General features: G+C 53.4%; 7 protein-coding genes across 9 annotated transcripts; 4 read left to right on the top strand and 3 right to left on the bottom strand.

Moving 5' to 3' along the window:
- The first annotated feature begins 10,253 nt into the window (after positions 1–10,253).
- Positions 10,254–25,797, top strand: DHCR24 (24-dehydrocholesterol reductase). The gene is made up of 9 exons (XM_068140667.1): positions 10,254–10,549; positions 12,625–12,780; positions 13,239–13,344; positions 14,747–14,865; positions 14,957–15,220; positions 16,217–16,360; positions 18,411–18,608; positions 19,620–19,798; positions 23,545–25,797. Exons 1-9 carry the CDS (start codon positions 10,319–10,321, stop codon positions 23,696–23,698), a joined length of 1,551 nt encoding a protein of 516 aa, XP_067996768.1. The 5' UTR covers positions 10,254–10,318; the 3' UTR covers positions 23,699–25,797.
- Positions 25,798–29,453: 3,656 nt separating this feature from the next.
- CIMAP2 (ciliary microtubule associated protein 2) lies at positions 29,454–42,983 on the bottom strand. The gene is made up of 10 exons (XM_068141648.1): positions 42,864–42,983; positions 37,030–37,134; positions 36,808–36,924; positions 36,500–36,637; positions 36,267–36,407; positions 35,087–35,230; positions 34,436–34,588; positions 32,747–32,779; positions 31,570–31,700; positions 29,454–29,550 (listed from the first exon to the last, which is right to left on the bottom strand). The coding sequence occupies exons 1-10, from the start codon at positions 42,981–42,983 to the stop codon at positions 29,454–29,456; spliced, it is 1,179 nt and encodes a 392-aa protein (XP_067997749.1).
- Positions 42,984–43,042: 59 nt separating this feature from the next.
- PARS2 (prolyl-tRNA synthetase 2, mitochondrial) lies at positions 43,043–45,451 on the top strand. Its single transcript, XM_068140494.1, has one exon. The coding sequence runs from the start codon at positions 43,314–43,316 to the stop codon at positions 44,715–44,717; it is 1,404 nt and encodes a 467-aa protein (XP_067996595.1). The 5' UTR covers positions 43,043–43,313; the 3' UTR covers positions 44,718–45,451.
- A 997-nt stretch (positions 45,452–46,448) lies between these two features.
- On the top strand, positions 46,449–58,307 carry TTC4 (tetratricopeptide repeat domain 4). Its single transcript, XM_068140666.1, has 10 exons — positions 46,449–46,553; positions 46,642–46,759; positions 46,887–47,048; positions 47,669–47,746; positions 50,342–50,466; positions 50,744–50,830; positions 52,018–52,232; positions 53,408–53,489; positions 56,491–56,573; positions 57,476–58,307. Exons 1-10 carry the CDS (start codon positions 46,479–46,481, stop codon positions 57,576–57,578), a joined length of 1,128 nt encoding a protein of 375 aa, XP_067996767.1. The 5' UTR covers positions 46,449–46,478; the 3' UTR covers positions 57,579–58,307.
- Positions 58,308–58,525: 218 nt separating this feature from the next.
- On the bottom strand, positions 58,526–60,963 carry TMEM205 (transmembrane protein 205). The gene is given in 5 exon segments (XM_068140493.1): positions 58,526–58,885; positions 58,887–58,988; positions 60,527–60,662; positions 60,764–60,855; positions 60,857–60,963. Coding segments are annotated over 5 exon segments (645 nt in total). The 5' UTR covers positions 60,892–60,963; the 3' UTR covers positions 58,526–58,605.
- A 1,686-nt stretch (positions 60,964–62,649) lies between these two features.
- Positions 62,650–85,617, bottom strand: ACOT11 (acyl-CoA thioesterase 11). Of its 3 annotated transcripts, XM_068140663.1 has the most exons (18): positions 85,516–85,617; positions 81,223–81,298; positions 79,118–79,310; positions 77,703–77,772; positions 75,453–75,503; positions 72,739–72,799; positions 72,427–72,528; positions 71,650–71,785; positions 70,510–70,672; positions 68,667–68,786; positions 68,434–68,578; positions 67,885–67,940; positions 67,699–67,765; positions 67,542–67,625; positions 67,301–67,434; positions 66,583–66,714; positions 66,379–66,505; positions 62,650–64,867 (listed from the first exon to the last, which is right to left on the bottom strand). In XM_068140663.1, exons 1-18 carry the CDS (start codon positions 85,536–85,538, stop codon positions 64,721–64,723), a joined length of 1,887 nt encoding a protein of 628 aa, XP_067996764.1. In that variant the 5' UTR covers positions 85,539–85,617; the 3' UTR covers positions 62,650–64,720. The 3 variants fall into 3 exon arrangements, with proteins under 3 accessions (XP_067996764.1, XP_067996765.1, XP_067996766.1); XM_068140664.1 differs by lacking the exon at positions 75,453–75,503; XM_068140665.1 differs by lacking the exon at positions 81,223–81,298 and having other exon boundaries at positions 85,516–85,589.
- A 15,790-nt stretch (positions 85,618–101,407) lies between these two features.
- Positions 101,408–103,191, top strand: LOC137442246 (single-stranded DNA-binding protein 3-like). The gene is made up of 4 exons (XM_068140662.1): positions 101,408–101,849; positions 101,985–102,057; positions 102,270–102,331; positions 103,008–103,191. The coding sequence occupies exons 1-4, from the start codon at positions 101,794–101,796 to the stop codon at positions 103,174–103,176; spliced, it is 360 nt and encodes a 119-aa protein (XP_067996763.1). The 5' UTR covers positions 101,408–101,793; the 3' UTR covers positions 103,177–103,191.
- Positions 103,192–113,928: the final 10,737 nt, after the last annotated feature.

The following is a 113,928-nucleotide window of genomic DNA, read 5'->3' as shown; positions in this document are numbered from 1 at the left end:
GAGCACAGTGAAGTAGCTGAGATAGAGACCTGCCACCCCTGATGGAAAACATCAGCTTCCCTGCTCAACCTCCCTGTGAAGCCATCCAGGACCCAGAGAATTAATCTTCCTCCCCCAAAAAGTATCCTGTCCTTTCCTTACCTAGGACCTAGCCTGGCTTCTCATCTCATTTGTCAGAGTGTAGTTTCACTTCCCTAGAGGTGTAAATGCTCCTGTGCCAGAAAGCTGTCAGCTTTTCTGGATGGGTGACTCCTTGCCTTACAGAGGGAAAAAAGTCTCCTCCCTGGGTGAGTCACTGTGGCACTTCCAGAGCTCATCCCAGCCCTCTAATCTGCTTTAGTCTGGGTGTAAAGTGACACCTCGGTGCCACAGAAGTTCAGAGTTTATTACAGGCTGTTGGCTGATCCTAAAGCTAGTGGTAATTAAGCGCTCTGGGATGACAGTGCTTTACAGCTGCCTTATTCCCTGGTGCTTTTCTTCAGCATTTTGTTCAGAAAGGGGCATTGCAAGGATGGAGAGGGCTCTACTTTGCTCTGGTGAGACCCCACCTGGAGTACTGCGTCCACTTCTGGAGCCCCTGTTACAGGAAGGATCTGGAGGTGCTGGATGGTGTCCAGAGAAGGGCCACAAGGATGATCAGAGGGCTGGAGCTCCTCTGCTGTGGAGACAGACTGAGAGAGTTGGGGCTGTTCAGCCTGCAGACGAGAAGGCTCTGAGGAGACCTTATTGTGGCCTTCCAGGATCTGAAGGGAGCCTACAAGAAAACTGGGGAGGGACTTTTAAGGGTGTCAGGTAGTAACAGGACTGAGGGGAATGGAGCAAAACTAGAAATGGGTAGATTCAGCTTGGATGTTAGGAAGGAGTTCTTCCCCATGAGGGTGGTGAGACACTGGCACAGGTTGCCCAGGGAGGTGGTGGAAGCCTCATCCCTGGAGGCTTTTAAGGCCAGGCTGGATGTGGCTGGGAGCAACCTGCTGTAGTGTGAGGTGTCTCTGCTCATGGCAGGGAGGTTGGAACTAGATGATCCTTGAGGTGCCTTCTAACTCTGACAATTCTATGGTTCTATGATTCTAGAAGGAGACAGTCGTGTGAGAAGTGTGCCAGGGTTTTAACATGAGCTGGAGACAGGAGCTGTGCATTTACCCATTCTCAGGTCTATTTTGGGAGTCACAGAATTTCTGTGTGTGGGCATGGCAAGGTCACTGCTCCCCCTTGGCACAGTTCTGCAGCCATCACATTTCTGCACTTCCTAGAGGGGTGAGAAACATTGATTTTTGGCTGTGTCAGGAGGCACTGAAACTGCTGTCTCCTTTTCCTAGGTATTGCTATACCTGAGTCTGCCAAACTGGATTTGTATTAAAGGAGATTTGTCCCCTTCCCATCCAGACACCTCTGCCAATCACCTGTTTACAAGGGTGAGGACCAACCTGTTTGGAGAGAGACTTTTTACCAAGGAATGTAGTGACAGATCAAGTGGTAATGGCTTCAAACTGGAAGAAGTTAGATTTAGATTAGACATTAGGAAGAAAATCCTCACCATGAGGTTGGTGAGGCACTTGAACAGGTTGGCCAGAGAAGTATGGAGGCTCCAACCCTGGAAGTGTTCAAAGCCAGGCTGGATGGGGCCTTGAGCAACCTGATCTAGTAGGAGGTGACCCTGCCCATGGCAGTGGATTGGAACTAGGTGATCTTTAAAGTCCTTTCCAACCCAAACCGTTCTTTGATTCTATGATTTATTCAGTCCTGAGTCTGAAATGGTTCTTTATCTTCATGAGATGATCCATACATCTTGTCACTCATGAGAGAAATAGGCAGGAACCTCTTCTCCAAGCCACCAGCTTCCTTCTGCTCAGCTCCACACTTGTGGGAGACTCTTTCCAACATGGCTTGCCACCAAGGCACATCTCCCATCAAAAACAGAGGTACAGGATACAGAATACAGAATGAACCAGGTTGGAAAAGACCTTCGAGATCATCAAGTCCAACCTATCACCCAACACCATCTCATCAACTAAACCATGGCACCAAGTGCCTCATCCAGTCTCTTTTTAAACACTTCCAGTGATGGTGACTCCACCACCTCCCTGGACAGCATATTCCAATGGCAAATCTCTCTGGAAAGAATTTCTTCCTAACATCCAGCCTAAAATTCCCCTGGCACAGCTTGAGACTGTGTCCTCTTGTTCTGGTGCTGGTTGCCTGGAACAAGAAACCAACCCCCACCTGGCTACAACCTCCCTTCAGGTCATTGTAGAGAGCAAGAAGGTCTCCCCTGAGCCTCCTCTTCTCCAGGCTAAGCAACCCCAGCTCCCTCAGCCTCTCCTCACAGGGCTGTGCTCCAGACCCCTTCCCAACTTTGTTGCCCTTCTCTGGACACCTTCCAGCATCTCAAAATCTTTCTTGAATGGAGGGGCCCAGAACTGGACACAGGACTCAAGGTGTGGCCTGACCAGTGCTGAGTCCAGAGCAGAATGACTTCCCTGCTCCTGCTGGCCACACTTCCTGATGCAGGCCGGGATGCCATCGGCCTTCTTGGCCACCTGGGCACACTGCTGGCTCATGTTCATACAAGCAACTCTGAGGGAAGTAAAATGGCTCAACAGATAGCATCAATCAGCTCTTGACCTGCTTTGATGCTGAGCTCCCTAGCAGAGAAGGGGCATTTGTAGGCTATCAGCAGAGCACTGAACCATATTACTCACGCCTCCATTTATCTTCAGGAAGACTAATCCAGATTCTTATTATTGGAACAATGGTGTATTTTTGTCATCCTTAATTATGAACTTCTCTGGCTGCAATTGCTTCACTTATGGAAAGGATATGCAAGGTAACTCTAACAGCTCTACAGCCTTTATGTAAGCAACATTTTCAACTTTCTTTCCCAGCCCTTTTTTTTTCGCTTCACTTACAGCTTTTGTGTTTTTCTTTGGCATAGGTAAGTAAACCCAAAGGGTTAGATCCTGCAATGCTACAATGATGTTTTTGGAGCATGGCCTGGAGTTCTACTAGTTTACATCATCTGGGAGTGGGCCCATGAAATGTTTGAACCACTGAAATAAATGAAAGCAGACAGGTGATGGAGTGAAAGCACCAGACAGAGAGAATGCAGATGGCCAAGGGAGCCAAAGGCTTAACTTTATTTGGAGGAAAAGGGCCTGCAAGTACAGCTGGTACCAGGAAGGCTAAACATACTTGCAGATTTCCTGGGAAAAAAAAGTGTAGCCCATACAGAAAAACAACTTCCAGTGTTTTCCTCTGGTGACATTGGCAAGTCTTCACTATCCTGTTAGCCCCCAGTGCTTTCTGCTTGTTCCCACAGCATTTGCCATTCCAGTTCACAACTGCTGCACAACAAAGTTCACCTGAGCATCCTGGAGGCCACCGGTACCCTCTCCATTGTGTCAGGAGTCCAGAAAACCAGATTCATTGCCTTTCAGTGACTGCAGCTCCTTTATGATGCTCAGTAGAATCATGGAACTGTCTGGGCCAGAAGGGACCTCCAAAGGTCATCCAGTCTGACCCCCTCTGCAGTCAGCAGGGACATCCTCAACTAGATCAGGCTGCCCAGGGTCTCATCAAGTCTTACCTTGAATATCTCCAGGGAAGGGACCTCAACCACCTCCCTGAGCAACCTGTTCCAGTGTTCCACCACCCTCATGATAAAGAACTTGTTCCTAACATCCAATCTAAATCTCTTCCAGTTTGAAGCTATTGCCCCTCATCCTGTCACTGCAGGCCTCTGCAAACAGTCTCTCTCCATCCTTCCTGTAGGATCCCTTCAGGTACTGGTAGGCTGCTATTAGGTCTCCACAGAGCCTCCTCTTCTCCAGGCTGAACACCCCCAGCTCCCTCAGCCTGTCCTCATAGCAGAGGTGCCCCAACCCCCTGATCACTTTTGTGGCCCTCCTCTGGACTCTCTCCATCAGCTCCATGTCCTTCCTGTATTGAGGGCTCCAGAGCTGCACACAGTACTGCAGGTGAGGTCTCAGCAGAGCAGAGCAAAGTGGCAGAACCACCTCTCTGGATCTGCTGACAACACATCTTTTGATGCAGCCCAGGATGTGATTTGACTTCTGGGCTGCAGGCTCACACTGCCTGCTCATGTCCAGCTTCTCATGCATCAGCACCCCCAAGTCCTTTTCCTCAGGGCTGCTTTCTATCACCTCCTCCCCCAGTCTGTATTGATAGTGAGGATTGTTCCAGCCCAGATGCAGAGCCCTGCACTTCTCTTGTTGAATTTCATGAGGTTCACCTGGGCCCAGCTCTCCAGCTTGTCCAGGTCCTTTTGGATGCCATCCTGCCCCTGTGGTGTATGGACAACACCACTCAGCTTGGTGTCATCTGCAAACTCACTGATAGTGCATTCAATCTCACTAAGTCGTTGATAAAAATATTAAACAGCACAGGTCCCAGCAGGGACCCCTGAGGGACACCACTGTCACTACTCCCTGCCCATGGCAGGGGGGTTGGAACTAGATGATCCTTGTGGTCCCTTCCAACCCTGAATGATACTATGATACTCTCCATCTGGACTTCAAGCCATTGAGCAGAGCTGATGTCTCCAGGATCTCACCAATAGAAGGAGATAGGAGACCACCACCACTTGTTCAAGTGCTGCACCTCCCCACTTTCAGGGCCATGAAGCCAACTGACAGCTGCCCATGAGTTCACCCTCTTCCATTGCTCACCCACAAGGAGTGTGGCCTCCCTCAACTTGCAGTTGCAGTGCTGGAAGCCCAGGCCCTTCAGCAATCAGCTCATCATGGCCACTACCTCGCCACAGCCGCTTTGTTTTTGCTACTGAGACCACTGGCCCCAGTGACAGTGAAGGGAGGGCTGAATTCCTTTCCCAGCCTGGCTCTCTGTTTGGACAAGTGATCCTTTTCAGAACTCCCAGGCAGTGTGTCTTTTCACAGGCAGCTGTAAAGCTGGATTTAGTACATGTCACAGAGCACACAGGGAAGCTCTGGCACATTCTGCAGCGTGGGGTTGTTTGGGTTTTTTCTTTTTGGGAGCTCTGCAAACCTGCTGACCAGCAGCTGACCTTGCCTCTGGGTGTGGTGCACGACCACCAAAGGATGGGTTCCATTCTGCCATCATTAATAGTCTGGGTTTCACTTCATGACCCTACATCTGCTCCTCCCACGAAGATGACTGGGCTCCCACCAGCCCTCTGCAAGAACTTATTGCTGGAGGAGTGGGGTCTCACACCAAGGCCAGTAAGCAACAGGCTCTTCTCCATTGTACCCTGTGACAGGACAAGGGGCAATGGATATAAACTACAGCACAGGGATGAGGCTTCCACCACCTCCCTGGGCAACCTCTTCCAGTCTCTCACCACCCTCATGGGGAAGAACTTCTTTCTAACATCCAATCTGAATCTACCCATTTCTAGTTTTGCTCCATTCCCTCCAGTCCTATCACTCCCTCACACCCTAAAACGTCCCTCCCCAGCTTTCTTGTAGCCCCCTTCAGATACTGGAAGGCCACAAGAAGGTCTCATCAGAGCCTTCTCTTCTCCAGATTGAAGAGTCCCAACTCTCAGTCTGTCTCCATAGGAGAGGAGCTCGAGCCCTAGTGGCCCTTCTCTGGACATGCTCCAGCACCTGCAGATCTTTCTGGTAATAAAGGCTCCAGAACTGCTTGCAGTACTCCAGGTGGGGTCTCACCAGAGTGGAGTAGAGGGGGAGAATCACCTCCCTTGACCTGCTGGCCACACTTCTCTTGATGAAGCCCAGGATGTGGTTGGCTTTCTGGGCTGCAAGTGCACACTCTTGGTTCATGTTGAGCTTCTCATCCCCCAGCACCCCCAAGTCCTTTTCTTCAGGGCTGCTCTCAAGCCAGTCCCTGCCCAGTCTATATTGATGCCTGGGATTGCCCTGACCCAGCTGCAGGACCTTGCACTTGGTCTTGTTGAACCTCATGAGATTGGCTTGGGCCCAGCTCTCCAGCCTCTCAGGGTCCCTCTGGATGCGTCCCTTCCCTCCAGAAATGCACCCCAATCCCAGCATGTGGCTTTCAGGTGGGGTACATGCTTCTGCTGCTTGGTATGGCCCTGCTCTCCACCAGAAAGGCTCAGAGCACTCCCCACAGCCAGGGTTTACATCTTGCTGTGCCACAGACACTTTTTTTCTCTGGGAGGCAATAGGCAAGGATGTGTCATCCCTCTGGGATATTGCTCTTATCAGGCTGTAAAACAGATGATAAATATTCTTCTGTATTTTTGCCTTCCAGCTGAAATTTGTCATCTGTCTTCAATTCCTGGATGCCCAGAAGCTCTCCAGATTCGTTCATCCCATAGCCAGACCACCACACTGCAACCTGCAGCATCAGGCAGCAAGCCCCACTCCAGCCCACACCCCCAGGAGGCTTTTCCTTCCAGGCGACCGACCGTACTTGGGTTTTCTCAGCAGAGGGAGCTTCTCACACAGCACTTGAACACCACCTCCCTCAAACCCTCTGAAACCACAGCCTGCTTCTGACAGAGCCAGCTCTGTGACAAGCAAACATGCAGGAAATCTGCAGGTAGGTGATGAGGGAAGGGCACTCCCCTGCCCTAGTAACCATGAGCTGCTTTAGAATCACTGAATGGATTAGGCTGGAAGAGACCTCAGAGATCATTGGCCAAAACCTCCCTGCTATGGGCAGGGACAGCTCTCAACTAGCCCAGGTTACCCAAGGCCCCATTCAGCTTGGCCTTGAACATCTCCAGGGAGGGGGCATCCACAACCTCTCTGGACAATCCATTCCAGAGTCTTGCTACCCTTGTAGTGAAGAATTTCCTCATAAGATCCAATCTAAGCCTATTCTCCTTCAATTTAAATCCATTTCCTCTTACCCCGTGGGTAGACACTATTGTAAAAAGTCCCTCTGCAGCCTTCCTGTAGGATCCCTTCAGTATTGGAAGGCAGCTCTAAGGTCCCCCACAGAGTCTTCTCTTCTCCAGGCTGAACAACCCCAGCTCCCTCAGCCTATCCTCACAGCAGAGGGGCTCCAGCCCCTGGATCATCTTTGTGGCCCTCCTCTGGATTTGTTCCAGCAGATCTGTGTCCCTCAACATCACAGAATCATTTTGGTTGGAAAAGACCTTTAAGGTCAAGTCCAGCCATCATCTCAATCTACAAATTGAAATGAATTAATTGACTGAATTAAGGCTTGCAGCACCTCCCCCCCCCCCCCCCCCCCAAATTCTTTGTTAGTTTTAATAGCCATGAATATTAAAATGCTCCTCCTTTCACCATCCTGACTGCCACTCCACAGCAGCTCTGTGGCAGGCAGTACCAGGGCTGAGAGCCTGAGTGATGAGAAGGGCTTTGAATGCTGTCAATGCTTTTCTTTGGTTCCACTGAATGCCTCCTGATACTTTTCTTACAGAGACAGAAGTTTTCAGCCTGCCTGTGTCTGCAGCTGGGATGCTCTGTGCATCATTATTACCTCTTCTGTGAGGACAGGCTGAGAGAGTTGGGGTTGTTCAGCCTGGAGAAGAGAAGGCTCCAGGGAGACCTTGCACACTTCCAGGACTTAAAGGGGGCCTAAAAGAAAGATGGGGATAAACTTTTGGGCAGGGCCTGTTGATACAGGACAAGGGGTGATGGTTTCAAACTAAAAGAGAGAAGAGTCAGACTCAGACTAGATAGAAGGAAGACATTTTTTATGATGAGAGTGGTGAAACGCTGGCACAGGTTGCCCAGAGAGGTGACAGATGCTCTGCCCCTGGAAACATTCTGGGTCGGGTTGAATGGGGCTATGAGCAACCTGATCTAGTTGAAGATCTCCCTGCTGACTGCAGGAGAGTTGGACTGGATGGTCTTTAAAGGTCCCTTCCCAACCAAACCAGTCTGGGATTCTCTAATTGCATGTCCCTTTTGCACTGTGTCCCTTTTGCACGGTGCCTTTGCACAGTTGTGACTAAGTCCTGCATGGCCATGGACAGAGCCCTGCCCAGCCTCAGCAGGGGGACCTGTGAAGAGCTCTCACCACAGAGGGATGAGTAGGAGATGATTAGCTCCAGCATGGTCAGTGAGGCTCCTCCTCTGCTCTCTGCACTCCACCTACACCAGCACGTGGGGGGTGAACTCCACCAGAGAGCTGATCCAGGCAGGAAAAAAAATGGCTTTAAAACCCAGTCCAAATCTTCAGCCAGATCAGTTCCCCAGCCTGCTCTACTGAGTGACAGCAGAAGCTGTACTGCACAGCATGCCCAGAACAGCACGAGTGGGTGGACAGGATGGCAGGAGCAGGAAGGGGGGAGAAGAAGGGAAGAGGGCTGCTTTTTTTAGGAAGCACTAACAGCTTAAACACACTTAAAATGATAATTTAATTGAGGAGACATGGGATCTTAGCCTTACAAAGATACCAAGGGACTCTAAGCTTTTCAAACCACATTTGCAGATGATGTTTTCCTAAGCCTGCATAGATTGTTGGATGATATTTTGCTCCTATCTAAAATAACTACAATTGAAAAATGTCAGCATTTAAATCATTTGTCTCCCCTCATCCCTGTCTGATGCCTGCATTTTCCATGCTGGCAGCACTAGGTACACAGGCAATTGCACCATAATCTTCCTGGTGATTCACTCCTCTCTTTCACATCACTGGCTTTGAGCTCACCTACCCCATCTTGCTGCCTAGGACCTTACAAAAACAAGAGCAGAGCAGGGAAAACATTATAAACACTTTTTAATGTGTCTTCAGAAAAATATATATATATATCAAAACAGTATTTACACTGAAGGTATAAATATCCCCTTATGAATAAATGATGCTGCTACCCAACGAGCCCTGCACTTCATCTACACTCAGAATAATTATTTAGCTCCTTCAGAGAGGTTAAAATAACCACAGGGCATGGGAAACATCTTTTCATGCATAGTTTCAGTCGGCAGAGAAAATGGCAAACAAAAGCAGATAACATAAATAGATTTGAGAAAGGAAAGAGCTAACAGGCAGAGTAGGGGCAAGTGAAACGAATATAACTCAGCTGGGAATAAATTTAGGCTGGAGACCATCTTCAAGCACCAGAACTGAAAAAAAATGAGAGCAGCCTTTCCATAACAGCAGCGGCACAAAAAGCAAACAGGGTTCAAACCAAAGCCTCCACGCTGTCTGAAGGAGACTACAAGGTGTGGCTGCCTGCCGTAGCTGAGCTCCAGACCTTGAGGCAGCAACTCCTCCCAGTCAGGTGTCCCCAAGTGTCTCCTGTGGCTGCTAAAGGCAAAAGTATTTGTCTTGGTGACAAAGAGGAAGAGGCGCCGTCTGACTCGTTGGTGTGTTACATCACTGTGCTGGCATCCTCACAGAACACCTGGACACCGCACTCTTCTGTGAGCTGGTGGTGCTGTGACAGGGTCTCTGCCCCTCTGGGGTCCCTGGGGCTGCCACTGCCTGCAGGGCACCTCTGCCACCGTCCTCTCAAACTGCTAAACTCTCGGGGGACACATTGTAGCTAAAAGAAAACCTTTCTCTTCCTCACAGACCCTTAGGTATCTTCCTTCGCACAGTTTCATCGTGGAGAGGACTTTCCTGCCGGGGTTTTAGAAAGCAAGCTGTGTTTTGGAGAGGGCTGTCTCTTTCTTCCTTCTAGAAAGTGGCCTGCACGGCGCTTCCGACTTCCTGTTGGGACACAGCTACGCTGCTAGGATCACCGGTACCTAACACACCACCAGCAAGATGCACAAGAGAAGCATGTGGAGGAGTTTTGTTCCTCCCCTCTGGCTCAAAGGCACCAGGGCACAGCCCATTGCCCAGGGGACACTGGCCAGTACAGCACCTCCAACAAAGCCGCCAAGCCCCAGCTATGACTCTGGAGGTCACCTCTGCCTCAGGGCTCGTCCCCCATCTCATAATCCGTCTCCAAACCCGGTGAGGTATCTGACTGTGCCCCCAGCCCCGTTCCCAGCCCCGGCTGGGAGTGTGACATTTCTGTGGGCCCCGTCCCAGTCCTGGCCGGGGGCTCTGGCCGGGGGCCCTGACCGTTGCCCGAGCCCCGTCCCTGCCCCGGCTGGGTCTCCTCCCACTGCCCATAGGGGTAACACCCCAGCGGGGGCCGCGGCCCGGGCGGGGGCCGGCGGCCGGCGGCCGCGGCAGTGAGGGGAGAGCGGGGTTCGCGACGGGGAGCCAATCGGAGCCCTCAGCGCCTGGTCCGATCTCCCCGGAGCTGCCTCATTGGTCGCTCCCCTCCCCTCGCCTCACGGCGGTGGCCAATAGAGGGTGGGCGCGCAGGGGGTGGGGCGTGGCCGGGAGGCGAGCGCGCGAGCGGCGGGCGCGGCATGGCGAGGTCCCGGCGGCCGTGAGGAAGCACGGGGAGACGGCGGTCGCCATGTCGCCGGTGTGGTCGCTGGTGGGGGGGCTGCTGCTGATGCTGCTATGGGTACGGCACCGGGGGCTGGAGGCCGTGCTGGTGCACCACCGCTGGGTCTTCGTCTGCTTCTTCCTCATGCCGCTTTCCATCCTCTTTGACGTCTACTACCAGCTGCGCGCCTGGGCCGTCTGGCGCCTCCACAGCGCCCCGCGGCAGCACGGCCAGCGCGTCCGCAACATCCAGGCGCAGGTGAGGCCGCGGCGGAGACACGCACCCCTCCTGTTCCCGGCCACGAGGGGCGGCTCGGCGGAAGCAGAGCTCTGCCCTCGCTCCCCTCGGCCGGCGCTGCCCCGGGGGGCTGGCGGCGCGGCACCTTCCCCTCTCCCGGGGCGAAACCCGGCCCTGAATCCGGCCGCAGCAGGCGGAGCGGGAAAAGGCGAGCGGCTAAAAGGCAGCGGGTGTTTCTGTCCCCGTGGGGTGTGTCTTTCCGGTCTGAAACTCCTCTCCAAGTTGTGGCGTTACCAGCTGGCGAGCCCGGCTGCGGCTGTCCGGCTGCCGTGACAGCCCCAGAGGTGGGCTGAGGAGCCCCCTGTGCCCCCACACGGCCTAGGCACCCCCTGTGCACCTGTGTGACGTCCCAGTGTCAGTCTTCAAATGGCTGCCGTGATGCCGTCTTGTAATACCCTTTGCATTGTTAGTGCCGAGAGATGACTGCAGGGGAGCCGAAACTTTTCATCCCCACAGCAGAGCAGATGCCTGTAGTGCTTCTGTGCTCTCTGGTATTTATGGTAATGCCGTCACGTCTGCTGCTGTTTTCTTGCTTGTCTCTCACGTTCATTGCAGATGCAGATGGATATTGACGTGCACAGAGCTATTGCAGGGTTTGGGTCAGGGTTTTTATCACCAGCTGCAGCAGCAATTGAGCTTTGAAGAAAATGCTTACAGCTGACGTTTGCTCTCTCAAGTGTTAACCACTGTGGCTTTGCAAAATTGTGGCTTACACAATTTCCTTCTCAACTTTTCTCTCTTTGCCCATTCATTAGCAGGCTCATCATTTTAATTAATGTGGACCTGGCCCTTAGGGACATCATTTACTGTTGACCTTTTAGTGCTGGATGATCTTGGAGGCCTCATCCAGCCAGATACATTCTGTGATTAACCTTCACAGAACTGAGATTATTTGTGCCAGTGCTAATACCTCTCTTAGAGCACAGGTTTTCCTGTGGATTTTTAAAACTTTCATTGTAGTTTTCTGAATCCCATCTCCAATAAAAACCAAACTAAATAACCCCAAATGCTTTTTCTACCTAACTAAATCCTGGTTATTTCATTTAGAAGTTCAGAGAGACTTCCAAAGTGTTGCTACTCAGAGCCATCCAGACTTTTTTACTGGCAGGTGGAATCATAGAACGGTTCAGGGGAGGTTCTCCTCCCCACCTGTTCTGCCCTAGTGAGGCCCCACCTGGAGTATTGCATCCAGTTCTGGGCTCCCCAGTTCAAGAGGAACAGAGATCTGCTGGAGAGAGTCCAACGGAGGGCTACAAGGATGATCAAGGGACTGGAGCACTGCCTGATGAGGAAAGACTGAGAGCCCTGGGGCTGCTGAGTCTGGAGAGGAGAAGACTGAGAGGGGATCTAATCAATGTCTATAAATATCTGAAGGTGTCAGGCAGGAAGGGACAGCCACTGCTCACTTGCACCCCATGATGGAACAGGGGGCGGTGGATGTAAACTACAGCACAGGAAGTTCCACTTCAACGAGAGGAAGAACTTCTTTACTGTGAGGGTCACAGAGCACTGCAACAGGCTGCCCAGAGAGGTTGTGGAGTCTCCTTCTCTGGAGACTTTCAAGCCCCATCTGGATGTGTTCCTGTGCAACCTGTGCTGGATTCTCTGGTCCTGCTCTGGCAGAGGGGTTGGATTGGGTGATCTCCTGAGGTCCCTTTCCAACCCCTAACATCCTGTGAGCCTGTGAATGGTCTGGGTTGGAAGGGACTTCCAAAGGTCGTCTAGTCCAGCCCCCTCTGCAGTCAGCAGGGACTTCCTCAACTAGATTAGATTACCCAGAGGCCTGTCTAGCCTAACCATGACTATCTCCAGGGATGGGGCCCCAAACACCACCCTGGGCAACCTGTTCCAGTGTTCCACCACCTTTGGGGTGCAGAACTTGTTCCTAAGGGTAAGGAGCTCGCTCCTAAACGTGCATGTAGATAACATGCATGTAGAGGAGTAACAGCATTTCTGAACACTTCCAGTGAGGGAAGGATGTCAGTGAGGACACGTGTGTATCTTGCAGCACCAGTTCAGCTGTTTCCTCTTGGCAGGTTCGGGAATGGAAGAAAGAAGGCAGCAAAAGGTACATGTGCACTGGCAGGCCTGGCTGGCTGACTGTGTCCCTGCGTGTTGGCAAGTACAAGAAAATCCATAAGAACATCATGATCAACTTAATGGATGTTCTGGATGTGGACAGTGAAAGACAGGTAACAAATCCATCAGAAAGCTGTCATGATCATGAAGTTTACAGCTTTGTTTTGTTGTTTGTTTTTAAACTGTATGTATAGCTGAAGAGGAGGTGAGATTGCGTAAAGAACAAAGGGTTTGTGTGGCTGTAGGCTCACCAAATTTCAGGTTTCACAACCTGTGCTTGGATCATTCTATCCAAAAAACACAGCATATGGAGTTGCTTAGCTTTTCTGTGCTGGAGCCCAAAAGAGCAGATTGGTTTATGGTTCGGGGGACTGAGCAGCAAGATGTTGAGGCAGAGGAGGAATCACTAAACAGTTTCAACTATTTTTAGCAGTGCTCTTAGGAAAGTGAGTCTCCAAATTCTGGTAACAGATGGAAGTTCAAGACAGCCATATCCTGTCTTTGTTAATGCTGAACACTTAATTAATGTGTGCGTGGGGGGGTGTGGGAATTGGGTTCCTTTGCTCTTTAGGTTGTTCGTGTGGAACCTTTGGTGACCATGGGCCAGCTGACTGCCTACCTGAACCCTATGGGCTGGACTATTCCTGTGGTACCAGAGCTTGATGATCTCACAGTAGGTAAGGGTCATGGTGACAAGAGACTCACTGGTTGTTGTGAAGCAGTGACACGTTGCCTTATTTCCAAGGTTCCAGAAATGGAAACTTAAGGCCTGTTGGGGTATTTATGTTATAAGCACTTCCTGGTTTGGTTGGTTGTGTTAAATGGACTTGAAAGTCGTGCCCAGAGCTGAAAAGAGGAGGCTTTGTTCTCCTAAACCACCTTCATTTTACAGTGTGTTGCATTTCATAGAATCAACCAGGTTAGAAAAGACCTCAGGGATCAGCAAGAGCTGCCAAACAGAGAGGGACCTGGGGCTGCTGATTGACAGCCACCTAAACATGAGCCAGCAGTGTGCCCAGGTGGCCAAGAAGGCCAACGGCATCCTGGCCTGCATTAGGAGTAGTGTGGCCAGCAGGAGGAGGGAAGTCATTGTGCCCCTGGACTCTGCTTTGGTTAGGCCACACCTTGAGTCCTGTGTCCAGTTCTGGGCCCCTCAGTTTAAGAAGGACATCGAAACACTTGAATGTGTCCAGAGAAGGCTGGTGAGAGGCCTTGAGCACAGCCTTATAAGGAGAGGCTGAGGGAGCTGGGATTGTTTAGCCTGGAGAAGAGGAGGCTCAGGGGAGACCTCATTGCCCTCTACAACTACCTGAAAGGTGGTTGTGGCCGGGAAGGGGTTGGTCTCTTCTCTCAAGCAACCAGCACCAGAACAAGAGGACACAGTCTCAAGCTGCACCAGGGCAAGTTTAGGCTGTAGGTGAGGAGAAAATTCTTCACAGAGAGAGTTATTAGCCATTGGAATGTGCTGCCCAGGGAGGTGGTGGAGTCACCGTCCCTGGAAGTGTTCAAGAGGGAATTTGACATGGCACTTGGTGCCATGGTCTAGTCATGGGGTCTGTGGTGACAGGTTGGACTTGATGATCTTTGAGGTCTCTTCCAACCTTAGTGATACTGTGATACTGTGATCAAGTCCAACCTATTACCTACGACCTAACACCTCACAACAACTAAACCATGGCTTTTAGTGCCCCTGTACTCTGCATTGGTTAGGCCACACCTTGAGTACTGTGTCCAGTTCTGGGCCCCTCAATTTAAGAAGGACATTGAAACACTTGAATGTGTCCAGAGAAGGGCAGTGAGGCTGGTAAGAAGCCTCGAGCACAAGCCCTGTGAGGAGAGGCTGAGGGAGCTGGGATTGTTTAGCCTGGAGAAGAGGAGGCTCAGGGGAGACCTCATTGCCCTCTACAACTACCTGAAAGGACGTTGTAGGCAGGTGGGGGTTGGTCTCTTCTCCCAGGCAGCCAGCACCACAACAAGAGGACACAGTCTCAAGCTGTGCCAGGGGAAGTTTAGGCTGGAGGTGAGGAGAAAGTTCTTCTCAGAAAGAGTAATGTGATTTGTTTTGTGCTCTCTTGCTAGGTGGCCTGATCATGGGGACCGGCATTGAGTCTTCATCCCACATCTATGGACTTTTTCAACACACCTGCGTGGCCTATGAACTTGTTCTTGCTGATGGAAGCCTTGTGAGATGCTCACCAGTAAGACAAACTGTTATTTTGCTATCATTTACAATGTGGTTTGACAGTTACCAGTATGGATGTGTGATTGAGTATGACGTACTTTTTGCAGACTGAAAATTCAGACCTATTTTATGCAGTGCCTTGGTCTTGTGGTACTCTGGGTTTCCTGGTTGCAGCAGAAATAAAAATGATCCCTGCCAAGAAATATGTCAGATTGCATTACCAGCCTGTGAGAGGACTGCAGAAGATTTGTGAAAAGTTTGCTGAAGAGTCTAAGAGAAAGGAGAACAGTTTTGTGGAAGGACTCGTGTATTCTTTGGAGGAAGCAGTCATCATGACAGGAGTCTTGACTGATGAAGCTGAGCAAAGCAAGGTAACTAAAGGGAAGTTACTCACCAAGTGAAAAAATACCCCCAAGGTTCAAATAAAGCTATATTGCATGCCGAGAAACACAGAATCATTGTAAGATTGGAAGAGTCTCTTAACCACGGGATTACAAGTTAGGTCTGTCCAGCAGAATAGTTCAACTTGTAGCTCTTTGCTGCTGCAGCAGACTCTGTACTGTAAATCTCCTCAATCAAGGAGAAATGACCCACTGATTTAATTATTATAGCAAATAATCAGCCTACAGCCTTTTTATAGAAGGATTAGGGTTGGAAGGGACCTGAAGGATCATCTAGTTCCTACCCCCCTGCCATGGGCACAGGCACCTCACACTAGATCAGGTTGCTCATGGCCCCATCCAGCCTGGCCTTAAAAACCCCCAGGGGTGAGGCTTCCACCACCTCCCTGGGCAACCTGTTTCATTGCAGCACCTATGGAGGAAGAGAAGTCACTTCCCTCATACACAGAACACTGCTGGTTTACACTGCAGTTAGGTATTCAGAGGAGCTCTTACACTGCAGTTTATTATCCAGAGGAGCTCTTACACTGCAGTTAGTTATTCAGAGGAGCTCTTCCCCCAGTAGGCTTTTAATACAGTTTGTATTTGTAAAACACACCAGGGACATGCTGCCTGTTCACTGCAGCCCTCAACCTGGATATTTCCATGAGACTTTGAATGATGAGTTGAGGGCTTGGTATTTTAGGAATCCAGTTCTGCCACGTTCATGATCTCTTGATTAAGCTGATAACAGGCAAGCCTTGCAAGCCTTACTTAAAGTGAAACAGCAAGAAAGGTAAGGAGGAGCCATTTGTGTGGAAAAATGAAGGCTCCCTGGGTCTCTTCTGACAGCCTCATTCAAAGTGTCACAGCAGGTACAGCACTGATTGCTCACAATAAAGGAGTTTGGGGACGTACTCAGTGTTGCTTTGAGGTGTATCTGTTCCCCATGGTGGTGTCTGCTAATGAGTGCACATTCTCTTGTAGGTAAACAGAATTGGTAACTACTACAAGCCATGGTTCTTTAAGCATGTGGAGCAGTATTTGAAAGAGGACAGGACTGGAACAGAGTACATTCCCTCCAGACATTACTACCACAGGCACACACGCAGTATCTTCTGGGAACTCCAGGTAAGACCAGTTCCAAAACTAAAATAACACCTGCAGGAAGGAGCTCTGCTCTCTCCCAGTGTGGGCACAGTGTACCTCCTTCCCTTGGCCACACAACTGTCTTTCCTGTCAGGAATAAATCGTAGAATGGTTAGGGTTGGAAGGGACCTCAAGGATCATCCTGTTCCAACCCCCCTGCCATGGGCAGGGACACCTCACACTACATCGGGTTAATCACAGCCACTGCCAGCCTGGCCTTAAAACCCTCCAGGGAAGAGGCTTCCACCACCTCCCTGGGCAACCTCTTCCAGTGTCTCACCTCTCTCATGGGGAAGAACTTCTTCCTAACATCCAATCTGAATCTACCCATTTCTAGATTTGCTCCATTCCCCCCAGTCCTATCACTCCCTGACACCCTACAAAGTCCCTCCTCAGCTTCCTTGTAGCCCCCTTCAGATCCTGGAAGGCCACAAGAAGGTCTCCTTGGAGCCTTCTCTTCTGCAGACTGAATAGCTCCAACTCTGTCAGTCTGTCTCCATAGCAGAGGAGCTCCAGCCCTCTGATCATCCTTGTGGCCCTTCTCTGGACATCTTCCAGCACCTCCAGATCCTTCTTGTAATAGGAGCTCCAGAAGTGGACACAGTACTCCAGGTGGGGTCTCACCAGCGTGGGGTAGAGGGGGAGAATCACCTCCCTCAACCTGCTGGCCACACTTCTCTTGATGCAGCCCAGGCTCTGGTTGGCTTTCTGTGCTGCAAGTGCACACCAGTGGCTCACGTTGAGCTCATCCACCTCCAAGTTCATTTTTTTCAGGGCTGCTCTCAAGCCAATTCCTGCCCTGCCTATATATAGAGTGAAGTTTATGGGAAATGGAAAAATCCTTCATTTGGGCAAAAGAAATCCAAAGGCACTTCTTTCCATACAGTCATAGAATCACTGAGGCTGAGAAAGACCTTTAAGATCATCATATATAAGGCATTAGGTCATAACCTCCTGATTTCTCTTTTATTGCTTTTCTGAACTTAAACCTTAAGTACATACTGCAGTGTTAAGCTTTTACAGCTACCAAAGTTATTACCAAAGACAGACAATGGGAAAATAACATGAATGTGAAACTGGCTGAAAGTTTGCCCTGCCTAAGCTCAACAACAGTAATTATGCAGTAGGGTCATTACTTTGAATTTCTTAAATGTATTTACTGTGGTGTGCCTTTACATAAAACTTCATTTGGCATTGTGTCATATTCCTTTTGCTCCATTTTGAATCTCTGGAGTGAGATACTGAGTTCTTTCATGTCCCAGAGAAAAAACCTCAGAGATCATCTACTCCACCCTCCCTGCCATGGGCAGAGACACCTCTCAAGTAGCCTCAGCTGCTCAAGGCCTTATCCAGCCTGGCCTTCAACATCCCCAGGGAGGAGGCATCCACAGCGTCCCTGGGCAGCCTATTGCAGAGTCTCACCACCCTCCTACTGAAGAACTTCTTCCTAAGATCCAGTCTCACTCTACTTCCCCTCAGCTTTAAACCATTCCCCCTTGTCCTGTCTATACACATCCTCATGAAGAGTCCCCCTTCCCATAGGATCCCTTCAGGTACTGGAAGGCAGCTCTAAGGTCCCCCTGGAGTCTTCTCCTCTCCAGAGTGAGCAACTCCAGCTCCCTTAGGTCCCTCATGGCAGAGGTGCTCCAGCCCTTGACTCATCTTTTGTTTAGCAGAAGCATCAGCAGTTAACATCAGATTGGATGTTAGGAAGAAGTTCTTCCCCATGAGGGTGGTGAGACACTGGAGCAGGTTGCCCAGGGAGGTGGTGGAAGCCACATCCCTGGAGGTTTTTCAGGCCAGGCTGGATGTGGCTGTGAGCAACCTGCTGTAGTGTGGGGTGTCCCTGGCCATGACAGGGGGGTTGGAACTGGCTGATCCTTGAGGTCCCTTCCACCCCTGACAATTCTATGATTTGATTCTATGACTCATTGAAAATCTGACTTAATGCTGCTCTGAGCATCCTGAAGTGTTATCTTTTGGCTCTCTTACATGCTCCTCAGTCCCATCCATTTTTCTCCCCTCTTTGCAGGACATCATTCCCTTTGGCAATAACCCTGTTTTCCGTTACCTGTTTGGCTGGATGGTTCCTCCCAAAATCTCTCTGTTGAAGCTCACCCAAGGGGAAGCCATCCGGAAGCTGTACGAGCAGCACCACGTCGTGCAGGACATGCTGGTGCCCATGAAGAGCCTTGAGAAATCCATCCAAACCTTCCATGATGACCTTCATGTAAGAACATGGGGTTGTAAAACACTCTGTGTGGTGAGAGCTGTGATTGTGGATCCTGATAATCTGCCTGTGGAAAAGGTTCTTCTTGTACCCTGGGGACTGCTCTGCTTTCCGAGTCCTTGGTGCAGGGCTGCAGGAAAAAAATGAGCAGAGCAAACAGAAAAGACCTTAAAGGGATTCAAACTTTAGTTGAAGCCCAAGGCTTGTACAAATATGATTTTTTTTTTCACTTAGTAAATCCTGAACTGATTCCCACCTGTGGGAATTTAATTTCCCTTCCTGAATTTGTTTCAGCTGGTGTAAGAAGTACAGAGTTGGCCATTTCCAAGTTTGGACTGACCTGGAAAAAGGAAACCTTGTTATCTTTTTCACTCCTAGTGTTGTTCAGTTGTTGCTTTGGGATTGGGGACTTTTTTTTCCTCTTTTATTTCAGCTGTTTGAGGGGGAGGAGATGTACTGCTAGGAGGACACAGCACACTTTCTCAGCATCTCAATCTGTTGGTGTTACTGTCATTAGAAAGTGCAGCTGAGAGCCCCAGCAAGAGCTGTGCAGCTTCCAGTCCCAAACGGAGAAGAAATCCTCTTAGATCTTCACTTTGTCATCATACTAAGAGATAGCTCAAAGGATTCTGTTAAACATAAGCACACTTTCTGAGCACCTCAATCTGTTGGTGTTGCTGTCATTAGAAAGTGCAGCTGAGAACCCCAGCAAGGGCTGCGCAGATTGCAGTCCCAAACGGAGAAGAAGTCCTCGTAGGTCTTCACTTTGTCATCTTACTAAGAGATAGCTCAAAGGATTGTCTTGTTAAACATAAGCACACTTTCTGAGCACCTCAATCTGTCGGTGTTACTGTCATTAGAAAGTGTAGCTGGGAGCCCCAGCAAGAGCTGTGCAGCTTCCAGTCCCAAATGGAGAAGAAATCCTCTTAGATCTTAATTTTGTCATCTTACTAAGAGATAGCTCAAAGGATTGTCTTGTTAAACATAAGTGATCAGGTGTTTTCTTTGCAGGTGTACCCTCTTTGGTTATGTCCTTTCATATTGCCTAATAATCCTGGTATGGTCCACCCAAAAGGAGATGAAGCAGAACTCTACGTGGATATAGGAGCTTACGGAGAGCCCAAAAGGAAACAGTTTGAAGCCAGGGCTTCAATGAGGCAGATGGAGAAGTTTGTAAGAAGTGTGCATGGGTAAGGATTCCCACTCTTTGGAACAGGCATAATGCCATAGAACTTACACCTGTGTGGTTTAATTGCAGTTGTTTGATCCCACACAACTTTAATATTGCCATCATTTAACAACCACAGTAACTGAAAGCTAACTTCATTCCTAATTGTGATGTTTTGACTTCCAAGCATGACTTTACTCTTGCTACTTGATTGCAAAACCAAGCAAGTGAGCACTGTGGCTGAAGTTCCTGCAGTGGAATTGGAAGCTAGGTAGCTTCAGATCTCCTGTGTGTCCTTTCAGCTCTGGGAGTGGAGTCTCTGCTGCAACAAAATGCATGCAGCCAGGTGCAGATATCCCCTGGCAGGTGTAGGTGTGAGTCAGTGACTGTTCCCAGCAAGGCTGGCTAGCAGAGTCCTCAGGAGAGCAGCCACCCAGTTTGCACACTGCAGCTGCCTTGTCCAAAACCGTTCAGCTCAGGGGCAAACCAAGCATTCCACAGTCCCTCCAGAAATCCCACAAGGCTGCTTACAATTTGGACAGCCTCTCCGCCTGCCCTTGGGATTGTTTTGCTCTCCGCAGTCCTTGCAGCATTGTGCCACAGCCCTGCCCTGTCCTTGCAGAGGGAGGCCAGCCTTGGCTCTCTCCTGCAGTCCCTCTGTGCTGGTGGCAGCCTTCCCTCCCTCATAACTTGTGCTTCCTTTTGCCTGCTCCGATTCCTATCACACAGGACCGTGGTAGGCGTCAGCTCTGTGCCCACCATCTGTCACGGGCTCGTGCCAGCCTCATTTGCTGTAGTAGTGTCAGTGGAGAAGCAGTTAGAGGCTTGTTTCTCAGGAACAAAAACAACTACAGGGTATTTTTACACCATCAGGATGATTTATCCACATTGCTGGTTTGACCTACTTCTCAGTCTAACAGTCACTATATCCCATGTGGCTGAGCAGCCATGGTGAGGCTGCCTCAAGATGATTTTGAGGAGTGCTGAGTGACTTCAGCTGCAATAAAGGGTCTGCCGGAGAACAAAGCAACTCAAACACAGTCCTAAGCTTTTATTTTGATTAAGCTTTTAATTACAGCTCTTTACCAATACAGATTTGTGTCTCTCTCTACCTATCACTGGGAAATGAGCAGTGGAGTTTTGTAATCAGACACAACAGCAGAGTTTTAAGCAAGAGCTGGTGTTTCACTGCTGTGCTCTGATGCCAGCTGTGTTTCAAAGTGCAGAGTGCAAACATGAGGAAGATTGCACAGCTAAATACAGGTTTCACTGCTTGTTGGGAATGGGCCTTGAGCCAGCAATGTGCCCTGGTGGCCAGGAAGCCCAATGGCAGCCTGGGGTGTGTTAGAAGGGCTGTGGCAAGCAGGTCCAGAGAGGTTCTCCTGCCCCTCTGCTCTGCTCTGGGGAGGCCACATCTGGAATATTGTGTCCAGTTCTGGGCTCCTCAGTTCAAGAAGGACCTCAGGGAACTGCTTGAAAGAGTCCAGCACAGAGCCACAAAGATGCTGAAGGGAAAGGAACATCTCCCTGCTGAGGAAAGGCTGAGGGAGCTGGGGCTTTGCTTGGAGTAAAGGAGCCTGGGGGGTGACCTCATTCATGTTTATAAAGATGTGCAGGGCAGTGCCAGGAGGATGGGGCCAGGCTCTGCTCAGTGGTGTCCAATGGTAGGACAAGGGGCGGTGGGTGCAAGCTGGAGCAGAGGAGGTTCCACATGAACAGAAGGGAAAACCTTTTACCTATGAGGGTGATAGAGCCCTGGAACAGGCTGCCTGGAGATGTTGTGAAGTCTCCTCTGGAGACATTCAAAACCTGCCTGGATGTGTTCCTGTGTGACCTGTCCTGAATGCTCCTTCTCTGGCAGGTGGGTTGGACTGGATGATCTTTTGAGGTCCCTTCCAACCCCTAACATTCTGTGATTGTGTGACCTTTGTCACACTGTGCTTCGTTTACACTATACATTTATCTTCTCAGCCTGCTCTGATTTGGCAGGCTTTTGCTTTCCCAGTTATATTCTCAACCCCAGTTCAATGATACCTTTAAGAGGTCAAAGAACCTGTTGTTATGTTTGCTGGGAGAGCATTTTTTAACAAGGGCTGATCCATGGATCATAAGACAAACTGAAAAGAAATACTTTGTAATTAGAAGCTGGAATGAAATGGTTTTGAATCACAGAAAAAATGAAAAGCAGGCTTTCAGAAACAGCTGGGAAAGTATTGGCTGAGGAAAGTTTAGGTTGTGGGTGGGTTTTGGTGCAAAGGGGCCACACACTTGATTTGGAGCAACTTTTGAAGTTCTCTCTAGACTGAGTTTCTGAGAACACCACTTGTTGGAATACAAGTTACAGATCTGGCTGCACGTGGTTAGGATCATAGAATCACAGAATGGTCTCAGTTGGAAGGGACCTCCAGAGGTCATCTAGTCCAACCTCTCCTGTAGTCAGCAGGGACATGCTCCACTAGATCAGGTTGCTCAGAGCCTTGTGGAGCCTGGCTCTGAATGTCTCTAGGGATGGGGCCTCAACTGCCTCCCTGGGCAGCCTGTTCCAGTGTTCCACCACCCTCATGGTGCAGAATAGAATAGAATAGAATAGACCAAACCAGACCAGCTTAGAAGAGACCTTCAAGATCATCGCATCCAACCCATCATCCAACACCACCTAATCAACTAAACCATGCAACCAAGCACCCTGTCAAGTCTCCTCCTAAACACCTCCAATGATGGTGACTCCACCACCTCTCTGGGCAGCCCATTCCAATGGGCAATCACTCTCTCTGTGTAGACTTTCTTCCTAACCTCCATCCTAAACCTCCCCTGGTGCAGCCTGAGACTGTGTCCTCTTGTTCTAGTGCTGGTTGCCTGGGAGAAGAGACCAACCTCTCCCTGTCTACAACCTCCCTTCAGGTAGTTGTAGAGAGCAATAAGGTCTCCCCTGAGCCTCCTCCTCTCCAGGCTAAGCAGCCCCAGCTCCCTCAGCCTCTCCTCACAGGGCTTGTGTTCCAAACCCCTCCCCAGATTTGTTACCCTCCTCTGGACTCGTTCCAGCAACTCAACATCCTTCCTAAACTGAGGGGCCCAGAACTGGACACAGTACTCAAGGTGTGGCCTAACCACTGCAGTGTACAGGGGCAGAATGACCTCCCTGCTCCTGCTGGCCACACTGTTCCTGAACTTAACCTTATTCCTAATATCCAATCTAAGTCTCCTCTTCTAATTTCCAACCATCGCCCTTCCAAACCTGAACCACTCTTTACACAATTTTTTTTGAGCCCTTCTCCTTTTCTCTTTGCAGTGACAAAAACTAATGAAGGAATCAAAATGTTGTTGACTACAGAAGTGTCCTGAGCTACACTTTAAAAGCAAGCTTTTTAAACTGCTTGCTTAGCCCACCTTCCCCTTCACCACAACAGCTGTAGCAGTATTCTGCTCTGTTCACCATTACAGAGCATTTCCTCTTGGGAAAAGAAATGATGGTGATGTAAAATCCAGAAAATGTGAGAGTTTGTGTGTGCCCAAGCACAATCCATGTGAGCAGTTGCATTTGCTTCTCAAAAAGCATCTCTGGTGGGGTTTGTGGTTCACAGAATCACAGAAAGGTAGGGGTTGGAAGGGACCTCCCTTGATCATCCAGTCCAACCGCCCTGCCAAAGCAGGATCACCTAGAGGTTGAGTGTTTGCTGTATTCATGCCTTACCCTGAATGCTGATGTTCTGTTCCAGGTCTTGTGGCACAATTCCTGCTGAATGTGTCTGTTTTGTTTCTCCCCTCCAGTTTCCAGATGCTGTATGCTGATTGCTATATGACCCGGGAGGAGTTCTGGGATATGTTTGACGGCTCCTTGTACCACAAGCTGAGGGAGGAGATGAATTGCAAGGATGCCTTTCCAGAAGTGTATGACAAAATCTGCAAAGCTGCAAGGCACTGAGCTTGGGTGACCTAATCAAGCAATCAGGGAAAGATGAATTTTACCTATAGCTAGTCAAGATATATCCTTTAAACCAACCAACAAACAAAAAAGCTTTATTGCTCTCCAAATAAGCTCCTTCCCCTCGATGTTTGAAGAGATGAATTCCTGCTTTATACTTTTATGTTCAGTATTTCTTTGGGGGTTTAAAACCCCATTTTCCATATTTCTTTGGGGGTTTTAAACCCCATTCTCCAAACTCAGAAGTGATTGTTTCTAAGAGATCTCACGTGCTAGCCTTTGTTATCTGACGTAGGTGAGCTCACCTGTTTCCAAGTGGTGCAACAGCAAACGGTTGTCTGAGGATTGACTGGAGGGACCCCAGCTGTATGCTATAGCTGTGGCTGAGCATGACTATTGGAAATGGTAGGGGAGGGCTCAGAAATAGGTGCCAAAGCTGAAAGCATTGTCAAATGAATGATGGTGTTAAAGCCACTTGCCTCCCGTGGGGAACCCGTAGGACAGCTCAGCGATGGTACCACACGGTGCTGTGCTGCCGCTGTCCTACTGTGCCATCAGCTCAGCAGAGCACTGGAACTCCCTGACAGTGACAGTTTCAGTTTCAAACCTGAGCACTGGTGGGGGGGGAGGTGAGGAAAATGCTTTTTACTTGTGCCTGTCAGATTTGTACTGATTTTTTGGTTATGAAGTGTTAAGTGGATGTAGGTTTTAGGTATTTTGTAACTGGCTAACAGTGCCCCCAAAATATCAATGTTCTGGCTTTGCAGACTACTGAAGAAATTGCTGCTATTTCCTGTAGCCAAGCTTTAATTTCAGTTTTTACTCCTTGTGGATGTGTTTATTTGGATTTTTGGGGTGGGGGTGGGTGGTGTTTTGAGGGGGTTTGGTTGTTGCTTAATTTTAGTGCCTTATACATACTCAGTTGGAGGAAGACGTGGGTTGTATCAGACCAGTCCGAAGAGGAAGTCAGGGCTCCGTTTAGAGCATGTTGGCTGTGGACAGGGAGAGCTCTCCTTGTGACTCTCAATACACACAGGCCTTTGGTTCTGGCTCGAGTGACCTTTTTTTGCTTTCTGTTGTAGCTGGAGTAGGTTGATAGGCTTTGTAAAAGGACTGTTTCAGTCACCTGGAGAGGAATACCAGCAGAGAGTGCTGCTGGGTTCCTTTCTGCTGCTCGCTGGTGAGAAGGGCACAGTCACTTCAAGTGCAGAAGTGGGGGAACGTTTTGACCCTGTAGCCAAAAAACCCCCCCATGGTTCAGAACCAACCCTGTGTCTTGTCCAAGCAGTACTTAAAGCTGTTACTTGAAACCTTACTGATCTTGAGGGAGAAGAAAGTCATTTTCTTGAGGCTTGGGTAGCAGGAAGTTTTTCAACAGTTCCCAGAGGGAGGCATGACTTTTATATGAGTGCTAAACCAATGATTTTATTTATTGATAGATGGATGTTTGTAGTCCAGATGAAACCAATGATAAAGCAGTGACAAGAAGCAGCTTGGCCTGTTGCTCAGTGGTGTGTGCTGGGCAAGTTGTGTGCAAATCAGGTACCCCCTTAGAACCCGCCACCCGCCGCGAGGGCCTGGGAGCAGGAACAGCCTGCCGAGGGGAGACGCAGCCAGCGCAGAGCCTGTGTCAGTGATCCAGGGGAGTCTGCTACACCCTGCCAGGCTTTGGGGTGCACAGGAAGGCAAACGCTGCTTCCTGGGGTGTAACCTGCCCTCCTGCCCCTGCCAGGGAAGCGGCGCAGGAGTCCTTTCTCTGTCCCTGGGGCAATGCCATGGTTTAGCCCAGTGACAGTGAGATAGCCTGCGGAGAGCACGAGGGGGCTTGGCTAGCTCTGAAAGGGCAACATTGAAGTGCTGGAGGATATGCAAATCCCTTTCCTTAGGCCATGTTTCTCTCACTTATGTACTGATGATCTTTAGGTATGCACTGTGTTTGTTTGTGGGATTTTGTTGGTTTTTTTCACTCTTTAATTTATTGGCAAATGCTGTTTTGAGGTGATTGGGTGCTGTCCCTTGTGCCTGTCACACACCTGCATAATGGCTGTGGCTCTTCATTTTTGGTTGTACAGGCTGTTCAAATAAAGATCTATCCAGCACACTGGCCTACCTGCTGTCTTTCAGTTCACTCAATCACAGAATGTTAGGGACTGGAAGGGTCCTCCAGAGATCATCCAGTCCAACCCCTTTGCCAGAGCAGGATCACTTATGCCATGTCACACAGGAACACATCCAGGCAGGTCTTGAATATCTCCAGAGAGGGAGACTCCACAAGCCCCACGGGCAGCCTGTTCCAGTGCTCTGTCACCCTCAAGGTGAAATAATTCTTCCTCACATTTCCATGGAGCTTCCTTTGCCTCAACTTCCACCATTGCCCCTTGTCCTGTCATTGGGCATCACCCAGCAGAGCCTGGCTCTATCCTCTTGGCACTCACCCTGCACATCTTTAGAAACATTAATGAGGTCACCCCTCAGGCTCCTCCAAACTAAAGAGCCCTCAGCTCCCTCAGTCTCTCCTGATAAGGAAGATGTTCCACTCCCTTAATAATTTTTGTGGCTCTGTACTGGACTCTTTCAAGCAGTTCCCTGAGGGGCCCAGAACTGGACACAATACTCCTGATGTGGCTTCACCAAGGCAGACTAGAGAGGGAGGAGAACCTCTCTTGACCTAGTGACCACCCCCCCTTCTAATACCATCCTTTTCTAATACAACCCAGGACTGATTGCTTAGATTTCAGCACTTTCCTGCATCATTTCTTGCACTTAATAACGGTCATTGCTGCTAGTGGTCACCTTGCTGCAAGCGTTGCTACAAGCTGCTGTCTGGGTAAGAGGACAGTGGTGGTCAACGGTGCCAAGTCCAGCTGGAGAGCTGCAACTAGAGGAGTCCCCCAGGCATCAGTGCTGGATCCAGTCCTGTTCAACATCTTCATCAATGACACTGATGAGGGGACAGACAGTGTCTGCTCAGCAGGTTTGCTGAGGATACCAAACTGGCTGAAGGCTGTGCAGCCATTCAGAAAGACCTGGACAGTCTGAGAGCTGGGCAGACAAGAACCTAATGAGGTTCAACAAGGACAGGGGCAGAGTCCTGCACCTGGGAAGGAAGAATAAACTGCAGCAGTACAGGTTGGGAGGTGATCTGCTGGAGAGCAGCCCTGTGGAGAAGGACCTGGGAGTCCTGGTGGACAAGTTCTGCATGGGACAGCAATGTGCCCTTGTGGCCAAGAAGGCCAGTGGGATCCTGGGGTGCATTAAGAGGAGTGTGTCCAGCAGATCCAGGGAGGTTCTCCTCCCCCTCTACTCTGCCCTGGTGAGACCTCACCTGGAATATTGCATCCAGTTCTGGGCTCCCCAGTTCAGGAGGGACAGGGATCTGCTGGAGAGAATCCAACAGAGGGCTACCAGGATGATGAAGGTATTAGAGCACTGCCCTATGAGGAGAGGAGGAGAGCGCTGGGGCTGTTTAGTCTGGAGAGAAGACTGAGAGGGGATCTAATCAATGTTTATAAATACCTGAGGGCTGGGTGTCAAGAGAGAGGGGGGACAGGCTCTGCTCAGTTGCACCCTGTGATAGGACAAGGGGCAATGGATGGAAACTACAGCACAGGAGGTTCCACCTCATCATGAGGAGGAACTTCTTCACTAGGAGGGTCCCAGAGTACTGGAACAGGCTGCCCAGAGAGGCTGTGGAGTCTCCTTCTCCGGAGACTTTCCAGACCCATCTGGATGTGTTCCTGTATGACCTGTGCTAGACTATGGTTCTGCTTTGGCAGGGGGGCTGGACTTGATGGTCTTCAGGGATCCCTTCCAACCCCTAACATCCTGTGATCAGAGGTATCTCAGGGTAGGTGGGAGATCAGGACCCTGCTGCTGCACACAGCTTTGAAAGAATGTTTTTCAAGTCTGTGAGGCTGCACTTACCTCTGCCCCACGGCACCTGCACAAAACAAACACCTTATAGCTGAGCCTTAACCCTTCAGTTTTGCCCCACCAACTCCACATACACTCATGATGCCAATTGTCCTGATTTTTCCCCACCCCTTGCCTCATTCTTGCCCCTTGACTTGCCCAAGGAGGACAAACGCACATTCTGGATTTAGGTGCTACAGCTGTTGACACAGGGAGCTCCGTTCTCACCCCACACTAATAAATCTATTCCCTGGTTTGAATGAGCAACCACAGAAGCCAAGGATGAAGACTCAGTGCCTCCTTCAGCCCGAAGAGTTTCACATCCACATCTTCTGTTCCCTTGAAAAATGCCTCCATGGCAGCTCTGTAGGCTTAGCTGGAGGCATTCCTGCCCCTCCCTTGGTCACCACTGCTGGCTCCTCATCCAGGGCTTTCTTCCCAGAGAGAGGCTCCTAGGCTTTCTCCTGAAATCCAGGCTGAGAAATGCCTTGGCCCTACTTAACACTGCAGCTGAGGTGCCAGACCACTCTGGTGGCCCTGCCAGGCTGTTTCACAGAGCTCTCCTGTTACCCCAGCACTATTCCTGCAGCCTGTACTCACCCCTGCCACTGCTCAGGCAGCTCCCTTCCGAGACCTCCCTGCTTTGCCTGCCTCTCTACAACAATCATCAGGATTCCCTTCAAGCACTGTAGTTCTACCTGGGTTTTTTTTCTCCCCCATCAATTAGATTAATTATCATACTTAATCAGCCACAACTAGCATGTAATTACACCTAGATTTAATTATTTCAGCCTGGTCCAAAGACTAGCAGGAGCTTTCAGAAAGGTTAACGCTAAGCACATTAAAGGTTAACACATTCATTTTATGTCCATCCCTTGGTACCACTGACACAGCCCTTTCTTCATTGCACCTTCTCCATTGCCTCAAGGGTTTTAAAAGCCTACAAAGTTTGGAGTGATGGCAACAAATTCACCCTAGTTCCCCAAGCTGCTTATAAACATTGTCACTCCACTCTGGTGAGACTCCACCTGGAGTACTGCGTCCAGGTCTGGAGCCTCTATTACAGGAAGGATCTGGAGGTGCTGGAGCATGTTCATAGAAGGGCCATGAGGACAATCAGGGGGCTGCAGCTCCTCTGCTATGGAGACTGAGAGAGTTGGGGCTGTTCAGTCTGCAGAAGAGAAGGCTCCAGGGAGACCTTATTGTGGCCTTCCAGTATCTGAAGGGGGCCTGCAGGAAATCTGGGGAGGGACTTTGTAGGGTGTCAGGGAGTGACAGGACTGGGGGGAATGGAACAAATCTAGAAATGGGTAGATTCAGATTGGATGTTAAGAAGAAGTTCTTCCCCATGAGGGTGGTGAGACACTGGAACAGGTTGCCCAGGGAGGTGGTGGAAGCCTCATCCCTGGAGGTTTTCCAGGCCAGGCTGGATGTGGCTGTGAGCAACCTGCTGTAGTGTGAGGTGTCCCTGCCCATGGCAGGGGGGTTGGAACTGCCTGATCCTTGAGGTCCCTTCCAACCCTGACAATTCTGTGGCTCTATGAACTTCAAGCAGCTCCAGGCAGAGTTTCATGAGCTGTGCATGCTAGCAGCCCTTCCTCTGGAGGACATGCAGTAGCTGGCATCCCCTTCTCAAGCAGGTGACTTCTATAGAGGCATAGGTGGGTAGCAATGAATTACTGAACAGAAAATTGAGGCTGCTGTTTGTCTAAGGGTGCTTTATTACTGCAGAGCAAGACCTGAGTTGTTTCCTATCTCTTGGCATGTGTGCCAGCCATCCACCCCATCTCATGTGCTGGCACATCTGCCATCTGCTCACTGATGTGGGCTTCCCAGGACCATCCTAGGTTTGGAAGTCAGCAGTGTCAGAGGTGTCTGGACAGCATCGAGCAGAAACCATATCTCTCCAGCTGCTTCTAGCAGCAGGCTTGAGTCGTTCACTGCGGAATGAAGGGTAGATTCATCACAGAATGGCTCAGGTTGGAAGGGACTTCACAGATCATCTGCTCCAACCTCCCTACCATAGCCATGGATGCCTTTCAACTAGACTAAGCCGCTCAAGGCCTCATCCAGCCTGGCCTTCAACACCCCCACAAAGGAGGCAGCCACAGCCTCCCCGGGAGGCCATTCCAGGGTCTCACCACCCTCCTGCTGAAGAACTTCTTCCTAAGCTCCAGTCTAACCCTGCTCTCCCTCAGCTTCAAACCATTCCCCCTTGTCCTGTCTCTAGACACCCTTAGGAAAAGTCCTTCTGCAGCCTTCCTGTAGGATCTCTTCAGCTATTGGAAGGCAGCTCTAAGGACCCCCTGGAATCTTCTCCAGGCTGAACAACCCTAGCTCCCTCATCCTATTCTCACAGCATAGGTGCTCCTGCCCTTGGATCATCTCTGTGGCCTCCTCTGGACTCGCTCCAGGATGTGATTCAGTGGGACCAAATTATTGGCTGGATTTATCTAGTGAACAGAGCTCTTAAAAGCCCAGATATTGCCTTAAAAGCAGGGCTGGAGCTTCAAAAGTCATTTTGTGCTATTTGATCAAAGAGATGTCTTTGAATGCCAAGGCCTACTGACTGTTCAGATGGTTTGTCATTCCTGTTGGAAGTGCAGGGTTAGCAAAGCTGGGCAATGTTGGAAGCTGGATGTCATTATGCCCTCTCCACCACAGGGTAGCTAATTTCTGCCTGGCCTGCTGAAAGCTGCTGAGTTCCATTCATCCAAGACTGATTTCAACTGCTCTCTGGAGATCAAGACAGACCTTTGCAGCGCTGTCAGCCTGTGGTGCCACCACAGCAGTTTGCTAATCTTGGCCACAATCAAAGGTGAGAGCAGAGGGCTCCCCAGGGTGCCTCAGTACAGTTCCGGCTGCTTCTCATGGGCTTCAAAGCCCTTTGTGGTGAAACTGAGCCTTGCTGTCTGCCTTCCTCAGATGGGCAAACCAAGGCACAGCCTGAGAAGGTGGATGTTGTTCAGGGCTGTTGAGCAGCCCAATGTCAGCAGTGGGAATGAGTCCAGACAGCCTGAGTATCCATCCACCTCCCCACTCCCTCCAAGGCTGCCACCTCTAGCTTGGTAGAAGCTGTTTGCCTTCAGCTCTGCTGCAGACAGATTGCATTTCACAAGACACATCACCACCCAGCCTGGCACCTGTGAAACGTCTTGAGAGTCAGCAGCTCTTAACCCTCCCACCGCCCCTACACCGTGGGGAGGCACAAAGGGCTCATCTCTTTGCTGGGGGAGGAGGGGGGCAGCAGCATCAACCTCCCAGGCCACAGAAGGAACCTGCAGTGGGGCTGCAGAGTGTTTCTCAGCCCTGAGCCAGTGCTTTAATCACAGCATCATCCCACCCCATGTCAGCTGTGGTGTCAGCAACATTCCCTCAGTCATCCTCAGTCATCACCTGGAGAACTGCATCCAGTTCTGGAGCCCCTATTGCAGGAAGGATCTGGACATGCTGGAAGGTGTCCAGAGAAGGGCCACAAGGATGATCAGAGGGCTGAAGCTCCTCTGCTATGGAGACAGCCTGAGAGAGTTGGGGTTGTTCAGTCTGCAGAAGAGAAGGCTCTGAGGAGACCTTATTGTGGCCTTCCAGTATCTGAAGGGGGCTACAAGAAAGCTGAGGAGGGACTTTGTAGGGCGTCAGGGAGTGATAGGACTGGGGGCAATGGAGCAAAACTAGAAATGGGTAGATTCAGCTTGGATGTGGCATGAGGGTGGTGAGACACTGGCACAGGTTGCCCAGGGAGGTGGTGGAAGCCTCATCCCTGGAGGTTTTGAAGGCCAGGCTGGATGTGGCTGTGAGCAACCAGATGTAGTGTGAGGTGTCCCTGCCCATGGCAGGGGGGTTGGAACTGGATGATCCTTGAGGTCCCTTCCAACCCTAACAATTCTGTGATCCCCAAGGTGTTTTTTCCTGTAAGTCAGCATGAAGCTGCTCTCAGCCCCTTTGGCTGCCAGACTCACTGCAGGTAGGCATCCTGCTTCAAGTTGCTCAGGTACCGCTGTGCGTCGTGAGGGTACAGGGCCTGGTGCCTCATCTTCTGAAGGGCTTTCTCATGCCTGGTGATGTCATAGCGACCAACACCTACAGGGTTCTGGAAGAAGAAGGTCTCCTGTGTTTTCCCATCCAGAGGAAGCACTGGGGATGTGAGTGGGGCAAAACTAGGAAGCATCTTCATGTGGCCAGGCCTTTTAGATCATCAAGTTCAGCCATCACCCCAGCACTGCCAGCTTCACCATATCCCTCAGCACCACATCTACTTGTCTCTCCAGGGGTGGTGACACCTCCCCTACCACCCTGGGCAGCCTGTTCCAATGTCCAGTCTAAACCTCCCCTAGTGTACATCAAAACCTTTCCACATGGATCTCTATCTCCTACCTCTACTGAGCTGGCAGACCAAAGGACCCCACTAGCACTCTTGCCCTCAAACACTGGCGTGCCACCCCTAGGCTTTGTTCCTTCCTGGATTTATTCCTTTCCCCCTTCAAATCCAGTTTAAGGCTTTCACTGAGCCCTGCTAGCTCCTGTGCAAAGGTCTTTGCCCCTCTGTGGGCTCCTGGCAGCTCTCTGAGGTTCCCCTGGTTTGGGAAGCTGCCCTGTGCACCATGCTGGAGCACTACATTGCAGATGACCCCAGCACTGGAGCTGCTCACCTCAGCAGCTCATAACCACTATGTGGCATAACTTAACCAAACTGAGCCTGACTTGCAGGGCAGGGGGGAGAAGACACAGTAATGGATGCTGGCCTGGCCAGTCCCCTCCATGAGCAGCTCTCATCCCAGCAGTTCATCAAGAAGCCACCAGCTCTGTGGGCTGGAGCACATTCACTAAGTCCCCTACTGCTAGCTGTAGTGAAGGGCTGCTGTGTCACCACCTCCCCACTCAAATGTACTCTGGCACGTTCCCCAGCAATTACAGAGCTGTCTTCTTCCTTGACCTCTTTCGAGCTGCCCACTCCACTGCATAAAGGAGAGAAGCCACGTGAAAGGCTGCTCCTCATCCCCAGCCAAGCTGGGCTGTTTCAGACTAAAGCTTTTCCTGCCTGCTTTGAGCCCTTTCAGGTTTTGTTCTGGCTCTCCACAGGGAAGCTGCTGAGATGAACACAGCGCTAGGAACAGGTACTAAGGGAAGGGCTGCTACCTGCACTGGCTCTGCAATGTGCTGCTGATGCTGCTGGAGGAGAAACTGGCTGCAAAGCAGCAGGATGTGACTCTCTGGGAGGATACAAGTTGTTCCTGGCACCTAAACGGACTCAAATCCAGCTGCCCTCACCCATGAAGCACATCTGCTTGCTTGCAGCTGATGCAGAGCAACACTAATGGGAAGGGTTGTCTGAGTATGCTTCAAAAAGGGCCTGAGGGTACAGGTAGAGACAATGTGGCGGCTGCTAAGCTCACAGGATGCTAGGGGTTGGAAGAGACCTCAGGAGATCATCGCGTCCAACCCCCCTGCCAGAGCAGGACCAGAGAATCTTGCACAGGTCACACAGGAAGACATCCAGACAGGGATTGAAAGTCTCCAAAGGAGACTCCATAATCTCTCTTGACAGCCTGTTGCAGTGCTCTGAGACTGTCACAGTGAAGAAGTTCCTCCTCATGGTGAGATGCTGTAGTTTATATCCATTGCCCCTTGTCCTATCACAGGATGCAAGTGTGCAGAGCCTGTCCCCTCTGTCTTGACACCCAGCCCTCAGATATTTATAAACATTGATTAAATCCCCTCTCAGTCTTTTCTCCAGAGTAAACAGCCCCAGGTGTCTCAGCCTTTCCTTACAGAGCAGTGCTCCAGTCCCTTCAGCATCCTGGTAGCCCTCTGTTGAACTCTCTCCAGCAGATCCCTGTCTTCCTGAACTGGGGAGCCCAGAACTGGATGCAATATTCCAAGTGAGGTCTCACCAGAGCAGAGTAGAGGGGGAGGAGAACCTCCCTGGATCTGCTGGACACACTCCTCTTAATGCACCCCAGGATCCCATTGGCCTTCTTGGCTACAAGGGCACATTGCTGTCCCATGCAGAACTTGTGATCCACCAGGACTCCCAGGTCCTTCTCCACAGGGCTGCTCTCCAGCAGATCACTTCCTAACCTGTACTGGTGCAGTTTATTCTTCCTTCCCAGGTGCAGTTTATTCTTCCTTCCCAGGTGCAGGACTCTGCATTTATCCTTCTTGAACCTCCTTAGGTTACTCTCTGCCCAGCTCTCCAGCTCCTTCTCCTCTGCTCAGCACCAGCCAAGCTCACCTGCCTGCAGGCAGTATGTGCTCAGCATGTGGCTGTACACAGAGCACCTCTCCCTTCTCCTGGCAGGACATTGAGCCATGGGATTTTATTCACCATTTATTCTTTAGCAACCCATTCTGGACAAGAATAGCAGCACCCAGAGAGGGAATCTCCTCTCTAAAGGATGGGGATCTGGCCAAGTCATCCAGGTTTCTTTTCTTGAGGTATAGGAAGTTCCATGGAAACAGGAGGAAACATTATTTCACTGTGAGGGTAACAGAACACTGGAACAGGTGGCCCAGGGGGGTTGTGGAATCTCCCTTCCTGGAGACATTCAAGACCTGCCTGGATGTGTTCCTGTGCAATCTGCTCTAGGTGATCTTACTCTGGCAGGGGGGTTGGACTGGATGATCTTTCAAGGTCCCTTCCAGCCCCTAACATTCTGTGACTCTTTGGTAATAGCAGTGAGAGAAAAGCACCTCCTGAAGAGGCCCTCAGAAGAGTTCCATCCTCTCTCCCAGGGGTGCTGGTAAAGAATTGGGATTGGTCATGGAGGAAGCTCCGAGCCTGACTAGTCTTGTGTGCCTCTCTCACTGCCATGACCATTCACTCACCTGGTTCCCAGTGAAGAGGAGACGGGACTTGCTGTCGAATCTCTTGGCAGATGACCAGAATGGGGGTTGGTTGGAGTACTCTGAACTCCCAATGGGTTTTGGGTTGTAGGAACCTGGCCCCACTGCATACTGCACAGAAGGAAACCTGCTACACTTTAGTTTGCTTGCAAAAAGAGATGCACCTGGTTGGAGAGCCACCTATCCATCCACCCATTCATTCATCCACCCATCCATCCACCCATTCATTCATCCATCCATCCACCCATTCATTCATCCATCCATCCACCCATTCATCCATCCATCCATCCATCCACCCATCCATCCATCCATCTATTCATCCATCAATCCATCCACCCTTCCATCAATCCATCCACCCATCCACCCATCCATCCATCCATCCATCCATCTATTCATCCATCAATCCATTCACCCTTCCATCCATCCATCCATCCATCCATCCATCCATCCATCCATCCATCCATCCATCCACCCTTCCAGCCAGCCAGCCAGCCAGCCAGCCAGCCATCAATCCATCCACCCTTCCAGCCATCCAGCCATCCAGCTATCCATCCAAGGTCTAATGCATCCCCACCCTGGCACCCACTGCACTCCTTGTCACTGACCAGTGCCACTGTCCCTGCCCCCACTGACCATGGCCCTGCAGATCCCCTCTGTGAGGCATCCCGTGCTCCTCAGCAGGGTGCTGAAGCAGCCTTTCTTCTTGTTCTCATTTGACATCAGCTTATCCACAAAACCCTTCACAGGGACAGTGTCCAGCTCGGTGTCTCTCTTCTGCTGGGATCAAAGAATGGCATGAGAGGCTCAGCCCGTGATGGTCTCTTGGGCAACCTTGTCCCTCCCACTCCACAAGAGCTCAGAGCTCAGTCCTGCTTCCCTCCTGAATCAGTGCTGGGCCCCATCCTGTTCAATGTCTTTATTGATGATCTGGACAAGGGGATTGAGTCGATGATCAGTAAGTTTGCAGATGACACCAAGCTGGGAGCAGATGTTGCTCTGTTAGAAGGTAGAAGAGCTCTGCAGAGGGACCTTGACAGGCAGGACAGATGGGCAGAGTCCAAAGGCATGAGATTGAACAAGTCTGAGTTCTACACTTTGGCCACAACAACCCCATGCAGTGCTACAGGCTGAGGACAGTGGCTGGAAAGCAGCCAGGCAGAGAGGGACCTGGGGGTAATGGTTGACAGTAGGCTGAATATGAGCCAGCAGTGTGCCCAGGTGGTCAAGAAGGCCAATGGCATCCTGGTCTGTGTGTGGCCAGCAGGAGCTGGGGGTGTTCAGCCTGGAGAAGAGGAGGCTCAGGGGAGACCTTATTGCTGTCTACAACAATGTGAAGGGAGGTTGTAGCCAGGTGGGGGTTGGTCTATTCTCCCAGGCAACAGTGACAGAACAAGAGGACAGAGTCTCAAGCTGTGCAGGGAGAAGTTTAGGATTGATCTTAGAAAGAAGTTCTTCCCAGGAAGAGAGACTGGCCATTGGAATGGGCTGCCCAGGGAGGTGGTGGGGTCGAGGTCCCTGGAGGTGTTTAAGAAAAGCCTGGATGAGGCACTTGGTGCCATGGTCTGGTTGATTAGATAGGATTGGGTGATGGGTTGGACTTGATGGTCTTGGAGGTCTCTTCCAACCTGGCTGATTCTGTGATTCCTGCACAGTGTCTGCAGCTCTCCTGCTCCCCAGATGCTGCTGCATGGCCCTGGCTTTCCAGGATCCAAGGGACAGAGTGAACTCCCAGCAGGACAGACCCCAATAGAGGTCAGCTTTGTGTTGGCAGTGCCACCGCTCTGTCTAGGTGCAATACCCCTGAGCAACACACCTCCAAGGCTTGACGGCCACCACTGGCAGGCTTGGACCTGTCCCTCGAGGAGACCTTGCGGAGGCCAAAGCTGCATGCCCGCCGCAGCCCTTCCTCGATGCTGCCGCGCAGGTCATAGGTGCCGGGCCCCAGGCCGCTGCCCTGCAGGCACAGGGACAAAGACAGCAGGGACTGCGCTCAGAGGGGTCAGGGCCACCCCCTGTCGTGTCCCCAGGGCACAGGGCAGGACTCACCGTGGCTGCTGGCAGGGCACACTTGGGCGTCCTGCTGTCCATCAGCCCTCGCGTGCCGGTGGGGCGCTTGTCCCTCTCCTCCAGGCTGGCGTAGGGGTTCCCCTGGGGGCCATAGGTGCCAGGGCCAGGGAAGCAGTCCTGTGGGAGAGGTGGCATGGCCACGGGCAGCCTCAGCAAGGGGGAACAGCCCCCAGCCTGGCACCCACGGCAGCTCCTAACCCTTGCCAAGGGCTGGTTCTCCATTGGCATCAGCCCCGAGGCGAGCCAAGCCCTAGCCCCCAGCATCCCCAGTGCCAGGTGTGACCTACCCTGCGGCCATCCCTGAAGCGTGGCTCCCTCGTGTCACAGATGCCCCGGAGGCTGCAGGGACGAGTCTCCTGCAGGAAGTCCCTGATGTTGTAGGTCCCTGGGCCCAGCCTTTCCTGCTGCAGGAGGAGAGCAGGGAGGGTGAGGTCGGGGCTGGGTGCCACTGCCCGCTCCACTCACCCTCAGTAGGTGTGCACAGACGGCAGCTCAAACCCAGCTCTTACCTGGCGTTTTAGCTTCCTCTTTGTCTCCTTGAACTGGAAAAGGGGCAGCTGGCTAAGAGAGAAGGCTCTCTGCTCCCTGAGCCACCCAGAGTCTGATGCTTTTCCCTGCAATGCAGAGCCAGGACATTGCCATCAGCAGTGCTGGGACCGGAGCTCAGACAGCTGTGGCTCTCCAGCTGGTTGAAGAGGGAGAGGGACATGGGGATCTGCTGCTCCACATCCTGCTCCTCCAGGCTCTGTGTTTGCTGAGCACCAGGAAGGCACCAGTGAGCTGCAACGTGAGCAGCCCATGTCCCACACTTGAAGCCTGGGGTGCTCCCAGCCTGAGCTGGATGTTCTGGACCATCGTGTGCAAAACAAGAAGCTGTTTCCCAGAGGGCACAGACAATGTGGGTGCTGAGGAGAGCTACACCCATAAGTCTGGCTCTCCCCATGCATCCAAGCAAGCCTGGCCCCCAACCTCACCTGGCTGTCCATGTCCCCAGGATGGCAGCTCTGATCCCCAAGAGCTGTGTGGATGGTGGCAGCCCTCACCATGGCAGCTGTCACCATGGCACCCAGCATTCCAGTGTCCCAGAGAACATCTTCTCCCAGAAGCAGAGAGGGACAGCAGACTGCAGGGTTGAGGCAGGGATCCTGGTTGTAAGGGAGGCTCCCAGCCTGGCTAAAGCAAAGTATTCAGGGCTCAATCCAGGCTTTCATAGGGACAAATTATCCCCAAGATGCTAAAAATAGATTCTCAAGGCAACAGCCCAACCTGCCAGTCCCAGTTTGGGCAATAAAATGATGCTCCTGGCACTCATGTCCTCTGTGGTGCTTCACTCCCTGCATCTGTGAGCACTGGTGGAGCTGGGCAAGGCAATCTGCACCCATGATCTTCACAGGGGAGGCTCACCAGCCCCATTAAGACCTGTGGTTGTTCAGATGAGAGCAAGCCAGAGTGGAGTAAGCCAGTTCCCTGAGTTACTACTGGGTGCAGAAAGTGAGATTTGCTGTCCAGTCCCAGCCATGTCACCCACTCCCACTGCAGGCTGCATGGGATTCTGCTGAGCCAGGGCAGTGAGGAGCAGAAGAGGCTCCCTGTCTTCAGCCCAAGCCTGGTACTGCTCCAACAAGTCATCGAGTCCTCCAATGCTCACTATAGAGGTAGCAGAAATGGATTACTTCAGCAGCCCACCTGTGTAAAACCCAGTGCTGGTCCCTACATACCTACCCATAATTCATGCTGTGATGCATCCAGCACTGACCAAGGTAGTCCTGAACCCCAGGTGATAGAACAGAATATAATGGGATGAAATGGAATGGAATGGAATGGAATGGAATTCAATTCGATTCAATTCGATTCAATTCAATTTGATTCGATTCAATTCAATTCAATTCAATTCAATTCAATTCAATTCAATTCAATTCAATTCAATTCAATTCAATTCAATTCAATTCAATCCACCAGTCTGGAAAAGACCTTTGAGATCACTGAGTCATCTAACACCATCTAATCAACTAAACCATGGCATCAAGCACCCCATTCAGTCTCTTCCTAAACACTTCCAGTGATGGTGACTCCACCACCTCCCCGGGCAGCACATTCCAAAGGCAAATCTCTCTGTCCATGAAGAACTTCTTCCTAACATTCATGATCACGTTTTCATCACTGTTATTTATTTTCAGGAGTGTTGCCTGCTCAGCAGGAGCTGCCTGAAAGCAGCTGAGGGTTACTCAGGAAGTGCCTGCAGCCTAGGCAGGGGATATGTGGGAACTGTGTATGCCCCAGAACCTTCCTGAGGGGCAAATCTAAGACAAAGCCCACAGCCATCACTCCACCGGGCACAAAAACCTTGCCCTGAAGTGGTGCATTTGCAGTAACACCACTGCAGGGAAGTTAGCCACGCGTGTGAGGCAGTGCTGCTGTGCAGGAGGATCACTCAGGATGTGCTGCCTCTCTGTGTTGAGACTCCAAGACCAAACTGCAAATCGTCTGCAGGATGGGGAGAAGTTTGGCCACTGAGTGACTTGGCTTCATGCCTGCCCTGAGTTCTCTTCCCTAGCCTTGGCCTGGGGATGCTGCTGGAAAGGAATGCTTTTCACCACCTCCCCAGGGAGCCAGGACTGTGGCTTCTCTGAAATTAACCCCTTCAATTGCTTTGGCAAGGTGCTACAGCCAGCACTGCTGTGACCGACTTGGTTTCTTCATTCACTTCAGTGCTCTTCCTCCTGGAAATCCCCTAGGACAAAGAGGGGAAGGTTCCAGATGGAAGTTGAGACCCTCAGCCCTGCCACATACAGAGCACAGCCCTCCCAGACCACATGTTTGGCCCCAATGGCATAAATCAGCCCTTGGAAAAGCAGCAGGTGAGCAGCTCAGTGAAAGGCTACAGGGACAGCAGTGCCTTTATTAGATTCCCCTAGCACAGCTGGAAAAAATAAGGAGCACAGACATGCTTTCAGGTACATAACCCCCCATCTTAGCCCTGCATTCAGACCTGTCTGCTCATTTCATGACAGATATCAGCTTTCCCCTCAGACAGCAGCTTTCCTACAGCCTCAAAACCTCCCTGCTTAAAAAACTGCCCTGGTAAATCAATTCAAGATGGGTTTGTCCCTTTGATCAGCACAGCAGGCAGGAAGTCACTGACAGGAACATGGTTCACTTCTGTGGCTCAGGCAGGTGATGGAAATGGTGAAAGACAACCCTCCACCCTCAACCACCTGGGGAAAATCTTCCACTCGCTGGGCAGGCAGCAGATGGCAAGAGATCAGATGTGCAGCATGGCACTGGAGGTCCTGCAGGTCCTGCATGACCTGCAGCTCAGCTGGCAGGCATTCTGCAGCTGGTCTGGTGAGGGGTCTGGAGGACAAGCCCTGTGAAGAGAGGCTCAGGGAGCTGGGGTTGTTTAGCCTGGAGAAGAGATTAGGCTCATGGGAGACCTTATTGATGTCTTATTGGTTCCATAGTGCATTGGTTATGGTTCCATAGTGTAGTGGTTATGGTTCCATAGTGTAGTGGTTATCACATCTGCTTTACACACATAAGGTCCTAGGTTCACAGCAAGAGTGGTCAGGGACTGGAATGTGCTGCCCAGGGAGGTGGTTGAGTCACCAAGCCTGGAAGAGTTTAGAGGTGGTTTGGATGTGGTGCTTGGGGATATGGTTTAGGGGTGAACCTTGCAGAGTAGGGTTCTCTGTTGGACTTAGTGATCCCAGGGGTCTCTTCCAACCTGAATGTTTCTGTGATTCTGTGGTTCTGACTACAACTATGTGAAGGGAGGCTATAGACAGGAGGGGATTGGTCTCTTCTCCTAGGCAACAGTGACAGAACAAGAGGACACAGTCTCAAGCTGTGCAGGGAGAAGTTTAGGACTGATCTTAGAAAGAATTTCTCCCCGGAAAGAGAGATTGGCCATTGGAATAGGCTGCCTAGGGAGGTGGTGGGGTCGAGGTCCCTGAAGGTGTTTAAGAAAAGCCCAGATGAGGCACTTAGTGCCATGGTCTGGTTGATTAGATAGGGTTGGGTTATGGGTTGGACTTGATGATCTTGGAGGTCTCTTTCAACCTGGTTGATTCTGTGATTCTATGGGCACAGATTTGTCTCCACTGGGGCTAGCACATCTCAATGGGTGCCCAAGGTGTGGGCTGGTCCCCTTCCCTCAGGGACTTGTCCTCCCCCAGCCTCTGAGGCAGCCACGGGGCTTTTCCCAGCCAGTGTTTGTGTTGCTCATTTAATTGTGGTGAGAAACACATAGGGGGAAGTAATTGCCTGACAAAACCAGTGAAAGCTGGTCTGGGAGTGAAGTTGCTACTGGGCAGCCAGCAAATCTGGGCCAGATCGTGACTCTGGCACTGAGCTTCTGAGGGAGTCACCTAGGTCCCTCTGGGCAATGGTTTATAGGATGCTGAGTGACCTCACAGAATTGGCTCGATGATTTAATTACTTTAGTGCTTTTAAATCACTCAGGAGCACCAAAAACATGCTCTTGGATCCCTTGATTTTGCTCCTTTCCAGCCCACTGTAAACAGGAGGGCACACTAGTGAGGATTTCCCATTAGAGAAGCATGGGGAAGGTTTCTTCAAAGCCTCTTTTTAAATGAAATAAGAACTCGTTCTGACTTCCTTGCATTTAAACAGGATTATTTAACTCCTCATAAAATGAGGCTCAGTGAAGTGAAATTCCTCCTCTAGTGGAGTATTTTAATATCTGCTTACAACTGCTCTTTAGAGACACTTAACTTTCCTTTGAGCTTGAGGCAGGCAGTTGAAAAGTGCAGTGTGCAGGTGGTCGCTGGGTGCCAGGTAGTGTTTGCTTGCCAGACTGGATGGAGAAAGCTGAGATGATGTAAGAAAAAGGCTTTTAATTGCTCAGCCCTTCTTCAGGCATGCTCCTATGGCCGAGTGGTTCAGCCTCTGAAGACGTGAGGGCATGCTGCCCCCAAGATTCAAGGCAGCCTGGAAGGAGGAGTGGAAGGTCTCAGTTGCTTTCAAGGACCCCATGATAACCAGGAGCCAAATTTACAGCCAAGGTCAATAGGATGAGCAACATCTCAGGGGCTTGCACCACCCTTCCAGGTACTGCTAACCACTGGGTCACACTTTGGACAATTAAGTTGCTGGGCAAGCTGGCCTGGCTCAGTGGCATGGCCAAGGAGCTGACCTGATGCATGCTAGTGGTCTGTACTCCTTTAATTATCCATCCTGCAACTGGGCACAAGCTGATGAGCTTCCTCTGGTCTCCAGATCCATGTGAAGAGGTATCTGCAAGATCTGGAATGCACCAGGATGGGACAGGGAGACCCTGAAAGGGTCTTTGAGGATTGTCTGCTCCTGAGGACAAACTTATACATGGTGAGGATGGGCACATCAGAGACTCCTAACAGTGTCCCCAGCTTTTCATTAACTCTCAGCCCTAAAGCTAGACCACAAAAACTGAGGGGACTGAGGACTCTCAGCTGCCTCTTCCTCCAGTTTGGGTTTGGTTCCAGGTAGGCACAAGGGACATGGTGTGGTGTAGCAGGGCTGAAGGCAGGAAGAGGGAAGGGAGGGATTGATGGGTGTCAAGGGTTAAGGCCCTCTGTGAACTCCTCCATTTCCAAAAGGAGAAGAGAAAGGGAATAAGGGAGAGAGACTGATGGCTTGGAAAAGTAAACCAGCTGTAATGAAAATAATAACATTGAAGACACACAAATCTACACCAAATCCATATTGAACCTAGCCTCCCTGGACTCGCTGGCAAGTGGGAACTGGATTCAGGAGCTGCTTTATGAAACTGGATTCAGGCACACACAGGTTGGGAACAAAGGCAGGAATATCTTCCAGGTCAGGTTAGGGTCACCTGTCCTGTCCACTCCTCTCTGCAGATGTGGCCTTTTACTTTCTGCACCCCCAATGTGGCACACAAGATTTAACAGTGACCTTTGTCTCCACAGGAGCAAGTCCAAGAGGGAGCCTTTCTGCACAGCAGTCCTTGGCAGTAAACTCTAAACTTCAGTCTTATCACTGCTAGGAGCAGTCAGTGTCTGCAGAAACATGCTGTGAACTTCAGAAGGTGCCAACACTGAGGTGAGACCAAGCTGAAAGCTAAAATCATGGCACAAAATTAGTTCTGTCCTAACTCCAACCAGGACACTATGAGAAACGTTCACTTTCGATGAGAAGGAAGTTCCAAGAGCTTGCAGCAGCAAAGAGCCACCTTCAGTCAAGCCGTCGGTAGAAGCCCCGTCCCTGGAAACGTTCCGGGTCAGGCTGGATGGGGCTCTGAGCAAGCTGATCTGACTGCACATGGCCCTGCTGAGTGCAGGGGGGGTGGAGCAGGTGACCTCTACAGGTCCCTCCCAACTCAAACCATTCCATCATTCTGCGAGTCTGACTCCTGCTGCTGGCTGCTCTTCCCGCCCGGCAGGGGGCGCCCGTCCCGCTCCCGTACCATAGAGTCCCAGACTCCGCCTCCCTCCGGCAGGGTCATGTTCCGCTCACTTCCTACTTCCGGACGAGGTCTCCCACGTGACAGGCGGCTGTGCTTCCCATTGGCTGTGGCTGTGGGGACGGGGCGCGCGGGGGTCCTGAGGCTTTGCGCGCCCCTGTCAGTGTGTGTGGCCGCGGCCGCCGCCGCCCGTGCCCAGTGCCTGTGCCTACACCTACACGTCCCGCGTGGGCTCCTGTGCACGCCTGGCTGTGTCGGTGGGAGGGGGCGGTGCCCCCCGGTGCCTGCCCCAGGCCGTGCGTTGGGTGTGCAGGGCCTTCCTCACAGCCAGCGTTAATCCCGCGTCCCCACTCCGTAGGTCCCGGCCCCGCCATGGAGGGCTTGCTGAGAAGATGGAGGCTCCCAGCGCTGAGCGCCCGGCAGCGCGGCTCTAGGCTTCGGCACGGTGCACCGGGCAGGGCGAAGCGGATACTGCTCTCGCAGCTTTTCCAGCCCCTCAACCTACAGGGCGAGGCGGCCGGGGAAGGCAAGACCGGAGAGCCCACCTGCCGGAGCCAGAGACTGATGCTGCAAGCGGGGCTCATCCACCCCTCCAGCCCTGGCTGCTACTCCTACATGCCGCCCACCGTCCGTGCCATGGAGAAGCTCATCAAGGTGATGGACGAGGAGATGCAGGCCGTGGGTGGGCAGAAGCTGAACATGCCCAGCCTGAGCTCGGCGGAGCTGTGGCGCGCCAGCGGGCGCTGGGATCGGATGGGGCCGGAGCTTTTCCGGCTGGTGGACCGGCATGGCAAGGGCTACTGCCTGGGGCCAACGCACGAGGAGGCTGTAACAGAGCTGGTGGCGGCTCAGAGCAACCTGTCCTACAGGCAGCTGCCGCTGCGTCTCTACCAGGTGAGCAGGAAGTTTCGGGACGAGCCCAAGCCGCGCTTCGGGCTGCTGCGCAGCCGGGAGTTCTACATGAAAGACATGTACACCTTCGACGCCTCCGGCGAGGCCGCCCGCCGCACCTACGGCCTGCTGTGTGCCGCCTACCACAGCCTCTTCGACCGCCTGGGCCTGCCCGTCGTCAAAGTGCAGGCAGCCACGGGCACCATCGGCGGCACCGTGTCCCACGAGTTCCAGCTGCCGGCAGAGGTGGGCGAGGACAGGCTGCTGCTGTGCCCGGAGGGACACTTTGCGGCCAACGTGGAGACAGTAAGCGAGGAGCGAACGGCGTGCCCCACCTGCGGGGGGAAGCTCTCCCAGACAAGAGGGATTGAAGTGGGGCACACGTTTTATCTGGGCACCAAGTACTCCTCTGTCTCCAACGCTGTCTTCTGCGCCCCTGACAACAAACCCCAGCTGGCAGAAATGGGTTGCTACGGTCTGGGCGTCACTCGCATCCTGGCGGCCTCCATCGAGGTGCTCTCTACAGAGGACAGCATCCGCTGGCCCAGCCTCATTGCACCTTACCAGCTCTGCTTCATTGCCCCCAAGAGAGGCAGCAAGGAGGAGAAGGAAGGAGCTGTGCTGCTGGAGCAAATGTATGATGACCTTGCTGAAGCACTGCCCCACCTGGCTGGTGACTCGGTGCTGGACGACAGGACACAGCTGACCATAGGCAAAAGGCTGAAGGATGCCAACAGGCTGGGTTATCCCTACGTGATCATAGCTGGGAAGAGGGTTTGTGAGGATCCCCCTGCCTTTGAGGTCTGGAATCAGAACACTGGGGAGGTTTTGTTCCTAACCAAAGAAGGTACCATTGAGCTGTTGAGTAAAGCACAAGTCTCTTAAAATCCTAATCTCTTATCTTTCCTGCACTAAGTTTAGGATGGAGCAGGAAGTTCCACCTGAACACGAGTGAAAACTTCTTTACTGTGAGGGTGACAGAGCACTGGGACAGACTGCCCAGAGAAGTTCAGGAGTCTTCTTCTCTGGAGATACTCAAAACCTGCCTGGGTGCTGTCATGGGAAGCCTGCTCTAGGTGAACCTGCTTTAGCAGGAGTGTTGGACTAGATCATTTCTAGAGCTCCCTTCCAACCCCTATCACTCTGTGATCTGTGATCTTTGTGATCTGAAGTCTTGTAACCACACCAGGGTTGAGCTGGACTCAGCACACATTCCCCATGGGGCCAGGAGTGTTTCTCCCTCTGGCTGCAGGCCCCCACAAGCTGCTTCACTGGCACACATAGCCCTGTGCATCTGTGGGTGCACAGGGATCATCCCCTCTCTGCCCAGCAATGGCAGATATGGCCTCTGTTGAGCACACAAACAGCTGTGTCTGCAGGAAAGGGGTCAGGAGGGCTTTCCCTTGCCCTTACAGGTGCTGAGTCATCAGCATGAGGGATTTTAAGGAGAGGAAGGAAGGTGCCTTTCCTCTGTATCTTGTCTTTGGAGGCACCCAGGTCCTGTGAAGATGAATGTTGATTAAAGCTGAACGATGCTGTGGTGCTGTGAATCTGTAGGAATTAGCATGGAGAAAGATGTCAGGCACCTGTACCCTGCAGAGCCTGGGGGTAAGGCTGATCAGAGGGCTGGAGCACCTCAGCCCTCATCTCCCTTCCTTGCAGCCACCCTCCTGCTGCATCAGGTCCCAAGCTGGGTGATATGATACAGGCTGGGCAGTGACTGGTTTGAGAGCAGCCCTGAAGAAAAGGGCTTGGGGGTGCTGGGGGATGAGAAGCTCAACATGAGCCAGCAGTGTGCACTTGCAGCCCAGAGAGCCAACCAGATCCTGGGCTGCATCAAGAGAAGCATAGCCAGTGAGTCAAGGGAGGTGATTTTCCCTCTCTACTCCACTCTGGTGAGACCAAACCTGGAGTACTGTGTCCAGTTCTGGAGCCTCTATCACAAGAAGGATCTGGACATGCTGGACTGTGCCAGAGAAGGGCCATGAGATGATCAGAGGGCTGGAGCTCCTCTCCTATGGAGACAGACTGAGGGAGTTGGGGTTGTTCAGTCTGGAGAAGGCACCGAGGAGACTTTATTGTGGCCTTCCAGTATCTGAAGGAGGCTACAAGAAAGCTGGGGAGGGACTTTTTAGGGTGTCAGGGAGTGATAGGACTGGAGGCAATGGAGCAACACTAGAAATGGGTAGATTCAGATTGGATGTTAGGAAGAAGTTCTTCCCCATGAGGGTGCTGAGACACTGGCACAGGTTGCCCAGGGAGGTGGTGGAAGCCTCATCCCTGGAGGTTTTTGCAGCCAGGCTGGATGTGGCTGTGAGCAACCTGCTGTAGTGTGAGGTGTCCCTGCCTATGGCAGGGAGTTGGAACTGGCTGATCCTTGAGGTCCCTTCCAACCCTAACAATTCTGTGATTCTATATCCAGGCCACGTTGTTGCTAACCTTGTCCTGGAGGATGGTGACATCCCATTCCCGGGCCTGGGGCGGGGGTGTCACTTTCCCCTTGCCCCAGGCAGGACCAGCTCCGCCTGGCATCGCCGTGCTGGGGAGCGGGGAGGGGCGTGCGGCGGGGCCGGAGCTGAGGCAGCGGGGCCGGAGCTGAGGCAGCGGGGCCGGGCCGGAAGGCGCAGGGCGGGGCCGAGCGGCAGCATGGCGGAGACCGGGGCGGACGGCGGCGGCGGAGCGCGGTACCGGGGCGCCTTCAACCCCGACACCTGGGAGGAGGTGAGGCTGCGGGGCCGGGGACGCGGGGCGCCGGGCTGAGCCGGGTCGGGCCGGGCTGAGCCGAGGGACGCTGTGTGTCTGCCCGCAGGAGCTGGAGGCCATCCCCATGTTCATGAAGCGGTGCCCGGCTGAGATCGACGCGGCGCGGCAGCCCGACCTGGCCTGTCTGCAGTCCCTCCTGTTCGACGAGGAGCAGAGCCCCGCAGGTGGGCAGCCTGGGCTGGGCTCTCTCCGTCTGCCCCTCCGGCCGTGGCCGGGTGGAGGCTGCTTGGAGGCTGCCATGAGAGCTGCCGCCCGCGCTCAGGACCTGTCCCCTCCTTCCATCCCCTGCAGAGCTGGCCAAGATGTACAAAAACGAAGGGAACGAGTACTTCAAGGAGAAGGACTACAAGAGAGCTGTGGTGGCCTACAGCGAGGGGCTAAAGAAGAAATGTGAGGACCCCGAGCTGAACGCCGTGCTGTACACAAACCGAGGGGCTGCACAGTTCCACCTGGGTAAGGAGGTGTGCCCCATCCCGCCTCCAGTGGGGCTGGGAAGGGGGCTCTGCAGTCCACGCTTGCTTTTCCTGCTCTTGTCATAGAGCATATTAAGTAGCTCATTAGTGAGAAAAAAAGACACCTTTGAACTTTGAAGATCTGGCTGAGTCCAGAGCACAGCTGCATGCAGGGTTTGTGCTTTGCTCAAGCCTTGGCTCCAGGAGAGGCAAAGCTTCTGATGCTGAACAGATTCACAGGGTGATTTGGACTGTGGAGGGATGCCCTGGCCTCCACAGTTCAGTTGAAGCAACACATTCTATCACTCTTTGTTGGCCATGTCCTCCTCAAGCATCCACCCATCCTACCACCAGTACCCACACAGCAGGGGAGGTGTCCTTAGCCTTTTAATGCTGTTGTGTGTTGCAGGTGAGAGGTGATTTGTTCAGTCATGGTTTCTTCTGACCTGTATGGTGGATTCCTGTCCTTTGTCTTCTTGCTCTAAGTTTGCTCATTCTTCCTTCACTCACCTCACAGTGAGTGAATCACAGAGTCAGCACATAAGCTGTTTTGTCACCTTGAGATCTAGTTGGATTTTAAACATAACTGAAAGGTTCTGAGCAGTTTTGCTTGCTTTGTAGGTAACTACCGCTCTGCTCTCAATGACGCCATCCAAGCCAGAAAGCTGAAGCCCACCCATCTCAAAGCGATCATCAGAGGTAAGAGCTGAAGGAGTAAAGGCCACAGAATCACAGAAACATTCAGGTTGGAAAGGACCCTCAGGATCACCAAGTCCAACCCAGAACCCTACTCTGCAAGGTTCATCCCTAAACCATATCCCCAAGCACCACATCCAAACCACCTTTAAATACATCCAGGTTTGGTGACTCCACCACCTCCCTGGAAAGCCCATTCCAATCCTTGACCACTCTTTCCATGCAGAATTTTTTTCTAATGTCCAGTCTAAACCTACCCAGTTGCACCTTGAGGCACTTCCCTCCTGTTCAGAATACAGAATTAACCAGGTTGGAAGAGACCTTCAAGATCATCAAGTCCAACCTATCACCCAACACCATCTAATCAACTAAACCATGGCACCAAGTGCCTCATCCAGTCTCTTTTTAAACACTTCCAGGGATGGAGACTCTACCACCTCCCTGGACAGCACATTCCAGTGGCCAGTCTCTCTGGGAAGAATTTTTTCCTAACATCCAGCCTAAACCTCCCCTGGCACAGCTTGAGACTGTGTCTTCTTGTTCTGTCACAGGTTGCCTGGGAGAAGAGACTACCCCCTACCAAGCCAGGCAGAAAGGCACCTGGGGGTATTGGCTGACAGTAGGCTGAACATGAGCCAGCAGTGTGGCCAGGAAGGCTAATGGCATCCTGGCCTGGATCAGGAATAGTGTGGCAGGCAGGAGCAGAGAAGTCATTCTGCCCTGGACTCAGCACTGGTTTGGCCACACCTTGAGTACTGTGTCCAGTTCTGGGCTCCTCAGTTTAAGAAGGACATTGAGACACTTGAACGTGTCCAGAGAAGGGCAACGAGGCTGGGGAGAGGCCTTGAGCACAGCCCTGTGAGGAGAGGCTGAGGGAGCTGGGGTTGCTTAGCCTGGAGAAGAGGAGGCTCAGGGGAGGGAGACCTTATTGCTGTCTACAACTACCTGAAGGGAGGTTGTAGCCAGGAGGGAGTTGGTCTCTTCTCTCAAGCAACCAGCACCAGAACAAGAGGACACAGTCTCAGGCTGTGCCAGGGGAAGTTTGGGCTCGAGGTGAGGAGAAAGTTCTTCACTGAGAGAGTCATTTGCCATTGGAATGTGCTGCCCAGGGAGGTGGTGGAGTCACTGTCCCTGGAGGTGTTCAAGAAAGGCTTGGATGTGGCACTTGGAGCCATGGTTTAGTTGTCAGGAGGTGTTAGGTATTAGGGGATAGGTTGGACTTGATGATCTCTGAGGTCTTTTCCAACCTGGTTGATTCTATGATATTTTTTTCTCCAGCATTCCTCACCCCATGAAAATCACCACTTTATTTTTCGCTTTGTGAGCCAAACACTTACATGTTTATTATAATCATAGAAATCATAAAGCTTTTTTGGTTGGAAGAGACCTTTAAGATATCAAGTCCAACCATTTAGCCAACACTACCAGATCATTACTAAAGCCTGTCCCTCAATCAATAAAATAAGCATGTTGCTTGGAACACATACTTCCAGCATCATTCCACTGATTTCTGTGGCTAATGATACAAGAAATAGTTCAAGTTTTCTTCTCAGCTGACCTCCTAGAGGCCTGAAATCAAACCAAGGAGGTGGTGGAAGCCTCATCCCTGGAGGTTTTTAAGGCCAGGCTGGATGTGGCTCTGAGCAACCTGCTCTAATGCGAGGTGCAGGCACAAATCCAGGCTGGGCAGTGACTGGCTGGAAAGCAGCCCTGAGGAGAGAGACTTGGGGGTGCTGGTGGACAAGAAGCTCAACAGGAGCTCCCAATGTGCACTTGCAGCCCGCAAAGCCAATCAGATCCTGGGCTGCATCAGGAGAAGTGTGGCCAGCAGGTCAAGGGAGGTGATCCTCCCCCTCTACTCAGCCCTGGTGAGACCCCACCTGGAGTACTGTGTCCAGTTCTGGAGCCCCTATTACAAGAGGGATGTGGAGGTGCTGGAACATGTCCAGAGAAGGGCCACGAGGATGAGCAGAGGGCTGGAGCTCCTCTCCTATGAGGACAGACTGAAGGAGTTGGGGCTGTTCAGTCTGCAGAAGAGAAGGCTCCGAGGTGACCTAATTGTGGCTTTCCAGTATCTGAAGGGGGCCTACAGGAAGGCTGGGGAAGGACTTCTCAGGATCTCAGGTAGTGATAGGACTATGGGGAATGGAATGAAGCTGGAGGTGGGGAGATTCAGGCTGGAGGTGAGGAGGAGGTTCTTCACCATGAGAGTGGTGAAGCCCTGGAATGGGTTGTCCAGGGAGGTGGTCGAGGCCCCGTCCCTGGAGGTGTTTAAGCCCAGGCTGGATGAGGCTCTGTCCAGCCTGATCTAGTGTGGGGTGTCCCTGCCCATGGCAGGGGGGTTGGAACTAGATGATCCTTGTGGTCCCTTCCAACCCTGAATGATACTATGATACCATGTGTCCCTGCCCATGGCAGGGGGGTTGGAACTGGGTGATCCTTGGGGTCCCTTCTAACCCTTATGATTCTATGAGACTTAAAGACAAAAGCTGTGCTGCTGGCTGTGCCTCTGGAAAGCAGAAGGGCTGATGCTGTCTGTATAACCACCACTCTGTGTGTTTCTTGTACACTGAAAACTGAAAATCTTCATCCTTCCAGGAGCCCTCTGCCACATGGAGCTGAAGAACTTCTCTGAAGCAATAGCATGGTGTGAGGAGGGCATGCTAATAGATTCCAAAGAAAAAAAGCTTGTGGAAACAAGAGCTAAAGCTGACAAATTGAAGGTAAATATTAAGGCAGTTTAGTATTTACCAATGCTTGTCCCCTGCTTTGTGCTGAGAAGCACTTTGGGATCCTCGGCTGAAGAGTGCTCTGCACAAGTTTTTGGACATTATGAAATCCCCAAACAGAACTGAGTGGTGGTTCCACATCATGTGTGGTTGTTGAGATGTGCGAGAGAGAGAGAGCCTGCTGGAGATGGGAATGGATTTCTCCACTCCTTGGCAGCACAGGGCAGCAATAGGCATTGACCTGCTGTGTGCAATCTTTTCTTACGTGTAGCGAGCTGAGGAGCGGGATGCGAGGAAGGCAAAGGTGATGGAGAAGAAGGAGCAGTGTCAAAAGGAAATCTTGCTTGCAGCAATAAAGGTGGGTCACTGAGGGGCTTGGGTTTGTGGGGTTTGTTTTCCTGGGCTGTTTCATTTTTCCTTTGAGAGTTTTTTTCTCACACACAGGTTTTAGGGGCTAGAGCCAAAAAAACTGGGTTAAAACCACAGTTCTCCCTGTCTGCTCAGCTCTACCCACAGCCCTGTTTCCATATTTCAGGTGGCTGCTGTTAATGCAGAATATGAACCCAGTGTTAGGAGATGCACTGAGCATCCAAGAGAGGTCTCCAGCACACTGGCCCAATGAACCCTGCTTTCTTTGCTGCTAAGGAGCTTTAGTTCAGTGTGAAGATAGAAGATAACCACCCAGTAGTGTGGAGGAGAGAATCAGTCCTGGATCCTCTCCTTATTGTTTGAGCTACTTTTAAGTATTTTAGGTTAGGTGAAGTTGGATCTCCTGTTCTGCAGTTGTCTTTTCAAAGATAAGTGTGAGCTTTCTTCAGTTCTCTGAAAAAGTGGATGTTTTCAGGAGCTGGGGTGTGGAGTTGTACCCTGAAGTTATGCCTGCTGGGTCCTAAAGGAGAGGATTTCAGGTGCGTCCCTTTCCCCACATCCTGTCAGGCTCTTTCCCAGCACACAGGCTCCTCTGGCTGCCCACCTCTCATGTGTTTGATGAATCATAGAGTCAACCATGTTGGAAAAGACCTGAGAGATCACTTATTACCTAATTATGTTACCTAACACCTCAGGATGACTAAACCGTGGCTTGAAGTGCCACATCCAATCCTTTTTTGAACACCTCCAGGGACAGTGACTCCACCACCTCCCTGGGCAGCACATTCCAATGGGCAATCTCTCTTTCTGTGAAGAGCTTTCTCCTCACCTCCAGCCTAAACTTCCCCCTGCACAGCTTGAGACTGTGTCCTCTTGTTCTGCCACTGGTTGCCTGGGAGAAGAGACCAACCCCCACCTGGCTACAACCTCCTTTCAGGTAGCTGTAGACAGCAGTAAGGAGAAGGCTGGAGTGTCTGGCTGAAGTTCTGGATTCTGCTAGGAAGACCAGTCACCTGGTACTGCAGGGAGGCCTTTGGTAGCATGTTTAAGAGCTGACTCATTTTAGAGTGACACAATTTGTCCTTTTACAAATGGCAGTATTTTCACTCTTGTTCTCCCCACCATACTTGTTTGTGTGTTGGCTGAGGTTTTTATTTTGCCCTTCCTGCCCCTCAGGAAAGAAATATCAAGCTGGTTCTTGAGCCTTCAAATGAAGAAGAGGAGCTGTCAGATGGCCTGGCTGAGATATCCTTAGATGGGTTCCACTCTGGCAATGCCATGGGGGCCAAGGTGCACTTAGATGCTGATGGCAACCTGAACTGGCCTGTCCTCTTTCTGTACCCTGAGCACGAGCAAACAGACTTCATTGCAGCTTTCCATGAGAGGTCCAGGTGAGTGCACTGTCAGCAGCACTCTTGCAGAAAGAACATGTTTGAGAAGGTGAGAACAGACAGCAAGGGATGCACTGCCATGCTAATGAAGTGGCTGCACATTTCTCATCTCCTAGCTGGCCCTGCTCTGCAGCGGGAGGCTGCAGCAGAGGACCTCCCAAGGTCTTTTCCAACCTGAATTATTCTATGATTTATAAATGCAGCTCTAAAATACGACAAGAAAAACCTGTGAGGGGCAAGATAGAAGGCTGCAGAGAAAGCAGGTCTGGTGAAAGGGGCTTGCAGGGGAAGCACAGATCAGCAGCCAGCAATAGAGGTGACCCATCCACATGCCTGGATTTCAGAGGTTCATTGGGCTGCTGTTTCAAAGCCCTCCAAATATGAGAGTTTTGGAAAGAGGATTAAACTTAGAAACTCTGAAAAGCTTCCAAAAGGGACCTCTTGTAAGCACCAGCTGGCCCCATAGTTTCCTTAGGACTTACAGCAGGCCTGACTGGAGTGCTGCAGACCTTTCAGACTATGAGCCAGGGTGGGAATTGCACTTTTGCTGATGGTTAACTTCAGTTTCTGCTCTTGCAAGGTTAAACAAACTTGGAATTTGTTGCTTTTATTTTATATGGAGAGGTAGTGCGTTCCTCAGACCTACTAATACGTTCAGGACTTCAAAACTCCTGTGCAAACAGATGGGTAAAGCTGTGATCCTTGTGTGGCAGCAATCACTACACCTTTTCATGGCCCAAAGCAGTGAAAAATGGCTTCTTAAATTGGCCACCAACACTCTTGAAGCACCAAAATAAACAAGCCTCTGACACACCAGCATGCTGTCAGCTCTGATGAAGTGTGGTGCTGATGGGACTACGTAGAAGGAAAAATCAATTTTAGATTAAGAGCAGGCAGTTTACTTTGACATCTTTATCAGTGTGGAAATGAGAAGCTAAAAATAATTGGCTGCTGCACTGCTCAAGTTTGAAACTGGTACCAGAAGTTGCAGCAGGGTCTCAGTGTCATTGGGAAAGGGATGACTTGGAAGGGAAGAAGCAGTTGGTGATCTAAACTTACTTCCAAGTTTGGTTTCTAACTTGCTGATGTACTTTTACCACCCTTTAAGTGGAACTGTAGAAGTTACTGAAGCTGAGCACCTTGTCTAAGCTAACCAAGTGCATTTTGGCTTCCAGGTTTATTGATCATTTAATGGTGATGTTTGCTGAGTTACCTGCTTGGGATGTGGAAAGAAAATACCTTCCCAGCAATCTGGAGGTGAGAAGTTTGACTTTCCTTCTATTTCAGGATGGTTGTGGTTTGGTTTGTTTTCCTTCTCTGGAGCAAGAAAATGGCCAGGTTTGAGTGTGTGAAAGCAATGCCTTCATTACTTGTTTACCACATCTGGATGGGAAATAAGGATCTGGAGAGCTGCACTCACTTGAAAACTCAAACACTTTCCAGATGTGCTGAGAGGAACACAGAATTCGTTGATGAAAATGAAGGCTCTTTGCCACTGACAGTGGTAGACAGTCAAATTCTGGTGTCCCCATCATGAGAAGGACACAGAGCTGTTGGAGAGAGTCCAGAGGAGGGCCACAGAGGTGATCCAAGGGCTGGAGCACCTCTGTGATGAGGATAGGCTGAGAGAGCTGGAGTTGTTCAGCCTGGAGAAGAGAAGACTCCAGGGGGAGACCTTAGAGCTGCCTTCCAATAGCTGAAGGGATCCTACAGGAAGGTTTAAGAGGGACTATTCCTGAGGGTGTCTAGAGACAGGACAAAGGGACATGGTTTGGAGCTGAGGGAAATCAGGGTTAGACCGGACCTTAGGGAGAAGTTCTTCAGTAGGAGGGTGGTGAGACACTGGAATAGATTGCCCAGGGAGCCTCCTCCCTGGGGATATTGAAGACCAGGCTGGATGAGGCCTTGAGCAGCTGAGTCTAGCTGAAAGGTGTCCCTGCCCATGGTGGGGAGCTTGGAACAGATGATCTCTGGGGTCCCTTCCAACCTAAGCCATTCTGTGACATTGTGTTTGGCAGAAGTTATTTACAGATACTGCTCAGATTCTCATCTTTGTAGTGATAATTAAGATTTAGACCACCAGGCTGTAGGCTTCCTGCTTTTTTTCAACTGCATTGGGAAGTTGTTTGATACAGATAAGAAACATTAAAAAACAGGTTATTTTCAGGACTACCTGGTTGTACTCAAACACTTCATCCCATCAGGACAATAAATGTCTATTTAGACTACAGCAGAGGTGGGATCTGAATTCACAGTATCACAGTACATTAGAGGTTGGAAGGGACCTCTGGAGATCATCAAGTCCAACCCCCCTGCCAAAGCAGGATCACCCAGGGCAGTCTGCACAGGAATGCATCCAGGTGGGTTTGGAAAGTCTCCAGAGGAGCCTCTCTGGGCTGCCTGTTCCAGTGCTGCACCACCCTCACTGTAAAGAAGTTTCTTCTCATACTGAGATGAAATCTTCTATGTTCAAGCTTGTAGCTGTTGTTCCTTGACTTATTACTGTGCACTATCCAAAAGAGATTGGCCCCCTCTGCTTGACACCCACCCCTCAGATGTTCATAGACATTGATCATATCCCACTCCCAGTCTGTTCTTCTCCAGACTAAACAGTCCCAGGGCTTTCAGTCTCTCTTCATAAGGGAGATGCTCAAGTCCTCTAATCATCCTTGTGACTCTCTGTTGGACTCTGTCCAGCAGGTCTCTGTCTTGCTTGAACTGGGGAGCCCAAAACTGCGCACAGTATTGCAGTTGTGGTCTCATCAAGGCAGAGTAGAGGGGGAGAAGAACCTCTCTAGACCTGCTGGCCACACTTTTCTTGATGCACCCCAGGATCCCATTGGTTTTCTTGACCACAAGGGCACATTGCTGTCCCATGCAGAACTTGCTGTCCACTAGGACTTCAAGGTCTTTCTCCATGGAGCTGCTTTCCAGCAGGGCAGCCCCTAACCTGTACTGGTGCCTGAATTGGTTGTGGCTGCAAGAGGTTCTGAGAAGTGTTCAGCAGTTGGATACAGGTGTTTATTCTTCATTTTCCACTTGAGTGTCACCAGGTGACAGCACAGCTCTTAGTGCAGTGAGCAGCCAGGTTCAGAAGGACAGTGGCTGTGTACTTGACCTTGCAGTTAACACTCTGTACATACAGGCTAAGGCACAGTTGCTGAATTAGAATCTCAGATCTACTCTGTTTGTTCAGATACTTTTAAACCTGCTTAGTTTAGACTCAGAATCACAGAATCAATCAAGTTGGAAAAGACCTTCAAGATCATCAAGTCTAACCAATCACCCAGCCCTAAGTGTCTTGTTCAGTCTCTTTTTAAACACTTCCAGGGACAGTGACTCCACCACCTCCCTGGGCAGCACATTCCAATGGCCAGTTACTCTTTCTGTGAAGGATTTCTTCATAAGATCCAGCCCAAATCTCCCTTGGCACAGCTTGAGACTGTGTTCTCTTGTTCTGTCACAGGTTGCCTGGGAGAAGAGACCAACCCCCACCTGGCTACAGCCTCCCTTCAGGTAGTTGTAGAGAGCAGTAAGGTCTCTTCTGAGCCTCCTCTTCTCCAGGCTATACAACCCCATCTCCCTCAGCCTCTCCTCATAGGGCCCTTAAGGGAAAAGCAGAGAACTAAATACGAGAATGAAGGATGTTGGGGAAAAAAACCATGAGTAGTTGTTTAGAGGGAGTGACAAGCCTGAGGGAAAAATGAACTGCACACCCAATTAAAAAGCATGCAGGAACCCAGGTCAAAATGTTAGAAAGGAAGGAATCCAAGTTAGCCTCTTGCCAAAGCATGACAGAGAGCATGAGGTCCACTCAGAGCAGCATCAGTCTGTCTCTAAAGATAACATTGAGAAGTTGCTGTTGCAGATGCACCGCCCCAAGTCTCTCACCTCTGTAAGAACAGACCAGTGTGTCAGCAGGCTCTGCCAGGTGAGCACACTTCGGATTTCATAACCTCATGGCCTTGCTGTGTTTCACCTGTTAAAAGACAGCCCACATATTTGCTTTGCTCCTCTAAAGCACAGGAGCAGGCAGTGTGTTTTGCCTTCCTGCTGCCCACTGCCAGAGAAGCTACACCGGTTTCATGCAAGGGGAAAACTTGGAATTTACACAGAGGAGTTTCCACATGGCTGAAGCTGGCACCCACACAGTTGGTTCAAGCTCCAGAAGTTTGATAACCCTCTAGCTGTCAATGGATTTGGTAGTTTCCTCCACATTCTTTAGGTGTGTAATAACCCTCCCACATTTTTTTTTCAGCTCTACTTTGAGGATGAAGAAAGAGCAGAAATGTATGAGCTGAACCCAGGCCACACCTTGCTACAGGTGCTGCAGCACGAAAGGTGAGGTTATAGCTGTTCGTGTCCAGAGAGAGCACAAGGGCAAACAAAGTGTGAGCTTACAGTGCACTTTGTTCTCTGGTTTAACAGTCCTAACTCTCCTCTGGTGTAATAGTCCTGTCTCTAGAAGGTGTAAAGTGTATGGATTTCATGCCTGGTTTAGTGACATATTTCCACCCCCTTCCAAAAAAATTAACAACTCTTTCCAGGACTGGTTGGGAGATGGGAAGGGGAGCTGGGATACACCCAAGCAGCAGCACAAAAGGACAGTTTCAGATCCCATCTGCAGAGTGCTACTTTAAGAAATGAAAAGGCAGCAGCAGCTTATAAAGAGAGCATGTGGAAGGTTAACAATTCTCTCACTGTTAATAACGCTGTGTGAGTGCCCAGCACAGCGTGCTGCACAGTTTCACTCTGAAACAGACTTTAAAGTGCTGGGCAGCTATTGAGAGAGAAGAATGTGCTGTTTATACAGCCAAGAAAAGTTGCTGTAAAGCCTATGCTGTTAACTTGCACCATCTTGTAGCTGGCTAGAGAAGGCCTGCAGCCCAGCGCCAGGGGCTTGGTCTGTCACAGTGGGAGCAGAGCTCTGGGTCTGCCGCTGGGCTCTGTCTGAGCTGTCACTCCATAAAACTCAGCAGCATGCAGAAGCCCTCAGATTTCAAGCTGTAAGGGCAGTTGCAAAAGAAACCTCCTCGCAGAGGGAGAAGAACAGCTGCTTTAATTAGAAGTAGCTGTTGGGAGAGGAGTTGATTCACAAACCAGCACAGACCTGACTCCGAGAGCAAAAGGCTTCCCCCCAGCCCTGGGGGAGATTGGCCCTTCTCAGGGGGGAGGAAGTCGCTTGCTTTGATGACACTTGGCCAGCTACGAGGAAGCCAAAGGACTCCATTTAATCTTTGCAGGTACTTTGTGAAAGCTGGGACCCCAACAGTTTTGGCACTTGTAAAGCACTCTCGTTTCTCCAAGAAGTATTTCAGCGGCAAGAAGGTGCATCGGCTGTCGTGAGCAGGAGCGAAACGAGGAACCCTCTGCAAGAGGCTGCTGTTTGGCATCCCAGCTGCAGCCTGCAAGCTCCTGCTGGAGCAAAAATACCTTGCACACTTCAGGGGAGAAGTAACCTTGGCACACAGGGAAACTTCCAGGAAAGCAGCACAGGAGAATGAAGGGCTTAGCAGAGGGGATTATTTGTTTAAAAAGAAATCCAGCTGGCTTGCAGAAGGTCTTCTCTAGCACAGGCTGCATGAGGTTTTGAAATAAACCTGAAGCAGTGCCAAACACTGGCTGCAGTTGAAGCAACAGCAGCTGGGGATATGCTGACTTACCTGTGACAAATCACTGATTGCCTTGGAGGTGGGCTGTAGCTGCTGGGTTTTAACAGCAGTGGTCTGGGGAGATACCTGCCTTGGTGCAGCAGGCTGGATGCAGTCAGATTCCTGCCTGGGATAAGCAGCTGCTGGGTTTTTGCCACTTGGCTCTGCTGCTGCCCAGGGTAAAGCAGAGCCCTTGGTTTGGAGCAGTGTTTTACTGACCTTTTTTATTGCCTGACTGACTGTCCTTTAGAACCTGGAAATAAAGATGTCTATTTTAAGTAGACTGACTTCTGGCCACTAAAGGAGACAGTAACTCTTCTCACCTCACGAAACACCAACTGTGAATGGAGAATGACCAACTGTGACTCTTAAACACAACAGCCTTGTCCACTACCCTGACTGATTCAGCCAACAGCCATGTTCTGTGCTTCTGTATTAGCTTTCAGCATTCAATTACAAGCAATTCCAAGTCTCTCATTCATCCCTCTTCTGCAGTCTCTGTGACTGCAGCTTTGGCCACATCTAGTGCACAGGGCATTAAAAAGCTGCTCAGCCGTACACACTCCTGCTTAGATCATGGAGTTTTCTCATGCCAGAGGTGTGTTCAGACAGCCCTGAAGAAATAATTTCCTACATGTTAACTTTCTGCACCATGCACAAATACAGTTAAAAGTATCTCCATCTGAGGATGAGGAGGTTTAATCTCAAAGCTCAGGGATTCTTTACACCAAGGCAGCAGGATGTGGCTCCCTTTCCCCAGAGCGCTGCTTCTGCCCCGCCAGCCTTCCCCTGGCGGCATCCTGCTCTCGTAGGGCAGGGAGAGCAGCAGCCACGTTGTAGAGGCTCAGTCCATCACACACAATGCAGCAGAAGTTGCAGAGGGAAGAGAGAGCATGGTAGAAGGTGAACTTCTGGGACAGCTGCTTGTAGGTGGGGTCTAAGGCACGCAGCAGCTTGTAGGACTCACAGATGTCCTGGTGAAGGCCGTAGGTGCACTCCACAGTGCATGGCTGCCATGGTGTCAGAGGTGACCCTCTCAAACCACTTCAGTAGTGAAGCAGCCACACAAACGATGAAGAGGATGAGCTGCAGGGAGCAAAGCCTGCTATGAGTACTGCAGTATGAGTACATTAGAGGTTGGAAGGGACCTCCAGAGATCATCCAGTCCAACCCCCCTGCCAGAGCAGGATCACTTAGGGTAGTCCACACAGGAATGCATCCAGGTGGGTTTTGAATGTCTCCGGAGAAGGAGACTCCACAATATCACTGGGCAGCCTGTTCTAGGGCTCTCTCACCCTCGCTGCAAAGAAGTTTCTTCTCACACTGAGGTGCAATCTTCTGTGTTCAAGCTTGTACCTGGTGTTCCTTCTACTGTGCACCACTGAAAAGAGTTTGCCCCCCTCTGCTTGATACCCACCCCTCAGATATTTATAGACATTGATACATAGAATAAACCAGGTTGGAAGAGACCTTCAAGATCATTGAGTCCAACCCATCAACCAATCCAACCCACCTAAACAACTAACCCATGGCACCAGGCACCCCATCAAGTCTCCTCCTGAACCACCACCCACCTGTCTACAACCTCCCTTCAGGTAGTTGTAGAGAGTGATAAGGTCACCCCTGAGTCTCCTCTTCTCCAGGCTAAGCAGCCCCAGCTCCCTCAGCCTCTCCTCATAGGGCTTGTGTTCCAAGCCCCTCACCAACTTCATTGCCCTTCTCTGGACTCGTTCCAGCAAGTCAACATCCTTCCTAAACTGAGTGGCCCAGAACTGGACAGAGTACTCAGTGTGGCCTAACCAGTGCAGGGGCAGAATGACCTCCCTGCTCCTGCTGGCCACACTACTCCTAATGCAGGCCAGGATGCCATTGGCCCTCTTGGCTGCCTGGGCACACTGCAGGCTCATGTTCAGCCTACCATCAACCAGCACCCCCAGGTCCCTCTCTACCTGGCCGCTCTCCAGCCACTCTGACCCCAGCCTGTAGCACTGCATGGGGTTGTTGTGGCCAATGTGCAGAACCCAGCACTTGGATGTGTTAAATCTCATGCCCTTGGACTCTGCCCGTCTGTCCAGCCTGTCGAGGTCCCTCTGCAGAGCCTTTCTATCCTCCAGCAGATCAACTCCTACCCCCAGCTTGGTGTCGTCAGCAAATTTGCTGATGACTGACTCAATCCCCTCATCCAGATCATCAGTGAAGATGTTAAAGAGGATGGGGCCCAGCACTGATCCTTGGGGCACACCACTAGTGACTGGCTGCCAGCTGGATGTGGCACCATTCACCACCACTCTCTGGGCTCGGCCCTCCAGCCAGTTCCTAACCCAGCGCAGTGTGCTCCGGTCCAAGCCATGGGCTGACAGCTTGGCCAGGAGTTTGCTATGGGGGAAGATCCCCTCTCAGCCTTCTCAAGACTAAATAATCCCACACATAATGGTGGGTTACATCTCTCTACCCCTCCCCCCCCATCTGGATGCGAGCTGGTTTGTTTTAACCAAAGCCATGTGTGGACCTTGTCGTCGCTTTGCAAAGCAGCCTCAGTGGAGCGTAGCAGAGCGGGGCAGTGTGGAGGAAGGGGTTTGGCCTGCAAGCAGCTCATGTTTTAAAGTGGGAGGCCTACCTGGGCCTGTTGTTCATCTGAGCAGCGCGCTGGGGCGGTACACGTCAAAAAGACTCAGGTTGAAGAAGGCACAAACACAGCCAGTGTGGAAGTAGTAGGGAAAGAGCATGTGCTGGATGAAGCCGGAGGCACGGCGAGGGAGGTGGCTGCTCATCACAAACCCTGCAAGAGGGGAGAGCAGCTGTCTCCTGGGGAAAAAAACCCAGCCCTGGGCCTCCCTGCCAGGCAGAGAATCACAGCAGTGTGCATGGGCTGCAACCTACCAGCCACAAACGTCACCCAGATCTGCATCCCCCAGGAGGTGGAGAGGCAAAGCAGGTGCAGCAGTTTGATGGTGTTGGAAAGCTCTGTTCCTTGCCATGGTGTTCTGGCAGGGGACTGGTACCTCCATGGCAGCCAAGTCACCCTCAGGTTTGGTGCTGAGTTGATGTTGCTGCTGTCATCTTGCTGGATCCAGCACACACAGTTTAGCTTCACAAGGCTCCTTATTTGGGAAGAGCTTTGGAGCTGACACAGCCCCAGCCTCACCACCAGGTACCCAACTGGGCTGCAAACCTGACTTTCAAGCCCCTTTTATCTCAGGGGCAGGGCACTGTGTCAGGGTGGACTTTCAGCAAAGTACAGCCAGAGCTGCAGCTGACCCCTAGCAGCGGGAGCAAGCAGAAAGTCAACAGAAAAGGGAAAGGAAAAGCCATGACCAACAGGCCTGCCCATGGTAGGGGCATCAGAGGCCTCTTGGGAGAAGCCTCTATCTAAAACCAGCAAGAGCTCCTGCACACTGTAACCAAAAAGCCTGAGGGCTTGAGGAAGCAGGGCTAGCTCCCAGGCCCACCCTGCTGCCCCGTGCCCCAGGCTGGCACAAGCATGAGAGCAAGGGGCAGCAGTGAGTGGAAGGAGGCTCAGAGGGAGCTGCCTGCTCCATTACAGGGAGTGCTTTGGAAATTAATTAAAACAAAGCTGCTGGGAGCAGCCCATCAATTCTGCCTGCTGCTTATTCATCCTTCTCCTCCTCCTCCCCTCGGCTGACTGCCTCAAGGCATGAATTACAGCAGGGGCAGCCTCCAGAGAGATGCTGCCATCTCATTACATCCCACTCCCCTGCAAAACAGAGACATAGACTCTGTGGTTTTACATACCAGTTCCAATGTGTTTATTTAAACATCTACCAAACCAGGGGCCTTGAAACCTTCTCATCATGGCATCATGTCCTGGGAAAGACACTCAGATCCCACCTGGAGTACTGGCCTGCAAATTCCCAGCTTTCTTCACAGCCTTTGCTTTGCCAAAAGCTTCTTTTGGCTTTTCCAGCATAATTCCCTGCTCCATCCTCCTGCAGCCCTGCCCACTGCACCATGGCAGGATGCTTTGATCCCTACATGATGCTGTGCAGAAATCATAGAATTGTTAGGGTTGGAAGGGACCTCAAGGATCATCCAGTTCCAACTCCCCTGCCATGGGCAGGGACACCTCACACTAGATTGCTCAGAGCCCCATCCAGCCTGGCCTTCAAAACCTCCAGGGATGAGGCTTCCACCACCTCCCTGGGCAACCTGTGCCAGCAGTGATGGGCACAGCAGGCAGCTGGCGCAGAGCCCTCCTGCTCTTGGGGTCCCAGATCTGCCTCTCTCTGCAGGAAATAGCAGCCAAGAGCAGCAAGGCAGCTGGGTGCTTTCGTGCAGAGGAGGCTTGCTCAGAGCAGGGGGTAGCAGCCTGCCAGGATTTGTTTTTTTAAGGAAAGAAGAATGGTGATTGATTGCTAAACCGGCCCCGGAGTGGTGCATTTGGTGTGGAGGGCTCTAGGAATGGCTGCTAAGGGCAGGCTGCTCCCAACTGCCTCCAACCACCAACCAGCAGGACCCTTCTCCTTGGGAGCTGGCTGTGGGATGAGGCAGCTGGAGATGGGTACTCATCCAGGGATGGTCCAAGCTTCCCAGTCCTGATGTTCACCACTCCCCCACCATTCTACCCAGCAGAGTAAACTTCAGGACCGCTTTTTTTTTCACCAGCCTGCACATAAAGCACAGGGTTCTTCACACCCTCGCAGCTCCCTGCTGTGCTCCCATCCATTTCCTCTTGCCCCCAGGTCTCTCCTGCTCCATCACCCCGCACCCGTATCCAGGGCTGTCCGGGACAAAGCACACAGGAGAAGCAGAGGTCAGTTAAAGTTTAATGCTCAAGTGAATGCACCATTCCCCGCACTTAGTCAAACAGCAGCCATTGCCAAAGGTAAGCAGGAGGGATGGCTCGCATCCCGGGGATAAAAAGGCAGGATTGCTCCGAGCCCGGGAGATGAGAGAGCTCTCCAGAGAGGGAATGTTTCGTACCACGCTCAGTTGGAGACTGCTTTATCTTGTAGTGAGAGTGCAGCAGGGGGTGGTCAGGGCAGCGCTGTGCCAAGCCTCATGCAGAGATGTTTATGATCAGAGATATGGCAGAGATTAGGAGCTTATGGCTGCTCCGGGGGTCGGAGCTGCTGGCTGGCAGCTCCTCCTGTTTGTAAACCTGGTGGGGAGCTTGGGTGGCAAAGGATCTTTCTAGGGACTGGGTGTTGCAGAAGGTGCCTAGAAAAGACCCTGTGCTCATTTCTGGTGCCCCACAGCTTCCTCTGACCACACGCACAGTGTCACCATCACCTGCTCATGGTTAAGCTCTGCAAAAACCCCTTTCTTGGGGTTAAGAGCCTGGGGGATCTGCGAGCAGAGGTGAGGGCACAGCTGCTGTTAAACCTGCTGTGCCCACAGCTCGGCCTGCACAAGGGCTCCAGGGGCTCCTTCTCTTCCCAGCAGGCAGCAACCCTTCCAGAAACCTCAGTGCCATCAGAAAACCTCTGTGTCGCCCAGGAAAGCCTGGGAGGGGGCTCCCAGCAGGCCTGTGGCTGAGGGCAGACATACCCTGGGGTGTGAGTGATGGGCAGCACTTCTTGTCACCATTCCTGCCATTGCAGTGCCTTTCCTGGAGCATCTCAGGGGGGCATAGGTTGGCAGAAAGGTCTTTGCAATGCTCCTAACCCTATCCTCTGTTGCTGTGGATGTCTGTGAACCAGCTCTGTGCTGCTATCAGAGCAGAAACACCTCTGGAGGCACTCAGGTCGTTAGTGCTCAGGATAATTAGGGACAGATGTCAAAGCCTTTGAGATTCTGGGCTTCATCATCTGCTTGCAGCTATGCTCCCTGTCCTCAGCAGCCTTGCTCAGACTTAGGACAACAAGGTTTGGCTTTGTCTGTTTTTTGTTTGGTTGGTTGGGTTTTTCTTCACTCTCTAGTGTCCCTGAAGGAGTTAGTTTGGGGTTTATCACTCAGGGTGTTGGTGCACCCAACAGATGGGGATGAGGGACAGCCTCTTAGGTCTCCACCAGTCCCTGCTGTGGTGGCAATTCCTCCGCAGAGTCCCCAAAAACCATTTGCATGGAGCACTGATGGACACCTGCCTTCATGCAGCCCACAGTCCTGCCTCAAAGGACTCCCTGTGCCCACAAGTGACTCTGGGCAGCCTTGTCCCCACCTCACCTAAGGAAATGCCACCTGCTGGGGGTGTGCTGCAGGTGTGTGCCCCTCACCCCGTGCTCACTGGCCAGGCAGCTGCAGAGCAACCCCTGGAGCAGACACTCACACAGGGTACAAGGAGACTTTCCCTTTTAATGCACTTTTGTCACCAGCCCTTCTGTAGCCCCATGGTGTGGGATTTGGGCCCAGCAGGAGCTGGGGCCATTTGCCAGCCCTGCCCTGGAGAAGGAGCAGCACTGGGCAGCCATGGGAGGAGTGGGATGCTCTACCAGCTGCCCCTCACCAAGGATGGCCATGGCACTCTCCCCACATCATTCCTCCCTCTCTCCCTCTCCCTACATCATTCCTCCCTCTCCCCCTCTGCTGCCTCCAAGGGAACCAGTTTCACCCTTAAAGAAACAGTAGAAAAAGAAAACAGGGAACTCTGAGGAAGACTTTGGATCCTACAAAGATTCAAGTAGTGTTAAGTGAACTAGAAAACCAAGTCCTGTACATCTGCTTATAAAATTTCTGCAGAAAAAGGAGAAGAGGAAGAAGAGAAGACACGAGAGGTCAGTGCAAGGGCTGAGGTGGTGCAGCGATGCCCTTTCCACCCCAGCCCTTGGGACCTCACTTGGGCCAAACCCCCAGGGAGGCAGAGTCTGAATCCCCCATCCCATGCTCTCTTCCACCAGGGAGGCGTCCCCTCCCAGCAGGGCTGCTGTGGCTCTGGAGGTCCTACAGCTGCACGATCAGGTGCTCCTTGTTCTTCAGCAGGAACTTCTCACAGGCCTCGAAGGTGGCACAGAAGTTGGAGGACAGTCCTGCCACGTTGGTGGTGACGTAGTTAAGGAACCCCGGTGTAGCCTGGTTGTAGTAAGCTACCTGCAAGGCATGGGAGGCAGTGAGCAGGGGTGTGTGGGGATGGGGGACCCTCCCCTGTAGTAGTTTTCTGCTGTGCCTAGAAAATTTTCCACAGATCTTAGAATCACAGAATCAACCAGGTTGGAAAAGACCTCAGAGATCATCAAGTCCAACCTATTACCTAATACCTAACACCTCATGACAACTAAACCATGGCTCCAAGTGCCACATCCAATCCTTTTTTGAACACCTCCAGGGATGGTGACTCCACCACCTCCCTGGGCTAGCACATTCCAATGGGCAATTACTCTTTCTTGAATAGAAAGTAGTAGAACACAAACAAATAACTATTGGATGTAAAAAGAAAAACAATGATAAGTTCTAAACAATCCCATTGGATAGACAACAAACATAAGATAGTAAGGTAAGCTGACTTTTCTCTCTTTGGCTTCCTCACTCTGGGAGACACAAACTTGTGCTTTCTGTTAGCTTTGCTGACCTTGGCTGTGTTCCTTGCTGTGGCTGAGTATCTTGACAAACTCTCTTACTCTTTCTCTCCTCTGTCATGTACAGGAGAGTAGGGAACAGAGAATACAGAATAAAGAATGAAGCAGGTTGGAAAAGACCTTCGAGATCATTGAGTCCAACCTATCACCCAACACCATCTGATCAACTAAACCATGGCACCAAGCACCCCATTCAGTCTCTTGTTGAACACTTCCAGGGATGGTGACTCCACCACCTCCCTGGGCAGCATATTCCAATGGCCAGTTACTCTTTCTGGGAAGAATTTCTTCCTAACATCCAACCTAAACCTCCCCTGGCACAGCTTGAGGCTGTGTCCTCTTGTTCTGGTGCTGGTTGCCTGGGAGAAGAGACCAACCCCCACCTGGCTACAACCTCCCTTCAGGCAGTTGTAGACAGCAATAAGGTCTCCCCTGAGCCTCCTCTTCTCCAGGCTAAACACCCCCAGCTCCCTCAGCCTCTCCTCACAGGGCTGTGCTCCAGACCCCTCCCCAGCTTTGTTGCCCTTCTCTGGACACCTTCCAGCATCTCAACATCTTTCTTGAATTGAGATGCCCAGAACTGGACACAGGACTCAAGGTGTGGCCTAACCAGTGTTGAGTACAGGGCACAATGACTTCCCTGCTCCTGCTGGCCACACTATTCCTGATCCAGGCCAGGATGCCATTGGCCTTCTTGGCCACCTGGGCACACTGCTGGCTCATGTTCAGCCTACTGTCCCCCTGCCTTCCCCAGGGAGGGGGAAGCTGTTGCTGGCTCTGCTGGTTTTGTCTTGTGCTGTTTATAAGTTGCAAGTACCTGTAAATATATGTAAATATTGTCTATTTTGTACATATTTGTGGCATTCCAGATTAGATTGTAGTTTTGCTTGTAAATACAGCTTCATTTGCTTCCAGCTGGCCTGGTCTGGCAAATCTAATGTGGGGGGGGCAGAATTTTCATCCCACCACATCCCCACTGGGCAGCAGCAGATGACATGGCCCCACAGCAGGGCTGCAGCATCCCACCTTGCACATCTCCTCTGACTCTGGCCAGATGCAGAAGCCGGAGCAGAGAGTCTCCCCACGCATGAAGCTGGAGCTGGCAGGGTGGGTGGGCAGCGTCACGGAGCGAAAGGCCACCACAAAGGGCTCCCTGGGGAGGAGAGATCCCGGTGAGCCGGCGCAGCCCAGACAGTGGTGAGTAGGGTGGGGACAGGACAGGGTGGTTACCCCCAGCTGCAGGGTTTCCGTCGGGACGCCAGGATGACGAAGTCCTGCAGCTTGTTCTCGTGGCTGAGCGTCTGCGTCACCACGTGGTAGATCATGTCGTCGTCATCCACCTGCTGTACCAGCTCAGCACTCCTGCCAGGCAATGGAGTGCTGCTCTGACAAATCCCACTGGGGCCACCCAGCCCAGGGGCTTGCACGTTTACAGCTCATCACCACCACCCCCAAAGGATGTTTTCTTGCAGCAAAGTTCAGCCATTGGCCTAGATGGAGCCAGGACAGGGACACATGGTGAATCCTAGGATCATGGGATGTTAGGGGTTGGAAGGGACCTCCGAAGATCATCAAGTCCAACCCTCTTGCCAGAGAATCTAGTACAGGTTGCACAGGAACACATCCAGATGGGTCTTGAAAGTCTCCAGAGAAGGAGACTCCACAACCTCTCTAGGCAGCCTGCTCCAGTGCTCTGTGACCCTCCCAGTGAAGAAGTTCCTCCTCATGTTGAGGTGGAACCTCCTGTGCTGTAGTTTATATCCACTGCCCCTTGTCCTATCACAGGGTGCAACTGAGCAGAGCCTGTCTCCTCCCTCTTGACACCCAGCCCTCAGATATTTATAAAGGTCTTCAGGAGTGCTGATGGCTCTGAGGGAAGCTTGCTCCCAAGAAAGCCCAACCAGCCTTAGGTTAGGGGGTGATTCTGGGGGGCCCCCCCAGCACTCACACATAGTGGCTGTCCCACTCATGCCGGCGCCGCAGGTCAGAGAGCAGGGAGAAGGCCTGGTCAGCGGTGACGCTGACGGAGATCTCGATGCGGAAGGACAGGAACTTGTCTTCCTCCAGCGTGTACAGCCGCACCTTGGGGAGCACAGGGCAGGGCTGGCACACATTCAGCACCACCCAGCCCCTGGCCTGCCCATGCCTGGGGGGCAAGAAGCTGCTCGGGATGGGGACAGGGCAGGTACCTTCTCCTTTTCTCTGGCCAGTGCCCAGTTGGCTTTGGCTATGAGCGTCTTCAGCGCAGAGACGTTGTTGTAGCTCAGATAAACCTGGGGCAAGGGCAGGAGGTGAGGGGCAGGCAGGGGGGTAGGGGCCAGTGACTCCCATGTGGCAGAGCCCTACCTTGTTGCTTTGGTCCCAGGGCACGGAGAGCGGCACCTCAGTCTGTTTGCAGGAGACAACGTATTTTCTGCAGGAAAGGGATGGTTTCCCTCATGGTGGGACACAAACCACCCACGGTGATCCCTTTAACCCTGTATCCCTCTCCTCCCTCCTCCATCCCACACCCCTCTTGCTTTTGCCACTCACCGGTCCAGCCGAATTTTTTTCCTAGCACTGGCTTCTCTGTACCTCCTCTCTCCCTCCTGATAAATGGGGGAAAAATAGACGAATCACAGAATCAATCAGCCAGGTTGGAAGAGACCTCCAAGATCATCAAGTCCAACCCATCACCCAATCCTATCTAATCAACCACACCATGGCACTAAGTGCCTCATCCAGGCTTTTCTTAAACACCTGCATCAACCCCATCACCTCCGTGGGCAGCCCATTCCAATGGCCAATCTCTTTCTGTGAAGAATCTCTTTCTAAGAACAAGCCTAAACTTCTCCTGGCACAGCTTGAGACTATGTCCTCCTATTCTGTTGCTGGCTGTCCAGGAGAAGAGACCAACTCCCACCGGGCTGCAACCTCCCTTCAGGTAGTTGTAGACAGCAATAAGCTCTCCCCCAAGCCTCCTCTGAAGTTAATAAGGAGAGCCTTCCAGGGCTAAGCAGGAATGCAGTGAGTTCATTTCTCACACCAGGGTTGCATCACACTGCTGCAGGGAGAAGCCAGCCCAGCCTTGCCCATCCTTACCCCTGGCTCGGGTGCCACCATGGGCAGGGAGCAGGGTCGGCCCTCCTGGTCCAGCACCACGAAGGTCATGAATGCGCTGTTGATGTGCCTCGGGCTGGTGGACATCTCCTGGCCATACGCCTCGGCACAGACCCCCACCTCCATGCTGGAGGAGAACAGGGAGAGAAGAAAGGGTGAGGGTGTGGAGAGCTGCCAGGAGGGGGGGGTGGGAGCCCCCTGACAATGGCACCCACCTGTTTTTGAAGGAGTTGTTGACAATGGCTTTGAGCACCAGGCGGTCCCCGACTTGTGAAGGTCCCCGAAAGTGGAACATCTCAATGGCTTGCAGTGTGGGGTGGGCATGGCACAGGCGGCTGCAGGGAGCAGGTGTTACCCCCCCTAGTCGTCACCCCATGTCCCAGCAGGCTGAAGGAGCCTCCCTGACCAGCTAGAGCCGAGGAGACCCCCAAAAAATGTCAGCCCTGGATTCCAACCACCAAAACCAGCTATGAGAAGGGACAATGAGCAGACTGCAGTGAGTGTGAAGCCTTCCCTGGAGTCCTCCAACACCATGCACCCATGGGACCCTATGTGTGGCACTGCACAAAAGCGATATGCTGGGGACTATCCCTTTGGAGGGGGCTGGGGACCAGCCCTTTGGGGCTCGACCTGACCTCACTGAGGTCAGCCTGACCTCAGTGCCAGGGAAAATGCTGGAGCAGATTATCCTGGCAGCAATTACTGCGCACCTGAAGGATGGCCAAGGGCTCAGGTCCGGCCAGCATGGATTTAGGAAGGGCAGATCCTGCCTCTCCAACCTGATCTCCTTCTATGATCAGGTGACCCATCTGGTGGATGTGGGGAGGCCTGTGGATGTGGTCTACTTGGACTTCAGCAATGCCTTTGACACTGTCCCCCACAGCAAACTGCTGGCTAAGCTGTCAGCTGGTGGCTTGGACCACTACACTCTGAGCTGGGTTAGGAACTGGCTGGAGGGCCGAGCCCAGAGAGTGGTGGTGAATGGTGCCACATCCAGCTGGCGGCCAGTCACCAGTGGTGTCCCCCAGGGATCAGTGCTGGGCCCTGTCCTCTTTAACATCTTCACTGATGATCTGGATGAGGGGGTCAAGTCAGTCATCAGCAAGTTTGCAGATGACACAAAGTTAGGAGCAGATGTTGGTCAGTTAGAGGGTAGAAAGGCTCTGCAGAGGGACCTCGGCCGACTGGACAGATGGGCAGTGTCCAACGGGATGGCATTCAACAAGTCCAAGTGCCGAGTGCTGCACTTTGGCTACGGCAATCCCATGCAGAGCTATAGGCTGGGGTCGGAGTGGCTGGAGAGCTCCCAAACAGAGAGGGACCTGGGGGTGCTGATTGACAGCCCCCTAAACATGAGCCAGCAGTGTGCCCAGGTGGCCAAGAAGGCCAATGGCATCCTGGCCTGCATTAGGAATAGTGTGGCCAGCAGGAGCAGGGAAGTCATTGTGCCCTGTACTCAGCACTGGTTAGGCCACACCTTCAGTACTGTGTCCAGTTCTGGGCCCCTCAGTTTAAGAAGGACATCAAGACACTTGAACGTGTCCAGAGAAGGGCAACAAGGCTGGGGAGAGGCCTTGAGCACAGCCCTATGAGGAGAGGCTGAGGGAGCTGGGATTGTTTAGCCTGCAGAAGAGGAGGCTCAGGGGTGACCTCATTGCCCTCTACAACTACCTGAAAGGTGGTTGTAGCCAGGAAGGGGTTGGTCTCTTCTCCCAGGCAACCAGCAACAGAACAAGAGGACAGAGTCTCAGGCTGCACCAGGGGAAGTTTAGGCTCGAGGTGAGGAGAAAGTTCTTCACTGAGAGAGTCATTCGTCATTGGAATGTACTGCCCAGGGAGGTGGTGGAGTCACCATCCCTGGAGGTGTTCAAGAGGAGACTGGACGTGGCACTTGGTGCCATGGTCTAGTCATGAGGTCTGTGGTGACAGGTTGGACTCGATGATCCTCGAGGTCTCTTCCAACCTTAGCGATACTGTGATACAGTGATACTGTGACCCAGCTGGCTTTGTGTCCCTTCCAGGCATGCTGTGCCCACTCCTGAACCCCTGTCAGCTCACCTGGCTGCGATGGTAGCCACGTTCTCCATCCAGGCCATGATCTGCCCACCGAAGGTGTTTCCCTGATGGTTGGCATGTGGGGGCAGCACCAGCTCCACGCTCTCCACCCGGGTCTTCTCCGCTGGCACTGCCGCGCTGCCATCCCGTGTCTCCAGCTCTGCCCCTGGGAGAGAACAGGGTTCAGGGATCACCCAGTGGGACCCTCTCTGCCAGCATCCCACCAGCCCTCAGCTCCCTTCCCTGCAGCCACCCTCCCACTGCATCAGGTCCCAAGCTGGGAGAAATTATATAGGCTGAGCAGTGACTGGCTTGAGAGCAGCCCTGAAAAAAAGGACTTGGGGGTACTGGTGGATGAGAAGCTCAATGTGAGCCACCAGTGTGCACTTGCAGCCCAGAGATCATGGGCTGCATCAAAAGAACTGTGGTCAGCAGGTCAAGGGAGGTGATTCTCCCCCTCTGCTCCACTCTGGCAAGACCCCACCTGGAGTACTGTGTCCAGTTCTAGAGTCCCTACTATAAGAAGGATCTGGAGGTGCTGGGACGTGTCCAGAGAAGGGCCATGAGGATGATCAGAGGGCTGGAGCTCCTCTGCTATGGAGACAGACTGAGAGAGTTGGGGATATTCAGTCTGCAGAAGAGAAGGCTCTGAGGAGACCTTATTGTGGTCTTCCAGTATCTGAAGGGGGCTACAAAAAAGCTGAGGAGGGACTTTGTAGGGTGTCAGGGAGTGATAGGACTAGGGGAATGGATCCAAGATAGAGGAGTGGAGATTTAGATTAGACATTAGGAAGAAGTTCTTCCCCATGAGAGAGGTGAGACACTGGAAGAGGTTGCCCAGGAAGGTGGCGGAAGCCTCATCCCTGGAGGTTTTTAAGGCCAGGCTGGATGTGGCTCTGAGTAACCTGCTTTAGTGTGAGGTGTCCCTGTCCATGGCAGGGGGTTGGAAGTGGATGATCCTCGAGGTTCCTTCCAACCCTGACATTTCTATGATTCTATGAGGCTGATCCATCACTCCACGACTAGAGCATCCCCCAAGCACTCTCAACATCCCTGCCCAGCACCCTGCCACAGAAGGAGAATGTCCCTGCTGGGTGCTGGGGCTCCCTTGGGGCTGGAAGCAGAGGCTGTGGGGCATGGTACCAGTTTCATGTGAGCTGCGGATGAGGAGGTCCTTGAGGGTGTCCTTGTGGGCCAGGCGCATGCGGCGCCGCTCAGCAGCGATGCTGTGCTCTATCTTCTCCTCCTCCGTCTGTGGGGCCAGTGGCTGCAGCCTCACCTGCAAAGGGAACACAGGCAGGGTGCAGCCAGGGCCCCTTTGGGCACTGCCACGTGCTCCTGCAACAGCCAGGGCCCCTTTGGGCACTGCCATGTGCTCCTGTAGCAGCCAGGGCCCCTTTGGGCACTGCCACATGCTCCCATGGCAGCCAGGGCCCCTTTGGGCATTGCCACGTGCTCCTGTAACAGCCAGGGCGTCTTTGGGCATTGCCACATGCTCCCTTAGCAGCCTGTGTCCCCTTGGCAGCACCAGCTGTGCTCCTCCTGGGGTGTATTGTAGCTGCTCACAGAGACGGCAGAGGGCAAGGGATAGGGATAAGGATCCCCTGGGAGATGTCACACAGCAGGGATGGGCACTGATGCCAAGGAGCTATCCTGCAGCACTAGTGATGAGGTACATCTGTGCCCTCTCCAGGCAGGGAGGGGCAGGGATGGCAGCAGCAGGCAGGTGCTCTCCATGCCCAGAGCAGGACTGAGAGGCCACTACCCCACACACAAGATAAGGAATCACCAACCCGATCATGTGCAGGCAGCCACGAAGTGATGACAGATGCTAGGGTGGAAAGCTGGGCCCAGCCCAGCTCTACCCAGAGGCCACTGTCTTCAGTCCTGCCAACCAAGCCCTCCACAGCCACCACTCACCTTGCCACCAGAGGGATCCTGTGCCACAAAGGTGGCATAAGCCTTGCAGATGCTGCAGTGCTTCCCGCTGCACAGGTCCTCATAGCTCACCTGGATACCCACCTAGGAGAGGGCACAGCACCCCTGAGAGATGGCTCTGTTCCCTGGGAGGGCCACATCCTGCCAAGCACAGCAGGAGGGGACCAACACATGGGATCAAAGCTGGGAAGCAGGGAAGGAGCTGGGGACGTTGTGTTTGGCTGTGGTGAATGGGCACAGGGCAAAGGGGACAGGGGCAGGGGTGGGAGTGGAGGCGAGGGGCTGCGCACCGACCTCCATGCTGGAGTTGAAGGCTCGGTTCACTTTGGCTTTGATGTTGACAACTTGCCCAACGCTGGAAAACAGAGAGAAGAGAGAGCAGAGGGGAGTGAGCAAGGGGCAACAGCCTGCAGTTATCTAGCACATGTGCTGGCACTAAATGGGTCCCCATCGAGGTGCCAAAGGTGTTATGGCTCACAGCCAGCTGTGGTAGCAGCTGCTTGGGACAGTGGGGTTATGCGGGGATGGCCAGCAGGATGTGGGATGGACTCCTCCCAGCCATGGAAGCCCACAGGTGGCCAGCCTGGCAGTGAGCTGTCACCCCTGAGTATCCAGCAGGATGTGGGATGGCCTCCTCCCAGCCATGGAAGCCCACAGATGGCCAGCCTGGCAGTCAGCTGTCACCCCTGAGCATCTGCATGCAAACCGGTGCATAGGTCTGGGGTGCTGCTGGGTCACCTGAGGGGTGCAGATGTGGCTGAGGTTTGCTTGGCACCCCTGCCATGCGGGCATGCACACTCCTGCCAGAGCAAGCAGCTTCTCCAGCCTCACATGCACTGTCTTGCACAAAGGAAGCACGCAGGAGACCTCCCCACGGGGCCTTGGCTGGCAGTAGCAGCCCTAAAGCTGCAGGTGTCTTGGCTGCTCCTACCCTTCTTCCCCTCCTAGGCCTCCCAGTGATGGACACCTTGGGATACTTGGAGCCAGGAGAAGACAGAATTCAGCCAGGGGCATTTTGAACCACACCTCATGTGAAACATCAGCTGGCAGCAAACTGCTGCTTGCAGAGTCCAGGAGCTCTCCTCTGGGCCTTAGCAGGCTTCAGAGTAAGCACATACACAGCTCCAGCTCTGCAGCCTGACCTGCTCCAGGCTGGTACTGACCAAATGAGCCAATGCAGCTTGCTGGTGACACCAGCAGCAAACGGAGTCCTTACCAAATGCATTGCTAAATCAGGAGTATCCCTCAGCCCCCAAAACAAACCAGTGCTAAAAACTCCAAGGGAAAGTAAATGCTGTGACTGCCACTGCAGGTTTGCATCAGAGAGGACTCAAACCCAGAAGTGAAAGAGACTCTTTGAGTCATAGAATGTATTGGGCTGGAAGGAAGTTTCCCCCTCCTCCAGTTGAAATCATTGCCCCCTGTCCTATCATTACAAGCCCTTCCAAACAATCCCTCCCTAGCCTTCCTCCAGGTCCCCTTCCGGTATTGAAATGCAGTTCTAAGGTCTCCCCAGAGCTTTCTCTTCTCCAGACTGAATGTCCTGTCTTTGTAGGAGAGGTGCTTCAGCCCTCTGATCATCTTGGTGACTCTTACAGACCTGCTCCAGCAGGTCCATGTCTTTCCTGTGTTGAGAGACGTTCAGAGCTGGAGGCAGTACTTCAGGTGAGGTCTCACCAGAGCAAAGGGGCAGAATCACCTCTCTTAACCTGCTGGCCACACTGCTTTTGATGCAACCCAGGCTGCCATTTGCCTTCTGGGCTGCAAGTGTGCCTTGCTGGCTCATGTACAGCTTCTCACTCATCAGCACCCTCAAGTCCTTCTCTGTAGGATTGCTATCAATCTCCTAATGAGATTCAACCTAATGAGGGCCTAACGTAATGAGGTTCAACAAGGATAAGTGCAGAGTCCTTCATCTAGGAAAGAAGAAAAAACTGAACCAGTACAGGTCGGGAGATGATCTGCTGGAGAGCAGCCCAGTGGAGAAGGACCTGGGAGTCCTGGTGGATAACAAGCTCTCCATGGGTCAGCAATGTGCCCTTGTGGCCAAGAAGGCCAATGGGATCCTGGAGTACATTAAGAGGAGTGTGTTCAGCAGATCTAGGGAACTTCTCCTCCCCCTCTACTCTGCCCTGGTGAGACCTCACCTGGAATATTGCATCCAGTTCTGAGCTCCCCAGTTCAAGAGGGACAGGGATCTGCTGAAAAATGTCCAACATAAGGCTACCAGGATGGTGAAGGGAGTGGAGTACTGCCTGATAAGGAAGGGCTGAGAGCCCTGGGGCTGTTCAGTCTGGAGAGGAGAAGACTGAAAGGGGATTTAATCAATGTTTATAAATACCTGAGGGCTGGGTGTCAAGAGCGAGGGGACAGGCTCTGCTCACTTGTGTCCTGTGATATGGCAAGGGGTAATGGATACAAACTACAGCACAGGCAGTTCCACCTCAACATGAGGAGGAACTTCTTCACTGTGAGGGTTCCAGAGCACTGGAACAGGCTGCCCAGAGGGGCTGTGGAGTCTCCTTCTCTGGAGACTTTCAAGCCCCATCTGGATGTGTTCCTCTGTGACCTGTGTTGGATTCTCTGGTCCTGCTCTGGCAGGGGGGTTGGACTCCATGATCTTCAAAGCTCCCTTCCAACCCTTAACATCCTGTGACCCTGTGATCATCATCTCCCAGCCTGGATTGATATGGAGGATTGCAGGTGCAGAACCTCACAGTGTGTTCTTCAGCACCAGAACTTCCCCCTTGTCTCCACACATGACTTTCGCCTTCAGATAATTGTGATCATCTCCAGCTACTTGACATGCTTTGCACATTGGCTCTGGCTGGAGCAGAGGGGGCAGAAAGCTGGGATGGTGTCTGGGCCAAGCAGCAGGCCTGTGCCAAACAGTTAGCAGGGTTAGGCAAGCAGCCTGGCGCAGCTCAGAGGCCGTGCCGCCATCAGTGGGGTTAAGGCTCCCAACTCACACACGAGGCTGGCTGCTCTAGGGCTGCAAAGGTCCATACCAGATACTGCTCCTCTGGGCCTGCTGCCCAGCAGGGATTACACACGGCTGCCTGGGCCGAGAAGAAAGAGCAAGATGGAGGGAGAGGGTTAGAGGTGATGGAAGCAGCTGCATGGATGCTCCAGCTGGGTTTGTGCTGAGCAGCAAGCAAGGGAAGGGGTCTGGGCAGGAGTGCTGGCAGCCCTGCCCCTTTGTGCTGCAGCCCCCAAAATCATACCATTACAGAAAAGTCGGGGTTGGAAGGGACCTTTAAAGGTCATCTAGTCCAACCTCCCTGCAGTGAGCAAGGACATCTGCAGCTAGACCAGATTGCTCAGAGCTCAGTCCAACCCGACCTGGAATGTTTCTGGGGATGGGGCATCCACCACCTCCTGGGCAAATGGTGCAGTGCAAAAAAGTTCTTCCTTTTATTTAGTCTGAATCTCTCTCTTTTAGTTTAAAAACAGTAACCCTTGTCCTATCAGAAGAGGACACTAAAAGGCTTTACCTTCTTTCCCTTCAAACGGTACAAACTGGTGCCACAAAACCCACACAAACCCTGGCCACAGTCCTCCCGGGAGGCTGCATTTCTGTGGAGCAGGGCTGAGGGATGGGAAGTATCTGATGCTGCCGTAGTGAGCTTTTATGTCTGTGATGTTTTTTTGGGTCTGTTCTGTGTCCCCAAGCTCCTGCAGCTCCTCCCCGCCCCTCCCTCGCAGTGGGAGGGCAGCAGAAATCACGAACAGCCGGGCGAGGAGGAGAGCAGACAGCAAGTGCTGCCCAAAACTCCTCTGCCTTCAAACAGCTCTGTGGGAGGGCCCTGCCAGGCCCCTTGCTCGCAGCATTAAGCCGGACCACAGCAAGTGGGATCTGAGCCAGGAGCAGCACAAATCCCCTGACCTTTGGAGCGGTGCCTGGCTCACACCCGCCGAGAGGCAAATGCCTGGCAGGGTTTGATTTAACCCTCTGGAATGGGTCTCAGGTCCGTCCTCCCACTCCCAAAACCCACAAAGGAAAGCTTCCCAGGAAAAGCCACTCCAGGAGCTGGAACCATGAAGTGTCAGGCACTGCACTCAGTAAATCTCACTTGGTGCAGGGCATCACCTCCAACGATGCCACCTGAGGGGCACTCCAGCCTCTGCCACTGGCTTGCCATCACACCAGCACCACAACATCTGACATGAGATGGAAAAAGTGGGAGTTTAATGTTTCCTTGTTGATAAGGGTGAAACCCAAGAGTGAGTTGGACTTCCTGGCATCAGACAAACTAGCCAACAGGCTGGGACCCCAGCCCCAAACCTGGGTGCCCACACTGGTCTCTCTCCTCAGTGGGGAGATGTTTGTCCCCTGCATAGTGGGGAGCATGGATCAAGGATCCCATATGGCACAGCTTGCTTGGCTGGGCCAGCCTTTGGTCAGCAGGTCCCCAGGGGACAGGGGTGGTGTCAAAAACCCCTCTGCTGGCACATGGGCACCTCTGCCATTGGGTCCTGCAGGCACCTTTATAGGTGCATCAAAACACGCACTGAGCCCCCTGAGATGCTGCCTGGGGATCAGCAGAAGGACATCATCCTGCATGAGGAGGCTACAGGGGCACTGAGAGAGGAATAAAGGAGGCAGCAACACCACCTGGGCTTACTGGGGGTGTGGTACAGGAGGAGACCACCTTGGGCAGGTAAGATTTACTCCTGGTGGGAATGTTTATGGTGTCTTCTGCAACATAGCAGTCCAGGGACTATGTGCACTGAGATGGGCACCTCTGTGGGGGCAGTGCCCAAGGGGGTGCTAGGACAAGATTTGGAGAAGATTTTGGCCAGGCAATGCTTAGCCTGGTGCATCTCACCAAGTGATGCTTAAGGAGGTCCCACTCCCCCCATAGCCCAGCAGGTGGGTGGGTGAGCCTAGCCACAAGCCAGCTCCCCAGACAGCTGCTACAGAAGCATGATTTGCAGGATCGAAGTTTTACAGAGCTCTGAGTGAGGAGCTGTTCCTTGAGCAAAGCCAGGAAGGAGCTGGGGTCAGGGGAAATACCAGGAAGCCAACTCAGCAGGAGCTCCCCAGGTGCCCAGACAGCAGATAAATCAGTGCAGACAGACAGCCTGCAGAGCTGGAGCCTCAGCCCCTGGCTCTTCCATGAGCCTGGCACTGCCACCACACCTCCTCCCTTTACAAACACACTGCTCCCTGCCCCAGCTCCAGCCCTGCTGCCCAAATTGCACCTAGAAGATGGGGAAAACCTCCACCCACCTGCCCCACCGAGCAGACTATTTACCTAATGGTGTGCTCAAAGTAGATATCATCCATGGACGCAGTGACGCAGGGGCAGCCAGCGTGCCTCTCAGCTGGAAAGGGAAAGCAGACTCCATCAGCCCCCTGTCTTGGGGCTAGTGAGACCCTGCCTGATGTCCCCTTCCCTACTCATGTCACATTTTCTTGGAGTTTTGGGGGTTCTCCATCCTGCAGCAGTGTGGTTTGGAGGGCGGGTGGTAACCAGGAGCCACAGTGCCAGCAGGCAGCTGATGTCACCTCCCTGTGCATAGTAAATGCTATCTTGCCATCCCAGCCTTCCCTTGGCACTCCAGGAACCTTAAACTGCAAAACTGCCCCAAGAACCTCATCAAACTGCAGAATGTCACCCATTTCCCTGCATAACCCCCTCGTGCTCACTGACCCATGGCATGCTTGGCAGGGTGGCCAATCTAGTGAGCTACATCACTGCTCCGCTTGGACAAGAGAAGGCTCAAGGATGACCTTACTGTGGCTTTTCAGTACTTAAAGGGGCCTGTAAGAAAGATGGGGACAAACTTTTGAGCTGTTGTGACAGGACAAGGGGTGATGGTTTTAAACTAAGAGAGGAGATTTTGACTCCTTATGAGGAAAGACTGAGGGAGCTGGGGCTCTTTAGCTTGGAGAGGAGGAGCCTGAGGGGTGACTTCATTCATGTTTATAAAGATGTAAAGAGTGAGTGCCACGAGGATGGAGCCAGGCTCCGCTCAGTGATGCCCAATGATTGCACAAGGGGCAATGGGTGGAAGCTGAGGCATAGGAAGTTCCTTGGAAACATGAAGAAACATTTTTTTCCCTGTGAGGGTGACAGAACACTGGAACAGGCTGCCCAGGGGGGTTGTGGAGTCTCCCTCTCTGGAGAGATTGAAAACCTGCCTGGATGTGTTCCTGTGTGACCTGCTCTAGGTGATCCTGCTCTGGCAGGGGGGTTGGACTGGATGATCTTTCGAGGTCCCTTCTGGCCCCTGGCACTCCATGATTCTGTGAAGAAACACTGGCACAGGTTGCCTAGCATGCCCAGCATGAGCCAACCCTGGAAACATCCGAGGTCAGGGGGCTGAGTAGCCTGCTGGAGCTGCAGATGTCCCTGCCATAATGATTGGGATGCCATCAGTAGGCTCTCACTGTGCCCTGTGCAGCAGGCACGGAAAAGGGCAGTGTTTTGGAAGAAGCAGGCATCGATTTCGATCTGCCCCTGAGCAAGGGTGCCTGCTGCAGCGCCTGCCTGCTCCCTCTCTTGTCCGGCTCTCCAATTACTCGGCAGAAAGGCAGGACACGGGGCCGCCGCTGGCATCAGCTCCCAGGAATGGCACCGGCCCACCGGGCACGCTGCCGGTGAGCTGGCCTCTAGGGACACCAGCAGGTCCCTTCCCTCCTGGCCCTGCAGGACGATTTGCTCACCGGAGAGGCAGGCGGCCGTGTCGATCCACTTGAGCAGCTGGCCGGTGCTGAGCTCGCCGCGGTGGTTGGTGTGGCAGGGCAGGACCAGCTGGCTCATCTGCACCTCGGTGGGGTTGCGGGTGGGCAAGGGGCTCGCCATGGCCCCCGATGTCTCCTCCCCTGGCTCCCGGGTGCACGACGGAGAGGCTGAGCCCTGCAGGAGAATGAGAGCTTCGTTTACCCAAATGGGAGGAAAATGCCCCCAAGAAAACAGTGACCCACACGACTCCCTCCTCACACAGAACCAGTGGGACCCCCAGACCTCAGGCACCACCAAAACTAATACCGGAAAGGATGTTGTGGTGAGGTGGGGGTCAGGCTCTTCTCCTGAGTAAGCAAGTGATAGGACAAGAGGAAATGGCCTCAAGTTGCGCCAAAGGAGGTTTAGGTTGGACATCAGGAAACATTTCTTCACCAAAAGGGTTGTCAAGCCCTGAAATAGGCTGCCCAGGGAAGTGGTGGGGTCACCATCCCCGGAAGGATTTAACAGGCAGGTAGACCTGGTGCTGAGGGATACGATGGACTTGGCAGTGCTGGATTAATGGTTGTAGTTGATGATCTAAAAGATCTTTTCCAACATAATCAATTGTCCCATCCCTGGAGGTTTTTAAGGGCAGGCTGGATGTGGCTCTGAGCAACCTGATGTAGTGTGAGGTGTCCCTGCTCATGGCAGGGGGGTTGTAACTAGATGATCCCTGAGGTCCCTTCCAATCTATGGTTTTATGAAAACCTAGCCAAAAGGGGAATACAAAAATCCCTTTAAAAAGAGCTCCATGGGTGATCCTTGCAGGTTATCAGGCCAATTATCACCCAGCCCAGCTGCTTCCTCCCGAAAACTGTGCAAAACCCCTCCCAAAGTCAATAATTTCTCTGGGAAGGAAGTTTGCTCCCCTGATAGCTTTGGGGTTAGGGCATTGCAGCAAAGTGTGGGTTTGGGCTGCCAAGGCTGGGCATGCAGTGATGCTCCACACCTTCCACCAACACCCCCCTCTGCCAACGGAAACACGGAAAGCCGTTTACAAGCAAGGGGGAGGGGAAGCATCCTTGGCTTGGGGCTGTTTGTGCAGTCAGGTTTAGTCCCGGTTGGGTTCAGCGTTTGCTGGACCGGGCACTGCTCTCGCCTGGGAGGAGGGTTTGGAGAGAGCAGCTGGTGTTGCAACTGTGGCGGCAAGAAAAGGAGCTGCTGGGATGTCAAGTGAGCCGTGTTACACAAGGACTGAACTCGGGTAGCCTGGTGAGTAACTGAGGAGACACGAGGAGCCGTCTGGGCTTCGTCACAGCCCTTCCTTCCGCTCCGTGCTCCCACCGTGTCCCCACTCACGGCGCTTCTCGCCAGAGCCCTGCTGCAACAGCAACTGCTTTGCCCTTTGCTTTGCCCAACCTGTTTTGAAGATGGGTTTGGGCTGAAAATGAAGCTTTCCCGACTAGCTTGAGCTCAGCGCCGCTCAGAATAGCATTTTTTCTCTCACGGGTCTAACCTCTGTTTCCATAGCTACTGGTACACGACATCCCAGGGACGGCACAAACCTCGGCTGAGCAGAGACGGCAGCAAACACGGCAAGCCAAGCCTACAGCAAAGGGTCCCCCATCCCAGAGCCAGACAAAGGTCTGGCTGCCAGACCCACTCCAGGGGGCTCCGAACCCCTCTCTGAATCTCCTGGGCTGTTTGACAGAGTGGCGAGGTGCCTACACGAGTCGCACAAGGATAATTTGGGAAGCCAGCAGGCTCTGGGGTAGGAGCCAGCAATGCAAAGAGCTCCCAAGCCGCTTGCTGCAAAGCGAGCAGCCAGCCCGGCCGGAGCTCCTGATGCTCGTTTTCCTGGTGCTTGTCACTTCCAAATTGTAGGGGGAAAGCTGGTGCCCCATAGGAACAGCTCTGATTCTGTGCTAGCCAGCAAGAGGCCGAGGATGCTGATGAGGAATGTGTGGGGAGTGGATGCAGCTGAAGCCAGTGCAGGGCTGAGAGCAGCTCCTGGCATGAGGTGACATTGGTATGGCACAGCCTTGGTTAGTAGCCACTGACACAACAGGGAGCTCTGAGGTTAGTTGCCCAGCGCAAGGGGTACCTGGAGGCCATCGCAACAGAACCTCAAGATCTCTTCAGGGACTACAATACTCTCCTTGACCGTTTTTAAGAGATACCTGGAAAGGAGGAGAAGAGTGGGTCCAGTTAGAGAAGAACTGGCAGAGCTGGGGGTGGAGGACACATCCATGACTGTCCCCCAGCGAGGAACAGGCAGTCTACAGGGGGAGGCATCACACACTGTCCCTGCACCCCACACAGATGTCCCTCCCCACAACACTGGCCTCTCACCAGCAGCTACTGTGGGGGCTGCCAGAGCCAAAAGGGAGAGGAAGGCAGAGGCCAGGCCAGTGCCTGCAGCTCTTCACAGATGAGCTCCAGCACTCATGGGCTGTGATGGAAAGAGCCCCAGCTATTCCAGGATGCTGGACTGAGCCCAGGACATGGTGCCACAGCCCATCCCTCAGTCCTGGGTGCTGTGTCAATACTTTCCATGTCACTTCATGTGACAGACAGCTGTGTCTCGAAGCTCTCTGGCCAGCACAGTGACACTGCCACGGTCACAAGACAGCCAGGGGCATATTTTTGGCAGTGGGCAGGATCCGTGCTGCTCGCAGGAGGCGCTAGGGACAGCAAATGGGAAGTGCCCGACGCCAGCAACGCCACTGCGCCCTGCATCATGGAGCCTTGGCATCCCCCAAGGACATCCTGTGTCCTTGTGTGCCCATGGGCTCCCTGGCCACATGCACTACGACCATGTCCCTGCAGGACACAGGGGTAACACTGCAAGGAAAGGCAGCGTGGGAGCTGCAGCAGGAACAACTGGAAGGAAAGCTTTGCATTTACAGTTTGCTTTTAAACACAACATCAACAGACTCTTGGATTGCCTGCAGCTGTCCCAGCAAATATCGTGCTCCCACATGGATCCAGCTGAGCTGCTGGAGGTGGCAGCTCTATCCCCAAGGCTGAAGGGACACCAGTGGGACCAATCAATTTTGGCCAGGGTCAAAAAGGTGGAAGCTCCCTTCGTGGGAGCCCGCATTGGGGCATCACACAGCACACACTCATTGTGGTCAGGGCAAGATGAGGGTGCTCAGGGCAAAATGAGGGTGCTCAGAGCACTGATGGCTGCAAGTGGCACCACTGAGCATTTCAAGATCTCCCACACCTGCCTCAGCAGCACTGATCTTTGCTTCCCCCAGACCCATGACCTCTCCAGGCTTGCTATTGAAGCTTGGGAGCTTATTATGACTCACCCACCCTTACAAGAGCCTTGTGCAAGAGTTGCTCTTCTGTTTAGCAAGCTAGATGTGCTCTCTGGACTTGCTTTCTTGCAGGAACAGGTGGTGACAATGGCCAGAGCTGACCCTGTCACACCCCATGGCCACAGCCAAAACCAGAGAGCACGTGGTTCAGGCCATACCAGGAAACCCAAACCTGCTCTTGACTGCAACTGTGTCACCTTGTCTCCTGGGCTGAGTTATTGGGGGTGAGGGTGGGGAGGGGGGAAACTGTCTGTTTTGCATTTCCCCTCCCAGCTCTTTCTGAGGTGACCCCAGGCCGTGCTCCCATTCTGCCCAGGCAAGGGAAGCACGCTGGCTCCTGGCCTTGCATCACCAGTGAGCCCCAGGACCATTCAGCCAGGGGGTATTTATAGAGTATTGGGTTATTGAAACTCAGCAAGCAAGTGTCTGTTCTCATTAAAATCTTCAGCCTCACTCAGCTGTCACAATTTTAAAGCTGTTGACTGATGCAGCCCTTGGGTCACCATGGCAACGGGATGCAGTACCCAGGCGGTGATGCTCTTACTCTGTCACCCCTCGAGTGACCCACTTCTACCCAAAAAAAAAAAAAGAAGAAGAAGAAGGAAAAGTTTGCATTAGAGGAAAAAAAAACCTCACTGCAGAATATTTTTCTAGCCTCCTGTCAGGCTTGCTTCCTGCACAGCCAAAGGCAGACCAAACCAGGAGGTGGTATGAAGGGGAAGGTGGGGAGACACCCCAATTGCTCCTAAATGCTGGGGAAGAAGCACCCCATGGCACCCCACTGTTTTCCTGTGCCCTGGCAGGGGGATGTCTCACAGCACTAATGCACCCACAGGCTCTGAGGATGACCTCTGCTGCCAGATTGGGTGTTGGCCTCTTGAGAAATCGCTGGAGGACTACAGACTAGCATAGCAAAACCCACAGGACAATGCCAGGCAGGGGTACAGGAGAGCAGTCATTCCCCCAGATCCTTGAGCCCACTGGAGATGGGGTGTTTGCTTTAGCCACCCCCAGGCAGCAGATGGGAGGGAGGGATGAGGGTGAAACTGGGGCAGGGATCAAAAGTGGGGCCCTCTGGGTAGAGTGGTGCAGCCCCACACCTCGAGCTGTTCCCCAGAGCTCTCCCATCACCCCATCATCACCTCCCAGATACCTAATTCCCATCTTCTCTCATCTGGCTCAGGTTTCCTACCCCTGTCCCAAACCTTTGGTGCATCCTTACTCCCCCCACCCCAGGAATATTTAAAGAAATCAAGGAGGGAGATGGGATGGGATGGGAGAGGAAAGTGGCGACAACAAAGTTCTCCTGGGGGATTATTGGTGTCTAATTGAGCAATATCCATGGTAACAGCAAATCCACACGCGTTAAAAAATTAACCTGACCTACTTTGGAAAATTTTGCCGTCTCGACAGGGCAGTGGGGGTTCTCCTCCCCTGGAGACCCAGCCTGCCAGTCCCCCTGCCAGCAGCACCAGCAAAGCCCCAGTGCGCTCGAGGATGGGATGTGCAGGGTTTGTGCAAGGGGAGATGTCTCCTCCAGCAGGACCCCCACCCGTGAGCAGCGGCAGAGATGCCCAGCACAGCTCAGCTCCATCACCCCATGCTTGCTAGGATGGAGTGAGGTACCCAGGAGGAGACCAGGGTGCCAGCTCCTTTGTGGGACCACTGGGATGAGAGGGACTAAATTGCTGTGTCACAACAAGGTGAAGAAATGTGTCAGATCCCTGTGGGAGGTCTCAGCAGGACTCCAGGAGAGCAGCCAGCCTGGAAGAAAGGGCAGGGCACCTTGTGAGTGGTATTTTTGGGACCATCATGCTTTCCCTGGAGTTTCATGGAGCAAAGCAAGGCTTGGGGCCAGGAAAGTGCAAAACAAGGGCCAAAGTCAGCAGAGTCTCAGTCAGAGACTCCCCTTATGGGAGGCTTACAGTTGTACATCCACCACCCATAAGAAACCTTCACTCAGGGTGAATGCAGCAGAGACCTCTCCAGCCCCCCTCACATCTCTCTCCACTGCTTGGTTCAACCCTGGGTGAAGCATCCCCAGCCCTAGCTGTGCCCACAGACCCCAGCCCCACCCATGTCCCTGCACAGCCATGCTGCTCTTGGTTTGCTGCCATGGGAGCAAAGTCCCCTCACGGAGTCTTCTGGGGAACCCTTGCACTTCTGCTTCCAGTCCAGCAGAGTCACGTTTCACCCTGTTACAGCTGCAGCCACTAGGGCCAAAATTCACGAGCACAGAGACACCCAATAGCATCACCCAGCCCAGGCACCTTTGCCCTGCCACTCACCTGCTGCTTTCCGGGGAAGGAATCTGCTATAGCATTAAGACCACCGCAGTTGAGACCACCATGGTCAAGCCCACCAAGCTGAAGACCACCAGAGTGGACATCACCATGGATACCCACTGTGGTGGTGCAGTGGTGTCCATCCTGGGGGTCTCCACGGTGCTAGCCACCACAGCTGAGGCAACTGAAGTTGAGACGACCACAGTAGAGACCACCAGGGTGGAGATCACCCTGATGTCATGTCACCCACCCCATCTGGCCACCCATGCTGCCCTGGCCAGCGCTGGTGCATATCTCTGCCCTTCCTGTAACACCAGCATTCCAAGCAGCCCTCCGCCCACGTTTCCCAAATATTTGTTCCCCACTTAAAAGCCCGATTCAAGCCAAAGTCCCCCCTGTCCCCAGCATCCATTCCGGCACACTCAAAAAGCCCTGGGGGGAAGTTGAAGTTTCTGTCTCTCACCCACTGTCCACACTGCAACCGGGAGGGTGCCGCATCCCCTTTAGCGAGCCGCCCGTGCTGGCCACGATGGAGCTGCAGCACGGCTCGCTGCAAACCCCAAGGGCAAGAGGGCATCACCCAAGTGAACAGGGTGGGCACAAGGGCTTTCACCCCACATCCTCCCCCTGACAGAACCACCCAGCACCGACGCAAGCCGGGGGAAGGCACTGCTCCAGCGCCAAGTACGGAATCTTCTCAGCAGCGCCGGGCGATGGCTCCGGCTCACCCAGCCCCAGAGACGCCCAGCCTTGTCCCCGTCGTCCCCAGCTCCCCCTGGCCCTCACCTCAGCCAGAAGAAGCTGAGCATTTGCGGGTGGTGGCGAGGCGACGGCTGGCTCGGAGGAGAGGCGTCCGGACACCTGCGAGTGCGGCCGGCACGGGGTGCGGGCTGCAAGGCCAAGGCTGGCACCGTGCCCTGGGCCGGGGCCAGCACACACCCCCCTGCCGCTTCCTTATACAGAGCCACGGGTAACTGTTCTTAAGGTAGCGCCTTACAAATCTGCCCTGGCCCGGAACATGCCTCGAGCTCTGCTCTCCCTGCTCCGCCGCCGCGGGGACTGTGCCGGGCTGGCAGTGGAGAGCGGCGGGATGAACCGGCATGCTGCCAACGGCTCTGCCGAGTAGGGTAGTGCCCCTTTCCTTCCGTCTCTCCCTGGCAAGCAGCTGCTGAGGTGAGGTCCTGGGTCCTCACCACAGACTCACACATCATACCCTCTTCTACCCCAGCCGCACCAGTAAGAGACATGGAAGGCCCAGCTGCTCCCCCAGCCTGCTTGGTACCAGTGGCACCACATTGGCACAGGGGTGCTCAGCTGTTCTCCCCAACCCACTTGGTACCAACAGCACCACATTGGTACAGGGTGCTCAACTGCTCTCCCAGACCAATCAGTACCAACAGGACAACATTAGCACAAGGACACCCAGCTGATCCCCCCAGCCTACTTACTACCAACAGTACCACACTGGCACAGAGGTGCCCAGCTGCTCGCCCAGCCCACTCACTACCAGCATTCAGCACTGAGCTATTTCCTCCCTTATTTATACTTTTCTGGAAATATTTTGGTTTGTTTTGACGCTTTTTGATTGGTTGGGTTTGTGTTTTGGTTTAGTGCTTTGTTTTGTTTTTACCCCCAGAGCTGCAGGTGCCAACACCTCTGCAAACTTCTCTGGAGCCACTCTACTCCTCAGCCCTGCTGCCTTTGAAGTATCTCAGGGATAATAATAATAATAATTAATAATAATAATAAACAAAAGTAGAAATGTTTATATATATATATATATATATATATAAAACAAGGAAAACAAATGCAAATTGCCCTGTCACCAGACTACTGACACAGCCTATTGGGTTTGGGGGAGATGTTGCTTCCATTTGTATTTGATTTAGGCACTTTTATAAGCAAATCTTAGTAATCAACGTACAAGAGTTTGATCAAAGCTCCTCGCAGGCACAGGCAGCACAAGAGCTGCTCTTGGTGAAATAATTAAACAAATTCAGCAGGAATAATGGTAAATAAGAATAACAAAGCAGAGGAGCAGAGCAAACGCTGGTGGCGGGCACTGAGCATCAGTGTCGGATGTGGCAGGGGCTGCCCCTGCTGCACTGGGGGTCCAGCTACCTGAATTTCAGGCTGGACGTGGGAAATGCTCATCCAGACTCTAGACCCAGGTGTGGGTGAGGTAGGTCACCTCAGTATCTCCAAGAAGGCTGGATGGGCAGGGCTGAAGCTGGTGACCCAGCCTAAGTGGTGTTTGCCCACTGAGGGTTAGGAAGCTTTAGGGAATGGAGAAGGCAGTGCCAGGTCCAAGCACCAGTGATGAAGACTCCCTCTGGAAGAAGACTGTTTTCTTGCATTGTCCGAGGCCTGTAACCCCACTGAGCATTCCCTGCTCAGCTGCTCACATACAATCTGCAGCTCTCCATCAGCTTTCTGAGCGTGGGGAGTAGATTTCTGCTCCACTCCCTCCCCCCACACTCTCTCCCATGCCTTACGGGTAACCGCACCCACCCGAAAGCGAATAACTTCCATCCCGTCAGAAAACAACGTTTCCTTTACAGCATTTCCCTTTGGGGGGACAGAAAACACGATTACTTTTCACCAAGATGGTTCTCTACCTGCACGAAGCTTCGCCCAGGTGCCCTGTGAGGCTCACGGGTGGCTAGCTCACCACAAGCCTCCTCCCAGCAGTTCTCACCACCTTTAGCAGGGAGGCTCCTCGGGGATCTCTTCCTCCCTCCTTCGGACTGTTTGTTTCTGCAGCCAGCGATTAGGATCAAGAGGTTTGCCTACACCAAGGGAAAATGATTCTTCCCCCTCTCCCAGTCAGAGAGAGAGCAGCACAATTAGAAACACTTCAGATCCTTGACCCGTGCTCAAGCCTCCAAACAAAAGTCGCAAGGAGAGGGTTGATGTTTTCCAGGCCCAATTAGGACAATGCTGTAATTGTGGCTTCTTGTATTCCTCCGCCTCTCTGCTTCCCACATCCCTTCACCCCAGCACACCCGGAGAGCATGCACCCAGCCCGGGCTGCCCAGCCAGCGTAGGCAGGAGCCGGCTTCTTCCTTCTGATCCATCACCATATGCCCATCTTTGAACAGTTCTTTGGTGCATGATGCCCAGAGAGTGGGTAATTAGCTAAATGAATTAATTGACATTCATACTCATAATTAGCAACCGGTTACAAGCAGCTATTCTCCTTGGGACGACTGAAATTTCTTGGGAGACTGCTGTTAAAACAGTGGAAAATCGTTTGGAAGCAAATGAGGGGGGCGGTGTGGTGGCACACTGATGGTGCCCGGTTTCTTCCCTCGCCCGTAAAAGCCACCATGCCGTAAACAAGCCCGTGCAAAAGCAAAACAGGCTGTGAGACGTGTTGGAAACGCTGCTGCTGCTGCCACTGCTTGGGAGGAGAAGTTTCTGCTCAGGAGGAGGAGAAGTTTCCAGCTTTGAAAGAAATCGGGGCCAGATGGGCGGCCTCCAACCGGCAGCTCCCCAGCTAACCCTTTCCGCCCCCAGTTAGCAGAGAGCCGCAGCGAGGCCCCAGCAGTAGAGGCTGCCCCGTGCAGAGCAATGGGAATTGGATGTCGTGAGTGTTAATTAAGCCATTAATTACTGCTGAGCACGGGGAAAAAAAAAAAAAAAAAAAGGAAAAAAGTGACCTATTGGTTTCCTTGCTTCTTGGAGCAGTCAGAAGGATTAATCGCTCAGGGGCTTGGCAGCAGGAGAGAGGGGCTGTGGTGTAAAGTCAGATCTTTGCTGAAATGTGGATTTTCTCAGCTGTTAAATGCTGACTCGGTACCTGTGCAGCCGTAGCTGACCCCAGCAGCCCTGCGAGGCCAGGAGTGAGACTTGCATCAGACCTGGTGCAATCCAAGCAGCCAGGAGTGATACCCCCAGCCCTTGACTTGCTGCTGGGGGGAAAAATCACCATGCTGGGGGCTTGGAGATGCTTTTGAGGTGTCCCAGGTTGCTCCATGTGCCCCTAGTAAGGAGCCCACTCCTCACCACAGCATGCACCCATCACCCACAAGCCTCTGGCCATGCAGACACCCATGCTCAGCACACACTGCATGTGGAAGCACAAGCCCAGGAATGGAGTTTTGCAGATGATCCTGCACCCCCAAGCAGTTAGCAAGCATGTCTCCCCCTCTACAGGATGTTGGTGTGGTACTCAAGGTTGGGCTTCAGATCTTAGGAAAAGGCCCCCAAAACTTGGGTGCCAGCTGGAAGAAAGGAGGCTGGCACAGCAGGCACTGCTATGAGAACTGCATGTTGTGGAAAAGAGGGGGGGGAAATGAGACTAAGGCATCAGCATCAGAAATTAAACCTTTATATCATGTTGCTGCAGCACCATGCCACGGCTGCACTGCACACCTGGGCTGGGGGTCCCAGGGGAGGATTATACTCCACCAGCCATTCAGGAACCAGCATCTGGGGTGTGGGACACTGCAGGATGGGCAGTGGGGTGTGGTGATGGGATGGAGGCGATGAGATGGGCTGAGGGAATAGGGTTATGGGATGTAGTGATGGGACATGGTGCAGGATGGGGTTATGGGATGGGGTGAAGGCATCCCATGAGCTGTTCCCCTCAGAGAGGGGCTCTTCCCTAGCTCCTGGCACAGGATCAGGGCCGTGTCACTCTGCCAGGAGTCCTCTTCTTGGCTCCTCTGAGCTGTCAAAGCTCTAGAGTTCCCTGGCAGTGCTTAGAGTTTAAAAACGGGGGGGAGGGGGGGGGGATAAGCAGAGCTCAGAAGTAAGGTGGTGGAAAAGGCTGGGCCAAGGAGCTGTCACACCACCCTTTCAGATATTACACACCCTGGTAAGTTCTCAAACACTCAGGCTGCACAAGATAGCAGGAAGGATAATTTTTCTTTAGCTGCAGGCAAAAAAAATTCAATTACAAGGTAACCTATTTTTCAACTCCTTCATTGGTATTTACTTAATTTCCTAAGGCCGGCTCAGCCGCCCTGTGACAGAGAAGAGGAGAGGAGCAGCTGTGTGCTGTTCAGCTAAGCCTGGCTCCAGCTCACTGTGGGCTTGATTTTGGTTTTAATTCAAGCATTAAATCCCAGAGCAACGGTGGTTTGTTTGGGCACTGGTAGGCAAAGGTGATGGCATGTGACATGGCCATCAGTGCAGCATCCAGCTGTGATGGGGATGAAGAGCATCAGGGGCTTCTTGGAGCATGGGGAAAGACCAACAGAAAGCAGAACCTTGTGGAGAAGATTTCGGACACGCCAGGGAACAAGCCTGCTGCACGTGGTCTGTGTGGGCAGGGACTGCCCTGAAGAGTCACTGAGGACAGGGACATCTGCAGGGGTCTGCAAGGGCAGGGAGAGTCTTGAGAGGACAGACACAGAGACACCCAGAGGCTAATGAGGAGAGAGACAGGGATGGAGGTCTGTAAGGACAGGGACACCCTAGGGATCCACGAACACTGGAGCATCCTGGGCAGGTACACAGGCACAGGATGCCCTGAAGGAGCGCAGGGACACAGGGCACCGGATGCTCCCGGTGGCAGGGGGGCACATGGGCACAGGACACTGAGGGTGCATGAGGACAAAGACACCCCTCACTGGGGCACACAGACTGGACACTCGTAGGTACATGGACACTGGACACGGGGGGTGCACGGAGACAGGGACACACGGGGGTGCAGAGGCACTCACAGGCACAGGACACACCCTGAGGGGGGTACACAGGCACACGGCTCTGGGAGTACACGAGAACAGGGACACAGCGTGCGTGGACTCCCGGCAGACACACGGGCACAGGACACCCTGGGACACCACGTACACACGGGCACAGGACACCAGCACTACACGGGGACACGGACACCCCTTGTGGGGCATAAAGGCACAGGGCACTGGTGAACATACGGGTGCAGGACATCGGGAGTACAGGGAGAGATGACACCCCTTGGGAGGGCACACGGGCACAGGGTCGCAGTGAACACACGGGGGCAGGACAGCGGGAGTGCACGAGGACGCCCCTTGTGGGGTCTCCAGATTCGGTACCGGCGCCGTCCACACCACTGCGGGTCGCCAGGGGGCGCCGTTACTCCGAGAGGCCACTCTGCCCCCGCACCTCCCCCTCCCCCGCTCCCCCGCGGTGCCCGTGGGCTCCCCGGCCCCGCGCCGCGCCCCTCCCCGCCCCGCCCGGGGCGCACAGGCGCGGCCTTCCGGCGGCTGCAACCCGCCCCACCGAGCGGGGCCAGGGCCGGGGGCGGGCGCAGCGGGGGACGGAGCCCTCCGGCACCCCCGGGCCCCTCCGGAGGGAGAACGAGGAGGAAAAGGGGGCCGGGGCGGAGCGAGCGCTCCACCAATCAGCGTGCGGCGGTTTCAAGAGGCCCCTTCCGCGCCCCGCCCCGCCCGGCGCCGCGCTGCTCGGCGGGGGGGGGGAGGTTGGCCCCGGGGGGAGGTACACGACACGACACGACACGGCACGGCATGGCACGGCACGGCACGGCACGGCACGGCCTGGCCTGGCCTGGCTTGGTCTGCCGGCCCCACAACCCTGCGGCCCGCTCTGCTCCCTGCTCTCCCTCTCCGTCCTGTGCTGCCCATGCCGGCAGGCCCCGGCCCACCGCGGGGTCAGGGGGGAAGGCTGTGTACCCTCAGAGGATGCGCTCCCACGCGTGACCGCGACCGTAGGTCTGTGGGTGCTGCTAGCGGAGGGCTTCACCTCCCCCTTCTGTGGGCCTAGCTGCCGGGCCGGGGTGGCACTTACCCCTTGGTTCCCATAGGGACATCCCCCAGCCCTTTATAAATAATGCAATATTAATGTTATTAATTATGCAATTTAATTAATGATGCGCAGGCAGCATCCACCAGCAGTTTGCTGGTGCTGCTGCCTGCCTGCCTTGGGAAAAAGCCTTTCGCTGGCTGAGGTTTTGCAGGAGCGGGTGTTGGGCAGGGCCTTGAACTCCCGAGGAGCCGGGTACGGCGAAGGTGATGGTTCGGCACCGCGGCGGCCGCACACCGGCCGCCCTCCAACCGCCGGCACAGCTGCGCCGGTAAACAGGAAACCCCAACACCGCGCGGCTCCCGTGGGACTCTGAAACCCCAACGCCAAGGCGAGCAAATGGCTCCTTCGGAAAAACAGCAGCAGTTTGGTGCAGCGAGGGGCCGGGGTGGGAGAGGAGGTGGGTGGCAGCACCCACCGCCGCCGCCCGCTCGCCTGCGCCGAGTTCATTTGAATGCGAGCCATGCAGAGCGCTCACCACCGCCACTGAGGTGTGGAAATCTCGCCCAGCCAAGGAGGGTTTCTTCCTGCTAGCCAGTCTGGGGGGGAAAAAAAAAAAAAAAGAAAAACACATCAAAACAACAAAATCCAAATCTTATTAGAAGGTTAGGAAAATTTTAAGACAGCGTGTGCTTTGCGTTCCAGGAAGGCTCGGAAATGGAGGAGTCATTTTCCAAGGGGATACGGTGAGCGTGTGGTGCCCCAGCCTGTTGGGACCCCCTCTACTGTCCTCACTGTCGTCATCTCCAGCATTACTGGCAGTCATCATGCCCCAAGGTTTGGCTTTCCCATGGGAAAGGGGAACACTGGGATGGCAGCAACCTGGAAATAAATCTGTAGTTTGGTGAAGATTACAATTCAAAATTTAAACTGCCAGTGGTGGTAGCAATGTTTTCCCCTGGTGGGAAAACAGTCCTGCAGTCTGGGGGTGCAGCATCCCCTGTGGGAATGCAGCCTGCGAGGGTCTGTGCCCAGCCGGGATGGCAGTGGTACCCATCTGCAGCAACATGCTACCCACACACCAGCTGCAGGTAAGGGCCACGTCACTTCAGGAGCTCTTGGTGCCAGTACTTAGTGAATCAAGCCATGCATCTTTGTCAGTGCAGGGCAAAATGAAGGATGGGGGATTTAAAAGTGTATTTTCACAGGTGGTGTTTCAGCAGAATAGTCCCAGTGCATTGGCTAAGCACAGGCATCCTCTCCAGCAATGGGCACCCTGAACGGTCCTGGTGGGAGCAGGTGGGCAGTGATAGACCAACAGTTACGAGAAGGGGCTGGGAGAGGGGCAGCTGCTCTAGGAAGTCAGAAAAGGGGCCACCTAACCATCTGAGTTTGGGAGAATTTGGGTATTATCACAACCCCTGGTGGGGCGGGGCTGAGGTCTCCTGCTCCCAGAGCAGCCAGGACTGGGTGTGGGGATGTCGCCAGCCTGGGCCAGAGGCAATAAAGCGCCTGGAGTGATGCAGCAAAACAGGCTGGAGTCGCGTGTCGAAATAAATCATCCATGGAGGCAAGGCAGAGAGGAGGAGGATTTCTGCTCTCACGCCTCCCTGCATCTAACAAAGCCTCAGACAACCCAGGCCGGGCAGTGAGAGACAGGGCAGGAGCCCACTGTGGCCCCAGCTGCCCCAGGGCAGAGCAGGATCTGTCCAGGCGTTCCAATGCCCCAGCTCTCCCCAACACTGATTTTCCATCCCTCCCAAGCTCCCTTGGCTTCACCTTGTGGCAGGCAATGCACAGAGCTGCCAGGAGTGATAAAATGGCTGTCCCCCAAATTTATGGAGTTTATCTGTGAATAATTCTCGGAGGTGAGGCAACCGATGAGCCAGGAAGGAGGAGAGCTTTATTTCAGGATAAACCTCCCCCAGAGCAATCCAGGGGAGGCAAGCAGCCCAACCTTAGCCCCAGGGACCAGCAGCACTATGCCACACACCCCTTGGCCTTGTGGGGCTGGGGCATCACTGGGATGCTCACTCACTCTGGGGAAAGCCAAGGGCTCCTTTCCCATCCCCAGCGTGTTTATGAGCAGCTAAGTCATGAAGAGGCTTTGGCACATCTCCGTTGCTCCCGCGGAGCCTGTTTAGCACAGCGGAGATCGTTGCTTTTTCCAGCTGCACGTGCGTGCCCGTGGTTTCCATGCTGGCCAAGCGTTCCTCCCCATGCTTCATTCCCACCACCATCACATATCTCCCACGCACCCCCTAAAAAAAAAAAAGAAGGCAGTTTGTATCAATGGTCTGTGGAGCAGCATCCCAATTTCTGGGGCAGCACAGCTGAGGCTGAGCAGGCTTGAGCCTCCCCCCTCGTTCCCCCTTCCCCGCTCTGCTGCAGTAACATCCATCCGAAGTTTCGGAGCCTCTTCTAATTTTGGAGGCCATTAGCAAAAGCAGGCGCTGCTGCAGCCAAAGGAGACTGCCAACGTTTCCTTTAAAAGCTGCTCTCACTCCGAAGGACTCTTCTAGATGGTTTGCTTTTAATAGCAGGCTGCAGGGTGCAACACCCAGCTCGCGGCTGGCGTGCGGGAAGGGAAGGGAATGGGTGGTGTTGGGTGCCAGATTGGAGCAGTGCGTGGAGCCACATCGTGGGCTGTAGCCACACACCACGTGCACCCCCTGCCCAGCTGAGACCAGCCAAGCTCCCCACCCCTTTGCCAAGCCCACACTCCCGCAGCCTCGCCTCCTTTCCCTCCCTGGCTCTCAGGGAAACCTTTTAAGGCAGAGGGGACCAGGTTCAGCCCCTAACTGTGCTAATAGCTCAGGGGAGAAGAAAAGGCTGAGGAGGAGCCGGCGGGGGAACGGTAGCCAGGCGAGGTCAGCCCGCTGGTAGGTGCGAATGTTTTGAAAAACCCAGTTGCTGCTTCCTTATAACCAGAGTCGGGAGAATGAAGCTGAAGTGTGGAAAATGAAAGTGAAAAGATAGGAACCAACCCACGGCTATTTATTCTAAAAATACTGACCTAAATACTTAAGCGCACATATAAAAGTCGTTGTCTTTGCTGATTTCCTTTCTGAGAAGCTCTTGGTTTGGTTATTCTCTCCCTCAAGACACCAGAAGAGGAGGCTTTTTTGGAGGCGCTGAGACCATGCCCTAGCCTGGTGCTCCCAGAGTTTGCTGTATGCCCACAACTAATCAGAAAGGCCAGCTCTGAAATTCATTCACTAAGCTGCACTTAGCAGCCTCTGTCAGTCAAAGGAGAGGCTTTGGCTGGGTCTTGTGTGATGGCTCTTGTGTTTCTTGCCAGGTGGGATGATGGCAGTGGCCTAGGGCACACCACGAACATGGTGAAGCTGCAGAGTCTGCAGTAGCAGCAGAACAAGAGCAGAAGGAGGCATGAGGGCAGCAGCCCTGGCATGAAGCAGTCCTTGGCTTATGGTGTGAGCAGAGCTAGGTTATAGTTCCCATCTGGGCTGTTGTCCCTCTGTGGGGTGTTGTTGAAAGCTTCTGCCTCCTCTCTACTCACCTGGCAGCAGCCAGTGTGAGGAAGCTGAGCCTGGCTTAGTGCAAAGGTCCCTGGGGCTAGTGAGCAGGCCCAGCAGAGCATTGGTGTCCTGCAGGCAGGCCCTCGAGAGATTTGGCATTTTCCCACAACCCTGGAGGTGTCTGGGCCAAGTACTGGAGTGGATGGCAAGGAAAATTCAGGTGTGGGGTCCCAGGTGATGCATGGGCTGGTGCATGGGGACCCCTGTGTGGCACGGGTCCCTCCCCCATGTGTCATTGTGACCTCGCTCTACATGTCCTTTGAAGAGCATGGAGGTGTGTTGTGAGTGGAGGCACAACAGATGGAGGAACAGGGGCAGTAGTGCTGGGTCAGCAAGTTGTGCAGGCTAGGCATGAATGATAAGCACTCCAAGGGAGTAGAAAGAGACCGAGCTTAGAGAAGAAAAGGTGAAAGCAGGCGAGGGAAGCAGTTCCTGGCCTGGAGGTTGGAAGGGGAGAGCTGGACACAGTGCTTGCAAATGCCAAAATGAAGGTGCAAGCCGGGAAAACATGGGCTGGATGAAAAGGCAGGGGTTTGAGGTAGGGAAAGAGGTGCTCAGCCCAGGGAAGGGGGTGTTGTCCATGTCCTGGGGTGAGCCCGAGGAAATGGTTCCAAGGTGCCCCAGGGGATGTTCAGGCTGGATGTTAGGAAATGTTTCTTTACTGAAAGGGTTCTCAAACATTGAAATGGGCTGCCCAGGGCAGTAGAGGAGTTACAACCCTCAGAGGTGTTCAAACACCATGTGGGTGTGGCTCTTAGGGACATGGTTTAGTGTTGACCCTTCAGTGCTGGGTCAAAAGTTGGACTGGATAGTCTTGAAGGTCTCTTCCAACCAGATACGTTCTGTGATGCATGCAGCATCCTGCAGCCAAAGGGATGGATGAGTGCCAGCCAACTTCCCTTGCTGCATGTGGGGAAATGAGGTGGCTGCATATGGCTGGGCATGCAAGCAGAGCCAGGGCAAGGCCTGTGAGCAGCAAGGGCTGGTTCTGAAACCTTAGAGGATGCCACAGAAGCAAGTTCCACGGAGAACACTGGCTCAAATGGCAGGCTGCTGCTTGTGGAGTCTTTCCTTCAGCTCCTGAGGTCCTTCTTTCTCTCAAAAAGCTGGGAGCAGCAGAGGACACCCTTGTGGGCAGCAGAGACAGTTGGATCACAGCTCATCCTGCAGCAGCTTTTTTTACCTAAAATAAGGCTGCTAAAATAAATGCACAAACTGCCACCGTGCTCACAGCAGGCTCACAGCCCCACATGTGCCCCTGGCACCCGGCCACCCTGCTGCTGTGGGAGCACCCATTGGGCTGGTGGCAGCAAAGGAGGGGGATATCTGCTCCAAAACCCAAGGTCACCCTCTGGCCGGTTGTGTGAAGCACCATGGAAAAGCGGAGCCAGACGGCTCCTGCCTGTTGCAGGGCACTGGTGGGGGTGGCCAGCTCGGGGCATTGCCGGCAGCACTTATCAGGCAGGGACAGATGGGAGAGGTGACAGATAAGGGAAGGAATGGGAGTGATAGAGCCCAAAGGAAGGCACTGCCCCAGCACAGCAAGGAGGATTGGGACCAGACCCAGCAGAGCTGGATTTAGATCCTGTAATGCCAGCCAAGTGCTTGCTCCCTACCTGAAGCCCTCCCCACTGAGGGCAGGGGGTAAGGAAACCACTGAGGTTACCCTGCTGCTGCTGCAGTGGGGTTCCTGCCTGGCTCCCGAGGCAGCTGACAGCCACTGCTGCCCTGGCAGGGCTGTGCCCCTTTGCTTGAGAATGGCTAATGCCAGGCAGCAGGTAGCACAGCTCAGAGGTCATCCTTGTGGGACGATCAAGGAAACCCCAAGACATAAACTGTTGTCTGCAGGGTCTGCAGGTATACACAGCTGTTCTGGGTGCCCGTGGGAGGGTCTCTGTTGTACCATTGCCATAGGAGACCTATGGGCAGCCCAGCTGCAGGAAAGGAGCAGGGCCAGACACAGTCTATCATGGCAATGCCGCTGTCACTGACAGGAGCCAAGCTGGGGTCATCGCTGTGCCACCATGTGAGGCAGGACCAGAGCTCCTGTGTGGTGATTTGCTTTGAGAGGGGATATTTAATTGCAAAATATCCTTCTTTTAGGGAAATACGGGCTAGTGGCAAGGCCAGGGGAGACCAGGAGGACCAGACTCACCCAGAGTGTCTGGCACAGGGTGGAGGTGGGCAGAGGTTACACTTTGTCAAGGCTATGGGGTGGCTGGAGTCTTACATTTTGAGGTTATCTTTGCACAGCCTGCCTTGTTCCTCAGGAGTCCAACCAGATCTCAGAGTGCAAGCCTGGGGCTCACAAATTGTCCATGCCCCTAACATGGCGAAGTCCTGTTTGCTGGTTGTTACCTTTAGCTCTTTCTCCTTCCAAGCCTTCTTCTGTTTGTTTCTTCTCCAATGATGGGAAGCCACAGAGTTAAAATCCCAGGAGTGCCATTTCTGTGAATGCATCAGCATCATGTCCCTTCCCCTCAGCCCAGGAAAGCCAGGGAGCTGTGTCCCACATGGGTGCTCCTGCTGGAGCTGTGTCCCACATGGGTGCTCCTGCTGGAGGTGTGGCCCACATGGGAGCTCCTGCTTGGCGTTTTGTGGTGCCTGCCTGCAGCTGAGGTTAATGTAGGTATTGTGGGTAAGGAATGGGCGCTGGGGAGCTGCTGGGGAATAGCTGCCACACTTTAACATTCACAGCCCATCTATTTTGCAATAACTTCACCATGATGTTCCCACGTAGACAAGCCTAAGCTAGCATAGATAATGAAATGGGTTAAAGGAGACAGGCGGAGGGAGAGGAGCCAGCAACTGGTAGTAAATCAAGGAGAGAGCAGGGTTAGTTTAAATTCAAGGACTCGGTGGCAGGGCAAGTTTGGTTTCTGCTGAGAGGCACAGGGTTTAGAGGATGAGACACAGTCTAGGAAGACAGAAGGTCTCCCCTTGGCAGGGCCACCAACCTGTCTGTCCCCCCATCATCTCCTGCCCTGCTCCTCATTGTCCCTGCCCCATGGGTGCCACTGGGGTTAAGCACAGCCGAGGGCACCCAGCCCAGGTGCTAAAGGGTGGCTGGGAATCCTGAAGGAGCTCCTGGATGGGCAGGGAGGCAGTGGGCTCTGCTTCACAGCCGAAGGTCCTGCCATTTCTAGTGGTTCATGATTGGGACCTGGGGGGACCCAGCCACTGAGACTCCCTCAGCTTTGGTACAGGTTTCGAAGCAGTCCAAACAAGCTAATTAAATCCTGCTCTGCTTAATCAGAGCCATTGAACACCAGTCAGAAGAAATTAATCCTGTGTTTTATTAAATGCTGTTTGAAGTCGTGTTTGGCACCTCATCCTCGGTTCTCATCTCCTTCTGGGGAAGGAAGAAGGACATCTGTGGAGAAGAGCGAAGGTGCAGCAGATGGCAGCGGGGATGATTCAGGGGCTTGAGGAAGGAGCTGTGACTCCAGTGGCGTCCCTGGTTGGGGGGGGACACCACAAGACACCTCTCCTTGCATCCCACAGCCCACCCCCTTCCGCATGGCCGAGAGGCTGTGAGCCAGGCAAGCATCCCAAAAATACGTGTTCCTCTGCATTGCATGCTAATGGCTCTGCTGATAGGTCCCACCGCAATTAAAGCACACAGAGCATTAATATGCAACGTGGAGAGGCCACTCTTCCCACAGCTACTCCCTCCCAAACCTGTCCTTCCTGCTGCGCATCCCTGCCCACGGGCAGCCTGCCCATGGGGATCCCACAGCAGCCCTGGCCCGGTCGCTGGCATCTGCACCTTCCCCCCACAGTGCCTGGGGGCTGCTGCCTTTTCCCCTCCAGCACCCAGCACCTTCTCCTGCCTTCGGGCTCAGCAGAGCAGGGTCTGCTGGGTACCCGCTGAACAGGTGCTGTGCAGTATGGCCCTGGTGGCAAGGGAGGCACGCTGATAGCTGGGAGAAATCCACAAGCAGGGTTAAAACAACCAGCTGGGCACTTCTTTTTTTTTTTTAGTGAATGATGGTGGCTTAATTGCTGCAGCCCAAGAAAAACTGCAGCTGAAGAGAAAGCCCATCCAAGAAAGGTAGCCCACAGGTTGCCCTCCAAGCCTTGGGAGCACTCAGTAGCCTCAGTAGGTTCTCTTGCAACTTGGCTAGACAGAGCTGCTAGCTTCAGGTGTGGGGTTTTCTGCTTTCCCTAAATTTCCTGCCATGACTTGTGTAAAAAAAACTTTGCAGAGACATTTAATTGCGCTCTGCGGTGGTGATGATATGAAATTAAGTCTCCTTTCTGATCTTTAGCTAAGCTGGTCCAAAGCAACAGCTTATAATTTGCTCTAATCATCAGGTCGCAGAGGATGCAAAGGCAGGGCTGGTACCTGGTGAATTCACACGGGACAGGAGTTGCCATCCTGGCTGTGCTAGCATTTGGGGGCTGGCAGGTTGGGCTCTGCCACTCTGGGATGAGAACTGTGATACTTTCTTTTGGTGTTGTTTATGGGAAGCATTCCATCAGCTGCTTTTCCCCATCTCCCCTAGATGCAGCCAAGGACTGGAGCTGGTGTGGAGCAGAGAAGGAAGAGCTGTGGCAGCTTCTTAGCCTCCCTGGCTGCTCGCTCCTCTCAGCAGCTCAGAGATGTCCCTCCCTCCTGGTTGGAGACCTGCAATCAGACTGCTGAAGGCACCCAAGAGAGCACAGATCCCAGCTCCCATCGCATTTCCCTGAGCTAGCTTCACGTCCCAAACAACTCCAGGGGCGGGGGGGGAGGAGGTAGCTGGGCTTTGTCTACTCATCCAGCCCAGAAAATCAATCAGTTGAAAGAAAACAAACTCCTGATGACCTGGGAGTGGGGCAGGGTGGTATTCTGGGCACAGAGAAGCCCTTTTGCTGCCGAGGGCACGGTGCCGATCCTGCTGGGGGCATTAATGCTTTCCACCTCCACACAGAAGGTACGGAATATGGGAGTATTATTTTTAACTGGAGATATTTTGTGAACATCTCACGTGCTGCTGGACGGTCAAATTTATCCCATAGCCTCAGTCCCAGGGGAGGCTCCTGGTTATTTTTGAGCCCATCAGAGCAGCAGAGCAGGAGGATGCAAAGGCCTAGGAGACACAAAGTCTGGGATTTGTCTGGCCTGGCCCTCCGGACTCTGCTGCAGAGGCACGCATGGAACACGGTCCCTAATGCCTCATCATCTCTGCTGTCACCCCAGCCCCCTACCCTGCAAAGTGAAACCTCGTGCAAAGGAAAACTTGTGCAAAGCACCAAGTCCTCTCTTTTCCAATGAGAGGATCTCAAACACGTTCAAGTTCTGATCCCTTCCGACCTACCGCATTGCAAGGAGTTTTTTTTTATTCCCCTGCTTGGTTCTAAACCTTGCTCTAAAGCGAGTTTGGCCCTGCTCAGGCAGGTCCCCACGGCCATGCACATTCCCACGGGGCGCAGGAGCACTCCCTGCCGCCCCGGGAGTTACTCCTACGCCCCGCGCCTCCCTGCCCTCGCGTAGGGCCCCGCTCAGACTTTCTGTGCTCCTCGGTGTTTTGCAGGACGGGGCTCCATGCGCGAAACCTCCTGGTTTTAACGTTCGGCAACTAATCACATAGCCCCTACCCAGCGCGCAGCCGCCGACCCCGCGGGGTTTTGTTCAGCGGTTTGGAGGTAGAGGTGAGGCCGGGGCAGGGCGGGGAGGCTGGAGGGGGAAAGGAGGGAGAAGAGCTCCTTGAAGCTCTGATTTTTTGTGCTGTCGCAAATCTGTTCCCGTGGAAACTGCCACCAGCGAGTGGGAGTGCTGGGTGGGCTCCCGCATGCCGGCGGGGCCAAGGATGCAAAGCCCAGCTGCCCGAACAAGGGTGCCTTGCCCGAGCCTCCGGCAAACCCCCGGGCAGGGGCAAAAGTCTCCCCACAACCCACTCGGAGGGACCCCAGCATGCCAGCGGGGCTGGGATCCTCCCCCATCCAGACCAGAATTCTCCCCAAGCCCAGGGAGATGCTTTTCCCCCCATGTTTGTAACGGCAACCAAGCGAAACCAAGCCTCGCCCCAAGAGGAGAGGCGCTGAAGTTGGCAGCCTGAAGCGGGGAAACTCGGCCCCAGGCTCCCCTCAGGGCTCCTCACAAGGCAGGCGGCCTCGCTCTGAGGTAACCGCCCGCAGCGCTGAGCTTGGGGTGAGGGACCTGGCGGGGCCGGGTTGCAGTCGGTGGGAGGTGGAGGCTGGTCCTCGCCCCCGCCTCCCACCGCCTCCAGCCTGGCCCCGCCGGGTCCCGCCCGGCGCCGCGGCCAGAGCAGAGGCAGCGCCCGCCCGGGCTCAGCGCCGCTCCCTCCTCCCTCAGCAACCCGGCGGGCGGTTTCAAGTCCCCCCTTCCGAGGTCTCCGCGGCGCCGGCCAATCAGCGGGCGCTGCGCGCCGCGGCCCGGCGCCTTAAAGGGACACAACGCGCCGCCGTGCTGGGAGAGTCGAGTTGCCTACGGGCTGAGTTGGGGGCACTAGGACCGTGCGGTGACCGCGCTCCCTCCCTCCTTTCCCCGCCGCGGGAGGCCGCCCGCCCGCCGCCTCCGGAGAGGGGGGTGGGTAGGCGTGTCGCGGGTCGGCCCCGCCCTTGCTCGGTGCTGATTGGTGGCAGCTAACGCCCGTCAGCTGAGGGGGGGTGGTGCTCGGCGCGGCCACGTTCGGGTGCGCGGCCAGCGGCGCGGCGGGCGCAGCGAGCGGCGGCGGCGAGCGCGGGGCGATGGGGGCGCGGCGGCGGCCGGCGCTCTGACAGCCCCCGGCGCTCCCTCAGCGACAGGCACAGCGGCTCCCGGCGGCGTTTGTGGTGGTGGTGGCGGCAGCGGCAGCAGCAACAGCGGCCGCCCCCCTCCTCGGCGCGGACCATGTTCGCCAAAGGGAAGGGCTCGGCGGTGCCCTCGGACGGGCAGGCGCGGGAGAAGTAAGCCGGAGGAGCTGGGGGGGAGCGGGGCGGCGGCGACGGTGATGGGGCGGCTTTGTGTGGGGCGGGAGGTGTGTGTGGGGGAGATCCTCCTCCTTCACTTGCCGCCGCTGACCCGCCGTTCGGCTGTTGCAGGCTGGCGCTGTACGTCTACGAGTACCTGCTGCACGTCGGCGCCCAGAAGTCGGCGCAGACCTTCCTGTCCGAGGTGAGCCCCGCCGCCCCCCGCGCCCTTTGTGCGCCGCCGCACGCACGCCCGCCCTCCATCTTGCGCGGGGCGGCGGCGGCGCCGGGGGGTCGCCACGCGTGGGGGGCCCACGCCCACTCGTGACCACCCCCTACCCGCCGCCACCTTTCCCTTTTCCACCCCCACCCCCCTACTCCACCCCACACACCCTCTCGCCTTCCTCTCACCCGCAGATCCGGTGGGAGAAGAACATAACGTTGGGCGAGCCCCCCGGTTTCCTGCACTCCTGGTGGTGGTAAGTACCGGGGATGGGTCTGTCCGGGCGGGTGGGAGCGCGCACACGCACCCGGGACCCCGTCACGGGTGCCTCCCCCGGGCTGCCCGAGAGCCCTGGAGTGGGGTGTGGGAGTTGCACTGGTGGAGCTCGGCTCCACGGGGTGAAGCTCCGGTGACGGCGTGAGTCAGCAGCGGCGAGCCCCACACCGCCTGGGCTCCTCGCTCCCGCTCCCCGCAGGGTGCCGAGGAGCGGTGGAGCCAGTCCCGGCCCCGCGGGAGCGGGCGGGGAGGCGGCAGGCCGGCTGGCAGGCCTCCTGCCTGGCAGCGCTCGGGGACAGAAAGCCGCTGGGCATGAGCAGAGAGCCCGAAGTTATGATGGAGCAGTTGGGAAGCCTGGGGGCTGGCAGGTTGAGGTGGCAGCGCTGTGGTGAGGGCTGGAGAAGTCCCCGAAGCGCCACGGGTGTTAGCCCTTTTAAAGGTTTCTTTTGCCTCTTAAAACACCCAGTGTCACCCATCCCGGGGGAAAGCAGCGGTGTCAAGCTCGGACATGCAGCCGCTTCTGGCCGAGGTCCGCTCCCTGACCGTGGGCCTAGGTGGGGTGGGAAGCTGCTTACCTCCACTGACCCCGCACACTGTCTTAATGCGGGAGCCCTGACGAATAACGATCTCTTCTCTTGACTTTCTCCACCACGCAGCGTGTTCTGGGACCTTTACTGCGCAGCTCCCGAAAGGCGAGACACTTGTGAGCATTCGAGTGAGGCGAAAGCCTTTCATGACTACGTGAGTAACAAGTTTCTAATCCTCGCGGTAATTACGGTGTTGGGGAGCTCCGGCTTCTCCCTGTGCACCGAAAGCCAACCTTAGCTGCCCGGCAAAATCGTGGTGGAGTTTTTTTGTTGTTGTTGTTTTGTGTTTTTTGTTTGGTTGTTGTGTTGCCTTTTTTTTTTAACCAACAATGTTCTGATTTGACTGCACAGTCTTTCATAATGTTGCAATTATGTAAATTGGGTCTGATAGTTATCTTAAGCACTTAAAGGCGTTCTGGCTATTGGTGGAATGAAGAAGTTTTGCATAGCAATGCACAACAAAGCATTTTCTAGGGAATGGATGGTGAGATACTTAATGCTCAGGACATCTCAAAGAGTGGGCAGATTGGGTTGTGATGGGGAGGAGGGGGAGAATCCTCCAGTTTGCTGTTGAATGCCCTCAAGGTTGGGGGGGCCTTGGTTGCCTACCTAAGTCCTCCCTTGAGACCAAGGTAGAGGGGTCTTTGCTCGTTGAAGGTGGTGTTGTGGACCCCCTTGGGTTGATGATGTGCATCTGGTCTGTTGTTACTGTGTGGTGTCCTCTGCAGGAGTGTCAGCATTGCCCAGGTGCGATGCTCTCAGGGTGGGATGCTGGGGCTGAGGTGCTTCCCCAAAAAGACTCTTCTTGGAAGGGGTTCCTGGCATGGTGGTGGCTCCAGTGGGCAATGGGTGGGCTGCCTGCTCTTGGTCCCCGCATGCGTTGCCTGCATCCGCAGCGTCGGGAGGAATTTGCATCAAAGGATTAGTCACCTGGCTGTGGGCTTGGACCCTAGTCAAGTGAGTTTAAACCCTGTAGCAGGAGCTGGTTTTGTCTGCTCTGGGGAGCCTATGGTATGGAAACCATTTTTCCTCCCTTCCCAAGTTTCTCGTTGCCTCAACATGCCTGGATTGGGATGCGCGAGGGAAGGTTTGCCAGTGAGCAGCGCTGGGTGAGCATCTTGGGGACCTCTGCGCTTGCGCCTGTGTGCTGGCCCTGGCTGTGGCTGTTGCCCTGGGGTGCGGGCAGTGCCAGGCTGTCAGCGAGCCTTGGCTGGCTGCTGAGCTGCCCCTCTGCTGGAAAACTGCCCATCCTTCCAAAGCAGATCTGGGTGTTTGTCTGTCTGTCTCTCCCCAATGCCACTGTCTGCATTGCTTGTTTTTACTGGGTCGGATTAAGATGGTGAACTCCTGAACCAAAGGGTCACAGCAGATAAGCAGTGGCACATCCACCAGTGCTCAGCTCAGCATGGCCAGTTGCTCACTTCCTGGGCCAAAACCTTGGTGTTTTGGAGCTCGGGTGGAGCAGTAGACTGGGGAGGAGAAAGGCAAAGGTAGGTCTTTGGGCAACAAAGCCACAGGTGAAGATAACATTAGCAACCAAGACATCATAATGCTCCGTTTGCAGCAGTCTCCTTGTCATGTCTGAGGATTTAGTGTATTTAGAGAAATTAATCTTTTTTTAGCTTGGTAATAATTCTAACAATAGGCCTGAGTGCATTAGATGATTCGCGTAAACTTCTTTTAATACACGTTGCTGTAAGCTTACAGTGAACAGGCACAATCCTGATTGTTTTTAATTCCTGCTCTAATGCAGTTTTGTAACAGCCCTAAGTGCTTTACCTTTTGGGTAAAGAAGATTTTTCATTCCCCTGCGCCCCTGGGCTTGGTGGCACTGATTTGGTTTCCCTGGGTGTGTTTTGGCCTCCAAGCGGAGGCTGTGCTCTGTGGTGTGGCAGGTGGCAGCTGCTCGTGGCGCAGCCCCTCTCCGAGGAGCGGCGTTTTCCCGTCACGGCGTGTACTTTACAGGGCGAGGGACCTGCCTGGCCAAAACTTAAATATTGACCAAACAGCCAAATGATAGCTCTGGGAGTGTGAATGGTGCCTTGTTTCTTGCCAGTCTCTGTGTGAGGGCAGGCTGCTGGTAGTGGTGAGCACGACGGTCAGCCTCGTTGACAGGCACTGGAGCAGGCATGCAGTTTTTTATCAAGTACCAAACCCTATAACCCATCGGTGGCCTGTGGCAGCTAAAAACGGGGCACAAGCCCTGAATAGGGCTGGATCAGCAAGGCATGAATCAATTCATGTGGTGGTTGTGGTTAAAAATATCCCAATACAAGCCTTGGCCCAGGTTGATAGAACGTGGTATTTACACTTGGCCAATGATGAGCAGCCTTTGTATGGCTAGTTTGGTGTTTGCCCAAAATACGGCATTTATTTACCCAAAGATGATATATTCACTGTGCTGTTCTAAAGACAAAACCAGGGTGATGCCCTGGGGAGCAGCACAGTGGTGCTGGGCCAGCTGGGGCTTGGCACAGCACCCTCCTGTAGCCAGTGTTGGAGGGGTCCTTGCCTGGGAGTTGTGTCTTTGGGAGGGGAGTGCTTCATTAGCAGGGTGCTAACAGTGGGATTTGCATGCTGTGCCGTTTCCACTTCATTTCCTAGTGTAACTGTGTGAAAACTATTAGAAGCAGCAGGACAAATCACCAATTTCCCCCTCCAGTTCTTCATATTTAAGTCTTCAGCAATAAGAAAAAAGAGAAATCTCAACCCTCTTCTTTGGGAGACCCTTGAAAGCTGTGGGCTCTTGCTATGGCTTTTCTCTTGAGCTGGAACAAAAGGCTGCTGGTAGAAAGGTGCTTCTTGGGAGAGTGGGGATGGGAGCTGGGATTCACCTGGCAGGAAGAATGTTGCCTTTCTCTTTCCTTTGGACTGCCTTGTGTCTCTTAACACAGCTAACAAGTTGTGCTGGTGCAAGGTTTACTAGTTGGCCTCTCCCAGTTTCATCAAAAGAGTTTGTCCAAGTTAACAGAATCACTCAATATATCTGGTTGGAAGAGACCTCCAAGCTCATCTAGTCCAACCCTTCTTGATCCAGCACTGCAGGGTCAACACTAAACCAAGTCCCTAAGCACCAGATGCTTGAACACCCCCAGGGATGGTGACTCCACCACTGCCCTGGGCAGCCCATTCCATTGTTTGAGAACCCTTTAAGTGAAGAAACATTTCCTAATATCTATCCTGAACCTCCCCTGGGGCAGCTTGGAAACATTTCCTCTGGTCTTGTTGCTTGTCATCAAGGAGAGGAGGCTGCCCCCTTCCTCGCTCCAGCCTCCCTTCAGGTAGCTGTAGACAGCAATGAGGTGTCCCCTCAGTCTCCTGCAGCACCACGAGCACCCAGTGACTCCTAAAACTCCCCCCACGGGCACTGCTTTGGGTTCCTGTGCTGGGCAGAGCCCTGGGGTGAGCATGCTGGCATCCCAGGATGCTCCTACCCCTCTGCCCCCCTATCTCCTGGAGCCAGTGGGCTCACAGGGGGCTCTCTGGGCACGAGAGGGGATTTCAGGCACTGCCTTGTCGGGCTGCTGGCTGGTGGTAGTTGAGCATTTCAACACCCTGAAAGCCAATACAATTTGAGTTAGCAGTGATGACTGCCAGTTTAAATACCGCAGTGAATTTCTGTCAGAGAGGTAATACATAGGAAGGGGAATTGCAGAAAACTTGATCACCAGAACCACTTCAGTCGATTTTGGCCTCGAGCTACAGAAAATGAACTTAAATCTAGTTGGCTGTTGCTGCAGACTTTTTGTGGTATGGCTCTGCCTGCGTGGCCAGCTCAGGAGAGTTAAAATTGGGGTAGCTTCTGACTGACAAGAGACCTTTTGGCTTCATCCTTCCCCTCCTTCCAGCTGCCCACTGAGAAGGACCCACACCTGGGAGCATTTGAAATGCTGTTTTCTTTGCAGTGCAAGATGTACAAAGTGGTGTCTTCAATTTGCCCTTAATGCAAAGCGTTGATTTACTTCTTTTCTGGACTTTGGAAAGCTGTTGCAGTTCTGACTTGGGTCTGGAAGGATGCTCTGCTGCGGTGGGGATGGTTGCTGCTGGAAAGGTGGCAAAAGATGGTGTGCTTGGGGCTTGTGCTCTCCCATCCTGGTTGAGGATGGCCAGGGCTCTTCCATTTTCATCACCTGAACTGAAGCAGTTCCACTTGGGTTGAGGTCTTGCTGAGAGGGCTTCTGAAGTTTCTGGATAGGTACAGCTTTCAGGCTTGCATTGGTGTGTGAGACTGCTTGGTGGGGAATGAGCTGAAACCCAAGGGAACTGAAAGGGTTTTAGACTGTTGGCAGTACAAACTGGGAGTGTCACCCAGGCACTGGAGTTTGAACCCTAGCTGTTTCCTCCACTGTGAGTGCCCTCCCAGCCATGCTTTGGAGGTGAGGCATGGGAAATGGTCCTTTTCTGCTGGATCTGCCCTGGCTGGCTGTGGGAAAGGCTCCCATCCCAGTATAACTGCCTGGATGTCCCTGGGTTGCAGGGGAGCATCTCCTTGTCACAGCATCTTCTGTTCCTTGGGGACTGTGGGGCCACCTCATGGTTTGGTACCTCAGCAGGTGAGATGGCCATGTGAGACCTCTCCTGGGAGGAGATGCTCTGCATAAGGGTTTCGTATGAGTGTGTCCTATGTCAGGCTGTCGTCTTGATCAGCAAAAGCTGTGAGCTCCAAGCACCCCCAGCTGCATGGCACGGGTGTGGAACCAGCAAGCACAGTCTTAGTGGTGGTCGTCCCATGAGTGCTCCTGCAGTGGTGTGGTGGCGTTGGTCCCATGAATGCTTCTGCAACATGCCCTTTGCACCCAGTGTATTTGAAAGATGCTGTGTAGGAGAGTAGGTGTTTTGGGACAGGTTTGGCACAACAGAGGGACAGGGTTTGGGAGCAGCTGTGTGTAGCCCCAGGAAGCCCCCATGAGCGTTGCCTGAGCCCTGGTGGTGGGGCTTAGCTAGTGGTACATGCAGCTCCATCCCATCTCTTCACAGGACTGTGCTCCATCTGGGCTCCATTCAGCTTGGCTCTGCAGGGACAGGGTTCCCCAGTAGGTAACCGGAGAGAGGAGTTTCCTTTGGGAGTGGCGGGCTGCCAGGAGCAGCTGCAAAACTCCACATCATTTGAAAACCCAAACCGAGTAAATACAGAAATTCCCTCTCTTGGCAGCCTGCTGGGCTCAGCCTTCCCTCCCACTTTCGGGTCCTGGTGTGCCCATTCCTCTTGTTAGTCTTAGTGTCTCTTAAACTCTCTTTTTACTGGAGTGCCGGGCAAAGTTGGCTTAGTTTAATTTTGTATTTTAAACACTCATCTGTGGTGACAGAGCAACCTCTGGTGCTGTGCTTCCCGCTGCCCCGTGGCAGGACCGGGGCGTTGCAGAGCAGCACCTTTCCATGGGTGATGCTGATGGAGAAGCCTCTGGTGTGAAACTGGAGGTCAGAGCCCAGAGCTTATGTCTTAGTCTTTGACTGGGGAGCCTAAATATTTATCCTGTTCTGTCCCTAATGAAAACAAATTGTCAACAGTTGTTCAGTAACTGACTAAATTAAAATCTGTAATTAGTCAATTAGATTAAAGAGTTGGCACAACCTGATTGTATCATGCTGGTTAGGTTATTAAGAGAAAGGGTGTGATTTTTAATTACTGAATGCTAATTTTGACAGTTTCAAATGGAAACAGACGTTTCCCCCCCCCCCTCCTTCTACCCCACCCCAAGTGCCTCTGCAAAAGTAAAGCAGGGGATGGATATTATGTCAACAAATGATGTGAAGATGCAAAGTTTCTCCAGCTCTGATCCGGGAGGGGGTTTTATCAGAAAGCCCGGGGTGGGATAGGAGGAAAGGGTGGATTTCTTCAGTCCTGGCTGGTGATGGGAGGGTGGCTGGGGGTTTGTGCCACTCATAAGGACCCCCTTATGCTGGAGTGGTTGCCTGGGTTCTGCCCGGAGAGGTCCTCCCTTTGCTGTGCCCATCGCTGGTCTTGGTGTGCGTGGGTCAGCGTGGCCTCGCCTTGCAGCAATGAGGCAGATTTGAGTCGTCTTTATTTTCTGTGGGGTTTTGTATGATTGTAAATCCCCTCCCCCTTCCCAGTGCTCGAGAGGGGCAAAGCCCACAGCAGGGAGGAGGAGGAGGAGGAAGGCCTGACTCGGTAAATGCTGCAGCCCGGCGCCATCCCATTGTTTGCCCCGCACGGCCACGTGGGCGAGCGCGGTGGGGCCGGCGAGGGGACCCGGCGCGGTGGGCTGCGGGGGGCCTCCGGCAGATGCTCGCTTCTGGGCGAGCACAAAGCTTCCCAGCCCTGCCCTCCGCTGCTTTCCGGGGTCCCTTTGGAGGAACGAAGAGGGCGAGGGGTTGCGAGCGGCCGTGCCGTTCCGTGCCGGTGAGGCTGGCCAGCCGTCTGGCGCGGGGGTGGTGGTGGTGGGGTCCCCGTCCTGCTGCAGCGGGCAGCGGGGAGGTTCGTTAGGTCAGGACGCTGCGTATTGGGTACGAGTGAGGCTTTCCTGTTCTCCTGATCATTTCCTTCCTTACCTTGGAAACTTGGATTTTCTCCTACCTTTTGTTCCCTATTTTTCTCTTGCAAAGCCGTCCATGGATCTGTTGGAAACAGCTGCCGGAGCCAGTGCCGGCAAGCAGGCAGGGCTCCGGCTCTTTCTCCTCTTTCACTGTGCAGAGCCAGCACCACCTAAAAGGCACCCGGCTGTGAAAAGCCCTCACTGACAGGGGGGTGCTCTAGAGAGGACCCGGGGGAGCTGCTGCAGCAGCAGCATTTGTCCCTCTTGTATCTGGGGATCCATATACAGGGAGGGATAGCAGAGCGAGGGTTGCAGTGCCTGGAGCAGCTGATGCTCCCCCCAGCGTATCCAGCCCAGCTGGTAGTGGGGTCTGCTCCACTGTGCCCGCAGGGACGATGGAGCTGGCTGTGTCCCCATGAGCATCACGTGGCCTTCTCACCAGCATCCCACTCACAGGTCAGGTTATGAAACTCCTGCTGAAGCTTCTCCTCAGCTCATGAGCACATTCCCCCTTATTTCCCAGCAGCTTTCCCCTCCAAGTCATGACCCTGCAGACCCGTAGGGGTAGACACCCCCCTCCTTCCCCAGGGCTGGGGGCCTCGGTGGGGGAGAAGCAGAGCTTTGCTCTAGGCTGGCAGGGAGTGAAACTGGCTCTTGGCAAGTAAACAAATACCTCTCCTCCGCCTCAGTTTGGGGTTTGTTTTTCTTCTCTCAAAACTCCTGCTCGTGGCCACAAGTGCCAGGAGCTGAGTTCAAAGCTACAGCTGTGCAGTCAGGGGGGCAGGGGGTGGTGTTCCAAAACACAGGGTGACTGCTTGTTGGTGCTGCTTTCTGCACAAGTTGGGAAACAGCTGTCCCCACCCTCCCACCCACTGCCACCTCCCTGCTCCCAGCCCTGCATCCCACGGAGGTGACACCCAGCCCCTGTGCCTGGCTAAGGCAAGAAGGGCACCTGAGGAGGGGGCTTTGAAGGGTGAGGTTTGGGCAGCTCCCCCTGCAGTAGGGCTGGCTTTTCTTTTGTCTCAGTTCTGTGTGTTCAAATCGGGTTTTTGGTTGGTTTTTCTTTTTCTCTGTAGAAGAGAAGAAATTCCCATTCCTGCCTGAGTTCAGTGCTGCGTGCAGGGAGGCTGTTAAGAGCAGAATTAAGCAAAACAGATCTCTGTGTGTGTGCGTAGAGATGCAGTTTGATCTCTGCAACGTGCACAATTACGGTGTACGCAGGGATGCAGATGGGCAGGGGGGCACGTGCCGACGTATTTGCTGCGTGGTTGGGGTGCTGGAGCAGAGCAGAGCTTGCCACCCAGCCATCAAGCGCTCTCCCACCCACCTTACTCATCCCTTTCTGTGGCTATCACGGCCCTGACCGGTTGGGTTTAGCCACCAGTTGTTTTTAGCAAGGTGATTTGCACTCCTGAGTTGCAGGCGGGAGGCTGCGGGGGCCGTCTGTCTGTCCGTGCATGAGGCAGCGCCGCTTGCGGCCTGCCACCTCAAGATAAAGTCCAAAGGAGGACCTCTGGCTGTGTCTTAAGCTAACATTTGCTTTTTAATTTTTTTTTCCTTCTTCATGTTTCTGCATCAATCCTTGAACGTTTGCTCTGGCGCCTCTTCTCCTGGGGTGCGGCTGCTTTCTGTAGTGAAAATGAGTTCTCGCTGCCCTCCTGCCTGCCTCAGACAGGCCTTGGGCTGGGGGCTTTTGCCTCTCATTTTCCCTGGGTTTGGGCTGGTTTCTTACAACCTCCCAGAGCTGAGCTTGCACCTAGAAATGGGATGGGGTTTTTTGGCGACAAACTGAAGCAGTGGATGCGCTGCAGCAGCTCTGCATTGCTGGTGAGTGTGACTTGCCTGGCATGGCCATGGTGCCAGCATCCCCTGGCATTCCTGGCATCCCATGGTGACGCCAGCCAGCCCAGAGCCAGTCCCTCCTACCTGAACTGGGTTTTCATCTGCATTCCCGTCCTGCCTGTGCAGCTGCCATTCCACCCAGGGCTTCTAGTCCAGCACTGATGGTTACCCAGCAAGGTGAGTGGCCAGCTGGCATCCTGATCCTCCCAGAACAGCTTTATTGCAAAGGTGTCCCCAGCCTCGACTTTCCTAATTTATTCATTTCTGGTGACTAAGGTGGGGAAAACCCCTGTGTCACCCCCTCCAGGCAGCTAGCAGTGCCAGGCTCTGCCCCTGGGCAGGCAGGGAGCTGCCGCCTGCCCTGAGCACTCTGCCTTGCAGCTCAGCTTCCGGGCTGAGGAGGAGCTGGGAGCTTGGGTTGTTGTTTTGGGGGGTTTTAAGTGGAAAAAAACAAAAAACAAACAAAAAAAAGTAGGCAGTGCAGGCTGAGGAAGGGGGCAGGGCGCTTCCTCCAGCGCACCCTGGTTTGGGGTGAGCAGATAAGGCTGCACCATCACGCTGGCAGAGCATCCTCCTTGCCCTCCCCAGCCCTTGCTGGGTGCTCCTCCCAGGTTTTAGGGGGAGTTCTACTGGGATAAAGGCAGCCTGTGCAGCTTGGGGACTGCGTGAGCCCCCATAGCCCTCTTTCTGGGAGCGATGCTTGCAGTGAGGAGCAGGAGAGGGAGAAGTGCTTCCCTCCCCCTGGGCTCCTTTCTATGGGAGAGCCGTGCAGCTGGTGGGGTGTAAATCATACCCAGCGCCTCCCCCGCCCTGCCCTGCACCACCACCCATCTGCCTGTGGGGTGGGGAGGAGGGGTCATGGCTGGTAGCAGCACTGGGATGACTTTCCATTAGATCTTCAGCGCCCCTTGCCCTTCTGCATCCACAGCAGCTCTGGGAAGGAGCGGCTTCTCCCTGAGGTGCCTGTTGGTGATGGACTCTTTGGCTGCTGAGGTCTTCTGCAGGCTGTGAACCAGGAGCTAAGTCTGGTTTTACAAGACCCTCTTGGGGTCTGGTTTGAGGCAGGGGCAGTCACGTTGGAATGCTTGGCCTCCTCAAGTTGGCTTTCAGCAGGGGTGTGTTGGGTAGGTATAGCAGGGAATGGAGGTGGGAACTCCTGAGGAAGCAAATACTGGTCCACTGTACACACTGGCAACTTCAGCCCAGCCCAAGTGGCAGTTTTCCATGGAAAATCCATGGCTTTGTTGTACCCTGGGCATCGAAGCACTGGTAACACCCAGGTGCTTCACACCTTCTCCTCTGGAGAAAAGGTCCCAGCTGGGGCTCCCAGGGCTCATTTCCTCATTAAAAGCATATTTACTCCCTTTTCCCAGAGCCCTTCAGGGTGTTGTGGCGCGTCCTGACAGCTTGTCTGTCCTTACCTGCAGTCATGAAGGAGTTTCCAACATGACTTACATAAAGCCTTTGTACTTGGATTGCTCCACTGTGCTGCACAATGGGTTCTTTGTCATCTTGCCAGCTAATTAATTTTAACTTTTACCCTTGCTCCAACACGGTGCACTGTCTGCCTGCTCCATGTGAAGCTTCCCCCCATTCCTTAAGTGTTCTCCATGCAGTTTGACTTGTTGCTGCTGAACATGGGAGGAAACAGCTGGCCCGGCTGGTGTTCATCTTCTGGAGAAGGAGCTGCCCTCAGGCTGCTGCCAGGGCCGAGGCTAGTGAAGAAAAAGCCATTAGGAGGCTGAAGTTTTCTCCAGTGGCTTGTTTCTCCTGGCTGGCAGCTGAAGGTCCCCCTGGAGAACATCCTCTGATGAAAATAACAGGCTCTGCCTCCCCGGCTGGTGATTGGCACTGCATACATCTTGCAGCCAGGGGTGAAAGCCTTGCCTGCATCTTCAGGACAAAAGCCCTTGTGCTTGGGAACGTGTGTGCTCTGAGGTGTGACTGATCATTTCTGCAGGCTCAGGCTCTCTTTGGTTGCCTCCTGATAACCAGGTGTTTTTTTCCCTTGCATCCTGTGGGCAAACTTCTGCAGCACCAGCTCCAGGCACTACTGCTGCATCCCTAGTGTAGAAGGGAGCCTGCTGCTGGTACCCCCCAGGATGCTGCAAGAGACCTGAGCATCTCCCAGGGAAGAACCAGGAGGGATATGACCTGGTGGGAGAAGCTCAGGATATTGTCTTTCCATGGTTAGGAGGGATGGGGATGACCACATGCACAAACATCAGCTGGATTTGCAGCGATGGGGCTTGCATGGGGGTTGGTTGGGTTCATGTGAGCAGTGCTGGGGCAGAGGGGACCTCCTTTCTGCTTGGGATGGGGACAGTGGTGGGGCAGGGAATATGGAATTGCTGCCTTTGTGTTTAATCTGGTTGTGACGATGGCTGTTAGAGATAATGAATTTTGCCGGTCCCCGCTGTTGTAATGCAAGAACCCAACTGTCTTTCAGCACTGCGAAGGTCACTCCTCTTTATTCCTGGTTGTAAATTTTGCTGGTTACAGATGTTTGAGGTTGATGGACATGGCTAATTAAGTTTCTCCTGCCAGCCAGTTGGCAAGTTGTGGGGGTGCTGATGTAGGGACAAGGTCAGAGGGTGGGGTGATCATGCCAGCATCCCCTCAGCGTGGTGGCCCAGCCATGAACCCACCTCACC

Source organism: Melanerpes formicivorus, unplaced genomic scaffold (genome assembly GCF_026170545.1).
Source record: "Melanerpes formicivorus ecotype bairdi unplaced genomic scaffold, bMelFor1.0.p_v2 SCAF_7, whole genome shotgun sequence".
Lineage (NCBI taxonomy): Eukaryota > Metazoa > Chordata > Aves > Piciformes > Picidae > Melanerpes > Melanerpes formicivorus.
The sequence above is the reverse complement of the archived record's forward strand: the minus strand, read 5'-3'. Positions and strand labels throughout refer to the sequence as shown.

Excerpts from the sequence above, each read along its gene's own strand:
- DHCR24 (XM_068140667.1), top strand. The coding sequence starts at position 10,319 with ATGTCGCCGGTGTGGTCGCTGGTGGGGGGGCTGCTGCTGATGCTGCTA. Across the intron at positions 10,550-12,624 it reads TCCGCAACATCCAGGCGCAG|GTTCGGGAATGGAAGAAAGA; the intron begins GTGAGGCCGCGG and ends TCCTCTTGGCAG. Across the intron at positions 15,221-16,216 it reads ATGAAGCTGAGCAAAGCAAG|GTAAACAGAATTGGTAACTA; the intron begins GTAACTAAAGGG and ends ATTCTCTTGTAG.
- CIMAP2 (XM_068141648.1), bottom strand. The coding sequence starts at position 42,983 with ATGACCCTGCCGGAGGGAGGCGGAGTCTGGGACTCTATGGTACGGGAG. Across the intron at positions 36,408-36,499 it reads GTGCCCTGCCAGCAGCCACG|GGCAGCGGCCTGGGGCCCGG; the intron begins GTGAGTCCTGCC and ends CTGTGCCTGCAG. Across the intron at positions 34,589-35,086 it reads AGGGGATCTGCAGGGCCATG|TGTAGCAGGTTTCCTTCTGT; the intron begins GTCAGTGGGGGC and ends AGCAAACTAAAG.
- PARS2 (XM_068140494.1), top strand. The coding sequence starts at position 43,314 with ATGGAGGGCTTGCTGAGAAGATGGAGGCTCCCAGCGCTGAGCGCCCGG.
- TTC4 (XM_068140666.1), top strand. The coding sequence starts at position 46,479 with ATGGCGGAGACCGGGGCGGACGGCGGCGGCGGAGCGCGGTACCGGGGC. Across the intron at positions 50,831-52,017 it reads TCTTGCTTGCAGCAATAAAG|GAAAGAAATATCAAGCTGGT; the intron begins GTGGGTCACTGA and ends CCTGCCCCTCAG. Across the intron at positions 56,574-57,475 it reads CAGGTGCTGCAGCACGAAAG|GTACTTTGTGAAAGCTGGGA; the intron begins GTGAGGTTATAG and ends TAATCTTTGCAG.
- ACOT11 (XM_068140663.1), bottom strand. The coding sequence starts at position 85,538 with ATGCTCAGCTTCTTCTGGCTGAG. Across the intron at positions 72,529-72,738 it reads CCTTCAACTCCAGCATGGAG|GTGGGTATCCAGGTGAGCTA; the intron begins GTCGGTGCGCAG and ends GCCCTCTCCTAG. Across the intron at positions 67,766-67,884 it reads AAAAAAATTCGGCTGGACCG|AAAATACGTTGTCTCCTGCA; the intron begins GTGAGTGGCAAA and ends CCTTTCCTGCAG.
- LOC137442246 (XM_068140662.1), top strand. The coding sequence starts at position 101,794 with ATGTTCGCCAAAGGGAAGGGCTCGGCGGTGCCCTCGGACGGGCAGGCG. Across the intron at positions 101,850-101,984 it reads GACGGGCAGGCGCGGGAGAA|GCTGGCGCTGTACGTCTACG; the intron begins GTAAGCCGGAGG and ends CGGCTGTTGCAG. Across the intron at positions 102,332-103,007 it reads TTCCTGCACTCCTGGTGGTG|CGTGTTCTGGGACCTTTACT; the intron begins GTAAGTACCGGG and ends TCCACCACGCAG.